Raw genomic sequence first — 123,066 nt, forward strand, 5'->3', positions numbered from 1 at the left:
CTCCCATCCTTCCATGGCATGCAGCTCTCTGACCCTTCTCACTCCCCCACTGTGTCTCCATCTCACACTGGAATGTGTCCTTCAGCATGCAAATGTGCTCCAGCACCCCCTAGACTGAGGAAGCACAGCCCAGACCCGATGTTACTCCACCTCATATCTTCTGTCTCCTTCTCTGTCCTCCTTTCCCTGTTTCCAAATGGCTGTGTCTCCTTTTCTGCACCCCCATAGTGCACACCCTTCAACTCTCTCTGATATAACATTGACCCTCACTTAATTGAAACTGCCTTTACTAAGGTGATCAAGGTCTCCTTGTCAACAGTCTCACAGACACTGCCTTCCCCCTATTAGCATGGGCCACCGTGTCCACTACCTCCTTATTTGACCCCCTCATCTCTTGCTTCCTAGACCTCTCGGCCTCTGGGTTTCCTCCTGCTGCAGACAATGTCTCCAGTTTGTGTGTGTTTGTGCGCGTGTGTTCACGGTACTGGAGATTGAACTCAGGGTTTCATGCTTGCTAAGGCAGGCACTCTATCACTTGAGCCACACACACATCCAGTCCTTTTTCTCCTGTTACTTTTGACAAAGGGTCTTGCTTTTTACCCTGGATCTGTCTGAACCTCCATCCTCCTAGTTTATGCTTTTCACCATAGCTGGGATGACACTACCATGCTCAGCTTTTTTCGGTTGAGATGGGGTCTTGCAAACGTTTTTCCTTGGGCTAGCCTGAAACCTCTGCCCTCCCAATCTCAGCCTACCAAGTAGCTAGGATTACAGGTGTGAGCCTCCAGTGCCCAGCATGAACCATATTCTAATATCCAGCTCCCTCCTTGGGATCCCCACATGAGTGTGTAAGATGCATCTTAAATGGACCATGACCACAATGGAGCTATTGGTCGCCTATCCCCCTGGGAAAAGCAAAACAAAATAAACACAACCATTTATTCTTGATCCTTCTACAATCCCTCTATGTGTTGACCAGAAGACATGCTGGAGACTCACTTCCAATAATTTGCATCAGACTGGTCTCAAGTCCTTTGACCTGTGATGACAGAGGTTCACAGGAGAGCATGTATGGTCCAATAGGGTTGCCTTGCCCAGCTCTACCTTCCACCAAGCCTTCAGCATCTCTCAGGTTACCTGGTTTCCTTCCATTGTGGTGCAGATCTGACATCCTTGCCTGTGCAGTATGCCTCCACCCTTCTCTGTCAATAGGACTCCATTTCTCTATGAACCCCTGCCTTCCAATCTCAGTCTTACTTGTCTTATCTCAGGGTGACCCATCCCCTGACTACTTGACAATGGGCAGGTGACCCAGGTATGGCCAGGCAAGCTATTCCACTTCCTTGGGGACAAGGCCCAAATCAGGTCTAAAACACCCAAATTCCAGGGCTTCATAGTTACTAGAAATGTGAAGCTCTCTGCCTGAGGAGAGAGTCCTGGTGACATTATTTTAGACCTCAGATCCAGCTGGGCCTCAATTTATTTCTTCACGTTTTAGTTGTAGGGGCCAACAAATCCTCTAATTTATTTGTACTAAAACTACTTTGTTTGGGATTATTTTACTCACAACTCAAAGAGCTCTGATAAATGCATCAATTCATTCATTCATTCACTTGTTCACTTATTGTATGTTGGGCATAACCCATCTGGCATTCCCGCTATGTTCATTGTCACTGACATGTCACCCCATGCCATTGTAGAATCCCATAATTGGGTTCCATCTGATATTTCTTTTCCTTTTCCTCTTTTTTGCTTTTGTTATTTTGGAGATAGGGACTTGCTTTTTGCCCAGGCCACCATGGACCCTGATCCTCCCATTTTTCACTTCCTGACGTAGCTGGAATGACAGGTGTCCACCACCATGCCCATTTTTTTTTTCTGTTGAGATGAGGGTCTCAAGAATCTTTTTTTGTCAGCCTCCCACATAGCTTGGGATGACAGCTGCACATCACTGCACCCAGCTATTGGTTGAGATAGGGTCTCACTAACTTTTTTCTGAGAGCTGACCTCGAGCAATGATCCTCCCAATCTCAGCCTTCCAAGTAGCTAGAGTTATAGGAGTGAGCCTATGGCAACTGGCTCAATCTGATATTTCTTAAGACTCCCCTTGGGCTGGGGGTGTAGCTTTGTGGTAGGGCATTGCCTAAAACGTGCAAGGCTCTGAGTTTGATCCCCAGCACCTCAAGATAAAAAAAAAAAAAAGTCCCATTATTTGAGCTCGCTACATCAAGGAAGCTAATTTCCTGTAGTTCATTTAAAAATCGTATTTATTCTACTTTCAACCTTTTCTTTACCTGATCCTCTTTGGGTCCATCTGTAAGGCCCATCTCCCACTCACAGCCTCTCTGAGGGGTCACTCAATATGAACTTGGCCCAGGCATCTTTCTGGAATACTTCCTGGGTGGCTCCTGGCTACTACCTCTCACTAGATCCTTCCTGGTCACAAAACAGTCACTCTATCCCTTGCCACACCTCCATTTTCTTCTGGTTATTTTGGAGACAGGGCCTCAAGAACTATTTGCTTGGGCTGGCCTTGAACCATGTTCCTCCTGAGCTCAGCTTCCCAAGTAGTTAGGATTATAGGCATGAGCCTTTGGTGCCCAGCTTTCCCTAGCCGTTGATGACCAAGGTCACACGGCTAGTACATGATGGCTGGAAGGGAACCTGGAACTGCTTCCATACACACTTGGATTTCAGGAACAGGAGAGTGACACCTCCACAGTGAGGAAAAAGGGAAGATACCTTCAAGGTCAATGTGTTTCTGAGGCCACCTCTTCTAAGCTCTTCTAGGTTCTCCTGCCATTTTAGCCGAAGGGTCTTCCTAAACTGATCTGTGACCTGAGGGGTGAAGAAGACCCGTCCACTCTCATTTGATCATTGTGGCAATATCAACCTACTCAGACATTTTTAACTCAACGTATGAACATCTGAACTTGTCACCTCCCAGGCCTGGCACAAGTAGCAGCCAGACAGAAGTCCATGTCCCATACTTTGAGTAACAAATCCAGCGTGGTGCCTTCTCTCAGTTACCCCTAAAGTGGGCAGCCACATCTGACCCTGGTGTCCAAATGGTTGGAGAAATGACCTGTTTTCCTGGGAACAGGGAGCCAGCTGAGGAGACACCAGATGGCCTAAATGTCTGGCAGGGTGCTGCTGAGATAGTGGATGGGAGCAAAGCCCAGTTGTTCAGCTTCTGGCCACCTACCAGGTTGGCCTTGTCAATGACCACGAAGAAGCCATGTGTTCAGTGTCAAGTGTTATTGGGTTTCTTCAGAAGAACTGAGTAGGTCACTATCTGATGACAGAGGTCAGACAGAGGGACTTCTAACCAGAGGTTAATGGCTTCTGTCCAGAAAACCCTCCAAGTTTCATTAATTCTTTCTGCAAACATTGATTGATAGCCAGGTCCTGTGCCAGCATGGGAGATAGAATCAGGCTTGGTGTCTCCTGGGCTCACTGAGAGACAGATACCTGGATGAGAGTGCAGGAAGGAGAACAAGGGAAGGAGAAGGCAAATAGAGCCACCTGCTTGGCTGTGGCTTTGTGGAGAACACCAGTGACCTCTCTCCTGTGCTTGGGATGTGAGAAGCATTGGGCAGCTGCCCCCAGCCTCACCCTGTCTGGCCCTTTTCTTGGCATCGGGGGCCTTGATCTTTCTGGGTACCTCTGGTTTAGCCAGCAAAGAAAAACTTGGGGTCCTGCACTGAGCCTAGGAATAGCTCAGACACTGGAGACCCTCTCCCAACAAATTCTGCTCCTCCTCTGGCCCCTTTCCACCTGCTGTGCTTTCCTGATGTTCTGAACTGGTAGCCAGCATGTCCCCAGCAGGTGCAGGAAGGACTTTAGGAGGATCCAGCTCCTTATAGTTCCTGAGTGATAGCATGAGAAGACAAAAAACATGGTCTTTAATCTCAGAAAGATCTGAGTTCAAATTCTGACTTGGCCATTTGGCTAGGATGCCATGAAAGGATTGAGAACTTAGACTGAGCCAGACTGCCTGTAGCCAAATGCCAGCACCGCCAAGTACAACGTTTTTGTGCCTCCATGTCCTCCTCTGTAAAGTACAGCTCACCAGAGTACCTGCTAAGGAGTTTTTAAGAGGCATGAGTAGGTGCGTTCTTGTTAAGTGCATAAAATAGAGCTTTTCTTGCTGGAAAGCACTTAGCTTCTGCTAGTTGTCGTTAGCTCTGGTCGTTACACCTACTGGCAGGGATACCGAAAGACCTAAACAGGCTAATCACTAAAAAATGCTGAGTGGGTGCCTGACAAATATTAGTGTGCTTTTGTCCACATTTTCCTGATAAGACAAAGGGCATGAGGACGATAATATCTTCTGTCTCCTGCCAACTGGGGGCAGGCAGGAGGAGGGAGGGACTGTCTGAAGGGATGCTACAGCCTAGGTTTCTGGGTGGAAGCTTCTAGATTTCATTTTTGCAACAACTGCAAGTCCTCTAAAGGTGTGGCTGAAATGCTTGAGATCGTATCAGTGGAAGTTCACCTTAATATTTAAACATAATTTTTTAAAAAGATGTCTTATTTTATAAAGAAGCAGGAAGGTAGAGAAGTGGAAGAAGATGACCTCCAGTGGCCATGGGAGCTTGACTGGTCAGCCATGGGCATCAGGGAGCACCAAGTGGCTCAGAGGACACCTGTGCCTTGGCCCACAGTCCTGGGGACAGATGCCACAGTGCCTGCTCCCTGGGACAGATCCTTCACTTCACCGGGAGGGAAACTGAGGACTATCCTGAGAAAGGAAAGGCTCAAAAATGCTTTTTCTGCCCACAATTCCTGCTTCCTTCTTCTTACCAGGCAGAGGCTTTGTTTGTTGCCTTCCCCAAGGTATTTGGGGGAGGAAGGAGGAGAGCTATTGAGGGCCCAGGAGCTGGAGTGTCACGGCTAGAGGTGACTATGAGAGGTAAGGAAGGGAGGGGAGGGCCCCAGACACAACCTGTCCCCTAAAATGGCTGCCCCATGGTCTGACAAAGGGCTGGTGCAGAGGACAGCTAGCCCAGCATGAGTCCTCAAAGACCCCTCTTCTCTGTGACCACCATGACACCAGTCCTTGTTAGGAGCAAGAAGGCATCACATTGGGGGTCTTCCTGCATGTAGCCTGCAATGGACCCATTGCTAGGCAGTGGGCAGTGGTCACCTACCACCCCAGAATCAGTTGCATGAATGACCAAGAGAGCTGAGATGGTCCAGACAAGCACCCCACAGTGCTGACTGGATGCCAGGTGGGTCTGTAAGCTGGGAAGGGGCTTCAGAAGTCATCAAATTTCAAGTTTATGGCAGCCCTAAGCCACCTGCTATAGCTTGAACTGATGTGTCATCTATATAGTGACTCAGGCTCTGGCCAAGCCTCATGTGACTCAGTTTCCCCTTGCCCCTCTGACCCCTGGCCTCTGCCTCACCTGGTGAGCTGGTGCCTGAGCTGAGGGCACTGTCAGGCACTCCCAGACTGGGCCAGCTGAGGTGAAAACCAGACCACCAAGGAACCTAGGCCACGACAGGTGAGGCATGTGGATGAGGTCTTTCCAGGAGAGCAGCGTGGCCTATGAGTCACTGCACAGGAATCCTCTGCTGTTATAAATAGGCCTCGCTGGCAGGGATAGGAGAGAGAATGATAAAAGACTATTGTAGGAGCTGATAGGCGGCTGTTATACCAGCAATAATCCCTTTGAGGGAATTCCTGTCTTCAGTCAGCTCCAAGCCCTTGCGTGACTGAGCCCGCATTGCTCAGCTGCACCTATGCCATGGCATTTGATTAATCAGCACACCAACCTACCAGATAAATATGCTTATCCCCCATCTAGAGAGCGATAAACAGGCCAGGAGGGGATCCTGCCCAGGGCTCTCCACAGCTGAGTCAGGGAAGAGACCTAGGTCAGTCTGACCATGAGGCCTCTGCTCCTTCAGCCAGCTATGGGAGCCATGACAGGCCCAGGAACCCCCAAATGAGCAAGTCAGTGACTGTGACATCCAGGACTTTCTAACGTGGTCCACCCAGCCAAAGATTCCACTGAGATTCAGGTACAGGCAGCTGTGGATCATGCTGCCCAGGAAGTAAAGTAGTGGAAATCCATTTAAGCAGGAACACATCTCTTAGGCCTCTTTCATCTTTATTTCTCTTAAAAAAAAAAAGTAAAGGCCAGAGCCAGAATAGACTTCCAAGAGAACTAAGAAGCTATAGGTTTGTTCTCAGCTACAAAGTCATTTGCTTCCACTTGCTAATGAGTCAGGTCTTTCTATCTGCAAGAGTCCTGGAGAACATTCCAGAAATGTCCTGGCCCACACAGCCACACCCACTCCAGCTCCTCCCACACGTCCCTCAGATGAAGCAAGGCTGGGTCTGCCCAGGGTGGGCACCAGTGGCCTTGGGAGGGAGACCAGGACATGGCCTGCATAGAACCTCACCCAATTCCCTGGGGCCCCAGGCCAACAGGCAGGATTGTGTACATTCCTTGGCTGCCTGGGAGCTAGACTTCAGGGGGCGAGTGACATGAGAGCCGGGACTCCAGGGTGTGGCAGGGATGGATTCTGGCAGTGTCTCTTGCTTCCTCTAGCACATCTGGCACAGAGCTGGATCAGGCCAAGCCCTGTCTACACCGGCAAGGCTAGAAGGCACCTGTGGAACCATGGATGCAGACTGGGGATTCTTGTTGACTTGTCTTTGTTTTTTGCACAAATGCCAAACAACTCTCTCTCCTTGTGAAAGTTGCTCCTAAGAAATCATTCCAGAGAGGAACAAGCCTGTGGTGGCCTCTGTCCGTCTGTGAAGCAGTTCTGAACAGGATATTTGGGGATGGTCCTTTCTACGTGGAGATTGTGGATGGAGCTGGTCACAGCTATTCTGGCTCTTTCCACAGACACTCCTGGAAGCTCTTCTCTTTTTCCTAACACTGCCAGATGACATGGGCCCCAAAGTCAGTCTACTAGGGAGTTCCAATACCCTGGCTCCTCTGAAGCCAGGACATTGCACACACAAGTCAGAACCAAGCACAGCAGGCTTGGGTTAAAACGAATTTGACCTCAGTAAGTAAAACCTCAGAGAAATGGTTATAATGTCTGTGAATTTGCTGGCTTATTTCCTAGGATGCCCCAAATACAGAAACTCAGACCATGTGCCACATGCACACCCAGAAGCCCAGAATCCCCAGCTACTTGCCCACTCAGCCTTCCCTCCCAACAGTGAGATGTGCACGCCCAATTCATCAAAGTTTAGAGAATGACGAGGTGCCAGGCACCCTACTGCAGCCTATGGTCTGTGGCTTCTTAGTTTGGAAGATATTTATCCAATAGTCCAACATGGGAGGGTCACAGCCATCATGCTGAGGGCAGTGCAGCCTAAAGGCTCTGAGGAAGGGAATCTGTGTGATCTGAACACAGGCCTCGTTGGCATGGAAGTAACACACCTGTCTGCAGAGCTGTGGTCCCCTTACCTGACAACTTGAGCCAAGGCAAGGGAACTGAGATGCAGGGCATGCTACTCCCAAGTGGCACACACATCCGTCCCTGCCAACCTCCTGCTTGTGAGAGACCGGTTCAAGACAAATGGGGCAGGCATAGCAAACCATCCTGCTTCTGGTAGAGCTGAGTTGGCATTCCTTTCTGCAAGAGTATGACCCAATGAGGCCATTAGCTCTTAAGTGTAGACATTTTCTGATAGATGTGACACTTAAAGAGTTGCACTGCTACTCTACAGTTTAACGTTCCTTCTGCTTGCTTTCACCAGGGTTCTGTCTGTCAATGTGGCAATTGACTCTCAAGTCTAAATCTTCAGCCCAAAGTCCTTTTCTGAGTGCCAGCTCCTATCTGGCAGTTCTTCAGGACGTCCTGTCTGCTGCAAGAAGCCACAAACTCAATATGCTTGAAATAAACTGACTTGATCATGAAGCAAGGTGGGCCCGCTGTGCCCTGCCCCATTTCCCAACATTCCACACTGGCCTCAGACCTACCATCCTTCCTCACTATCTGTTTTGACAAATCTGTTCAGAAACCTGGCCTGACTTGCCTACACTCTGCATCTCACCCTGTCCTTCCTCCTACCATTCAGTACACTGCCTCTTGGACTCTGCCTCCACCCCTCCATTAATAAGCTGGAATTAATGTCATCAGTGATCCAAATCAATAAGCCAACTTGCCCTGGTGCATTTCAGTTTTTAACTAACTCCATCTCTCAGCAGAATTCTATGCAGGCTAGTCTTTCTCAAACACCCTCTTGTACAGGTCCTGACTAGTCCTCCTCCCGCCCCTCAGCCTCTCTGTCCTAGTCTCTTTTTCTGGCCCAGCCCTCTCTGCCCTGGTCAGTTCTGGTGTTCCTTCAGGCCTGGCCTTGGTTGTCTGTCCTTCATCACTTTCCTGCCCTCCGAAGCTGCTCCCTGACTTGGCCACTCCTGGTCCTCTGCTGACTTCCTGGCTGGTGTGCCTGTCCCACACTCTCCCCTGACCAGAAGGCTTCATTCACTAATGGCCCCTTTAGTGAAAGCTCTTTGATTCTCTCACTGGCACCTCACATTCAGCTTGGACAAAATATTAGCTCTTGTTTGTTGGTTGGTTGGTTGGTTTAGGACAAGTCTCACTATGTAGCCCATGCTGGCCTTGAACTCTTAATCTTCCTGTCTCTATCTTCCAAGTGCTGGGATTACAGCTGTGCATCACACACCCAGCTTATAAAATTGTTCTTGATCTTCCCCATCAAACCTAAGTCACACCTTTGGCCTAGTTTGTTTGCTGCCACAACTTGACCAACTGCTCTATTTCATTTATTTATTTACTTATTTATTTTTATTGTTGTACTGGGGGTACATTGTGACAGTTGCAAAAGTTCTTACAATTTAACATAGTAGAATTCACCCCCTCCATCACTCTCCTTTATCCCCCTTCCCTCATTCCTGGAACAGTTTCAACAGGTCTCATTTTTCCATTTACATTCATGAGTACAAAATATTTTCACCATATTCACCATCCTACACCCTATCCTTATATCCTTCCCCCTCCAAGATAGCCCTGTTCTCTGTTTTTGAAAAGAGACATTTTTGTTTAAGATAGCTATACAGGGAGTTTCCTTATGACATTTTCATGTAAATATGTATTATAACCTGAATTGGTTCACCCCCTCTATTTTTCGCCTTTCTCCTTTAGTACTAGTGATTTCAACAGGTTTAAAAATTCTTATTCATTCTTGTATAGGAAGTACATCAACCATATTCACCATCTTAAAACAGGTCTTTAAAAATGTTTTATTATGATAAGAGTAGCTAACATGTGATCTCCACTCTTAAATTTTTAAGTGTACAGGATGGTTAGATGTGGGTAACTGCAGAGCAGCTCTCTAGAATTTATCCACCTTACTTATCTGAAATGTCATGCCTCTTGTTTAAAACTTCCTATTTCCTCACCCTGGTAGCCACCATTCTACTGTCTGGTGCTCTGGCTTTCACTATTTTAAATATCTAATGTTGGTGGAATCATGAAGTCGTTGTCTTTCTGTGACTGGCTTATGTCACTTAGCATTTTGTCCTCCAGGTTCATCCATCTGACAGGATTTCATTCTTTTTTCAAAGCTAAATAATACTCCATTGTGTATATGCCACATGTTCTTTGTCTGTTCACACACTGATGGGTCCCAAGGCTGATTCCATAACGTGGCTATTGTGAGCCGTGTAACAGTGACATGAGAGGCCCTGCTCTCCATTCTTTTGGATAAATCCCCAGTAGTGGCATTGCTGCATTATATGGTAATTTGAATTGTAATTTTTTGGGGGAAGTCTGGGATTTGAACTCAGGGCTTCATGCTTCTTTTTTTTTTTTAAATGCAAGTATTTTATTTTATTTTATTTTATTTTATTTTTCCTTTTTCTTTTATTATTCATATGTGCATACAAGGCTTGGTTCATTTCTCCCCCCTGCCCCCACCCCCTCCCTTACCACCCACTCCCCCCCCTCCCGCTCCCCCCCCTCAATACCCAGCAGAAACTATTTTGCCCTTATTTCTAATTTTGTTGTAGAGAGAGTATAAGCAATAATAGGAAGGAACAAGGGTTTTTGCCAGTTGAGATAAGGATAGCTATACAGGGAGTTGACTCACATTGATTTCCTGTGCATGTGTGTTACCTTCTAGGTTAATTCTTTTTGATCTAACCTTTTCTCTAGTTCCTGGTCCCCTTTTCCTATTGGCCTCAGTTGCTTTTAAGGTATCTGCTTTAGTTTCTCTGCGTTAAGGGCAACAAATGCTAGCTAGTTTTTTAGGTGTCTTACCTATCCTCACCCCTCCCTTGTGTGCTCTCGCTTTTATCATGTGATCAAAGTCCAATCCCCTTGTTGTGTTTGCCCTTGATCTAATGTCCACATATGAGGGAGAACATACGATTTTTGGTCTTTTGAGGGCCTCATGCTTCTTAGGCAAGTGCTCTACCCCTTGAGCCACTCCACCAGCCCTTTTTTGTGTTGGGTATTTTTGAGACAGGGTCTCTTGAACTATTTTCCTGGACTGTCTTTGACCTCAATCCTCCTAATGTCTGTCTCCTGAGTAGCGAGGATTATCGGCCTGAGCCATGGGCACTTGGATATTTTAACTTTTTGGGGAATGCTCATTCTGTTTTCCATGCTGATTGCCCCATTTTGTTCTTCCACCAATTTCTCCTCATCCTTGCCAACACTTGTCTCTTGGTTTTTGCTGATAGCCCCTTGGCAGGTGACATCTCATTGTGGCTTTGGTTGCATTTCCCTGGTGATTAGTTGACATACAGCATTCTTTTTAGACCACCTACTTCTCTTGATTCCCTACTCCTGTCAGCCAATACAAACACCATCCTCACTTGCTTAGGTTCTTGTGACATTCTCCAAACAGACTCCCTTCAGCCTCCCCACACCTCTATCTTCTCTCTACACAGCAGAGAAATCTTTTTAGATTTCTTTTCAGAGCAGGAAACTTTCCAGAGAAGATAGGGAGCCCTACTACATCTCTGGGGGGGATGGAGTGGGAGCCTTGCTGGGGCCCTCCTGAAACCTCCTGCCCACAGCTCTGCAAGCCCAGTTCCCCCCTGGGACTTTGCCTCCACAGCTCACTCTCTGCTGAGGGAGGAAGGCACCAACCTTCCCTCTCCTCTTTGCCCTGTTACCAAGAATTGAGGGTCAGCCAGAGCCTTCCAAGAATGAGGAAGATAAATGGGAGGGAGAAAGGCTCTCCATGACTTGGTTTACTTCTTCTGGGCCCCCTGGCCCACTTCAAGGCTGCAGGCCCCATATGCAGGGTGCCTGAAGGTGCCACCTAAGACAGCTGAGTGTTTTGTCCACAGTGAAGGTGACAGAGGGGTGATTTCTGCTGAGGCCAGCCCTTGAAGTTAGTTTTTCACAATCATGATTCTCCCTCTTTCCTCCCTGACACTCATCCAGGCTTCTCAGATTTAGAATCTAATTTTTTTTTTGTGTGTGTGGTTCTGGGGTTTTGAACTCAGGGCCTCATGCATGCTAATTAGGTGTTCTACCATTTGAGCCATTCCACCAGCCCTGTGGGCTTCTCAGATTTAAACTAATGCCTACAGATGGTGAACCACAGCCAGCACACATAGTAGGTGCTCATTACTAAACACTTCCTGAGTGCTTCCTGTGCTTCCAACTGGCACTTCCAGCTTCCTCCTGGGGGCTTCCCAAATCAGAGTAATCTGTAGCTAGCCTGTCCCACAAGCTTTCCCTTGGTGTCTCTTGCCAGATTAACAGTACTACAGCTACCCAGTTGCCTCAGTGGGAAGCCCATCTCCTCTCCTAGCCTGCCCACTTCTGCTTCTGTCGGCTTCTGGCTTCTAACTCCCAGTGTCTCTGCAGCGTGCCCCATCTCTCCATCCACAAAGCCCCCATTAGGTTGCGTTGGTCTTACCTGCACTCTGCTGGTCTCTTTCTATCCCCATCCTCTTCCCCTCCCCTTCCAGAGCCCCAGGATAGCTTGAGAGCCAATAATGGGCATTTGGATGGGTACAGTGCAGCCTCCACCTGTCTGGCTATCTTCCCCAGCCAGCCTGCACCTGCCCCAAACAACACACCCATGCCCTGGCCCTCTGCTCTGGTCACCCAAACCACTTCCTCTTCCAGATTGGGTTTAGGCCATTTCCCACCATAAAGCCTTTTCCCATGCTCCTCCCTCTTACAGAACCCTTTCCCCAATTCCTAGTCATCCAGTGAGGCACAACTCTAACATCAGTCCCTGTGACATCAGCCTTGGTCACCCCACTCCTTCGTCTCTCCTCCTAGAGCAGATTAGAGGCACCTCTATTGCTCTATTTGTCACTTTGTTTCGCAAACCTTTGCAGTTTAGCCATTCTCTGTCACATGAGTTCCAAACGTTCTCAAAGAGAGTGGGCAAAAGATCTCCTGGCAGTGCTATAACAGGGAGTCACCACCTGGTCCCACGTCCAAGCTCTTATTTAGAGGCACACAGATGCTCATTTTAGCGAATACACCAGATGAGGCAGGTGGTCCTGGGGTCCTACTCTGAGTTGCTCTCCTGGGGGTGGTCTTGTCTTCATCAGGGATGGGCTCCCCAGCTCCAACTCAGTGTCCATTTCATGGAAGGATAAGTGAATTGGAGCAGGGGGCTTTAACTTACCCTGTGGTTCCCCCTTCCACCAGCTAAGTGGCTATGACAAGCTCAGAAGCCCCTCTGAAGCTCAAGGAAGGCCACTAGGCCCAGCTCACCGGGCTGGTAGAATGGGAGGCCTGGAGAATAAAACCCTTGGCTACAGTATAAGGACCCCATACAAGATTGTTTAACACAAGCAAATTGATGGTAGCCGGTGGTTCGCAGGGTTTCCTGTTAGTGCTGAGGCCTAACTCTGGTCACAAGACAAGTAGATTTTTTTTTTTCTCCTGGAAAGTAATATCTCTCCCTCTTCCTTGGAATCAGGAGTTTAAATGCCATCCTGAGTTCCCCTACACATCCTGCCAAGTTTCAGGAGGGTGGATGTTGTTACACAGAGATGAAAGGCCTGACACTTCCCAAGAAGAAGACAAAAGGTGGGAAGTATCTCCAGTGGCTACATGTCCCCTGTGATGGGCACAGGACCTGGGGTAAGAACCAGGAGAAGCAATGGCCTTGGACACCCCCCGCTCAACATGCTAACCAGCAGAGATGTAAGTGCCTAGGCGACAGGGCCTGCAGGAGTTCTGTACCTGGTCCTGTTTAACTCAGCTCCAGTCAGATGTGTGTGTGCTTGAACCCACCCATGGGCTCTGTCTCACCCATGCACTGTCATTCATTTATTCATTGATAATACTTATGCCACAGTACTATCAGTTCCTGAGCTAGGTCCTGAGGATCCAGAGTGGCAAGACACATCTCTACCCAAGAGAATTTACCATACCTTGGGGGATAGACAAGCAACTAGCAGCAAACCAAGGTAGTAACTGCTGGGATAAAAGTAAATAGAAAGATCTGGAGAGACTTGAAAGAAGGACCATTAACTTGGAGCTCCACCTTTGTCTGAAACTGGGGTCTGAGAGTCCAGTGCAGGAGAAGTCCTTGTTCCCGAATCAATACTGGCCTGTGGCCACATGCTACTCTGCAATCCCCAGCCACAGCCCAAGTTCCCAGAGTCTGTGGGGCTGACCACAGAGGGCAGAAAGGACACAGGGAATAGAGAAACTGAAAGAATCTGAAATGGAGGCCTCTCCACACATGACAGAGACAGAGGGACAGTGGCCCCATAACTAACTGATTTCCTGGGACTACGTTTGCAGCCCCCAGCTACTTGGGGGTAACTCTTCTTGATTGTCCACAAGCTCCTTGTAGTCCTATTTTTCTTGGGAAAAACAACTTTTTACTCAAGCTGGTTTTCTTCATTCACATATTCACACCAACAAGGTGGCTGGCATCATTCTAGGTGTTTGGAATATACCTGAGGATGACACAAACTCTGCTTTCATGGAACATTCTAGCAAGGGAAAGTGGCCATGAAACAATAAGGATAAAAAGTAGGTAAGTTCTGTGGTGTGTAGGAAGTTACAAGTGCTAGGAAGAAGAAAACAGAATGGGTGGACAGAATTGGAGAGTAGGGAGTGGGGCACAGAAGTGGCAGGAGTGGGCAGGTGCTCAGGTGAGGTCCTGTGGAACAAGCGGATGATGAAGTAAGCCATGGAGGAGGTGACAGGGCAGCTGCCCTGAAATCTGAAGGAACATGCTTCCAGCAGAAGGCACAGCGAGTGCAAATCCCTCACATTGGAAGCAGACATTCCAATGCTTAAGGAACACAGTGAGTAAAGGGCAGTGGGAAAGGAGACCACCAAGATAAGGGAGCACAGGCAGCCACTGGAGGTTATGGGCAGAACAATGTCACTCCTGACATACCCTGAGCAATCACTCTGGCTGGTAATTTTTAAAATTTCAAAATTTTCAATTTTTAATTGAGAAATTCTAATTGCATGTATTTATAGGGTACAGTGCAATATTTCACACATATATACAATAGCTAACGATCAAATCAAGGTAATGACCATCTCTATCAACTTAATCTTTTCTTTGAGCTATAAACATTCAAAATGCTACTTCCTAGCTCTTTTGAAATACATAGTAAATTGTTGTGACCTATTGTCACCCTAGCATGCTGTAGAACACTAGAGTTTATTCTTCCTATCCAGCTGGATTTCAGTACCTATTATCCAGCCTCATTCTGTTCCCCTTTCTGACTTCCCTTCCCAGTCTCTGGTTACCACCATTCAACTCTTTACTTCTACAAGATCAATGTTTTTATCTTCCACATAGGAGTGAGAACGTGAGGCTTTTATCTTTCTGTGCCTAGGTTATCTCACTTAATACCCTGTCCTCCATTCTCACTATGCTGCACTCTGGCCATTTTGTTGAGACTGGATTGGGGAAGGGAAATAGATGATGGTGTACAAGACAGATGTGAACTGATGGTGCTCTGACTAGGTGAAGTGCAGCAAACCTAACAAGCAACCCAAGGGACACTTCTGGAAGGTTCGACAGGGTTACCTGACAGATTGGCCTGAGAGAAAAGAGAAGTCAAGTTTGAGTGGGTTTCTGTGGCTTGCAGATGAAAGAGCAGAATCCTGAAATGTCTTTGCTCTCACTAGAGACTCAAAGTGGCCTCTCCCAGCCTGACTTTCCACTGCACCCAGGATCTGTCAAGATTCTTCCTCAGAAACCATGGCCCCATGAGGAATTATAAGTAATGACTCAAGCCAAAGGACTGAGTGAGTTGGCTGTGTTTACACACGGAAGCTGGAGTCAGAAAGAACAAAGGGCGTCAAAGAGAAACTCAGGAAATCCAGGAAGTAGACTGTGGACCCAGGAGCTTGTTTGGGCTCTGTACTCTTTCCCACACATCCTCAGCAGCTGCAAGGCCAGGCCTCTGTGGTTGAAACTTCTCAGTGAAGGCTCCAGACCACACACATCAGTCAGCGTGACTGCACTGGAATGGTTGAAGCAGTTAGCTCTCACCTACCTATTTGTGTGAACTCATCCTGCTTCCCCTGCTGTTAGGCCAGGTCATGTGATCAATAGACTATGAACACCAGTGATGTGTTTTGCTTCCAGGACAAGCAGTAAGAAGTAGCAGGCAGCTTCCATCCCTTTCTTTCCCTGCTACAGCAACCTAGAACAAAAAAAAGGGGAGCCTGAGTCCTTGAGTCACCAGGTAGAAAACACCTGCCAACTCTCACTGAACTTATGTAACCAAAAAAACAGCTTGTTCATTACAGGTCTCATTTATTGCTACAACCTGGCATAGCCTTTTCTGACAAAGACAACTGGCCAATGGTTTGGGACAAATCTAAGTAAGTAACATTCGCACACATTTTTTTTTTTTTTTTTGGCAGTACTGGGATTTGAAATCAGGGCCTATACTTTGAGCCACTCCACCAGCCCTGTTTTTGGTGATTGCTCTTTTCAAGATAGGGGCTCATGAACTATTTGCCCAGGCTGGCTTTGAACCATGATCCTCATGATCTCTGCCTCCTGAGTAGCTAGGATTACAGGCATGAGCCACCAGCGCCCAGCCACACATGACAGTTTAAAAGCTTATATATCGGTTTTTAAAAAATCATTAAAATTCTTTGAATTAAAAAAAATATATAAATCTAGACAGTACTGTAAAACAGGTACAGTGCATGCGCAGGGGATACTTGTTGGAAGAGGGAGGGTAAATGAAGAAGATGAAGGTGAGGGAATATGGCTGATGTATATCATTTATATGAAATAGAATGATGATACCTCTTGTAGTTGCTTTAAGTGGGGTGGGGAAGGGGTTGTGGGGGAGATGGTGAGGGTGACCTAACCAATGTACAATTGAATTGTCACAATGAATTCCCCTGTACAATGGATATATCCTAATAAATATGAGAAAATATATAGATAAATGAGTAATTTCTCTTTGTGGAAAACAAAATGGAAAGGAAGAAGCTTTACCACCCTACCAAAAATAAATCTGTACATAGGAGCAAACCTATCAGGAAAAAAAGCAGGAACTGTTGAGAATGCTAAGTGCCCCATAAAAGAAAATAATACTAAAATTTGACAAATAGAGCAAGATACAGAGGTCTTGGTTGGGAGGAGTCTTCCCAGATGACCCTCTGCGCGTAGCGTACGTTCACTCGAATGCCAGGAAGGTATTTGAGAGTCCTGAGAGCATAAACATAAAATGCTTAAAGAGTGAAAAGGCATAGCAATAAAAACAACTTGGGGAAAAAAGAAGTAGGATGTACTACAGATATTAAAACAAAATCTGCTTTTTGGGTTTTTTTTGGCAGCACTGGGGTTTGAACTCAGGGCCTCACGGTTTCTAGGCAGGTACTCTACCACTTGAGCCACTCCATCAGCCCCTTCTAGTGGTGGGTTTTTTTGAGATAGTGTCTCTCAAACTATTTGCCCGAGCTGGCTTTGAACCGTGATCCTCCTGATCTCTGCATCCTGATTAGTTAGGATTACAGGTGTGAGCCACCGGCACCCAGCTAAAAGCCTGTGTTAAAACCACAGTTACCAAGAAAGTGAGTTCCATTGGAGCACTAATTATATCAGTGAGACAGAATAACAAATCTACACACAGCTGCCAGTACTTTTGTAATATAAAATGAATTTCAAAGGGGTTAGAAATAAAGCCTTAATCATTTTCAAGCCCCTAAATTCTAGAGTGCTCCACACATTCCCAGGGTGACAATGGATTCTTACAGAAAAGATGCTTACTGGAAAGGCCTGAGAAGGAAAGGGAGTGTCAGGGTGTGTGTGTCTGTCTGTCTGTCAGTCTGTCTCTGAAAATTGCTCCCATATGTACAGAAGTACTCGACTCATACTAAAAAGCAAGGGAATGATAATCGATTCTCTTGCTTGTACAAGAGAAAGAAAAAACAGTATCAGAAAGACCTTCAAAGGGTCTTCCAAGATTAACTACTGTTCTGTTCATTAAGCTGAGCAGTAGATAGATAAGAACTCATTACATTATTCTTTTTATAGATGGTTACAAATTCTTTGCATGTGTGAAGTATTTCTTAATGCATTTTAAAACCCTTAAGGTATACTGTATATCCCTCCCAGAAAGGCACAGCCATCCCTTCCCCAGTTATGAATCACTGCATTAATAAGTGAACAATAAAAGAACTTCAGGATTTTTAAGTGGAGTCCATGATTCACTATTTTACAAAAGCATGATAATGAAGACAAGGTCCAACTGCTTCCATGAAAACTAATGAAGAAATAACTTTTAATACCATCCCTTCTCTATCTTCCCTACCTCACCATGCGAAAAAGACACACGCTTCCTATCCCAGCAATTACCAGGTAGAATGGTTAGTGGAAAAATACCATTCAGAATATAGAATTTTTAAGCCTGTAGAAATCACCATAAGAGGGGAACTAAGGTAGAAAGGAGAAAAATAGAGGGGATAAACCAATTTGAGTTATAATACATATATACATGGAAATGTCACAACAAAACACCCTGTAAAGTTATCTTAAACAAGCAAAAATGTCTTTTTATAAAAACAGAGGACACTAAGGTAAAACAGGTCCTGTCTGGGGGGTTGGTACCAGTGGGAGGGGGGAGGTTATAAGGAAAAGGTGAAGAAGGGTGAATATAGTAGAAATACTATGCACTCATGTATGAAAAAGGAAAAATGAGACTGTCCAAATTATTCCAGGAATGGGGGAAGGGGGTAAAGGAGAATGATGGAGGGGTGAATTCAAGTGATATATTGTAAGAATTTTGGTAAATGTCACAATGCACCCTCAATACAACAGTAATATGATAAAAATAAATATATTTACATAAAATATAAAAATTATAAAAGTACATATTCCAAAATGTTAATAGTTGTTATGGCAGGATTATTGGATTATAGTTATTTAAAAAGTTTTTGTTTCTCTGTATTTTGAATTCTTTTGCAATGATAGAATATGTAATATGATATATAAACAGGTATATAATAACACATGATAAATATAAAATAAACATTTAATATATTAGATATATCTGATTATATATTTTTCTACTGAATGTTATATACTTCATAATAGAATGCCTAATACTTTATACTAGAATATAATAATAATGACACTGGTACAAGAAAAAAGGTATTTTTCAAATGGACACCACATCTAACAACTCACAGAGGAATAAAAAAATTTAATTCTTTATGAAAAAATACACAAAAAAAGGTCTTGAAGACATTTTTTTAAAAGCCTGAATAGTTTTATGCTGCTGAACAGGAATGTTACTGTTATGAGGAGTCCATTATTATTACTTGGGCATTTAGTGCATGGTATAAGTGTCACTTCAAACCACAGACAGACGCAAAAGTTCAGTAAATGAAGGTGGTACTGCTAACTAGTATTTTAAAATAAATTGCTCAGATCTCTAATATGCCACTATATAAAAATAAAATCCAAATGAATTAAACAAAAAATAAAATTATAAAAGCATTACAAAAATACATAGGGACATATCTTCATACTTGATATACAGCATCTTTCTGAGCAAGACACCAAAACTACCAGCCATGAAAGAAAACAATGAGCGATCTGACGACGGGCCAATATTTAAAGTTCTCCATACATTAATGACACCATCTACAAAGTTTAATGATGAGAGAGACTTAAGAGAAAATATCTGTAATGTGTATAAAGGACAAGTTCAAATCACAAATTATAGTAAATAGCTAAAAATTAGTAAAATCAAAAAAACTCAACTGATAGACAAGGCAAAAGATATTCAAAAACAATTCACAGAAGAAATACTAAATGTCACATAGAGAAAAACAAATTCAAGCAATGAGGTGGCCTTTTAAAATCTAGCAGGCTGACGAAAATCTTTTAAAAGATTGGTAATATCCCATGCATGTGGGAGAAGAGAACCCACCTCAAGCTGTTGATGAGTGTGGAACAGGGACCCTGTTTTGTTTGGTGCTGTGCTGCCCCCTGACCCAGCAATCTCACAGGAAGGTAACTGACCTAAATCCTTACACCATGCTCAAGGTCACATATTCACGGACATTCCCTGCCTGCCTCATTGTAAAAATAGCTAAAACTAGAGAAATTTAAATGTCTGATAAGATGAGATGGGCATAATAAATGATGGATTGTCACTATGAAACATGTAGCCCATGTAGATACACAGAAGAGGAAATAGGCCAAAGACATTTCTTAAATGCAAAAAATAGCTTCAAAACAGAATATTTATTATGACTCGTTTGTGCAGGTACAGGAAAAAAATACAATAAAACAAAGAGCTAGAATGATCTTTATTAAAGTACTTTAGCGAGAGATATGACATTAGCGGTAAGGTGAGGAGATGGGATTTGTAAAGAAGAACTTTTAATAATCTATAGTTCTGTTGCCTTTGACATTTAAAGAAGCTTATATTTAAAAACTATATATAAAGGGCCCAAGCACAGCGGCTTATAACTGTAATCCTAGCTACTTGGGAAGCAGAGATCAAGAGGATTGTGTTTTGAGACCAGCCCAGGCAAAATGTTCACGAGACCCCCATCTAATCAATGGTTAGGCAGGTGGCCTGCACCTGTCATCCCAGCTACTCAGGGAAGCACAAATAGGAGGATCATGGTCCAGGCTGGCCTGGGGAATAAAGGAAGACCCTTTCTCAAAATAACCAACACAAAAAGGGATAGTGGAGTGGCTCAAGAGGTAGAGCACCTGCCTAGCAAGACCGAGACCCTGAATTCAACCTCCCAGTACCAAGAAGGAAAGGAAGGAAGGAAGGAAGGAAGGAAGGAAGGAAGGAAGGGAGGGAGGAAAGGAGGGAGGGAGGGAGAGACGGGGAAAGGAAAGAAGGATGGGGGGAAGGGAGGGAATGGTGAGGAAGAGAGGGAAGGAGAGAGAGAAGGAAGGAAGGAAGGAAGGAAGGAAGGAAGGATAAGTACAGAATGAGTCTATGAAAGTTTTTGAAAAGACAAATCTTAGTTGGGCATAGTGGTACACACCTGTAATCTCAGCACTTGGGAAGCAAAGGCAGGAGGCTCTCGAATTCAGGGACAGTCTTGACTATGTAGTAAGACCCTATCTCATAAAAGTAAAATAAATCCTTAAGTAGATTTTCAGCAATCTTTCCTTTGCATCATGGTGTGGGACCATAAAAATGACCATGTGGTCTAAAACCACACAAAGCAATCTTAATAACCAGTGGGGAGGATACACCCGAAGTTCCCCCTGGGGAGGGAACAAGAACTAGGTCTTGAAGAGAGACCTGGTCATTGCATACTTGACAGGGAGCCTTGGAATTTAAAAAGAAGGAAATCACACAGAGCAAGAGAAAGTCATCTGACAAAAATACCATTGTTTTTCTACAGAGACATTTAAAATGTATATAAGTAAAATATTTCACTGGATTGTCATTTAATTATCTTTATTAGATTTTAAAAATTATGAAGTAATACGTGCCTATAACAAGTGAAACAAGCCAAAGATGATGAAGAAAATGTTAATAGTCTCACTGATTTATGTGATTATTTTTGTGCCAATACCATATGATTTTGTTAAAGCAATTTTAAAGAAAGTTGTAATGCCGAGTGGGGTAAAGCCATTCCCCTGACATCATTGTTTCCAAAATGTTTTAGGACTTTATTCTTTTAATTACCTTTAAAGGATATTTAATCCAAGATATGCCATTGGGAATTGCATTTCATCTCTTTGTATAATTTTGTCTTATATCTCTGCAACATATTTTAATTCCTTTTAATAAAGTTGTATAATTTTCTTTAATAGGTACTATAATCTTTTTTCTGGATTTATTCATATGGAAATTGCAGAATTGTTTTCACTAACATTTTCATTTCATTTCTGACTAAATCGTGTTGATATGGAGAAAGGATATTTATTTTGTATATTTACCTTTTACCAAGTAATCTCAGTAAATTTTCTCATCAATACTAATTCGTAATTGGTCCTTTGGGTTTTTAACATATGCAATCAACCATGACACGTGCATGGAAAGATAATTTTGTCTTTAGTTCTAATATTTATATTTTTAAATTTAATTTTTATGGTTTATCTTAGTAATAACATTATATTACTTTAAAATCCACATGACACTACACTTACATTTTTTTCCACATTCACTTTTATTTTTGAACCCTCATACATTGACCATTCTTATTTCCTCTGACATTTTCACAATGCTATCTAGATTTCTTAGTGGCGTGGTTGTACTGAGTGTTTTCATTTTTTTAGGTTTAGATACCATCTCCTGACTCCCTACAAAGGGAGTAAGAATTTAGCTCTCTTTACCACCCCTCATCCACCTGCATATCCTCATAGTAAACCCGTGTTCATACTCACACAGTCATGGATACACAGTGTCTGTGGCTCAGCCATACACACAGTGAGTGAATATCTTTCATTGGCCATTCAATTTTTCTTTTCCCTGGATTCAATAATAACTTTAATTTTTTTTATTTGTTCATTTCTTTGCATGTATGTGCACATGTACTGTTGTTATTGTTTGGTTTTGCTCAGCTGTTCATTAACATCTCTGGATCCACTCTCCTCTTGATGCATTTTAAGCCCATCCAACAATCTAACAATTTTGTTTCTTTTTTGAGGATTTGCTTCTTGTGGCCTTCTATCTTCCTGCTCCAAATGAGAACTGTTCTGCTAGGCAACTTCCTGCCTATAATCCTACACATATTAACCTTTCAAAACATTCCACTGCCCCTCAGCTGTGTTTCCTGTTCACTTAATTCCTTTTACTCATGGCCTTTCTCTTTTCTGATGTATTCCCAATAGCAGATAGAAGAGAGATGGTGAAGAAAGACAAGTCAGTTCCCACTTTTTGGGGAGGTTTTCCAGTGAAGAGAGAAATGAGAATGATTACACACACACACACACACACACACACACACACACACACACATTTTCCAGTGAAGAGAGAAATGAGAATGATTACACACACACACACACACACACACACACACACACACACACACACACACCACACACACATTTTCCAGTGAAGAGAGAAATGAGAATGATTACACACACACACACACACACACACACACACACACACACACATTTTCCAGTGAAGAGAGAAATGAGAATGATTACACACACACACACACACACACACACACACACACACACACACACACACACACACACCACACACCACACACCACACACCAGTTAGCTGAAAGAGAAAAATAAATTGCGGTCACCAGAGATAGGGAGGTAATACGTGGGAGAAAGTTCCCAGAGATCAAGCAAGGAGGCACTGGCTTGAGAGAAGGAAATAACTTCCCACAACTATTAGCAGGGAAAACTAAAAGACAGACTCCATTTCTGGGAATTTGGCTGATTAGATAATTTGGATCAACTCTCCTTTTGCAAACCATTCAATATACCAGATAAAATAAAAGAAGCATTGTTTTTTTCAAAAAGCATCCAAAGACTGGCTAAATATTAAATGGTATTTTCCTTTTTGACAATCAAAATGATCCATTGTGTATGTGTCAACCCAATAACAGAGATTTAGTAAGCCAAAAATCTAAGAGAAAGAGGATCACTGGAGAGAGCAGAACAATACTGGCAGGTGCTTTCACTCAGAGAGAATTTGCTGTTCCAGCAAGCTTAGTTGGTCTTTGATGGTGAAGGGGCTAAAGTCAGAAGTAAGAAGTATAACAGGCGATGGAGAAAAGACAGCCTCTTCAACAAAAACTGCTGGGAAAAGTGGTTAGCCATCTGCAGAAAACTGAAACTAGATCCATGTTTATCACCCTATACTAGTATCATCTCAGAATGGATCAAGGACCTTAATATCAGACCCCAAACTCTAACGCTGGTACAGGAAAGAGTAGGAAGCACTTTGGAAATAATAGGTATAGGCAAGAACTTTCTCAATAGAACCCCAGCAGCTCAGTAACTAAGAGAAAGTATAGACAAATGGGACTTCATAAAACTAAAAAGCTTCTGCACAACAAAAGAAATGGTATCTAAACTGAAGAGACCACCCACAGAGTGGGAGAAAATATTTGCCAGCTACACATCAGACAAAGGACTGATAACCAGAAGATATAGGGAATTTAAAAAAGTAAACTCTCCCAAAATCAATGAACGAATAAAGAAATGGGCAAGTGAACTAAACAGAACTTTCTCAAAAGAAGAAATTCAAATGGCAAAAAAACACATGAAAAAATGCTCACCATCTCTAGCAATAAAGGAAATGCAAATTAAAACCACACTAAGATTCCACCTCACCCCTGTTAGAATAGCCATCATTAGCAACACCACCAACAACAGGTGTTGGCGAGGATGTGGGGAAAAAGGAACCCTCGTACACTGCTGGTGGGAATGCAAGCTAGTGCAACCACTCTGGAAAAAAATTTGGAGGCTTCTTAAAAATCTAAACATTGATCTACCACATGATCCAGCAATACCACTCTTGGGGATATACCCAAAAGACTGTGACACAGGTTACTCCAGAGGCACCTGCACACCCGTGTTTATTGCAGCACTATTCACAATAGCCAAGTTATGGAAACAGCCAAGATGCCCCACCACTGACGAATGGATTAAGAAAATGTGGTATCTATACACAATGGAGCTCTACTCAGCCATGAAGAAGAATGAAATCTTATCATTCGCAAGTAAATGCATGGAATTGGAGAACATCATCCTGAGCGAGGTTAGCCAGGCTCAGAAGACCAAAAATCATATGTTCTCCCTCATATGTGGACTTTAGATCAAGGGCAAATACAGCAAGGTGATTAGAGTTTGATCACATGATAAAGTGAGAGCACACAAGGGAGGTATGGGGATAGGTAAGAAACCCAAAAAACATGATAGTATTTTTTGCCCTCAATGCAAAAGAACTAATGCAGAAACTTTAAAGTGACAGAGGCCAATAGGAGAAGGGGACCAGGAACTTACAGAAAAGGTCTGTTTGGAAGAATCAACTTATAAAATAACACATTATGTACATGGAAGCAATGTTAGGAATCTCCCTGTATAGCTATCCTTATCTCGACTAGCACAAACACTTTGTCCTTCTTATTATTGTTTATACTCTCTCTTCAACAAACTTAGAGATAAGGGCAGAAAAGTTTCTGCCTGGAAGTGAGGGGGTGGGGGGAAGAGGGAAGGGTGGGGACAAAAGGGAGGGGGCGGGGGGGATGGGGGGGAGAAATGACCCAAACATTGTATCACATTTGAATAAACGAAAAAAAAAAAAGAAGTATACTAGGCAGGAATCCACATTAATTTTGAGTCTTGTTCTGGTTTAGATATGAAGTGTCCCCTCAAAAGGTTCACGTGTTAAAGACTGGCAGGTCCAGTCACTGAGAAGTGATTAGCTCATGAGGGTTCTGACCTAAATATATGGATTAATCCATTGATGAATGTATTGGTGGAGACTTTCGGAAGAGGGGCCCAACTGGAGGAAGCAGGTCATTGGGGGATGTGACCTTGGAGGCTTTATCTTGCCCCTGGTCCCTTCCTCTGTCTCTGGTTCCTAGTGTCATGGCATGAGCAGTTTTGCTGCACTGCATCCTTCCACCACGATGCTCTGCCTCACCACAGGCCCAGAAACAACAGAGCCAGTTAACCATGGACTGCAACCTCCGAAACTGTGATCCAAGAACATTCTTCCTTACGTCAACTTCACTTGTTTATCTCGGGTACTTTGTAACAGCAAGGAAAGACTGACTAACACAAGCCTAAAAAGCTATACCTTCAGAGTAAGGGTGAATCAGCACTTAATCTCCTCCACCCAAGTCAGAGAACAATGGATGCTACTGAGGCACTCTGCAGAGCAGGCACTCTACCAGGGAACCACACCCCCAGCCTAAATGTAAACAGATTTCTTTTTAAAGCTTAAAAAATACCTTCAGAAAATAAGCAACTGTAAAAAGTGACATGGAAAATTTGAAGGGAACTTCTAGGAGTTAAAAAAAAAAAAGAGGATAACTAAAATTTACAATTCAAACAACAGGTTTTACAAAAGATTAGTAGAAAAAGCTGAGGAAAGAATTTAGGGGTGGGAAGGTAGGACAATAAAAATCATATAGAATGAAGCATAGAGACCAAAAATGCCAAATATGAAAGAGAATTTAAAAGCTATGGAGGATGGAGTGAGAAGACCGATGTACATTTCATCAGAGTCAGAGGAAGGGAGAAGAAGGAATAAAGTCAACATTTGAAGGAATAGTTGCTAAACATTTTCAGAATTGGTGAAAGTTTGGAATATGTTCCAGGATAGTGTTCCTCACAAAATACAGGACAACATTTGTTTTGCGGTCATACAGTAGTGAACATTAGAAATTCTTAAGGAGTTTAAAATTGTATTATGCAAGGACCACCCCGCCCCACCCCCGAGTTAAAATCTAACGTCAGAGTGATAACACATGGCCAAATTAGCCCCTAGTCTGGATGCAAAACAATGAACAGCCCAGCTGTCATGGAGTGGAGGAGGTTCTTCAGAAACATGAATCTAAAGTTAGGATTCCTTTGAATCCTTCCCCAACAGGCCATAAGGTTTCATTTTTACAAATCAGTATTTTTGTGGAAAAGCATAAGTTCCTCAGAGGATGATGAAGAAAATCCTACAAGGTACTACATCAACAACTTCCACCAAGGCGCCAGAAAACACTTCATATACCGTGTCCTGTCATGAGTTAAAATCACTGTTCTGGGAATTTTCTCAGGGGCTAGATTTTTTCCTTATAAACAAAACTACATATCATTCTTGAAGCTGTCCAATAACTGGAATGCAGCCTGCTACAGCATCTTTTCCAGGTCAAAGAGTGATGCCCAGAAATCTCAAAGGGTTTTGAGTTTCATTTCCCAGTGGAGCTGTCCCTATTCAGGACACATAGGGAAACAGTCATGTCCTCAGACCTCTCCAGTCTGACACCAGACATCTTACACATGGACCTTAGAGGGTTTCTTCTTTTGCCCCACAAGCCTGTGCTTTTCTCTGCCTAAAGATGTCACAGCTGCAGGGAAAAGGTTTCTGAGGGCCTATGAGTAGGGGCAAGGTTTCTTGAGCTGTCTGGCTCAAGCACCCACAGGGGTACAGCATGTTCCTTGTTTGCAAATGAAGTTTACAAGATAAAGTTTGATGACCTTTTGGATAAAGAGATTTAGGCTAAGAGACAGTTTAAATAAAATGGGCTAAAAAATAAATAACTCTTGGCTGGTCTCCCAGACATCTTTCTCCTAGCTTTCTCACTTTCCTCCCTTCCTTCTTATCAGTAATGTCCGGGTAGTAGGCATTTTCAGTCATCACCTCAATTCTTAGACTATGGCTATGGTCTGAAAATGGTTTAGGTGTGGCCCTCAGTGTTCATGTGCTAAGAGCTTGGTCTTCAGTGTGGTGATATTAGAGGTCATGGGACCTTTAAGAGGTCACTGGGAGCACACTGTAGGTAAGAATAAATGTAGTTTTCATGGTTCCCCAACTAGTCCCAGTCTCCAGCTCTGGTTTCCTTTCTTACCATGTGATCTACCCATCTCATGTATTCCTACCATAATGCCAACTGCCATGACCTGTTATAGCACCAAGGAGGTGCTAGCCAGCTCTAGTGCCATGCTGTTTGGACATTCGGCCTCCAAAATTGTGGCCTAAATAAACTTCTTTTATTTGTACATAACCCAATATTTTATTATAGTAACAGGAAAGGATAGAAAGTGGACTAATATACCTACCATAGCCTGAGTAGAGCCCTTGATTCCTTTAAAGATTGATGAGTGAATCTGTGTCCACTCTGTCTCATTATCTGCTCTGCTAATTGTGGTGCTGGGTTTTTTCTCCCACAAATGCAAGACTGACCACAGTAGCTGACTCACAGGTATTATCAGTCACGTTGGGATTCTGCTCTTCTGTGAGTCTGGACTCTCCCCTTCTCCTGTCCGTCTCCCTTGCTGTACCACATGCTCTTCCTTGCACATCAACCTTCACTTGATCCTGTCTCCAGGATCAAGGCCAAACCTATCTGTCTGACTTTCAGGTCCTTCCTTCATCTGACCCCAATAAACACAACTTCCAACACTCATTTGCTCCCAGGGTACCCTAGAGGGTGCTTGAAAATCTGCAGCAGCAGTTTTTGGTTGCCACAAGGATGGGGGTGGTAGCTGGCATTTAGTGGGCAAGGTCCAGACGTGACAATTGTTCTGCAATACCCAGGACAGTTCCCCACACTGAGCAGTCACCCCCTGTTGAGAAACACTGCTTGGCTGTGGCCAGACCAGGTCACTGTTCATTCATCAAACTCATTTTGTGTTGGTTACCTCTACCCACCCCACCAGGGAGTTCTCCCACTTCTGTTTCTCTGAATTCTGCTGTTCTGAATACCTGGCTTGCAAGGATGTCCATCTGAAGCCATAGCTTCCTCTAAACCCTCCAGCCACTGTTAGCATAGAAGGCTGATGGGCTTGTGTGAAGGATGTGAATGCTGGAGTCATATAAACTCAAGTTTGGCATGAGTCCCTGAGTTCAAATCCCAGTACTGCTAAAAAAATGGTTTTCAAACTTAAGTTTGGGTCTCATGCTGCAACTTCCCCACATCTTCCAGCCAAGTCTCTTTCCCTGTCTCTAAAGTAGAGGTGATAGCAGCACCTACCCTAGAAGGGTCTTTTGTGGTTAAACGCTACAGTGCAAGGCGAAGTGCCTTGGCATCATTTGGCATATGGTAGGAATTCCATTAAATATATGTATTTTTAAAAATTCCTTTCCACATGGTGTTTTTGTTCAAGAAAGAGTTGATGTTCACCTCTAAGGCTGTGAAGTAAAAACATCAGTTTCCATCATCCTGGGCAGAGACTATGTAGGCAAAGATACTATTCAGTAATGGACTGTCTTAACATACAAGCCACTGAGAAGTTGCAAAATGAAGAGGGGCCCCACAAGGCAACCCCTTCTGAATTCTGTCTTCTCCCTGGGGCCAAAGCACAGATTTAACAATGCCCATTGCCTAAGTGGGGTGTGCACAGCTTGAAGAAGAGCTAGGAGGAGAAATGGGGGCTCTCTGTACTTCCTGAGGGCAGTGACTGCCCAGGAGAAATGGAGATCGAAGAATGTGAGTGAGACTGCCACTGTGACATGGAATAGCACTGGCAAGCCACTTCCGGCTTCTCTCAGCTTCTCTTGCCTCTTTCTGGTTCTGTACTAATAAAACTCTCAATTACTCTGGAGGCTTTCTAACTTGGCTTTGCTCTGTGTCCTGAGAAAGGAATTGTCTCATAGTCAAGGAATGGCTTCACTGCATTTATCCAAGATTGTGGGGTGTCACAAATATCCATGGAAGTGTGCAAGGGTGGAGGACAGACCAGCTCAGACTCACTGGCCTGAGCCCAAAGCTCAAGTCCCCACTCTCTCTGAGCTAGCTCTTAGCAAACAGTAAGGGGCTAGCTGAGGAAAATTCAGGATTGTGACTTGCTCAGGAATCCTTAAGAAATGAACGTTGAGGAAATTCCCAGTAAGAGATGACCGAGAGTGATATGTAATTTGGGGAGTCCACTAAATCCTTTATGACTTCTCACCTTTAAAGTTAGCAACACCCCCAAAAGTCTAAGAAGATTCATAAAGAGGTCCTATGGTTACAATGTCCTCTCTAAAACTCATGTTGAAATTGAATTGACACTGTGGCAATACTGGGAGGTGGGACCTCTTAAGAGGCATTTAGCCATAAGGGCTCTTCTTATGGTGGACCAAAACTGTTATCACAAGACTGAGTTAGTTATTGTGGGAGTGGATTAGTTATCACAGGAACAGGTTGTTATACAGATGAATTCAACTTCTTCAACTCTGTCTTGCACCCAAATTTTTGCTCTCTCACCACGAGGGACCCTCTTGCCTTCTGACATTGGATAAGGCAGCAAGAAAAATCTCATCAGATGATGACACCTTGATATTGGACTTCCCAGTCTCTAGAACTATAAAAATAAACATCATTTCTGTACCAATCACCCAATCTGTGGTATTATGTCATAGCAGCTGAAAACAAAGACAAGAGAGTAGTGGACAGGAGCAAGGAAAGACTGGACCTAAGTACTGGTTCTGTCACTGTGTGGCCAAAGGTTTCTGGGCATCTCACACAGCTGCCCTGGGCATCTGTCTCCTTATCTACCCGTTGAATGTTGGACTATAAAAACTATTCTATGTGAGACTCAGCTTAGGTTGGGTCTTTTCTGTCAAAGGAGTTAATCAGTAATAACCACCTCACTAACTTGCTTCCCATACACTCACTTCATGGGACTCTGCTTAACCTGATAAAAATTTCTATTAAGAACAAAGGGTTGCTATTCTCAGCCAGGCAAATTCCACTAGATGCCCTTGTTCTGGAGCTAATAACCTAAAACAGTCATTGCTTCCCTGAACTTTTAAATTTCTTTGTCTAAAGCTCCCTCCTGACCTGTTTCTTTTCAATTAGCCATCCACATAGACTCTGAACCCCAAACCTGCCCAGTCCAGGAGAGGGGCAGCATTGTGCTAGAGGTAAAACCCAGGCCGACTCCCCCCCTGGTGTGCTTGCTTCCCAGCCTCTTTGCTTGGTGCACACCATTCTGCAGAAGTAAATTTTGCCTTGCCTATTGACTTCTGAGTTGGGTCATCTTTCTTCTGACACCCCAATATCTTAAAGATATTTCTAACATTTTGTAAGTGTGATAATCCAGTTAGACACTCAACAGACTTTTATCCAAGGGACTGCTGTTTATTTGTCTGCTGGCCCTTTCCATGTAAGACTTTTAGCCCACCATCCACCATGTCACCTTGAAGACATACAGCTCACTAAGGCTTCCCTCTGCTCAGATGCTATGTTCCTGGCCCTGGGCCCCAGTGCCATGCCCTGTTCCTGACTCTTGTCATCTGTGAATGAAGTCCTGGACCTTCTTCTTTGGCTGGACTGGGGTTTGGCAAGGACTTTGTACTTGCACAACAGGTGCTCTACCACTTGAGCCACATCTCAAGCCCATGGACCTCCTTCTTTGTGGCTCCATTGGCTCTGTTCCCAGGCCCCAGTGCAGGGCTGGCCCTGTCAGGATTGTGATCTGGGAAGTCAGAAGCACCCATGCCCAAAAGCCAGAGTCGAGAAGCCCCAACATTCTTCACCCATACTCCTCTGGGCAATAGTTGGTGTTCAGACAGAGCATGAAGGTGAGATTGACAACGACCAACAGGGGTTCCTGTTCTCTGAGGGGAAGGTGGCTGCTATGGCCTGAGTAGGCAAGTCAGAGAAGAGTTGGGAATATAGGCCTGGCATGGCTCTGAATGTAGACCTCAACAAGCTCTCTAGACTGAAATCCACAGTTGTTTGTACACCTGGGGGAAATGTTCAAAAGAGAAGGGCTGGAGGGACCTTCCTGGCCAAGGTCAAACCCAACATGCCTCCCTAGTTGCTGGAGAAGCCCAGATGTCAATGAGGTAATTACATGTCTTTCTCTACTACATGTCCAGCCAACAGAGGCAAGCATACCCCTGCCAGGAGCCAGCCCAAAGCTTCCTGCAGGAACCACACTCAGGCCTCTTCAGCTCAGGGATTTTACTACAGTGCAAAAACCTTTTTAAAAAAATCAGAAAATAATCAGAACTCTTTATGCATTAAGTCATTTCTATGCGACTCTCCAGGGATGAGGAGAAATGACAGTAAAACTCACATCAAGGACAGACTAAAAGAACAACATCAACCATCACCACAAACCACAGTGGTGCTAGCCCTTGTCATCAGCAAAGAGGCAGCTCTTAGGATGGTGGCTCTAAGGCCATCAGGTCCCAACCATACAACCCCAAAACCCATTCTGGAGAGGATCGCTATTTTCCAAGGCAGAGAGAGCAGACACGCTCAGCACACATTGTCATCCACAAAGCAACTGGAAATATTTCTCTGGTCAAGCTCTAGACTCACTCAAGTGAATCAGATGATTTTATTCAATTAACTGATTTTTTGGTGGGGGAGGGGGCAATACTGGGGTTTGAATTCCAGGCTTCATGCTTTCTAGGCAGGCACTCTACCACTTGAGCCATGCCTCCAAGTCATTTTTGGTTTTAGTTTTTTTCAGGTAGTCTCAGGGCTTTTGTCCAGGGCTGGTCTGGACCAGGATCCTATAGGCTGCCTTGTAGCTGGAACCACAGATGTGTGCCACTACACTCAGCTTCTTGGTTGAGATGAGATCTCCCTAACTTTTTGCCTCAGTTGGCCTGGAAATGTGATCCTCCCAATCTCTGCCTCCTGTGCAGCTGGGATTACAAGTAAGAGCCACCACCACACCCAGCCTAATTAACTGATTCTTGAACATCTTGGCCCTGCTTGAGAATTCTGGTAAAATGATATTTGTAATATACACCCGCTGCATCTTGACAAAAGTGGATGCTGCAAATCCTTTTGGAAAAACAAAGTATTAAAAAATCTATAAAAATCCACAAAACAATGTGGAAAATAAGAGGCACAGTGTGAAAAGCCACTATTCGTGATCCTTTGGAGGCCTGGGGAGGTTACGTGTATGTCCATGTTGTGCCACTGGCTGCCCTCCCAAATTTGAGAGGCACCTCAAGGCATTTGGAAGGAAATAACACTTGGCTAGGGGAAGTGGTACCAAGGGAGGCTTTTGGTCCAGGAATTACAAGGAAAGTAACAATAATGTTAATCAAGTGACTAGAATTGGCTTTCCACAGACTGTCTCTGCAATCATTGGCAAGGAATATCTAATTTTTTTTTTTTTGCGTAGTTGACCAAAATCTGTCTTCCCTAGAATGCATTAACCTCTTGATCTATTTGCTCTTAAAATTTGGCACGCTTGAGAGTGCAATAAAGCAATGTATCCTCTCTACTGAAAATTCCTGCTGGCGCACAATTTACAATGAATTTAAAAGGACTTTAAGCCAAGCCATGGACTCTGGCTTGGAATCTCTGTGTTGGAGTGGGCTCCATTTGGCACATGTGAACTAACAATGGGTATGGGATCATTTCCCAAGAGCTTCAGTGTTGGGGGCCCCTCATCTCTGGGAGCTGAGGAAAATATTCCAGTCACAAGAAAAAGAATGCCTTAGCAACTCCTAAATTTGCCCTGGGAATTCGTGATACTCATTGCTCATTATGGAAACATCCACTCAACTCACCCAGGGCCATTTCTCCCAAAGGGCGCCATGAATCACATCTGTAATCCCAGCTACATGGGAGGAGGATCTTTGTTTGAGGCCAGCCCAGAGGAAAAAGTTAGCAAAACTCCCATCTCAACAAGAGAAACAAAAATAATCTGGACATGGTGGTGTGTGCCTATCATCCCAGCTAAGTAGGAAGATCACTTTCTAGGTAGACTGGGGGAGAAAACATGAGACCCTATCACAAAAGTAACAAAAGCAAAAAGGGCTGGGAGGGTGTGGCTCAAGAGGTAGAGTGTTGTCCTAGCAACCATGAGACACTGATTTCAACCCCCAATACCACTAAAAAAAAAAATAAATAAATAAAATAATAAAAAAAAAAAAAAAAAAAAAAATATATATATATATATGCCTCTGACATGACTAGACAGGTAGGTATAAACCAGGGCAACTCAGCAGTATTCAAATTAGGGAGTACCACTTTTAGGTTCTGGTGTGTGTGTGTGTGTGTGTGTGTGTGTGTGTGTGTGTGTGTGTGTGTGTGTGTGTTTGGTTGGGTTGGGTTAATCCAGGCTCACCTGAACCAGACCTTTACTTTGCATCATTTCCCCAAGAAAATCTGGTAAATAACCAACAAAACAATCGAATGATTTGGTTCAGAACCAAGCCATATCCCTGCTCCCACAGCCCTTTGACTCTGCACTTCTATGGCCCTGTCTAAGAAGTCAGGGAAGTCGTGTCTTCCATGTGATCCAGTAGAGTGGACCATTGGATGGTTACAAGCCGACATGCTCCCCTCCACACACAGGTTACACAAGTCTGAGACCTTACAGGTAAGTGACATGCTGAAGATCACTGATCTAGGGGCGTGGCAAGATTCTAGCCTGGGTCTGTGGTCCTCAGTGCCTGTCCCCAAACCACAGTCAGCACAGCAATGCACTTTTGGATCACCAGAACTCTCCCCATACTAAGGGACCACCTTCCCTGGGGGTTCTGGGCTCTGTGGCCCATTCTGCATTAACAGTCCCTTGCCTGCTGTCACCAATGCCTTAGACAACTGAGCAAGAGACAAGCAGATTTTCATCTGCCTCTGGCTTAGTGATGCCCCATCAGCCTCCCCAGCCACACTGCATCGGTTCTATGGTACCAGTGTCACTTTCTGCTGACATTGCTCCAAACTACTCCAGCTTTCAGCTCCCTCTGCAGGTACCAGGAAGGCCAATGGGACACCATGGTCAGTCTCCTTTCCCTGTGGCCCATGGGGAGGAGCCAGAAGGGCAGGGAGGCAGTGTGGAGGGCATGTGCCCTTGATTTGAAGTTGGTGGATTTAGACTTGACTCCTGAACCTTCCTATCCTGACACAGTGCCCTCAGCTGGGTGATGCCAGGGTGCTAAGTAAGGTGGCTTGCTGGAGCTCAGGACTGAGCAGCCATCCTCACACAAAAGGCAGAGCAGGGACTGCTCCCGGGGGTGGTGTCCTCACAGGAACAAAGCAGCACTGAGATCCTGAGCTGTGCTGAGCTAGGTCCTGGGGCCCTGAGGGCTTGAAGTCAGGCCTTTGCCCCTCTGATGCTTGTGTTGGCTGTCTCTCCCCTACCTGGCCTAGGGTCCTCCCCCACCTGTCTATTCTCTCTCTCTCTCTCTCTCTCTCTCTCTCTCTCTCTCTCTCTCTCTCTCTCTCTCTCTCTCTCTCCTATGCTCCCTTGCTGTTAGTGTGACAGCAAAATACTCCCAGCACACGTTCTGGCTTGGGGGAAAAGCTGGAAGTTTCTGTTGATATCAGTGCTGCCTTCTTCACTGGTCATCTGCACCCGGAGGCTGTATTACCTACTTTTCCTGGAATTTGCTCTTCCTGCGCTTGGAATCTGAGACTGAGTGATGCAATGCCTCCCTGTCCACTGCTTCTTTGGCTGGCCACATGGAACCATTAGGTCCACCAGACGGTTTCCATTTTGTTCCTTCCTTTTCTCTATCACCCTTTCAGTGTATCCTGAGGTTTCTGAATAAAGCCAGAGCAGCAAATTCTCATCTTTGGCTTGATAGTGCCAGTGGAAATTTCACTGTAATTCTTAGGAACCAAGTGGCTTTGCATTGAGTGTCTACAACTTTTGGCAGGACAGGTTTGTCCACTTAATTATCATTATAAAGTTTTTCCCCACTCAGATTTTTGTCCTTACATATTATATCACTTTTGGACAAGTGTGCATGAGTGTGGGGGTGTATATAGAAGGGCAAAAACAATTATTCATGTGGACTACCACACTGTGTACTTAAACTTTAATTTTTTCTTTAAGGATGAATATTTAAAAGCAATTCATAGCACTTGGCAATCACTCCTTTTATAACCAATTTTCTTTTGCTTTCAGAAAAAGTCCTTTCTATAGGTCCTGTCCCCTTGTCTTACTCATGCCTCCATCACATCCTACTTGGGTTATAGACGGATTCCGCTTTATGACTGGTCTAAAATAATGTCTTTTGAATATCTAAGGAACCAAACAGACATAAAGAAGACTGATTCTAAGCTCTGCAAAGTAAAATGCTAATTACCTGCTTCACTCGCCTGTAAAATATGCAGATGGATTAAAATCCAAATCACTCATCTGGGTTTCCAAAGTTTCTGTCATTCCACTGAATCCCATAATTTAAATCCAGAATTGACTTTACCTGTCACATATGACTCTCTTTCCTTGGTGGATCTGTAAGTGACTATTTCCAAGCCACTGACTGGGGAAGACAATATGGCAGTCCCTCTATGAAGACTCCATGCCTGTCCATGTCCCACCAGATCTAGGGCTCACTTGCCTGTGGACCCAGATGTCTCCAGGAGAGGATCTGTGCTGAGGACTCTCTGGTCTTTGGGGTGCCAATGGCCTGAGCGAACCCTACATTTGACTTTGCTTTAACTGCCACTCCCTATCATACCCTGTCTCTCTTTGGCTCACCATTATTTCCTGTCAGGGATCCCTGGTTAAGCCTGCTCCCAGGTGGATGCCAGTCTAGAAGGCTTTGGTAGGGAGTTGGTCCACCATATGTCTCATGCACAAGGGGCCACACTGTCACCCTGCCAGGGCTAGTGCTGCTAAAATATCTCTTCATAGTGGAGGACTGATTGACTCATTATTCTCTGTGTCCTCCAGCAAGTGCCCCTGAGGGAGCAGCCTTCTCTCAGCTACCTGCTTTCTTCTGGGCCCTGACTCTGTTGAGGCAGAGAAGGCTACATACACATCAAAAATGTGCACTTCGTGCCCAATGGGGGTGTGTTTCCCTGCTAGGAGACAGCCCCACCACCAACCACACCTCCCACCTGCTGGGCATCTGGACAGACAAGGCCATGGGACAAGTGGGATATAAGCAGAGCTGCCAAGTGTTGGAGTCCTCATGAAGCAGATATGAATGGCCCATGGTCTTCCTTCCACTCACCAATTGGGGAAAGAACAAGACAAAGGGCTTTTGGAATGGAAAAGATACAAAATGGAAAGACCCAGGCCCCTCACACAAGGCAATGAAGAAAATCATCTATTGACCAGTAACAGCTGCTGTAGACTGCATAACAGGAGTGAGATTTAAAGTTGATAGTGTTAGGCCAGTGCTATGGTTTGGATGTTGAGTCTCCCCCAAACCCAAGGCTCAAGTGTTAGAGGCCTGCTCCCCAAGTTGCCACTTTTGGGAAATAGTAGAGCATGTGAGGGGCAGTCTAGTGGGTGGTCTTCAGATCACAGGGGTCATGCCCTCAAAGGGGATTGTGGGATTCCAGACCCTTCCTGTTTCTCTCTTTTGCATCCTGCCTATGAGATGAGCAGTGTTGCTCCACCATGATGTGCTGTCACAGGCCCCAAAGCAATAAGGTCAATGGATTGAAACTTCCAAAGCTGGGGGCCAAAATAACCCTCTTCTCTTTAGAAACTGGTTATTTCAGATATTTGTTATAGGGAGAGAATACTGACTACACAACTACTGAAATATGGGGAACATTTGTTACAGCAGCTATGTTACCCTCATCCTCCAACAGCCATCTTGTCCCCCTCTTTACCTCCATAGAGCTCCCCTGGGTGTGCCATCTATCCTGATACTACACCACACACCCAGGGGCTAACTCCTCCATACTAGTCGAGATCAGCAGGAGCAGTAGCTTGATACCCTCAAAATCTTTTTATAAGATGAATTCTGTCTCTTCAAGGATGTTCAGCAGGTGGTGCCCAGACTACTGTGAAGAGGGCTGGGTTTCACTCCTCAGTAGAGTCAAGGTGAGGTTATACCAAGGTCCATTCTCCCAAGTGCATCCTGACTGCATGAATAACATAGTCTTTCTCTCCCTCAGCTGTTTGTACCTGTTAAACAGGAGAATGATGCCATCCACACAGGGTAACTGGGAGGTTTTCAAAGGATGAGACACCTAAAGTACCTGCCCCATGGTAAGGATTTGGCTCTGTTCCTTCCTCTTTCCCAAGGAGGAACCTCAAACACAAATCCATCTGGCTGGAAGTAAAGAGGGAAAACTCCCTATTAAGTCAGACAAGGCAGGTCACTTCCAGCTGTGGCCCACCTGATGTGGGGTGAGCTCAGCAGACCTTCCAGCATTCTAGGGAGATGAGTTGTCCCAGCAAGTGGTCCATGTCAGCCAGTGACAGATCAGGATGGCTATCCTGGGCCCATCTCATGACCAGAGTCCCTGAAAAGTCACAGGTGGCGATGCGGAGTGCTCATGGGACTTGCTCCTACCACAGCTGGGCCACCTCAAGGCAGAAGGAAGCTGTCCTGAGGACTCCTTAAAACAGCCCCTTCCCTTGATCTCCAGGATCAGCACTCTCCTGGCTGGTCTTTTACAGATGGGGACACAGTCCAGGACTTCACTTTAGAAGGTCCACAGCTTCTTTGCAGCCAGCTGCTTGGTAAGGAGGGGACACGATGGTTCTTCTCCTGAACTGGCTTCAGCTGTCCCATCTTCGGAGGCTCACTCTCACTCTCCACATCTTTTTTAGACCTGGGCAGTCTGACAAAGGTGTCCTGGGAAGTGCACCTCATATCCTGAGCTCCACGAGAGCATCGGCCAGAACCCAGGCATGGGCACCTGCTTGGCTTTGGTCTTCTGATCAAGGCTCTGGCCATAGTCAGCATTCTTTCTTGAGCACATGGTGCTTGAATGTTACCTTCCTTGACTTCACTTCTGCAGCAGATCAGCTTTCAATGAAACACGGCCTAGGAACCAATGTCCACTGGGTGCTTCTGGAAACACTGAAGAGTAATTTAGAGCCTTTGATTTCAAATGGAATCAGGTATTCCAGGATTATGTTGGTCCTCAGCCCTTTCCTAAGGCCTGATAGTTTCTTAATATCAGCCAAGAGATGCTCATTTGTGGAAACCAGATTAACTTGTTCAAAGCTCTGGAGCTCCTAAGCAGAATCAAAATTACTTTATACACATGGGGCACTCAGGATGTCACTACTAAACCTTTGCAGGGGATTTCCCAAGGTTCCAGGCCTGCTCCCCACTCCCAGAAAGCATCAAATGAGCACTTGAAGGTAGAGTAGATGCCTGGAATGTCAGGGGTAGGATTTGCACCTAGAAAAACTGTCTCCTCCATATGCAAGGTTTGGGTGTTAACTTCTAAAGTTCTGAACTAGCAAATAACAGGGGATATTCTGAAAAGATATACCACATGGTTTGTGAAAGAGGCTGGGACACAGAGGCCGAGTATGAGACATGTCAGTTAGAAAGAAAGTGGGACACAACCCTTTGTGCAATGAAATCCTTATCTCCACTTCCTGGCCACTCTTTTCTGCTCTCTCCTCTAATCTGGTGTGTGAGGACTTCTGGACAGTCAGTTGTGTGGTTAGGAGGTGTCTTGCTAGTGTCTTCCTCATCATCTCTTCACCAAGTAGCCTAACACCACAGGAATAATGAGCATCCAAGATGGGCACACAGCACTTTGCTGGGACAGTCATGTGCCCCTTTGTCCTCTTCTCTCAACAATTTTTGCCAAGCCAAAACAGATCAAAGTAAACCCCAAAGGCCTCACTTTAAGGGGCAAAAACACCCCTCTGTGGATAAAATTGAATCCTTGTAAATTGGTACAGCTACTGTGGAAAATAGTATGGACATTTCTCAAAAAATTTGCTCTAGAAATACTACACAGGCCAGGTATAGTGACTCAAACCTATAATCCTAGCTACTCAGGAGGCAGACTGTGAGAGGTTTGTGGTTCCAGGCCAGTCCAGCAAAAAGTCTGCAAGATCTCAGAGAGAAACTGGTACTACACTGATGGTGCCTCCCACAATCATTGTGCCATCTAGAGCCTTAGCCTCTAGAATACTGAGATGAATGCATTGTGATGTTGTGACTAAGAGTCATAAACAAACAAACAAACAAAAAAAGCAAACCCAAAGCGATGTGTTTCTTTTTAAAAATACTGCTGTCTCCAACTGGTCTCCCCTTTTTGCAAATGTGCACAAATAACTCCACAAATTACCAATCTCTAATGGGTAATTTCTCTTAAAAGGAAAAAAATCAAGGATAATGTGGGTGACTGCAGGAATTACAGTCACAAGGATTTTGTGGGGTGCTGTTTATGGATGTTGGCATGACAGGAGGGAACAGCCTCAGCAGAGCAGAGACCAACACTTCATTGGCTAAAATTTGCTTCGCTAGCTGGATGTCATCGGGGTGCCTATTTACACACCTCATCTTTGTCATCTTCATGGGAGTCCTGGAACAACTGTCTGGATGAGGAAACCGAGTCTCAGAGAGGTGAAAGGGCTATGTGTCACTATGCAGCATGGAGGTCTAGACTGAATATATGTTCACCTAGTTACATAGTTCACCAGAGATTCCCAGAGAGGAGTACAGCACCCAGGAGCTTAAAATGATGTACTTCTGTACTCAATTGCTGGATTGGGGGTGGCTCAGGAAACTAGATTTTTCCATCTCTGCCCCCAACTATGTATTGGGAATGACCCCTTTAACCACACTAGTTGGCAGGACTCAGCACTTTCTGGTTATGTCCAGAAAAATTGTTACTAAAATACTATTAAAATTATATAGAACATTATTCTATTTAAATTATATTAAAACAGTACAGTCCAGGCTGGTATGTCAATCTCTTTCCCTGCTCACCTGGCAGCTCTCCAGTGCAGAGCTCGCAGGGAAATGGAGCCCTTTTCAATATAGAAAAACCAGGCCTTTCACTTATAGGTGTGAGTTTCAGTGCCCGAGCTTAACCCTGGGCTATGTGGAAAGCCCCTTTCCTACTCCATTTTCTGCTGCTATAAGAGAACAGCATAGACCGGATAATTTATAAAGAAAAGCAATTTATTGCTCATAGTCCTGGAGGCTGGGAAGTCCAGTGTCAAGGTGCCTTCCACTGGTGAGAGCCTTCTTATTGCATCACAACATGGTGGAGGGCAGAGCACTCACGGGAGAGCTCACTTTCATAACCAGCCCTTTCTTACAGTAAGTCATCAATCCATTCATGGGGGTGGGGCCCTCATGACCCAATTACCTCTTGTGGTCCCATCTCCCAATAGTGCCAGTCATAACGGCAACTAAGTTTCAGTGTGAGTTTTGGAGGGAACATTCAAACTGTAACACACCCTGCATATTCTACTAACAAGGCTGAGGCTGGCAGCCTCGCTTATACATCCCCACCCCATCCTCTTCTCTCCCTGAAGAACTCACACACATGCTCATCAACACCAGCATGGATTCCCACGCCTTCTGTCACTTGGATGAGCACTTTTTGATAAGTCACCCCCTGCTCCACCCATCCCATCTAGGTCAAGTGCCCAAAGATGAGGTAGAGGTTGACTAGTTAGCCAAGGAGGCCACAGACGAGTGAGGTCTGATTTGGTGACCATTATAAGGCTGAATTATGTCCCCATGGATTGAAGTTCTTATCCCCAATACCTCAAAATGTAGCCTTATTAGGAAATAAGGCCTTTGCAGTCTGTACCAGATTAAGATGAAATCATAAAGGTGGGCCCTAACCCAGTGTATCTGGTGTCCCTAAACAAGGAGACACGTGGGCACAGAGAGACATATGCAGGGAGAAAGCCACCCAAGTGCAAGCTGGGTTACTTCAACAAGCCAACAAACACTGAAGAGTGCCAGCAAACCACAGACGTAGGAGAAAGGCCTGGGATAGATCCTCCTCACAGGCTTAGAAGGAAGGCTGCCCACAATGAGATCTAAGGTCTCTATCTAGTCTCCAGAACTGTGGGAGAATGAATTTCTGTTTAGTCATCTAGTCTGTGGTACTCTGTAGCAGTCCTAGTAAGCAATATGTGGTCAAACATCCCAATGCTCCAGAAAAGTTACAACTCCAAATGTCCTAAACTTTGATCCTCATAAGCTCTCAAAATGTTCCAGAACTTCTGACTAGAGAAATTCACTTTTATAAGCTGCCTAAGACCCCCAAACAGCATAAAAACCATCAAGAGTCTGTAAGTCTTGATAAAGGGCATAGAAAATATGGTCCCCAAATGTGTAAGTTCGTTTACAAAAGCTTGTCTCATTCAGGACTCAGTTTACCCAGCAGGGCAACAACCTGCTTTCCCTGCATTAGATGGGAGTTAGGACAGGGCCCATCCTGTAGAAGGCCACACAAGTCCCTGTCCAGTCTTGACCAGTTTCCTCATATGGAAGGCTGGAAACCTTTCAAGAGTTGTGCCAAGCTCCTGCCCTGGCACTAATTCCTGCATTCGGAGTGCTGTCCTTCCATTGGGGCTCTTAGGGACCTTAGGAAGATGGTTCTGTATGCAGCTCACATGCAGCTAGTTCCTTCAGACCTGGGGACAGCCTGGGGATTGCCCACCTCCTGCCTCTCTGTGCTTGGACACATTTGAATCCTGCTGGCTGGCAGTAGAGCACAGTGACTAGTTTTTCTTGGGAAGCACCAGTTGGGGAAAGGATCCATCCAGGAAATTACAATGTGGTCAACTGTCCACCATGATGTTTTCCAAGGCAAAAGACTGTGGTGTCTTTCATTGCTTGGTGTTGCTGGAGTTGAGTTTGGAAGCTGAGCTTTCCCATGGTTCCTTGGCTCTTCTAGTCAGGCTGACAGCAACTCAAATACCCCTAGAAATGGGTGTAACATCAGAGTTTCTCAGACGCCTCAGAGCCCTGGTCTGAGGGGAGAAAATGATTTACAGTGAAGGTGGGCTTTCCTCAACCCCATCCCACAGTGGCTAATGCTTTGAAACCCATCCCCCGGGCTGTAGATGAACAGCTTAAAGGTGCCAAGTGATTGGTTAGACTAAATGCAGTGCCATGTGGCAAAAAAGGAACTCTGGAGGATGTGTAGGACAGGCAGACATCGGCCACCATCCCATCTCCATCACTTCCTGTCAAGTCAACCTTGCTATGTCTCAGTTTCCTTGTCTTGACACTAAGGTAATACACGTGTTCACCTTCTAGCATCACTGTGAAGAATTAAATGAAATTGAGAGTCGATAGTAAGCACACATGTACTAAGCACCCTTTCACTAGCACTGTAAATACTTTTCAATAATTGCAGCTTTTAGACTGGTAGGACAAGAGGAAGAAATGACAGCTCAAGGGGAGGGCCCTAGGCAGAGAGGAGACCATGTTCAGGTTCCCCTACTGAGGGAGGTTGGGGCCTCATACAGAGCTGGGGACCCAGGCCCCCATACTCATTTTTCTTTTTTAGACACCAATAATTTACAATGTTGGGAAAGACGATTTTCTATAGTTCAAGAACCTCCTATTACCAGAAGGAAACAATTTTAAGATGACTTCTAGAAATGTATGGCATTTATAAATGGCTGCTTTGGTGGAAACACAGAGACACACTGGTCCTCAGACTTCCACTTCCCACCCACTTTCTGTGGTGTGTTGTGTTTAACATAAGCAAGGCCAAGTCGCAGGACTTAAAGTCTGTGGAAAGGAATTTTCAAGAGCATCTTGTCAGCTCCAACTCTGTGGATCAGCCAACTTAGGCCATCTGTTTACTTTGTTATTCAGTTGTTGGCCTAGGAGATGAAGGAGTATGGAGGTGGGGGAGAAGGGGAGAGAGGGAAGGGGAAAGGAAATGGGACAGGGGAGTAGCGAGAGAGAACCCATCATGGTAAAAAGAAATCAGAATAAAAATTCTCTGTCCAAACAGGAACAGATAGGCTTCACCAGGCTTTCGTCTCTGTTGGATACCCAATTCCTTACCTCACTTCAACTGAAGCAAGTCAGATAAAGCACTGTGCATCACCCCCACATGCTAACTAGTTACTGGAAGGAATGCAAGCATTTCCCAGCCTCTGCAAAGGGGCCAGATGTTTTCCTCATTAGGGCTTTCTTAGGGTAGAAATGATTCTTGCTTGTTTAATGCTTGAGTAGATTAGTAATCATTTTGCAAAGCCTGGAGCTGTCTAATTTCCATTGCCTTTAAAGACAAAACTCTTCAAATGTATTTTTGTAGCATTAGCTACATTGGCTATGAAGCATAGTTGCCAAGAATGCTTAGCCTGGACCAGTTTTACTGCCCCACTAACCTAGTTTTCAGCAAATACCTAAGTTAGAGGAAGAAGCTAAATGACATCAGGAAGATACACAAGTCCAGCATGTGGGACATTCTCCAAGACATTACTTTTGGATCCTTCAGTCAAATGTCCTAAGATTTTTTTTTTGTAAGTATTGGATGTACTGTTCTGGAACACTAGAGAACGTAACGATGCAACCAAATGTGGTATATAAACCTAGGTTAGATCCTGGTTTAAATAAGTAACATCATAACAGGTGTAACAGACATTCTTATACCAACTGGAGAAATTTGAATATATATTAGAATATCGAATATATGTTAGATATTCTAATAAACTGAATATATATTAGACCAGGATATAGGATTGCCACTATCTTAGGAATGATATGGGTATTTTGGTTATATTGAAGATTACCTTTATTCTTGGATATGGAGGTGAATTACATGCATGTGTGAGATAAAGCAATGGTGTGACAAGTTTTCACAGTTATTACAACTATAAGGACGTATGCATTGTATAATGCTTTCATATTAAAAAGCAGCAGAAAGGACAAACATAAAAGAAAAGTAAAGAGAAAACCAAGAGAATAAGAATAAATAGAAAAAAATTTAACAAGAAAAATATAATTTAAAAATTGGGAGAAATCTATTCTAATTAGAAGGCATGCCTTCCACCTATTTTGTCTTCTGAAAAACATAATGAAGAAAATACTGCCAGCATGCACCCATGCATGACAAAATACTAGGAATGAAAAAGGGAAACAAGGGCATTAGAGCATCTAGATGCACAGCAGAGGTAATGTCCTGGGTGCAGAAGAACACAGATTCCACTGGGAGTACTGTCAGTATATTAGTTCTTGGGTTGAATGGAGAACTCATGTGTGCAACATACTATTAATAAATGAATAAAATGACACTTAAGAGGGCCATGCATGGACCAATGAGGATGGATGGTAGATGACAGAGGCATATCTATCTTTATGTAAAGATAGAGAGATAATGGATACAGACAGAAAGAGGGATGATAGAAATGCCATTTAGATATATCCAAGATATGTGTCATATATATGGAAAGTCTGCTATATTCAGGAATTTAGACATACCTACATATGTCAAAGCATGTTACAGGCCTTGGGAACAGGGAGCAGCTTTTGCCTATAGGCCAGAGGTGAGCTCTCTGAGAAGGTCCCCTTAAAGCTTATCCTGGAATGCATGAGTAAGCTACCCCTTGATCCCTGGAAAGGAGTGCTTCAGGAAGAGGGACAGAAACATTGTGCACGTTAAGGACCATGAGCTCAGAGCAGTCCAGTGACAGGACACGGGTCAGGGAGGATTTTGAAGCCACGACAAACACTTCGAGATTTGGTGCATAAGAAGCAGTTAGTGGGTTTTTGTGGAAAAGTGACCTATCTGATCTGTGTTTTTAAAGATTAAAGCTGAGTGGTTCTCTTGAAAAAGTGGATCAGAACATTATCGCACCCATAAGGGAGGGGTGATATCCAAAACACCAAGCAACTTATAAGGCATGGACTTGGACCAGTCCAAAATGATGCTGGTCCTTGAAGAGAGTCCAGGGCCAGAGAGAGGGCCCAATTCTGGAGCTGCTGGTTCTGGGTCAGGTCTCCCAGGATGGAGAGGAAAGCTGGGGGGCAGGGGGCACTGGGAGACTCAGGATGTATCCTGAGTCAACTGCTTGTCTGCTATACAGAAGGAGTCAGTAACATAACAAAAGGTTCAACACATTCCTGTACAAAGACAAGATGAACACAAGACCAAACCATATCTTCATTTAACAGTCTAAAGTAGCTAGTGTGGAGCTGGAAGTTTAAGGAAACCCAATCAAGGTTATTCATGTGAAATGCAGGAATCATCCATGTGACCATCCATCTACCCATGTGACCACCCACCCAACCATTCATCCATCCATGTGACCACCCAACTATCCATCCACCCATCCACCCACCCGTCCATCTATCTGTCCACTCATTCACTTAACTATGAACAGACAGGATCAAAGGATCAATAGTTTTGGAGTTCCTGGTGTAGGCCAAATACTGTTTTAGTGCTAAAGATGTATCAGTGAGCAAAAGAGGCAACGCCACGGATCTCTTGGACTTTATATTTTAACACAGAAGGATAATAAAAAATACATATCAAGCCAATTTCAGCCTGAGAAAATAAACACTATTAATGATCTTGTGATTAAGAAGTGGGTTGGAAAAAAAAAAAACAATATAAAGAACTCATTCCTGCTTTATTCCTACTCTCTAGCCTGGGATAGGACTGGGAAATGGAAGGTGATTAATACATACTGATTGGAAGAACAAAATAAATGTGCAGTAATATTTAGCCATCAATAAGAATTATGCATATCTATGTGTACTTCATAATATAAAAGGGTATCTGTGGGTAGAGCCAAGCAGAGAAATCATTGTTACAAAACTAAACACACATACAGCTGCACAGAGAGCTGGAAGAATCCACACTACATGGAGAACGCTGGGAGGGAAGGTGAAGCTTTTTTCACCTTTTCGTTAATGTGTTTGTTCATTGATTATATTTTAAGGGCAAATGCTCTTTTTAAAATGAAATGAGCTTTTCCAAAAATGCATATGATGATGACACACATCAGGAGAGGTGATCTGGAAATGGCGCAGGAAAGCTGGTGAATAACTGGAGTCAATCACGAAACCTGCACAAGACCATGTCACTTTGCAGGTCTCAGATGACTATGCAAGGCCAGCTCACTCACACACGATGCCATCTACCAGGTTCCAGACGCTCTACATAGCTTCTCCTGGGTCCAAGGAAACCCTCTGTGGTACACATCAGTTTCTTTCTTTTTTTATTCATTTTGCTTTATTTTTAACTTTTGATTTGCCATACATTAATAATACGAGGGGATTTCCTTGTGATAACTACACAGATGTATACAGTGTACCTTGAATGAGTTCATCTTCTCCATTGTATTCCCCTCCCCTTTCCCTTCCCTTCCTTTCAAACAGTTTGGTGAGTTTTATTACGTTGTCTTCATGTGTACGTATGCAGCACACTTCCATCCTTTTCACACCTCTGTACCCTTTCCTTTCCCTTTACCCCTTACCACTGATGTCCCTCTAGAAGTCCCCCATATACATTCATCTCCCATTATCATCACCATCACCACCGTCATCATAAGTGAGAACATGAGGTACTTGGCCTTTTGAGCTTGGCATCTCTCACTTGGCATGATGATCTCCAGTTCCATACATTTCCCTCCAAATGACACAATTTCATTTTTTTAATGGCTGCATCAATTTCTCATGCACACCTTTATTTAAAAAATCACAGAAGGCATAAAAACAAAATAAAAAGTACTCAAAGTTTTCAATTTCAGCATCCTGGTTGTACCACTGAAATAACTTGCCAGGATCTAGTAGCCATTCAATAATTCAGACCAACACTGCAGAGGGAGACTAGAGAATTAGTCAATTTTGTGACATCTTCACAAGAAGAAGAACAGGATAGGATGTGGTTGGCCTTTGGTTTTCTCACCCTCAAAACACCTGCTTCATGTGGGGAATATTAAAAACCAGGAAACAGGGTGCTGTGTTATAGAGAAGCAATAATTTTTGGCATGCTATTACACAGTAGGGCGACCATAGGTAATGGCAATGTCCTGTATGTTTTTAAAAAGCTAGAAGAAAAAATATTGAACATTTTTTCTACAAAGAAATGATAAATGTTTGAGGAGATAGCCATGCCTACCCCGATTTGAACACTACACAATAATACACATGTATGGAAACATCACATAGAGCCCCATAAATGTATTTTTTACATGTTAGCTTAAAAACTGTTTTTAAATCAATGGACATCAAAAAATAAGTTTTTAAAACTGGAGACAAAGGCAGTCTAAATAGATTTGAGTGTATTATTACACTAACAAGGCATGCCCTCCCTAAATCCTCCTGGACATTTTTGGTCCAAGAGCCCTGCCAAGGACAGCTGCAAACAAAGAGGCAGTGGGTGGGATGTCACAGGAGTGTGTCCCAGGCGAGGGCTCTCTGACCCCAGAGGCTGAGCAGCGAGAATCAGATGCTCGAACTCCTAAAAGACCCTGTAATTTTCATTTGATTAAATGGAGGGAAAATCAGTATGTGAATCACCTTTCAAGTATTTAATTTAATTAGACAAGGAAAATGAGGCTTCTTTAAAATTCTTACTCGGTCTTAACTTCTGTCACATAGCAGCCTAGAGTAATTGGTAAAAGTGAAAAACTGATTGCTGAGGCTTAAGCTTATTTATCACAGTGACTGCACTTTTACAAAGTGAGTTTTCTGGTGCTAAGCCCTCTGCAGAAAGGTACGGGTCCTGGACCATGGATTCCAGTCTTTTCACAAACCACCTCTGATAAGCCACTAGTAATAAGATGGGTGGGAAGGAGGGGTCCAGAAACAGACAACCAGATGGGAACTTACTGCTTGTGCTGTCTTCCTCGGTGTCCCTCTGTTCCTCTTCTGGCTTCTCTGAAACATAAGGATCATTCAGTATGATTGGTCCTGGAGCCCTGGGTCCTTCTAATTCTAGGCAAATGACTTATGCAGAACCATCAATCCCACCAGGTGCCAGCAGAGCTGGGCTTTTGCCCCAAATAACAGGGATGCCCGAATCAGAGATCTTTTCTGTCATTAGCAAACAAATCAGAAAGAAAGCTGGCTAGCTCTGTAGCTGCCCTTTACCTGGAGTCCCCCTGTGGCCTCTACTGTCTTTGGGATGCATTGGTCTTTTATCTTCCCTTTGCTCCAAGGGTCTGACATGTGGAAGGCCATTTCCTGATTCCATTCCTCCTCCAGGTCTGGCTGCAGCAAACTGGATACAACTGTGTGGAAGGATAGCAATCTCTCTGAAGAAATAACCAACGCAAGGAATGAACCTGAGTCTGTTCCTCAACCTAAACAGAGTAAAACTTCCCAATAAGGTGTGGTATTTGCATGGGGCTGAAATTCAAAATTAAGGGAAAAACAGACCCAACCCATCAAAAAACTCACAATTGACCATTTCTCATTTTTGAGAAAAATTTTAAATGAAGGCTCAATGAGTAATAGTATTGACAGTTACGGAATTCCAAAATATATAAATTTCATCATAATCAAATAAAATCAGTATTAGAGCAAGCCAGAGATTTGACTGTATTTTCCTCTAGAAAAATAGTCATTAGGCATGTTAGAAGATAAAGAGGTTAGAGAATATGACCACTGAAATCCTTCAAGAACCCTAAATATTTAACTAAGCACCTATGCACTATGAGGGACTTCTGGCTGCTTTCTCCCATACATTTTGGCAGGATGCAACACTGTTGTCAGGAGAGGGCTACAAGATTGACAGGGCTGGGGCAGATGGACCAGAAGCCACCCATTCTGAGACCCACCTGGCCAGGTATCAGAGATGGGGTAGGGTGGGTCCAGGCCTTAGATTGTATGTAGCAGTCTTCCTACTTTGAGAAGAGACTTGGACATCCCATTTTCTTCAAAGTTGTCTATTGTTTTCCACTTCCAAATGAGAATTGATCAACTCAACAACATGCATCCATTAAATATGTGTAAGTTTTGAGTAGCAATGATACCTCAGTAAAGCTGTTTAAGACAAAGGAAGGAATTCTTCATTTTTTCAGGCAGACCTGGGATGTTGGTTCTCAGAGAGGCTTCTTGGATCAGAAGCAAGCAGCACTGGATGCTAGGCTATATCCTCTCCTAGCTGATTTGCTTCTTAAAGCAGGAAACTAACACCAGCTTAGCCCTGAGAAACCCAGGTTGCATCCAGGAGCTGGGAGAGGATTTGTAGGTGTTGTGGCTCCCTCTGACAGCTCTGGGGAACTGACTCTGCCAGAGGTGTGTGGCAGGTGGTTTCTGCTATCAGCACTTGGAGCAACACTGCTGATGCTTCAATCTTGGGAATGCATCTTGGCAGCCTGTTTCCTAGTGTATGCTGAGGTAGCTAGAGTCATTGCCTTCCCCCACCCGGAGCAGCAAGGGCTGTCATTATTCATGTTTGGTATACATATTATTTATGAGCTACTAAACCAGGCTACAGAACAATAACAGCAGGATAACAGAACTATAGCCTACCGGTTTTGTCTGTGCCCAACTTAAATTAAGTAGTTGCAAAAGATAAATGAAGACACAAAGGTTTAGTTGTGGAGTCAGCTTGTAACATGGCAGGAGAGATTTGTAGTCTTTGTTAACATAACAGATATAGAAGTACTCAAGGCTGGCCCATAAAATATGGAGATACATTTTTACATGTGGCCTTGATAATCAGTACGAGTACTTCATCCATACCTCATGGACATGCAGGTAGTAGTTTCTGTAACATCTCATAGGGAATGTTGAATTCCTCCCCCCGCCCATGGAAGAGTCCCTGTCCCCTAAGGGGGTAATCTGTGTGTTGTCCCTGGATCAGCAATCGTATCACTTGGACACATACTAGAAATGCACACATTTAGGCCTCACTCCAGACGTGTTGCACTCTGGGGTGAGAACCAGCAATATTTTAATAGCCTTTCCGGGGATGCTGCTGCTCGCTCGCTTGCACTAATATGTACAGTAGAATACCATAACTCCACACTCCTTTTGTGACTTGGATGGTGAAAGTTCTGGCCATGTATTGCCCTTTCCCACTCTAAAAGCCTACCCTGTTTCTTTCCTCTTGCCTATCAGCTGGCCCCTCTGCTGGCCCCTTGTGAATGCTGGAGCTATTTTAAATAAGTGCTTTGGCACAGGCTCTCAAAAACTACAAACTGAATGATCAAGCAAGCCTCAATGGGATTGTTTCCAAGCTCTCTAGGGGCCCCATGAACAGGCTCAGGGAAGAACACAAGGGTGGAGTCTGTACACGTCATACAAGGAACTTCCCATGCAACCTACATTTGGGTTCAGCACCCTGACCACAGGACTCCCCTTAAGATCCTTATTCTGTTGCTTCCAGGGGATATAGGAAACAACGACCTACCTATCCTTCAAAGATAGGCTTCAGTTGAACAGGCGTCTTATTACTTCCCATTAAAACAGAAGGTGATTAAAGCACTTTTAAATTTAAAACAATTATTAAATGGAGCAGGAAGCAATGGTATTAGTTAATCTCAGGGTATTTTTTTTTTTTGAATACCCTAATGGCATCCTAAACATCAATCATTTCCATGAAGCAAGTCAAAGGTAATTATAGGCTCGGTGTTTCTACAGAATTCTCAAAGGAAACATCAGGACCCTTGGATAATATAGGGTTTGGATGTTCCAGGCTGGAGCCTATATAGTAGCCCTTTTATCTTAATGCACAAAGGTGTCCAGAAGACGATGCACAGAGAAGTCAAACACCCTGGGGTGCCAAATGAGGCAACTATCTGAAGGTGTGAACTTGGCTGCTGGTAACCCCACCCTGCCTGGCCAGGGGCCAATGCAGCCCATGCTGTCACAAAGTGACCTCCCAAGGGTCCTCTCAAGCAGGTGAGCTCCCAAGGGTCCTCTCAAGCAGGTGAGCCCCTCACAGCAGTCACATCATGACCCATCACTCAAGACGTTAGCATTGCTTCCCCATAAGCTTGGAGGGTCTGTATTCAAAGCCCTTTCCACAGACGGAGACAGGATGTGTGTTGTGACACAGGAGCCTGCAGGAAGTCAGGGCAAAGGAGAGTGCAGTGGGAGGATGGCACCGACAAGACCTAAGCCTGGCCTAGTTGCCACTACCACCGGGGGACATGTGCAAGCCCTCCAACCTCTTCTGGTCTTGGTGTTAAACCTCTCCTCTCCATTAATCGGCAGCACCAAGTTCTTTTTTTATATTCTTTGAAAATATTTATTTATTGGTGGTACTGGGGTGTGAACTTAGGGCCTTGTGCTTGCTAGGTAGGCGCTCTACCATTTGAGCCATGCCCCAGCTCCCCACCACCAGGTTCTTTAACGTCTCTTTGAGCTTAGGAACGTTCTCTGCTCCTTTAATTTTTGCATTTAAGACAGAATTCATGTGGAAAGATAAGTGAGAAAATAAAAAGCTGAAGGACTGCCGTTTGAATCTGAAAATGACCCCCCAAAATTCTACATGCTGCAGTGAAGGCTCGGTTCACGATGTGACACTACTGGGAGGTGGTGGAGTCTTTAGAAGGTGGGGCTTAGTGCAAGATCTTCCAGTTATTGGGGATGTGTCCTTAAAAGAGATTGAGGGACTTCAGTGTCTGTTTTCTGTCTGTCTCTCTTCCCAGCTAGGAAGTGAATTTTGCTTCTGTCATGATGTGCTACCATGGTCCAAAACAAAAGGATCAACCAATCCTGGATTGAAACTGCTAAAGCTATGAGCCAAAGTAAACTTTTTATGAATGGAAATATCTCAGGTAAAACTAAGTAACAGATAGAGAAACCAGTAGGTTCTGAATCCCACCCAGTACAAGTTAGGGCCAGGCGGGAACACCAATATCCAGGTGGCAGGAGACAGTGTGTGGCATGCTCATGTCTCCTGACTCAGCACAGTGTAGGCAGGACTTTGGCAAAGGACCCAGAGGAGAGCTAACAGGTGCTCAGGAACTATGAGAGTTGTTCAGCACACTGCACCTAACACTATTGGGGTTACTGACCTCTTTGATGGCTGTCCCAACTCCACTTTCCCATTCCTAGGAAAGGTCATCTGTGCACCTCCTTAGAGGGGTTTCACAGCCTTGATTTCAGAACACTGAGCACAGAACACACAAGGAAAAGGGAGTGGGGACGGATGTTACAGAGCAAGCCTGTGGGACCCTGGCAAGGGTAAGTGATGCCAGTACAGTCAAATGGTGAGAAGGCAGTGAAGGGGTGGTGTGGGGGAGAAGTGGGGACGATCAGATCCACTTCCAGGGCTGAGTGAGAACCCAAGAGAATGAATGCAAAGCAGCTTTACAGGGTTGGTACTAGAACCAATCCAACTTTGGCTCCCTCTTGTTCTCTTACCTGGTACCAGGTTACAGCAGAGCCACACCCACTCCTCATTCACCAAACATCTGCCAGACTCTATGTGCAGCATGTTCTAGTTGTTGGGTTGCAAGGCCCAACAGAAGGCCAGATTCTGCCTTCCAGGTGTGCCTGGCATGGCAGGCGTGACAGAAAACATTTTCCCCTTTAGAAACAACTACAAGGCAATCCCTCCAACAGGGCTTTTCATAAGCCATGGTCAGTGCCAAGGGATGGGAAAGCAGATGGCCACCTGGAACAGGAAAGCCTTGGGGAAGTTGGCCCAAGAGGCAACCCTGACTGATAGCCTGGGCCCAGTGCCCAGCAGGACTGGGACTCCCTCTGCTGTCTTCCCCAGTTAACTGGCAGATAACTCTAGCCTGGGCACTAGCTCTCTCCTCCACCTCCTCTATTTCCCTTCCTTTTCTAGAGGCACTGAGTCCAAGTTACCCCAAGCCCACAGGTCCTCAGCATGGAACCCTCCTTACCATGCACAATCAGTCTTTAATACTAACACACACATGTGCATGCACACACACACATTCACACACCTCTCCTAAGATGGATGATAACTCATTTGTCATGTAAATATTACAGATGCACCTTGAAGACAGATTTAACAGGTGAGTGTTCTGAACAGGCTGCAGAGAAGTGGCTGCTTTCTGGATCACAGTGGGGGTAAGTTAGGCGTCAGAATGGGTAGAGCTATCAGCTGTACCTGTCCCTGGTATAGGCTCCCAGGATCACCTTGGTCTGTCATGGGACCTTGGCCCTGGGCCCCACTCCATTTCTTCCACGGCTGACTCTTCTCAAGACAGGCATGGGGCAAGGATGTTCACCTTACTCTCACGGGTATCACTCTAAGCAGGTGGAGGCCCTAAACCATTATGCCTCATGCCCTAGCAGCCCCTGACAAGGATGGTGGCAGGCAGCTGGGGAGGTAGAGGTTATGACTCAAATCTACCTTACTGGGTTTGACAGGGGGCTGAAAGAGAAATGACTACCTTGTTATACATGTCCATTGTGACTTTAAACACGGGACCTCAGAAGTTTCTATGGATAGCATGTTTGAGCCAAAGTACTTTCTGGGATGGAGCATCATTACCTAACTCTTGAGGGCTGGCATGTTAAACCCTGCTGCTTTGGCACTCTAAGTTACTCAACCCACATCTAACTTGGCAGTTTTGCTTTTTCCTTGCCACCAAAATCACCTAAAATTACAAACTGCTAAGACTAGTTCTGTCAACTTCTAAAGTTGAAACTTCAGAAACTTCCAGCTTCAGAAGCTTCCAGATAAATGGTGACTTTAAAATGCATGCAACTTGAACTCAGGGCTTCGTGCTGGCTAGGCAGAGACATGCCTCCAGCCCTTGTGCTCTGGGCACACTTCCTGTGATAGCTGGGATGAGAGTCTCGCAAAACTTTTTCCTCAGGCTGGCCTGGAATGGCAATCCTCCAGATCTTAGCCTCCTGTGTAGCTTGGGATGACACACTGCATCCAGTCACTGGTTGAAATGGAGGTCTTGTAAGCCTGGGCTGGCCTCGAACTCTCATTCTCCTGATCCCAATCTCCCAAATTGATAGGATTACTGGCTTGAACCACTGGGTGGATATTTATTTTTGTTCAGTTTTATCTCTAAGACAAAAATAGCCAAATTCTTCCTCTCTGGGATTTGTTGTTGTTGTTGTTGCAGTACTGTGGTTTGAATTCATGATCTACACCTTGAGCCATTCCACCAGCCTTCTTTTTTTGTGTGTGATGAGCTTTTTCAAGATAGGGTCTAATGAACTATTTGCCCTGGCTGGCTTTGAACCATGATCCTCCTCATCTCTACCCGACTAGCTAGGATTGCAGGCGTGAGGCACCAGAGCCTGGTTTCAACTTTTAATGAAGATACTATAAATGTGAGGAATCATAAAAATGTTATGTTGGTGGTTTACCAATCTCTTAGCTGAACGTCATTGAAGTTAAAAAAAAAAAAAAGCTAGATATGCATGCCACAGCATCTTTGTGCAGGTTCATACATTCAGTTACTCAACCACCTTGAAAAGACAGTGCAAAATAAAACCACAAAGTGACAAGAAGTACTTCTAGGCACATGTAGTCCCCCAGAACCTAAGCTGTCTCCTTTTAGTCAAGATTATTCCAAAAGGAACGGTGACGGCCCAGGCCGGACCCTCAGAATAGGCCTTCTATTGATGTATGGGCTTTAATCAAGGAAGTCTACCTATGAAATCCTAAGCCTTGCCAACATGTATGTCATCACATTATTGCTCTCTTAATAATGGCTTGATTTCTGTCCTAAGGTTCAACAATTGACACTAACCATAACAACCCACAGAGAGCTGAAGATCCACTAGATTAGGGAGGCTTGGCTTTGACATCCTATACCACCAGTATGAAAGGCACAGCTGCTCAATCACTTCACACTCAACTGTTTTTGCCAACCTGTGCAGTACATGGACACTGCAGAAGGTTAGTGACGGGGCAGGACTCCACTTCTGATCCCACCCAGCTGCCCTGAGAACTGAGAGCTCTGTCCAAGCACAGCTAGAACTCATGGGGGTACTCCAGCCAGCCAGCGTACCCCATCTCCTTTGGAAGGCTCAAAGCACTATGGAGCTCAGGAACAGACATACCTGATAGAACTCCCTGCAGTCAGAGGTTAGAGGGCTGTTGCAAGCTGATTGTCAAGGCGCCATCCAAGAGCGGATCATGGGGGCCCACCATCTGGTGATTATGACGGAAGAGGCCGAGGGGAAGTGGAAGAATAAAAGGCAGTATTGACAGGATTCAGCAGGACTATACTTACCTGAGTTTTGGAGCTCAAAAACATGTATGATGTTTATCCACTCGACCCTGGTTCCTTGTAGGCTTGAAGAACCACCTTGAGTGAAGGACCATTGGCCACATGTAGCTGAAGGTCTGGAAAATGGGTTCTTTCAGCAAACACTGTTTTGAGAGCCAGACAAACAAGACCCAGGGTCTGGGCTCAAGGAACTCCCCGCCCATGGACTCAAAGCGGACGGTTTCCTAAAAATATAGTAGTTACCACGAAGAAACGCAGTTTGTTTCTCTCCAGTGCTACCCAAGATGGAAAATGGCTGTAACCTAGACTGACTTATTAGGCATTCTTCCAAAATGACATTGAATTGTATTTCTATCCAGGAAAGGCAGAGAAAACAAGCAATTGGAGAACTTGAAAAACACTACTCTAAAGTAATTTGACAAGGCCAAGTTTGTACCTCAGGTACAAAAGCATACGCTTCACTAAAGGGTTAAGTGTCCAATTAAAAAGGGAAAATCTAGAAGTCCTCTAGAGAAATCTAAAACAATCATATACAGTAAGCCCATGCCCTCCATGTGTTCTTTTCTTCTGGTAAAGAAAAAGAAAACGAAGGAATGACCTGACCTGTAACTATAAAGAGGAAGAAAAGCAGTATTAACTCAAAACTGAGTAGCAAGACAAATATGATTCTGTTTGCCAGATAAAATAGGAAATTTCTGTGTCACTTACAAAGGGTCAGTCTACTTGTCACGTAATCCAATTTCTCAAAGTGAATCCTGCTGTCCACATAGAAACATCTCTTTTCTGATTCCCAAGATTGTTTCATAGTAAACTGAATCCCTTTACTGCTTCTTATCCTGACATAAATTACATCTGTATTAATTTAATGCATTTTCTAATGAGAGGGAGATAACCAAAAAAAGTTTCCAAGTGAGATTTTTTTAAGATGCTTGAATAAATCAGAGTTTAATTTTAAATATACCTATACTAATTACAAATGGCTGATTTTTTTTTAAAGGTCATATTGCTTTAACCAGATTCTTTATTTCTGACAGTTTATGGGTCTTCAGGATTGAAAAACCATGTTGCTTCAAGAATGACTGAAATGTAGCACAAGACACTCTGGGCATGGCTGAATGGGTGACACTGAAGGAGTGCTTCGTACAAGATCCCCTCTTAGGATGGTAAGAAACCAAACATGCCAGCAACTGGGCTGGAGTTCAGGGTTTTCTTCCCATTCCCAAGAGCTCTTGTAGAGCAGTCACAAGTCACCTCAGTCTTTTTGAATGTGATTCAGAAAGTGAACTGTCACTTAGGAATCAGTGTTCTTCTGGAACGTAAGGATTTATCTACAGAATGCACCAAAGGCTTCAAAAAATAAATTACAAAACATGGAATGCACTTTTACCCTATGGGAAAAGTTGTGAGATCCAGTGGTGAGATATGGCTGACCCTTTGATTACTAATATTTAAGCGACCTGAGATAGGTAGTGGCAGAATAGCTAATGTAAAAATAAGGAAAAAGCATCTTTGAATCTTAGGAGTCCCTATCAATTCCAGCTTAAATCTGTGTCTGGCAGTGGATGTTTAAAATTGCTACTGGCATTTTAACTTGTAAAAAATCCTAACATCAAAATCTGTAAAACATCACTGCTTCCTCTTAAAGAAATACAACTACATTCACACCAGATGATACAAACCTGTTTTCTTTCATCTTGGACACCCAACTGTATGGGATGTGGAAATATTTCTTTTGTCAAGCAGATAATATTTTATCAATAGCTAGTAAGTTGTTTTTATAAACTGTCTTTCAGCTGAGAAAACAATACACTCCTTTTACATCATATCAGAAAAGGAAATGACCTCAAGATTTCCAAGCAACATGGCTATTTTTCAAATCCGAACTCCCCTGATGACCATTACAGACAGTTCCAAATGTCCCATTCTTGGCTTTCATTTGTGCCACACCCTGACAAGTATGCCACAAGAACAGTTGTAATTCCAGCATGCCCCTTTCTGCATGGGGTGCTGAACAGTCTGTCCTCCCTTTCTCTTAGCATGTCATCACTCACAGGAGGTTGGCGTCTTTCCTGAAGCAAGCTGTGCTTTTGTTATATTGAAGAAATGAGAGATCCAATTTATTTTGCTTCCACCTCCTATAAGCTACAAGGTATGTAAACGACGCTGCTGTGACTGTACCAGCTGGTCTGTATTTAGAATGCTGTGGTGCATACCCTGTCCTCTTTGCTCACGGTGTGGTATGCATTGAGGCAGGTGACAAATGAGATCCCAAAAGCTCAGTGCTAGATCGATATACTCAAGACCAATACTTTTTGTTGACTGGTAGTTGCAGAATGCATTAAAAAAAAAAAAAGGCTGTGTGTGGTGGCTCATGCCTGTAATCCTAGCTATTCAGGAGGCAGAGATTGGGAGGATAGTGGTTTGAGACCAGCCCGTGCAAAAAGTCTGTGAGACTCCATCTCAATCAATAAAAAGCTGGCCACAGTGGTGCATGCTTGTCAACCCAGCTATGCAGGAAGCATCAACAGGATTATAGTGCAGGCTGGCCTGGCATAAACTCAAGAGCCTATTTAAAAAACACCCACAGCAAAAATGGCTGGGGCATGATTCAAGTGGTAGTGTGCCTGTCTAGCAGGCGAAGGGCCCAGAGTTCAAATCTCAGCATGGCCAAAATAAACAAGTAGATAGTAATAAATAAAAAGGGGGGTAAAAACTGTCTTATCCAATGTCAATGTAAAGTGATACTATTTTTTGTACCTTGTTCTTACCCAGTTTCCAGTGACATACACGCTGGTGAAGGACAGATTTTTCTCTTTTCATCAAACAGCAGGAAATATTAAAAAGGTAGACTAGAAATAAAACAGAATCCAATACATTTTTAAAATCAGATTTAAGGTTTGTTTTTTTTAATTCAAATTGACCCAAAGCAAAAACTTACATTACAAAGGAAGAACAAAATGTATTATGATATAACACACTGGGAGTTACATGAAAGTTAAATTTGTGGGCAAACAGCCTTATCCCATTCCCATCCTGGGCTAATGAGCAACTCTGCAGGGAAGTTAGAATCTCAATTTCATGTGGTCCACTGTGATCATTAAGCTACATGTTCTGTCTCTTAGGGTGTGCACCTGCCAAGGCAAGGCATGCCGGACTCCCTCCTGCTGCAGATGTGCATGCACTCCCGCCACTGCCACAACACTCAACTCTCTGGCGGAAATGCTGTCCCAGCACGACCGATGACGAATTACAAAGCAAAACAGTCCAGTCCTCCAAACTAACGAGCATGGGTTATTCTGTAGTAAATAGTTTAGAAATATGGAATTAAATAATCTAAAAAAAACAACACTCTTACTCTGCTGTACATTTATAAACACAAATATTTACAAAAAATAACCTTGTTTTCAAAAGATGAGGTTTGCAGTTCATTAATGATCATAATCTTTTATGAGCTGGTTTCTTTGGTGTACTTGCCAAATATATTTTTTAAAAAGATTTAGTAATAGGCTTAAATAATAAATTTCAAAAGAAACATAAGAAGAATCAGTGGTGAAATTCAGTAATATGCTGAACATTTCGGTCGAGATTCTGGAAAAAACCAACAGTTGATTTTCTGAAAATAATATCTGTTCATTATGTTTCATTATGTGAAAACAGAAGGCTTCTCTGCCAATCAAATTCAAGTGCCGACCTGCGTGTTCACCACTGTATCCCACCATTCCCAACTGTGAGACATTTTAGTTACTGTTAAAGACAGTATGTGATTGGAATTTTATTAACAGCAAACATAAAACATTCCTTCTAAGCTTCCAGATAATCAAACCTCAAACAATAAATAATGGAATTATACACATCTTCATTAAATAGAAATCTCAATTCCAGGAAGAGCTCTCATAATTTTTTTTTTTTCTGAAGTCACAGCAGCAATATAGAACACAGAATTTACCTTAATTGGATCTTTTTACTTGGAATTCCTTGACTCAAACTCAGTGGCTAACTTAGTTTGGATACCTTTGAATGGCTGGGAGGAGAACATTGTTTTACACTGACCGAATAAATTAATACACGCAGACATGGAAATAAATCATGTTCAAATGGTACATTGTATCGCTGCTCAGAGTACAGGACGCAGGCACCCTCCTGCCCCTCACCTCCCTGGGGTGGGGTTTTGGAGAAGTGACACACAAGTCAACTGGTCACACCACGTCCTGGATGCTGCTGATTGTCTCAGCCCTGACCTGGGTACTGGTTTCAAAACTGAGAACACAGCTCGGCAACTGTCTCCACAAAGGACTCTCTCTGGAGATGACCTTTGGGAAAGGTCAGACCACCCACCTGTTCTTATCCATCAAGCTTCTGCTATAGTTGGGGATGGTCACAAAACTGGCCCCACATTGACTAGTTGGCTACCAGAGTCCATGGGCCACAGGAGCAACTCCCCAAACAACCCTTTTCCTTCTGAAGCTGCAGATACCTGCGTGCTGCCGAGGTACAAGCAGACTGGACACTGATGCCAGGGCCACACCGCAGCCAAGAAAACAAACTTTGTGCTTGAGAAAATAGCACTGCTGGCTTGGAAAAGATAAAGCCAGAGCAGACTCCTAATTCTGCTTTGTTACACTTTTAGATGGGAGAGTTTTACATTCTATGACTTAAAATTAGCAGTTCAGACAAGAGAAGCCCTTTCATCTTGTAAACTTCTGATAACAAATTTATGAACAGCATGTAAATATTTTAGTTTCCTCCAGCACTAAGAATTAAACTAGGGCATTTGAAAAGGTACTTCTGAAACTAACACAGTGACAAATGAAGCACTCAGCACATTTCCAAGGGCATCATCCCGGATGCCTAGGGCTTAGGGGACCTTTACCTTTGCTACTGACACTTTATCGTGTGTTTATATGGCACGTATTTGCCCAACCAGCCCAGAAAATAAAATAATTGTCCCGAAGAGCTTCACTGTACCTAACCTTAAAGTAGAGAGGAAATATTTAATTAGCATATTAGGAATTAGCCAGACTTACAAATGTGCACCCATTAGAGATTTTACCCTTTATATATATATATATATGTGTATATATACATATATATATATATATATATATACACACACATATATGTATGTATATATTACCAGGAAGAAAAAAAAAAGAAAACACCATGAAACCACCTCAAATTATTTAACCATGAAAGCCAAATGATTTAACAATACTTTGGGCTATTTTTAGAGAACAATCTACCACCAGAATATAACATTTGCTGCTTAAAGTGAAACAAGACAAAGCTAAAAATGAGATTGTGAGCGACACGCTACGGATCTGCAGTGGAAATTAAAGTGGCGTTTCTGGTTCTCACGGGCATGTCAGAGCTGGCTGGGACACTGAACAGCCAAAGAAATCATGGAGAGAATACACCAGAAAAAGTATTGCACAGGAGGCACTGTTTTAAAAACAAAACACACTGGCTTTATAAAGTTACTTTCTTTCCCATTAATTTTTTTTTTTTAAAAGCACAATTCAACTAGAGACAGAAGTCGAGACACAGTATCTCAGGGTAGTGTCTTACAGTTGTTAAAAAAATAAGTTAAAAACAAGAGCACACCAGAAGGAAAGCAGAGGTTCTGGGTTTCCTGTTATCTGAAAGCTACGTGAATTAGGGCAAAAAAAGGAAAAAAACCAAAAACCAAAAAAGTTTGAAACAGCCAATTTGTCCTCATTGAAAATGAATGAAATGACCGCGTTACTAGAGATTCCTTCCTAGGGCATTTTGCAGTGTAACCGAGGACCCCTGGGTGGAACTGCTGTCTCCGAGCTTTAGTAAGTGTTCTGCTGGTTTCCAGTACCAGGCTCCTCGGTGAAACCGTAAACTTGAAAGGGTAAATTCTCCACTCCAAACCTGCTTGTGTCATTTAAGAAAAACTTTTTTTCTAAATGCGATATTGTATAGAAAGCTTGGACCTCTTAAACTTGGACCAAGAAACCAAATTAAGACCTTCAAGCATGTGGTGTGTGTGTGTGTTTATATATATATGTGTGTGTGTGTATATATATATAAATATATACACACACACACATATATATATATATGTATATATATATATATATATATATGTATATAAAAGTCCCTCCCCTACAATGAAAACCAACCAAACAAAAAACCCAAAAGTGTATACCTGCTTTCTGACTTCACATCGAATCAGAAATTGCATAGGCTATACTTTGTGCAAGGCAAAAAGCCTTTTAAGAATCTGGAATATAACTCCTAATCTTGCTCCCAGTTCTGGCATTTCAGATATCATCAAATTTGTGTTTTAAGTAGTCTTTCATGACCTTGGCAATTGGTAATTCATCAAGCAGCTTCAGGTTTTGAAGGCCTATACACTGTCGAATTTTAATTCGGCACAGGTCCTGCAAGTTTCTGGGCTGTCCTAAAAAGACAGAGAAAAGAAAATGTTACAAAGCTGCAGAGTGCAATGTTTACGACAGGCTTTGAAGTTAGTTATTTCTCTGGGAGGTGCACTGCACTAGTCTATGGTCTTGACTGACCGAAGTGCCTTTGGTACTGTCATACACAGACTCATCTGGTCCTTTTCTCAATCCTTTGGAACAGGGTAGATACTTCCATCTCATTTTACTTCTGAGGACACTCAGGATTGAACACTTAAGTGCCTGATGTCAGACCACATAAGGCTTCGGCTTAGACTGAGACTAAAACCAGTACTTCTGACTCCAAGTTTGGGATTCCTTTTGCTACAAATCAAGAGACTGTCCTGACAAGGATTCTAATATGAAAGTGAGCCTCTGAGCAAATTGTTTCTTTGGGCCTCAGTTTCTCCACCCAAAAAAACATGGACTGATGGGATGCTCTTCTCCTATGGGCCCTGTCAGCCCTGGATCTAAGACATGACAGCCTGGATGCCTATCAAAATCTCCAGGCAGCTTTGCAAACAACATCTTGTCAGTCTGGACAGAGCAGAATGTGGGGTGTGAGGATGAGGGTGACAGGTACAGCAGGGAGGGGGTTTGCAAAGGCACCTCAGGCTAGTCAGAAGCGTCACATCCCACATGCTAACCACTGGCCAGTAACCCTGCTATGGCTCAACTCAAATAAGAAGTGATAAAATCCAACTTCCTTCACTTCTGAGATGCCATGTTTATACCAAAACAACACAGATGACTGCACAGAAAAACTCTTTGACAATGCTTCAATAGTGTTTGCAGTCACATATATCTTGCTTTTCTATTAAATGGTAAAAATAATAAAAAAAAACCCTACCACATATTGAATGCTTACTCTGTGCTAAGCTCCTAACATATATTAACTCCTTTAATCCTTTTATGAGGGAAGTACTTTGATCATCATCCCTGTTTTACTGACAGTCTCAGAGAGATTAAGTAACATACTTCAAAAGTCAAGTACATGCCATATTTTCAGTGTCTCTCAAACTTTTTGCTTCCCAAATCCCTTTATGCTTTTAAGAATGATTGAGGACCCAAAAGAATTTGATGTGGGCTATGTCTATGGGAAATTACCATATCAGAAGTTAAAACAAATTTTTATTTGTTTAAAGTAACAACAAAACCAAACCCATTGCATGTTAAAGTATTACATGTTAACATAAATTTGAAAATTTACTTTCCAAAACAAACCCCAAAATGGAGAGAGGAACGGCATTCTCTAACATTTTTGCAATGTTTTCTAAAATCTAGTTTGAGAGATGATAGCTGAATTTTCATATACGCTTCTGCAGTCAAGTCTGTTGAAATAAAAATCACATCATCTATTCTCTGGAAAAATTCTACCTGCCCTCAGGAGAGAAGAATGTGAAAAAGGGAAATAATGTCTTAGTATTACTATAAACATCATTTTGAACTCACAGATACCCTAGAAATAGTAGGGGACCTCTCAGGCTACTCAGGCCATACTTGGAGAACCATTGTTCTTGGAACTTTGTCCCTTGCTTGAATTGTTCTTATTTAGTTACTATTTTTCAAAATTAAGTAATTTTTCATAAGTCAAAAAGGATCTGTAAGACTTAGATCTAGTGGGCTATGGTTCAACCCCCAGTACCACAAAAAACAAAAACAAAACTAACACTGCTTTTCAAGACAGTGCTTAACATGAGCTCTCTTAAAGTCACAGTAAAGTGACTACTTTCTTGGAAATGCCTGTTAACTAGGGGTGTGCATTTGTACCCATGGATGCCTGCAGAAGGACCCATGTGTGGATATGACACACACTCAAGTGTCTCTGGTCAAGGCTGTATCTCCTCCATTTTCAGGTATCTGCTAAAACAGCACTTTCTCAGAGAAGACCACATCAGGCTCTCTGTCACATATTCTCAGAGTGCCCTTCCTTTATTTGCTTAGCAAGGTGGTGATGTCCTATTTACATATGTGGTGTTTCTGTATGAATACCCATCTTCCTCACTGTGTGACATGATCCACAAGGGCAGGGCTGCATCTGAATCCCTGGCCAACACAAACCTAACACCTGACACAGTGCTCAACAAATATCAGTTGAACAAATGAGTACTTAATAAGCTTGCCCTGAAAGTATAAAAGCACACCCATGTCAACACAAGTCACTTCTTAATCTGTTTTGAATTATTGTTCGTCACCATTCATGGGTTACCTTTAGGAAGAGAATAATTATCATTTTCCAATAAATGCCTGATGTGCAAATGCAAACCAGAATATGAATGAGATGTGAACCTTCTCATTTTAAGAATCTGATTTGCCTAATCCATGGCAGGTTCTTTTCAAGCATAATTTTATGAAAAGAACCACCACAAAAGACAGATGAGGATAAAACTGCCATACATACAGTACAGAGGCATACTTAAATGAAAACATATTATCAACGAAGCGGTAAGAAGTAAATTACTGAATTTGCTTACCTAAGGTAGAAAAGGGATTGAGAGAAAAGGTCATATACCGGGGTATCTTCTGAGCACCCTGTTTGTGGCAGACAGTCCTCTCTCTCCAAAGAAAACCCCACTTATCTCCTAGCCCTCACGCTTCTTGCAAAGCATTAAAAGACTGGCAAGGGCACATGTAAAGATAAGATACTCCTATCATTAGTATTTAATGACTTCTTTCATTTAATAGTTTAAGACAATAGTCAAGTTATTTTCATTCTCTGCTCCATGCAGTGTTTTCTGGAGCAATCTGATGGGGCCCTCTGCACTTGCAAAATGGCTCACTCAGATCACGGCAGCTGGCTGGGCGCTCAGCCAGGACTGTCCAGGTCTAAATATATTGGAACACTTTACTCAATGGACATCCTGGGCCTAAATAAACTGGAATGCTTTGTTCAATTTGTGACCGATTTTTCTTCTCCTTAAATAGTGTGCTATGGCATCTTCTAATATTTTGGAAGACTCTGATCTCTTAAAAGATTTCTTGGCCATATGTGACTCCCGTCTGCAGAATCACCTTTAATGATGGAGATATATATCAGAATGGTTAAAAATCACCGACCCTGGAGCCATACTGCCTGGGTTTGGCGGCTGGCCCCACCACTGACAGTTTGTATGACCTTGGCCAAAGTGTTTAGCCTCCTGCCTTAGTTTCCTCCTATTAACAGTAACCACCTCAAAGATTTTATAAGCAATAAAAATGTTAATTTTGGCAAAGTACTGAGAAGAGTGCCAAGCAAGCACGCAAGCAAGCAAGAAGTATTTGGTAAATAAATTAAAAAATATTGCTAAATATTTGTGAGGATGATGTTTGTTTCATGTTCCCAGAAAAGAAGAAGGCCCCTTCCTTGGAAGGCTGTCTTCATCTTCTTGATGGAAAGGAAGAATACTAGTTGACAGATAAGGAGCAAGTGGTAATCCATTACTAGGAAACAGTCCTGGGCAAACTGATGGAAATCATATTTTGCAAATCACTGAATGATTGGATCGGGCAGAGCTGAAGACTTTTAACTATATAAAAACATGTGAAATGAGGAAGTGAGGAATGTAATTATAGGTTCTCCATTTACATAGAGATATGAACTCATCCTGCCATATATCAGCATTATTGAATTAACAGTAGGCTAAACAGTAAAGAGTAATAAGGACTACCCGTAATTACTGTTATTCCTCAGATGATGTCAGGAGTCTTTTTCATGGATGGCATTTTAGGACTAGATGATTATAATTAAGAGAAGTACTTTTCTTTCTTTCTTTTTTTTTTTTAAGACAGGGTCTTACTATGTGGCCTAGGCTGGCCTTGAACTTGTGATTCTTCTGACTCTGTTTCCTCAGTGCTAGGATTACTGGCTTGTGCCATCACAACTGACTTAAAAGAGAACTATTATTTTATCAACAAACTACTAAAGTATTCAGTGATCACCTACTACATACTCAACAATGAAGGGGCAAGGGAACAGAAGGCAGAGAGAGAATGAAGGGCAAGAAAGCAAAAAAACCAAAAAACAAAAACCCAACACTAACATGCTGTCTACAGGCGTCTCACAAAACTAACTCTTACCCTGTTAAGTAACGAATGCCTGGTCCATGGGGTTCCACCAGAGGAAATGTGGAGACACCTCACCTCCCAAAAGAGTGTAATTTAAGGAATTATAAGCACTTTGGGGGATGCAGAAAACTACAAGGCACTGAGACTAATGAACACAGTGGCATTGCACAACAGTTCAAAGGGCTGTTCATCTCTCCATGTGTGAAGCAGCCCATCATTACTGATAATTGGGCTGGTATAAAATAGGAAATCAGCTTTTGAAGGGTCCAGTTTAGTGTAAATTACAAAACTCAGGCTAGTAGCATGATTTCGAAAATTAAATCTCCTAAACCATCTCCTTTTGACATCACTGCTGCCTCTTTTATGGCAGGACAAATTTACTTATTTGGATTAAAATTATCAGATCCATAAAAATAAAGGAACATTTTTAAACAGCCAAAGTGAGCAGCATGAAAGATTTGTTTGGGGCACAGGGAGGGCTGGAGGTAGAGGGGAGTGGGTGAAGAGAAAAAGAGAAAGATTGAGCCCTCTTTATAGATTGCTTTACCAGATTTGACTGCTGTTCCTCTAAGACCTCTCCACTGTAGGTCAACAGCTGGAGTGGTCTCCCAATACCTCGTTTTATCTCAGCTTCCCATTTTAAGATCTCCTGTGTTTTGAGCTCCCTTTGCTGGGATTTACTATGAAATGTGTTAAGCAAATCTGGCTTTACAGGACAAAAGGCAGTTTCTAGCTCCCCTTAAAATAAAAGTAATGGTATTCTCTTGGAACCTAACTGTACACAATATTAAGTCTTCTGACATTTTTCCCATAAGCAAATGAACTTTGACTTACATCTTAAATTTACACTGAGTCAAACAAAAATCATATGTGGCTTACTAACAAATGACAAGAAATCTATAGATGCCATTAAAAATACTAAGTACTAAAAAGCTCTACAAAAAGTGTATTTCTGCATCAAAGAACCTTAATTTGTGCGGTAATTTGACTTTAACTGTGTACTATGTACTAGTTTCTAAAAATGATTTTTTAAAATAATTCAGAGTGGAGCAGCTAGTAAAACTAATAGGGAAGCCTGGCAAAAATCTCCAGTTCACTAGGAAAAATAATCAGCAATGAAAAATAACCTTAGTTAAAATGTGTTACACAAACCTCTCCAGAGTTACATTATATTCTGTAATACTCTTTTGATAAGAGAACAATCAAAGAAGTAGTATAAAGGAACACAGTGGGCCAGGGCATTTCTGGCTGCGGCCACCTGTGTGGTCATCGGCTCTCATACCTATTGCTGTGGATTTAGCTCAGAAAGCCACAGCAGGCTGCACTTTCTTAAAATAAAAAGAGCCATGATTTTCCTCAGCCCTTATTTTATTTATTCATTCATTCATTTATTTTTGCACTGCTGGGGAAGGCCTTGCACATACTAGGCAATCACTCTACCACTTTTTTTTTTTTAAGTTCGAAATCTTGTTTTCAAGGTTTTGCTTCTACAAACATAGTACTTTTGCTTTTGCAAAATCATGGTACTTGACTACTGCTGAAATCTAAACAAAAAACATTTTTCTGGTCACTGAGATGTTTTATAAAACAGTATTTTTAAACATCTGTGATTGATGTCCCTGAAAGCAACCAGCAGAAGTACTTGACAGATTGTCTTCTGCAAGAACAGTTGACACAACTCAATTTCCATCTACTTAATTTTTTTTTCAGAAATATGAGCCATTTAATTCCTTAAAACACACAAATAAAAACCCAACCCAGTCCTACCTCGTCCCCACCACTGAAGCCTACGGTATCTGCTGCCAATCTTGAATGCTGTCTTCTAGAACATAGACCACTGCCTTGGCTTAGATTCCTCTGGGTATTAAACACAAACCCAACCAACTAGCTGCTTCTCTGCCTAAGAATAAACTAGACTTAGCCAGGTGTGATGGCACATGCCTATAATCCCAGCACTTAGGAGGCTAAGGCAGGAGGATCAAGAGTTTAAGGCTAGCCTGGGCTAGTGCATTCCTGGCCAGTTGAAGATGCTTATCTCAAAACACCAAAACAAGAATAATTTAGCCCAGAGCTTGCCAGAGGAATTAAGAATGGAAGTAAACTATGGAAGTAAACTGCTTACAGCAGCAAGCAAGTAAACAGTTTATTTACTTAGGGAAGTGGCACTTTTGAACGCTATTGTAAGGGACTCATCGCTGAATACTGGTTAAGTCCAAAGACCTAACCTTCCCAACTGGTGGCAATCAGGAATCCATGTTGCCCCACATCATCTAGGAGGGCAACAATTTTATAGACAAACTTTCAGAATCACAGATCTCTACATAGTAAATGTGTGAGCATGGAGCAAACAATAATTCAAAATGTTTCATATTATCCACAAATTCTAAAACTTTAAACAAAAATACATCAGAGATTCATCAAGTTCTAAAACAAGGACACTAACTAACAGGATGTCCTTAAAAAAATCTGAACAGAGAAAATACACACGGCTAGCTTTTTAGTTAAAAGACCTCTTTGTATCTTTAAAATGGAGGACCTCAAAAGAATTCTTGTTTATGTGAGTTATATTTACCTGTATTTACATTTAAAAATTGAGAAATTTTAGTGCCATTTATTGATTTATTTAAAAATAATAGCAATAAACTCATTAGTTGAAATAGTTTTTTTAATGAAAAAATGGCACTTATTGTACATTTTTACGAATCTCTTTTACCATTTGACTGCACAGAGCTGCTTCTGTGTTTCACCTGTTGCAATATGGTGTCTTCCTTGGAGTACCTGAAGAAATCCAGCCTCTCTCAGGTATATTGTTGGAAAAAGGAAGGAATATTTTAGCATCTTTTTAATTTTTCAGGTAATTGTAGCTCTTCTATGATACTCTATCAAAACTAGCCAAGTGGTGGCTTCTTAAAAGTTAGTTGCATCATAGAACCTGAAACCACTTGGATGAACTTTTTGTATTCTTTTAGATTATACTGATAATATCTTGCCCTCTGAATGAATATTTTACCCATGTACAATTCTATAACATTGTAAATTAGTCACCTGGAATACACAGTTCACTGGGTTATGCTATTTTCCAAATGTTAACCAGTTTCCTATTTTCTTAGTCTCTCCACTGATTTCAGAAAAGTCTTTACACATACGAGGAGTCTCACTGTGGCAAGTATAAAGTTTCCAGAAATCCTCATTTTCACGGCTCAATTTCTGATTGGCCATCAAGTCTGTTGTTTTCTTTAAAGTGACAAATGAAGTTTATTCATTTTCAAGACAATGTCTGCCAAATGCCCAGGGTTAAATGGCTCTAGCTTGGCTGTCATTCAATTTTTCAGATAAAAATTGTGACCCATTAAAAAAAGGAGCTGGTTGAGCTCAAACAAATCACTGTTGCTGCTTGGTTCAGTCACTACAGTTGGGTACATGGAAAGAATACCTTCAATTTTCACCCCACAGAATAGTTAAAAGGTATGCATTCAAAAGGAACAAGATTTACATTTGCTGCTTTGTCAAAGGCATTCTTACATGGTGCTGAAAGCAACAGTGACTACTGGTTGTGGCTGTGGTGCTGCTTGGACTCACCGTTTCTCTCCTTAGCGTGTACACCCTCAGTGCAAATGTCACCACAGGGAAAAGGCAAAGGCAGTATTGTTAGGAAATCAGTCTAGACCTTACAGGCATTTAAAATGGTCTTGAGAAGCCCTATAAGTCAACACTGTTGGGGGGGGGGGCAACGTAAAAGATGAAGGAGGGGGAATGTGGTCCATGTGCTTTGTGTGCACATATGAAACAGAACACTGAAACCTTTTGTAATTGTCTTGGGGGAAAGAGAGTTGGGAGAACCCAACCAATGTGACATGTAAGGCTATTCAGAAATGTCACAATGAATCCCAGTCCCCACTCCCAATCCCACCCCGTACAGTTAATATATGCTAATAAAAATAAAATTAAAAGAAAAAAAAAAAGGAAGGTTTGCTGGGACCATGGTCCAATTTCTCCATTTTTCAGAAGGGAAAAGTGACATCCGTGGGGGAAGGGCTTAGGGATAAGCTTGTGCAAGTTTATTTGGCAAGTCAGACAGGAGGTTGTTAGTGGCTCTCTGCATCACCCCAAGGTCGATTTAATAGCCCCTCTGACATCAGCACAGACAAGAGACAGATGAGATGTCATACAAAGATTTGTGTCTCTGACCCCAACGGGCAAAACATTTCTCAGCTAAGGACCATGGATAGGATGTGTTTTCACACTTAAAAAGATGAAAACACTAAATAGATTTCTGGTTTCAACTCCAACATGTGAACAGCTTGGAAGATGTCACTCCTATCCTCAAAGAAAAACTTACACAAACTCAGAATCAATGACTTACTCTTGAACCTATCAAAAAACTGAGGTTGTAGAGTGAAATTTTACCAGAAACTCTGGAAAGCAAAACCCAGAGAACCACAACCAAGACCTGCTTAGCTGGAGTAGCAGCCACTGGAGCTACACACTGACAGAAACACCTCCTGGGTAGAGGTTTGCCCCATCTAGAGGCTCCACATGGACTAGCTGCAAAGTGAGAGCCCTGGTCTTAGGAAGTCTTCAGCAATCTATGCATTCTCTTCTAGCAATTCCATCAGGTAAAGCCAATAAAACCCCCTCAAGGCCATGGCAGGAGAAGCATGAGTGACCCCGCTCACCTCAGAAGCTTCTCCGTAACAAAAGGCCTGCTCTCACAAATTAAAGACTTTACCAGTTATCGCCCATTCAGAGAATGGACATTTCTCTGACTCCAGTCCACTCTAGCCCATTCTAGCCTTTCTGTCTCACCTTACAGGATTAGGGGTGGGAAGAATTAAGAAGAAACATGTGTGAAGGTCACAGTTCAGGCACATAGGCCCCTGAAAGGACTGAGATTTAATCAGAAGATTGTAAGAGTGCTGCCCATAACCCACTCCTTACAACCATACCAACAGGGCTCCAGTGTAGTGGATTACAGCTGGAGGAGCTTCCAGATGCAGACCAGCCCTGAGGTGGAGTACTTAAAGAAGCCCAGAGTCAAGGGCATTGGGGTGGGGGGGCAAAAACAAGAGCACTGGAGGAATTTGGATCTTTTGGCACCTGCAGTTATAGTAAACATTACACATAGCCCAACTCCTAGGCAGATCAATAGAAAACCTTTCATTAAAGTCATATTTACTGCAATCCTTAGCATTTTTTTTTGGTGTTGTCTTTTTGTCGAAGAGACAAAAAGCAAGTGTAAGAAACAGGCTTAGATATGAGGCAGATGTTGCAATTATCAGCCATGGAATTTAAAGTAACTATAGTTATTAATTTAAAACTAATGAAAACATTAGACAGTAGAAGGAACATGGTAACTAATGCCTCGATGAAGCTGTGGCTCAGCAGAAGAGAGACTCCCAAACACAATTCAGATGTGGATGTCACCGAAGCAGCAAGGACAGGGTGACCAGCTGAACCCTCCAGAGCCCTGGACATACCTGCTTGTATGTGTCTTTGACTCCATTTTGCCATCTGAGCACGTCCCTCTCTTACATGAAGTGTTACACCTTACAACTAAAGGGCTACATAGGTGGGGAGGACACCATGGTGCCTTTTCTGCATATTATCTGGCTAATCCAACACAGGGAAGCTGCCTCCTTTCCAGGGGCACTCTCTTGCAGGAAGCCACCTGCAATCTCAGCTCTGACCAGACTGTGTTTTGGAACACTTTTCTTCAATTTCCAAAAGGAACTGTAAGCTACTGGCAATTTTCACCTGCAGAGGTGGCCAGGTGAAGAACAGCCCCTTCCTTACCTAGTCTGTGCCTGAGCACTGTGGAGATGGCCTCTCTCCCCCAAACTGTAAATACTCTACTGCTCTCTGAACAAAATTCCAGGCATAAAACCATATTATATAAATGTTCTGCTTTCTCCTGGATTTTCTTTCCTTCTTTCTTAAAAAAGTTACCAATTCTGTGGGAGACAGAGTGGGAGGATGGAGGTTCAAAGCCAGATTGAGCAAAATAAAGTTTGTAAGACCCCATCTCAATAAGAGCTGGGTATGGTGGTAAAAGCCTGCCAACCCAGCATGGCAAGCATAAACAGGATCACAGCCTAGGTCAGCCTGGGCATAAATGGTGAGACCCTATTCAAAAAATAACCAAAGTAAAAATGGCTGCCTAGCAAATTCAAGGCCCTGAATCCAAACCCCAGTGCTACACACACACACATAAAAGATTTTAAATTCTGAATAACTCCTGGGTCCATACAGTGACTAGTGTAGTTTACAATGTGGTCAGGGAGATGGTGAGGGAGAATCTGCTCCTTCCCACAAACAGCCTTCTTGGGTGCTAGCCATGAAGGAAGATGAAGGTCTCTGAAGTATGACTATTGGACAGCTCAGGCTGGGTGTGGGGAACAGTGACTGCAGCCCCTCATGGCTTCTCCCTCCACTCATTACCTACCTACCAAGTCACCTGGATCCACTGCTTATATGCAGTATATATGACTTTTATGAGTAGTCTATTTCAATATAATAATCTGCTTCTGGTCAAAATGGAGTAATGAACATTAAGATGGCCCTGAACAAAGGTCACCAAGTGGCACCCTACTGTACTACACCCAAGGAGTCCGAGTTCCAGCACCAGAAGCACAGTTCCTTGAGCGCCAGCGTGCTGTGGCATGGGGCCAGAGGAGCTCACAAACCTGACAGGTGCCCTCTCAACTGCCCAGCCTTCTTCCACGGTGGTTTCTCAGAGGGCTCAGGGGAGGGCTCCACAGAGCAGCAGTTATAGCTGCTTCTTCTAGCACATACTCACTAGGAAAAGAAAATCTATCACAGCCAAAGAATGCACAGGTGAGGAAGAAACATTTTGCCTTGGGCAGAAAACACCGCTAAAGAGTCAAGAAGTAATGACTTATGTGGAGGCACCTGAAGACAAAGGAAAACTGCAGCCTCAAAATTACAGATGAGGGCCAGGCATAATGGTGCACACCTGTAATCCTGGCTACTCGGTAGACTGAGATAGGAGGAATGTAGTTCCAATGTAGTTGTAGGTCAGCCCTGAAAAACAAACTTTACAAAAAGCAAATTTAAAAATGAAAGTGGTAGAGCGCTTGCACATAGCAAGCATGAGACCCAGAATTCAACCCCTAGTACTGAGAAAAAAAAAAAAAAGCCCCAAACTTCCAGAAGCACTTCAAGTTCATTCAATCCTGCCCCTTTGTGTATGTAGCCAGTCAGTCACCAGGTATTTACTGAGGACTTACTAGGTGCATGACTTTGCTCTATGTGCACAGGGAATTCCCGCACAGAGGTAGTCCCTGTTGATGTTTCTACCTGTCCCTAATTTTGGGTACCTGCCCAGCAGCCTCTCCCAGCTACCTGGCTGCATGCCTTCACGTGCAACCACTACAGGGCTGAAGACAAGAGGCATGGGCAGAATAAAAATCTGAAGGAGAGCCAGGCAGGGTGGTTCGTGTTTATAATCCCAACACTCAAAGGACAGAGGCAGGACGATCGTGAATTCCAGGTCAGCTTGGGCTACAATGAGACCCTGTCTCAAAAAAAAAAGTAAAGGACTCACCAGCTTGGCAGCTGCTCACCCACCCTTCTAAGAAACATTTACATTCTGTTCTAAGTACACTATACTTGCTTAATCTGCCTAACAAGCCTACTGGAAAGGTATTATCACTTTCCTAATTTTAAGGTGAGGACACTGAGGCAGAGAACTTAGGTAACCTGACAAAGTCACAGGGAACATGGTAGAGTAAGGCTGGACCCTGGGACGCCTGGGTCTAGTGTGTACCATTACCCACTGAGCACAATATTTAACAAATATGAGTGCATGTAGCTGTCTTCCTGACTGCAGCCACACTCCTGTAACCAAGAATCTCTGGTGCAGAAATTAAAAGAGCAACAATGACAAGATACAGGCGACTAGTAGCTGCAGCCCACATCAATGTCTCCAAATCCAGTGGCTGCTTGTGTGTGCTCAAAAGCTTTCTGTGAGGGAACAGGGACCAGGCAGCCCCAAAAACCAGTCCTGGTGGAGGTAGAGCTACACAGACCAACTTGGCACCCTAGCACTTTCAATTTAAATTAGCTACAATTATAGAAAATTTAAAATTCAGACCCCTTCAGGGCATTAACTGCCAAGTCACATGCAGCCAATGGTCACCATACTGGCCAACACAGGAGAAATCTCCCTTTATCACAGGGCACTCTCCTAGCCAGCAGTGAGTTAGACCTGAGTGATCTCTTTTTATTCTATAGTCCAAATACATTTAGTGGGGATAACTTTGTCTTTCCCCTCATTAAAAATACACAAAATTTAAATTACATTTTATTTCTTCATAAAGCAAATTTACTCTAGAGATCAGATTCGTGGGGTAGAATGGACTATCTTCAGGCAGGTCAAGTGACTCCCTTACCCACTGTGCCTGGTATCCAGGCCACTGACCCTTCTGTAGTAAGGGCCGAAAATTCAAAATCAGGGCGGAAAAAGGCATTCCATAAAAAGAATTGCAGACAGCAAAATCAATTGTTTCTAGACTTTGGCTTCATGTGTTGGATGTTAACCTCTGGGTCATGTATGTGACTGGTCACAAGGAAACTGGACAATAGAGGGTAGCTAAGTCCACACAGTCAAAGTAATACTCAATTCAAAAACTGACTCAAGACATATGGGGGGGCCAGACATGGCTAGACCCTACAAAAAGCACCACACAAAAAGGTCATAGGTAAGATACAAGTGGTGCCAAATTTCCCAGTGAAAGCAAGTGTGTTCTTCTGGTTTCTATACCCTTAACTTCCATTATGAAGACATCTTAATAAATTATACTGTTATTCCACTGCATGTGATTTATCCAAAACAGAAGCAAAATTAAAACACGAGCACCTTAGCAATACAGCCCAAATTCCAGAACATTCTCACAGCTTAGGAATCTAAAATCCAACATTCCCCTTCTAATTCTAAATTGTGAACTCTATGGAATCCTAAAAAAGCTATTCTTTTGGCTGCCTTGTTCTAACACACATCTTTGTTCACTCTGGAAATCTTTTCCTGTTCCTCACTTCATCTCTACCCTATTACTTCAGTAGGACAACTTAATTCAGAGCTTTTTTAAAGTTTGTGGATGAAAGAGGCACCACTTACCAAGCAGGGCTTATAGAAATGATCAATATCTACTTATTATGTTACAAAAACAGTTTAAGCTCCTCAGAAGATGCAAATTTTTAAAAAAGGGTGCAATAATAGTAATAATTATATTACATACTTGTGACTTCTTGTAAGAAATCCAAACACGGTCGACTACTTCCCGAAATACTTATTGAAACAGCCAGTGGGGTCTGACCTTCATAGTTCCTTGTGTTCGTGTCTGCTCCATAGTTATACAACATCCGTGCACAGAGCACATCATCCCGAAGGGCAGACAAGTGTAAAGGAGTCTGTCCGTCCTCCAAGCGCCCCAAGTTTGTGTCTGCGCCTCTCTGAAGGAACATGCGACAGTAAGAGTGATTGCTCTTGATCACAGCGTACCGCAGCAGGAAACCGTTCTGAATGTCAATGTTGGCATTGTGGTCCAGGAGGATTTTCACACAGCTCGACCTCTCCCGGATGATGGCGAGCTGAAGCGGTGTCGTACCTTTATCACTGAGCGGGTCGACCTCGGCCTTGAACTCCAGAAGGAGTCGGACAAATGAGTCCCTGCCGTAGTGGGCAGCCACATGGAGGGGAGTCCAGCCGTCGTTGCTTTTCGCATTAATGATGTCACTCCTGTACTCCGATTCCAACATCAAGCGTGCGATCCGGGCCCGGCCGTGCATGGCAGCGTAATGAAGAGCAGTGAAGCCGCCAATCAAGTCCTTCACCGTGGGGTCAGCTAGAGTTAAAACCAAAATGAGAGCGAGCCTTAGCGGATGCTGACAAAACGTGCTCTCCCACGGCACAGCCCACGGTAGCTAATTCTCACACACAACGTGAAGGGATCTGACGTTACAAGGCACACGGGAGCGTTTTTCCTCAGCTTAATGGAAGTTGAGTTTCAATGGAAAATAAGTTTTAGCATAAAGCTACCAAGACTGAGTAAATGGAAGGAGAAAGACTTACACAGTGTTTCAAAAGAAATATGCCCAATACAGTTCAGAGGACCACGTCCCCTTCGCTATTTTAACCAAGTACCTTTGGCTATTCGACTGCCTCATTTCTGTATTACTTCATGTTTCTCTTTGGTTTTTATTTTTTGTTTTAGTTTCTCTTGTGCTTCTTCTTGTTCTTAAAGAGAAGCATGTGTAACATCTGCTGCTCTGAGTTACTGATGTACCATGGTTTGGCAGACTGTGTTGTTTTAGGATGTACTACATTAAAAAAAAAAAAAGAAAGAAAAAAAGGCTTTCTGTGGTCTGTAAAAAAATTCCAAAGCATGTGAGATATATGTTAAGTGATCTTGATAAACCATGTTTTCATAAAATAAAACACGACTCCCAAGTCTTAGTTTTTACATAGCCTTGAGAATTTATAAGAAGCAGCAAATCATGCAAAAAATTGGGAAAAACCTCAGCAGTGTATAAGCATTATTTTTTTTAAGTTTAAAAAAAAAATCTCTCCTGAATCAACTGATTTCTGGGGGGATAAAACTATGAGAATTTATCAGTTATGTGACTCCTCAAATCATAGACTTCTGGCATCTGCCTTTGTCTCATGATGCAGGTCAGTTCTCTGTGGCTAGCACCCCCTGGCATTCCTGAGTGGTGGGTGGAACAGGGGCAAGAACTGGTCCCCTCACAGTATGGGCAACACTTCCTGAGAGCCAGCCAGTCAATGCAGAAGATTAACTGGTCAGACCCAACTACTAGGATTCAAATGCTTTCTTCTTGTGAAAGTCATCCATACTTTTTGGTTTGTTTATGGAAGAGAAAAAAATCATTGATGTTTTTCTCACACACAAAATGCTTCCAAATTTATGTGATTAAGCACTCATATACTATTTAGTAAAATGCTATTTAGTTCTAGAACATATTATGTAACAGCTGGATTCTCTCAGTGAAATCTGTGAGGCAGAAAATCATATGTTAAAATATTAGTAATACTGTACATTGAAAATTTCAGTTCAGGAGTTGCTAACACAGTCCATAACAGTCCATAAAAAGTAACATATTTAAGGTAATCTATCATTTGAATTTCTCAAAACATTTATATGAAGTGGCAGTACACAAAGGCAATGCTGCTTTTATCTATTTAGAGAAGTAAAGGAGTCCTGTCTGCATTAGTCTTAACTAAAAGAACACATCCAGTACCTATTTACTATGTAAACTTTTAAAAGGCAGGCAAGACTACAGCAAAGCATCTTGCTGCCATCTGCAGGAAAGGCAGGAGCATGAACTGGTCACACTGACAGCTGGGGCTGCGCTCCCAAGTGTTTCACAGACCTCGCTTATCTGAAGTAGACTAAGTGAAGACAGGCAGGGAAGCTAAGACCCCCTCCAATTCAAATAGAATGATAAATGTTACAACTGTTCTATTTGACAGTAAATTAAAATTGTGTTACATGAAATTGTACTTGCATATTTGGTTTCCACTGAAGGTCTTTTTTAGGTTCTACTTACACTTTGGTGCTATACTAAGCTAAGGAAAAATACAGATTAATGCACAGCAATGATCTCATTGGTCTTAGCAAAAATTATTCCAATGAATTAACTGAGTCAACCTGTGAACAAGGCAGGGAATGAAGAGCTGTAAGGTAACAATGTACAGAATTTGTCGTTACTTTTCCTCAAGAAACTGATGGCAAATGCGATCATACAAGGCATATGAAGATGTAAGCAAAACTTAAATTCAGGATTTCTATTAGCCAATGCAATAGGATAAGAAAAAGATCTAATTCCTAACAGCGATAGAAAGTACAAAACACTTAGAAGTAGTTCAGCAAGAAGTGAATAAAGCACATGCAAAGTCAACTTTGTTGACTGGAGTTACTTACTTCATCTATGTTGCTCATGTGTCCCTTCACCTTCCCTAAACACTTGGTCTAAGATAACCCCACCAAACTTGTTATTCTGTCTACTGAAAAAACTTCATGGTGAAATAAAAATAAACATTCCTGTGATGAGCGTTTCTTTTTTCAAAAGCTTTACTGTGTTGAAATAAAACCTCACTTCTGTTAAGTACATAAATTGCTGGGTGCTGAGACTGCAGAGACACACAGTCACATAACCACAATTATAGTAGAAATACACATTTCGAATGCCTCAAAAAGTTTCTCTGTGCCGTTTCACAGTCAGCTCCCTGCCCAGACTCTTGAGCCCAAGAGCACCACTATCTGTAAAGATAAAGGGCTGTATGCAAACCTCTGTCTGACTTACTTCACTTAGCATCACATTCTTGAAATCATCCGTGCTGCTGTCCCAACAATTCATTCCTTTGCATTGCTGAATAGCATTCCAAAGTATGAGCAACATGAAAACTTTTATTTGTATTTATATGCAGGTGGACATGAGTTATTCTCAATTTGTGGCTGTCTGAATGATACTACCATGTACATTCATGTGCAAGTGTGTACGTGGGTTTATGTTTTCAGTTCACCTAAGTAAATACCTCATAGAAAACTGTTGGTCATATGTGAAATGTGCATCTAACTTTATAAGATACTGCCAAGTTGACAGAATGACTAAATATTCTACATTCTCAGCAATGGGAATCCATGGGAGTTCCACTTGTTCCACAACTTGGCATCATTGTTACTTTTAATTTTACCCATTAAGAGAGTGAATGGTAGCTTATTATGCTTTTAATTTACATTTTCCACATAACTAGTAATACTGGGCTTATTCCTAGACTTTCTTTTGTGAATTAACTGCTCACATCATTCATCAATTTTTTTTACGGTATCTCAATGAATTATAAAAATTCCTTATATATTCTCCCTCTAAGCCCTTTCTCAAATATGCTCTGTAAATATTTTCTCCTCGCCTGTTGCTTGCCTTTTCACTTTATATAGTATTTTAGAGGTATTTTGATTTAATCTATTATCATTTTCTTCTTTTACTGATTTATTTTTTTTAAGGCTTTAAAAAACTTTTGCCCAATACACTATCACAAAGATACCTGCTTTTTTGTAGGAGTTTTACACTTTAAACTCTTACGCTTAGGTCAAAGATCTACTGCTAATTTCCGTGTATGATGTAAAGACCATACAGATGTCTACTTGCTCTAGCACAATTTGTTTAAAAGTCTATCTTTCCCCAATGATTTACCCTGGTGTCTTTGCTGAAAACCAGTTTATGATGTAAGTGTACCTCTATTTCTGAACTGTTTTGTTCCACCAATCTAAGTCTTTCCAAGTGTGCATGGTAGCACACACTTGCAAACCCAGCACCCACGAGATGAAGGCAAGAGGATCATGAGTTTGAGGCTAACCTGGGGTAGATAGCAAGACCCTGTCCTAAAATACCAAAGGGCTTGGTAAATACCAAGGACTCAGCAGCAAAATGCTTGCCTGGCATGAACAGTACCAGGCACAATACTCAGTACCACAAAAAAAAAAAAAAAAAAAAAGAAAAGAAAAAAAAGATATACCCATACCAGAATGCCTTAATTATTGAAGCTTTAGAGTATGTTTTGATAGCAGGTAGTGTAAGTCCCCAACCTTTTAAAAAATTATTTTGGCTAAGCTGGGCCTGGTGGCTCACACTTGTAATCTCAGCTATGGGAGGCATAAGTAGAAGGATGGTGATACTATGAGGCCAGTCCCAGACAAAAATGGGAGACCTACCCAAAAAATAACTGAAGCAAAAAAGGGCTGGGGGTGTGGCTCAAGTATATTATTAGCATCAGCTTGACAATTTCTTCAGACAAGCCTCTGGAATTCTGACTAAAACTTCACTGACTCTAAAGATGGCAATTTCCCCAAGATGATCCATGCGCTGATTCTTCCAAAGAATGGACATGGAATATTTCTCCATTTATTGACAGTTCCTCTTGGCAATGATTTAGTATATATGCTGTGTACTTCTTTCATTAAATTTATTATTAAAAAAGATTTAATTTTGTTGCTATTATAATGAGCTAAAATTTCTCTTTCCAAATGTTAACAGATAAGAAAAATTTAGTTTGTAATACTGACCTGTAATCTAGCTAAATTCACATTTTAATTCTAGTACAATCTGTAGAGTGCTATGATTTTTTACATGTGCGATTAAGGCAGTTTTAGGTCTTCTTTTCCACTTTATTGTTCTGCTCTTACTACAATGTTGAATAAAAGAGAATGATGAATAAAAATGGCAAAAGCACATACCCTTGCCTTGTTCTTGATCTTAGAGGGCAACATTCATGAGTTCATCACTGAGTACAAAGAAAGCTGCAGGTTTCATAAATGCTTTCCTTAGGTTCAGAAGTTACCTTCTGGTTTGCTCAGTCTTCACCCTGAATGAGTACTTAGTGTTGTCACAGGCATTTTATGCATCTACTGAAATCATCATTTGGTACTTACCTTTTATTCTATTAACACAGTAAATTATACTATCATTTCTGGAGGTTAAACAGTGAATTCCTGGGATAAATACTACTGGGCCATAATGGAATATCCCTTTTTATATCCTGATGGATTTGATTTACATGTATTTAGTTAAGAACTTTTCTAACTGTTGTCACAAAGGGTACTGGTCCATAGTTTTCTTTTCTTCATATGTATTTTGTTTCATAGAAGGGTAATGCAAGCCTATACAGCAAGTTAGGAAGTGTTCCTTTCTTCACTTTGAGTCTATATAGGATTATTACTTGGTCCTTTAATACTTAAAATAATTCAATGGAGAAGCCAGCTGGGCCTAAAGCGTTCTTCATGGAAAGTCTTATGAACTAAATTATTTCTTAAATTGATATTTGGCTGTAATATTTTGTTCTGCTCTTTCCTTGGATCAGTTTTGGCAATTTGTCTTTTAAGGAATATGAATCTTCTAAAAGGTGTAAAAGTACCAATCGTATTCTTTATCTTTTCAATGTCAATAGGATCTGTAGTAATGTCTCTTCTTCTATTCTTAAAATTTGTCCTATCTTCTCTCATTTTCTCCATCATCTAGCTAGAGATGTATTGATATTATTTAGCTTTTCAAAGAAACAGTTTTTGTTTAGTTCTATTAATTTTTCTGATCATTTTCCCACCTTCAATTTTACTGATGTTTCCTCTTTATTATTTCATTCCTGTTTTTATTTTCAATTTAATTCTAGTAGTATATGGAAACTACTTCAATATAGTACTATTTCCTTTCTTTCCTGTTCTATTATTGTCATACATATTACATCTTTATGTAAGTTCATAATAGTTATGCCTTTTAAAATATAAATGAGTCAACAAAATACATCTGAATTATTTGTGGCAAAACCATTCAAAGGACAAAACAGTATTCTCTACTAACTACTATCAACTGTGATGACATTCAGCTTTTCTTCTATACATTTATTTTGAAAAAAAGATACATAATTATAATATCTAATTACTTAACCCTTTCCGTGTATGGGGGCACTGAGAATGCCTCTTATTTTTCAAATTATGTATTTTTATACAAAAAACATTTCTGCTTTTAAGACTGTCTCCTTGGGATAAATTCATAAAATTCACTTAATTTAAATTAATAAAATTAGATTTATTGCACAAAAATATCTACCATTTTGTTGTTGGAGGTGGTGAGACTGGGGTTTGAACTCAGGGCTTTGTGCTTGTAAAGCAGGCACGCTATTGCTAGAGTCACAGCCGGAGGGAATTTTGCTCTGGTAATGTTGGAGACGGAGTCTCAAGAACTATTTGCCTGCGGCTGGCCTTTAACCAAGATCCTGCTGATCTCAGCCTCCCAAGTAGCTAGACTTCCAGGCATGAGCCACCGGTGCCTGGCTATCCACCATTTTTAAGGCCTTAATGCATACTACCAAACTGTTTTCCAAAGGTGTTCTCACCAATTTCCATCAATGTGCTTGTTTCACGACGCATGGGACTATCATTTGCAAAGCCTTTCATTTTTGAAAGCTAAAAATAGTTCTCACCATTCTCCCAAAGGTTTCTTTGATTACTCCCTTATCTTTCTTATTATTTTCACGTTTCACCCAGAGGATTGTTTTTTACCCCTTCACTGAGAGGGGATCTGAGATGCTTTTCCCACGTTCCTCTGGGAATCTGCTCTATGTACCTCACTTCCAGAGCTTCAGTCAAATGCCCTCCAGGCCAATTTGCAAAAGCACTGAATCTAAGAATGAACAAATGTACTAAGATACAGTCTCATGTTATTTTCTTAAAACGCCCAAGATTCCAAATGTTGGAATTTTTAGAAAGATTCAAAACTGGAAAATGAAAAATGATATAATGGGTTTCTTATAATTCCTACCCTTGTAATAGAATCCTCCCTTACAATACCAACCGCACACTAACCTGGTCAGAAAGATTACCAGAATAATACAAAGGTACTATTAAGTACACTCCATTTGTGTTGAAAATTTCAAATGTTTTTGGAAATACAAACTTTTAAGTTTTCATTATTTTGAAGCAGGATTTTTAAAAGGCAGCAAAGTATTGTTTATTTGTGCAGGCCAGTTTTATGCCTCTGCTGTCTGGTCACATGTAGCTATTGCATACTTAAAATATGGCCAGTGTGACTAAGGAATTGAATTTATCTAAGTTTGCTGAAACTGAAGAGGCCTCCTGTGCTATGGATAACACAATGTTTAGACTCAACTGGAGAGTCTATTCTTCTCCTTTTGGAATGCTGGCAGTACCAGTGATCCAACTCAAATTCGTTCAACAGAACTGCATTTACCCCACAGCAGTATCAAAGCTGTTCTCCACCAGGCTTACTTCTGCGTTGAGAGGAAAAGTCCACTCCCATAGACTCTTGATTCTGGGCAGCATCTTGGCTCCGACCCTTGCTTGTTCTGTGTGGCCACTGTCAGGGGTTTTATTGTGAGGTACACAGACTAAACTTGGTAAAAGGTGCTCCTTCAGCTGAACAACTTCTGGCTGTATGAAGAGTTTCTAAACATCCTGCCCTGTCAAAGTCCATCTGGCTAACTGTCCCCTGCTTCTCTGCTCATCTTCACCATTTCATAACCATTTCTTCCTGGTTCCCAGGCCAAAACACCTCAGTTACTCCTGATTCTTTCATTCCAACCCCAGCTCTCACCTGTGCTGCTTGCCTTAGGTCTTGCCTTCTGATATGTTCACATACTATGACCAGAGAACTTTCTGAAACACAAATCTGTTTTTCCCATTCCTACCTACTGAGTGTTTTGACAGCTCACTAACTTCCCTGGACTAAATTATTGGATGTAGCTCAATCACAATTAACTTTTTTGGGGGGAGGAGTAGAGGTAGGAGTTTATACTGGGGTTTGAACCCAGGGTCTTACACTTGTGAGGCAGGTGTTCTACTGCTTGAATTATGCCTCATTTTCCCCTATTTCATGATTTTGAAAAGAGCAGGTGTGATGGATTCATGCAGCTTTCTAATCCTAACAAAAGGCTAACCCATTTTCAATCAATATTTCTGGATTAAAAAAAAATCAGCCTTATCTAACTATCACCTTATCTTAAATAACTGGCACTGTTTTCTCTTTCTCATTGGGAGCAAAACAGGTATGAGTTCTACCCTCATGAAGCTTCAGACTAATTAGAGATACAGACATAGAACAGAAAGCTTAACGATTATTGTTTGTGATAGGTGCTGCAATTAAAAGGGCCAGGGAGGACCAAAAGACCAAAAATCGTATGTTCTCCCTCATATGCGGACATTAGATCAAGGGCAAACACAAGGGGATTGGACTTTGATCACATGATAAAAGCGAGAGCACACAAGGGAGGGGTGAGGACAGGTAAGACACCTAAAAAATTAGCTAGCATTTGTTGCCCTCAATGCAGAGAAACTAAAGCAGATACTTTAAAGCAACTGAGGCCAATAGGAGAAGGGGACCAGGAACTAGAGAAAAGGTTAGTTCAAGAAGAATTAACTTAGAAGGCAACACACATGCACAGGAAATCAATGTGAGTCAACTTCCTGTATAGCTATCCTTATCTAAACTAGCAAAAACCCTTGGTCCTTTCTATTATTGCTTATACTCTCTCTTCAACAAAATTAAGAGATAAGGGCAAAATAGTTTCTGCCAGGTAGTGAGGGGGTAGGGGGGAGAGGAGGGGGCAAGGAGGTAAGGGAGGGGGTGGGGGAAGAGGGGAAAAATGACCCAAACATTGTATGCACATATGAAGAAAATAAAAATTAAAAATAAATAAATAAATAAATAAAAGGGCCAGGGAAATATCTCACCTAACAGAGGGGTAACATCATGTAGGGACCAGCAGTGTCATGTAACAGGGACATAAATGAGGCTCTCATCTGACCTAATCTACATGGCAAGAGAAGATTTCACTGAGAAAGTGGCAGGTGATATTTGAAGAAGAAACAGGGAGGGGAGAGTGTAAGAGTGACTTATGTGGACAAAGCCCCCGAGTTCAGCAACAGCAGAGGAACTTCTGCTGAAAGCTGAGCCAGAAAAGTAAGGAGAGCCAGACACTGCACACAGATCACATGAAGGACTTGGAATGTTATCCTCAATAGAAACCACTGATGAATTTTGAAAAGAAAATATTTTAATTTTCATTTGTAATAGGTCCCACTATTTGGAGACTGGCTGGAGCAGGCAGGGGCGGGGGCAAGACAATGTGAAGATGAAGAAGAACAACCTGATAGTTCTGGTAAGGAACCAGGTTTCATGCCTAAGAGTGGGGCAGTCATTTATGAGGCAGAAACAGCAGGACTTGTCAATTGGTCGTATCAGGGACGAGGTGTCCAAAACGGCTTCCAGACTTCTGGCACAACAGTCTTAGGGGCCACTGGTGCCATTTACTGAGAAAAACGGGGAGGAGGGCAGCTCATGCTGTGCTGTTGGGCACACTGGTCCAGCAATCAGAAGCCAGGACTATACCAAGTACAGAATATGTCAAGATACCACATGTGGCCATGGAGAGGGTGGGCAGCCTCTCCTGCTAACTCTTCCAAACTGACTCACAATGTGCTAGGAAAAATACCATCTGCATGTCTTACTCTATCAGGTAAAGGGAAACAATAAAACATGTAATATAATAAGAAATGAAAAGTTTCTCCGAGTATTCTGTTGCTTTAGAAAGACACCAGAAGTTGTTTTAGAGTAACAATAATTAAAACAATACCTTAGAGCCCCTGGGACCCTAAGTAAGAACTCAGAAGTAGAACCACACATAAGTAAGACCTTTCTCTCTGACCAAGCAGCAGTCATCACAGTGAAGGAAAAAGGGATAGTGTAGGTTGTCTTAAAGGGAGAAAAGGTGCACACCTCCTATTTTACAGAAAATGATTCTGCACAGTGCAAAGATTGAAATGCCACAAAACTTTTAAGAAGAAAACACAGGCAAATAATGACTCTGTAGTATGATGTACTTCCTAAACTAGAAAAGGCACAAACCAGAAGGCCAAAGAAAAACTTAATTCACCTCATTAAAATGTAGACTTCCACTCTTGAAAGCAGTATCATCAAGAACAACATCGTTCCAACATATAACGAAGAAAGGAGGACAGATGAGCGAGTCCTACAAGTCAGTAAGAAAAAAGACAAGCCCACCCTTGTGATGTACTTATCAGGTCATTTTCTTTTCCCTATGTCATTTTTGGGGAAAAAAAAAAGAGGCACACACGTCATATAGGAAAGAGCAAAACATGTACCCATCTGCGGCACTACTCCACCTGGTCGTGTAAGCATTACAACCTCTTTGGGGAACAATTCTGTCAATATCCCTAAAACTTTTTTTGACTTGGCAAATGCACTTCCAGGGAGAGACTCGCACACAGGACTTTCCCTGTAAACTGTTCCTGGCAAGAAAACGAACAATTTAAAATGCCCCAAAATAGGAGTTAATTATAAATAAACAACCTCTGTACAATGTAATCTGATATAGAGTTATACAACAACAGGGAATTATCATGAAGCTGTTACATGACAAAAATCAAGGTACAGAATATTAAAAAGGGGTGCAGGCTAGAAGGAAGAGCGTGGAGAAATGTTGACACCTATGGGCACAAGCTATTTCTGTAGGAACCAGACACCAGAGCGAGAAGCAACCACTGGGAAGATCACAGGACTGGAATTGAAGACTAGCCACTTCCTCCACTGGACAGTACACAGTCCAGTGTACTGTTTAATCTAGTTTTAACCATGTATGCATTTATCACTGTTTCAAAAAATAAAATCTCCTGCTAAGGAAATTTCATGCTTTCTCAAAAGCCAAAAAGAAAAAGATACAGAATGGAAAAACAAATGATAGTATGTTCACATTAATAAACACTGCATTGAAAAGAACAGAGTAAACCTGTGTGTATTAATATAGAACTCATGTTAGGTTTCCTTCTGGAGTAGTGACAATATTCTAAAATTGACTATGGTGATGAATGCCCAACTCTATGAATATACTAAAAGACATCACAGGGTACACTTTAAATGAGTGAAGTGTAGAGTGCTATGGAGTTTACTTTTTTTTTTTTTTTTTGTGGTTCTGGGGCTCAAACCCAGGGCCTCACACATTAAGCATGTTATCAGTGAACTATGCCCCCAGCCTGTGAATTATGTCAATGAAGATGCACACACACACACACACACACACACACACACACACACACACACACAGAGAGAGAGAAAGAAAGAGAGAGACAGAGACAGAGAAGGAAAAAGGGAGGAGGGAGGGAACATTTTTCCCTTTTACACTCCTCATTGGTTTCTGGACAAGGGCATGCAAACAAGGACTGGGTGCTGATCAAATGGGACCTGGGCTTTATCAGCAATTTATTTGAAGACATGCTTTATTTGTTTTCAGAAGATAATAATCATGCATTAAATGTATTAATATTTGAACTTTTTCTTTTTAATTGATATTTTTAAGTGAGGCTGACAGAATAGAAAGTAACAGGACTAGATACAATAAAAAAATGAGTCTTCATCTTGGTCTGAATTTTCTAAGTACTGCCGCAGTTTGAAGTGTTCTGATCCTACACTCACCTTTTGTTTTTTCCTTAGATCTTTCACCTAGTATTTCATTTACATTTCTCCTTAATTAAGTTCAGAACTGAGGTTTTCAACTTGTAAGGGGAAATGACTTGGAAAGACAGCTACAAAGTCAGCACAGGCCAGTGCTTCTCTGGTCCTGCCGACAGCCAGGCATATAACTCCCATTTCCAGGCCTCTGGGACGTGACTATTCCTAGTCTCAGGTTTGGTCTCATCTTGCAATTAGCTCATGCCCATAACCTCTGTGTTTATGTAATACACATGATCCTCATAAGAACTGTGGGAATTCTAACATTTTTCTACCTTCAGAACATAAGCAAGATTGGTTGGTCTTGTAACAAAACACACCCTACGAATGAAATGCAATAGTTGCTAATGACCAATTCAGCCCTAAAATGGTACATGTGTAACTTAAGTACCAACCAAGCTGCTTTACACCACAATTTATAGAGATAATGGAGGTATAAATGATAAACTAGATGTAATTCATCTTTAAGAAAATAAGTTGAAGTTCAACTTGAGGAAAAGTAAACTGGTCTGGGGTAACTATTAGTTAAAAAACCTTAAGGAAGTAATTGACAGTTTTTGAAAAAAAAGATTAGAATGTCAAACGTAGTTCCAACTACATTTATTTATTCATCCAAAACTAGACCTCAAATAACCAATCTTTTTGTACAATACCTAGAAGCCATGTGCAGTTCTGGAAAAGGCAAGTACTCTGAAACAACAATAATAAAAGAAAGCATCCAGAATAAAAAGAGAGGTTAAGTCAAATTGTAAGGGATCATTATGGCCAAGATGTTTAAAGGGGACCTGTCCTAGGTCCCTCTGCTTGAGCAATTACAAGTAGGGGAAACTTGTGCAAGTCTCAAGTTGCAGGAGCCACAACTACTTCTGCTTCTAGAAGAATCAGAAGTAACTACCTGGCCCCAAGAAGTGTGTTCAGTTGAACTAACTTGGGGAAACCTGGCTAGACATATATAGGCAGGGGAAAAAGCCCATTTACCAAACTCATCTTTTATATAAACTCAGCATTTTGTTTACAAAAATTGTCATAAAAGGGTGAGATAAAACACTGAATATTAAAAGAAAAGCATTTTTAAAAAATCACATACATACACATACACATTTTAAACTAAACATGATTTCATTTAAAGTTTCTTCTTGGGGAAAAAAAAAAGGTTTGCTGCTAGTAACTCACCTCCATGTTCCAGAAATACTCGAACACATCTTTCCTTCCCTCTTGCTGCAGAGAAATGAAGCAGGGTCCAGCCATTAGCATCTCGGCCATTTGGAGAATAGCCTTGCTCTAACATCTTTCGTACTGTGTGAACATCCCCGGCAGCCACTGCTGCCTGAATCTGCAATTCTTCCTGGAGTTCAGGGTTCCTTCGACAGTGGTGGTGTAACATCCTAGCTGAGTCCACTTTTTACAAAGGATTCATTAAGTCACAGGAATCAGCCTTTCAAGGAAGGCAGAACATAGAAAATTTAGAATATTTGGCTGCTGATACTGTGGCCATTAAATATCACAGAACTGGCTACTTGCTAAATCTCTTACCCAAGCAACAACTGTTCAGTATTACTGGTTAATAAGTATCTCTTAAGATCAAAACTTTCAACAATTTTGCTATGATGAGAAATGATTAAGAAAATCAGCCATAACCCCTGAACTCCTGGAACAGAAATTTCTTCTGTAACCTTTTGAAAACTCAAACAATCTATGAACATAACATCTTTATGTTTGGTAAAATGGAAGGTGACATCAGGCAGCTACAAAATGACAGGTACCTAAAGGGTCTTAAAAGGTCTGATTTATAGCCAGGCACCATGGCTCACACCTGTAATCCTAGCTACTCAGGAAGCAGAGATCAGGAGGATTGCAGTTTGAAGCTAGCCTTTCATGAAACCCTATCTCAAAAAAACCCATCACAAAAAAAGGGCTGGTGGAGTGGCTCAAGGTGTAGGCCCAAGTTCAAGCCCGAGTACTGATAAAAAAAAAAAAAAAGGTCTATTTACATGGTACACCATGGAGGAGATTTAAGTCAACAACTTTATGCAGGTCAGAGTTAGTAAACAAGGAGCACCAAATGAGCAACCCATTATACTATCAAGACTAAAGACACTTAATTAGGAGAAATTTAAAAAGGAAAGGAAAAAACCTTCAAGCTGCTTCTGTAGTTCAACAATATCTTATTTTTAACTCAAGGTGTGGAAGGCTGAGGGGAAAAGGAGACTGGCTAGGTAAATCAGAGTAAAATGAATTCTATTTCTCTTCCTTTTGGCTATTTGTTTTTTTCTACCAGTTATTTCCACATTAGGTTATTTGATACATGATTTTTAAACTTCCATGTCCTCTAACATTCTTCTAATTTCTGTTTCTAGTAGTTTTTCTCTATAAATATTAAAAGTAGCCAAGATCAACATACAACATATTTTAAAACTAAGAATCTAGACAACCTGTTGATTTTCTAAATGATAAAATTATTTTAAAGGGAAAGTAGTACAAGCCAGGTGCTGATGGCTCACGCCTGTAATCCTAGCAACTTGGGAGGCTGATATTGGAAGGATATTAGTTTGAGGCCAGCCCAGGCAAACAGTTCATGAGACCCCTATCTGCAAAATAATCACAGCAAAATGGATTGGAGGTGTAGTGCAAGTGGTACAGTGCCCACTTTGCAAGCATGAAGCTGAGTTCAAAATCCCAGCCCCACCAAAAAAAAAAAAAAAGAAAAGGAAATTCACAGAATCTGTAATCTCTAAGTCATAAAAATATGTACTCAAAACCAATATAAAAATGGATCTCCCTTTTGCAAACAGGAAAAGTTCAAAGTGTTGCACTGTCAAAATGTGCACACAAAAAACTACGTGCGTGTGTTTTAAGCTTTTAAGTACATACAGAAACTTCAATGAGCTTCCAAGAAGACATTCAAATTGGGCTAACTTGAAAGAAGAGATTAGATTCCATCTCTCAATCAGTAGCTTCCATTTCTAAAAATAAAAGGAATTACGTTGACAAAGCCCTTTTTAAACATTTGTTATCATATGTAGGTTAGACATCTCAGGATAATTTTGCTACCTATAATAATTTACTTTGCGTTATAGGCTGTACACAAATAAACTAAGCCTACTGTAAACTGAATCATCACAGCTTAAGAATACAAATATCTGATGTGGTTTCATACCCAGAAAAATGATGTCAATAAATACTCAAAATACTACTACTACTAAGTGATAGTTTAAAAACATCAAACTACTGTTACAAATAGTTATTTCCTCAAAAAAAACTGAAAAATGAGAAATTTCGTGACAATTTGTTCTCTTGATAAATGAGGTTTTCCCCTTCTCTCACTTAGTTACTTCACTGAAATTAAGTCTCTTGTGTTAGAAATTTCACACACACACACACACACACACACACACACACACACACACACACCCCTCTCAGGATAGGTATTCGAATATTCTCAGTATTGTTGAAGATCAGAAGGAATTCATGGAAACTATGACTATACATTCATGACAATCATCTTTAACAGTGTTTTTAAATGGGAGAATTATCTTGGCATTAAGGAGGTCTGCTATGCAAGAAAAAGATCATAAGAATATCAGAACAAACCTAGGTTTCCTTTTAGTGAGTGCTGTACTTAGTATACGTTACCTGATTTATGTTTTGAAAAATTCATAATCTCTTCCAAATTTCTTTTTTTGCTTTTTTTTTGGAGTTGTGGATTGAATACAAGGCCTTATTCATGCTAAGCATGCACTCTACCAGTGAGCTACACCTCCAGACCCCTGTATTAGCTGATTTCAAGGAGAAAAGTCAAAGCTAAACGGGTTTTCCCTCAAAATAGCATGGATGACTGGTAAGCCTGAGTCATCTTACCTGATGGAAGAGTGTCCCTTCTCCTGGTGTATGGGCTGCCTAACAACCATTGTGCACATACAGCATCATGAGGACAGCGTTGAGTGCGTCCAGCCTGCAGGGCAAAGAGCCTTCTTAACCATCACGAGAAAATCCCCTCACAACAATAAGGAATCAAAGCTGCCTGCACAGTCTAATTTTTGATGAGTTTAAATTTTAGCACTTTACAACAAATCTACAGAGAGAAGCTCAGATAAACTCTTAAGAGAAACTGACCTTATTATTTATAATACTCCCTAAGGTGGCATATAAAATATGACTTACCTTTAGGATTTTTCTCCCCAAAATGTACTTGTTTAAAAAGAGTAAATGAAGAAAACAGTAAATCACCATTATGGATTTGGATGCAAACAGAGATCTTTCTTTTTCCTCTGCTAGCAATGTATTTTCAGGCTTGTTTTGTTTGAATTACTTTTGAAGTGACACCATTTGTCACTTGCTCTTTTTAATAGGACTGAAAAGGAGAATATGTGTGTCTTCAACACAATAGGTACCCAGGGCCAAATGTAATCTGTGACAAAAGGAGATGAAGCTTTCAGTGCTGGTTCATCATATGCCCATAAGGCATGAAGTCAAGGTTTACACTGCTATTCCTTTTGCATATAACAAACTAGGTAAAACATTAACAAGACTTGGCCAGCTTCCCCAAGTGAAATTCAGAAACAAAACATCTACAACTAAAAGAAAAGAGCTCTTTCTCAGGTGAGGACACATGAAAAGTGACTTCCATACATCACAACAGATTCGGGGCTGGAATTATGTATTGGAAGAATGGTGTGGTGGGAATGCCAAACCCTTTGTTGCTTAAACCCCCAGGCCAGGAAATGACAGGTCACCTGCCAACGTGACAGGCTACAGCAGAAAAGTGGCAGTTGTAGGTGCTGTTGTCTGCACACTGAATTCTCAACCAATGCAAATTAGTATAGTCTATGTCTTCCTTTTTACATCTTATTTTTCCTTATAAAATTCTCCAAGGAAGGCAATGACTGTCTACTTGCATTTGAAAAAGTATTATTTCTAAATAAATAAAGCCGACATGATCAGAGTAACTCCTGCAAGGCAGAGTGAATAATGTAGAACAATCCTTACAGAATGTTTGATTCTGAGACTGAGGCAGGAAACACAAGATGAGCCTGGAGCCTCTTTGAAGGGAAGGAAGCACTCAAAGGCTCTAAGAAAAACACAAGGATGGGTATATCACAGGGACAAAAGAGTCAACTGAAAGAGCCCTCAATGGTAAAACATGGTACAAGGAAATACTTCAAACAATACTGGACTATAACCCAAAGTACAAAATAAACACCGAGTACATATTGATGTAAGTAACTGGCTGCACAGAGGGAGAGAAACAAAATTAAAAATTAGAATTAGAAAAAACTGTATAGACAGTATCCCTTAAAAGAAGGGACATATTAACATAAAATATTCAGTCTATGGAATTCTGTACAATTACTCTTTGTAATTTTTCTAAACTATGCTAAGAGAAACTCTTTTTAAAATGCAGATCAGTATTTTCCACGATGAGCTGCACATTCAGGCACAGTATTGTATGATGGTTTAGTATTCTCCACTTCACAGCCATCCACATGTCAACAAGGGGCATCACCAGACGCCTTACTTCTAAGTGTGTCCTCAGCAACCCCGCCTCCCAAGAGAAACGGAAATGTGGGTCTAAGCCTGCAACAACTCTTATGGTGGTTGTTGGCTTCCAAACACCCATCATCACTTCCATAGAGGCAGCTGGGCATGATGGGGAAGAGGACATGAGAGCTGGGAGTTGTACAGAACATGTAACAGCACTTATTAGTAATATCTGGAGAAGGGTGGATGTTAAAAGATGAAGTGACTAGGTTACTTCTCCCCACAAGAAACACCTAGGAACAATAGTACCCTGGGATACTTCCATTCAATAATTCAATCAGATAAATAAATGTCGACTGAATGTTTGACATGTGCCCAGCACAGTCATTTAAAATTTAAAATTTTTAATTAAAAATTTTTTTAAATCAATTTTTAAAAATCCTACATGTTTTCTCATATTACTAGGTACCATAAATCAACTTTAAACGAAAAATGCACTCCCTGCATGTACCCAGCCTGTCAATCTTACAGAGAAAAGCATACACACATGGACTGAATTATGAAAGATAATGACTTACTACCAAAGTACCCCAATAGTGTAAAGCACCTGATGAGTCATTAATGCTCACTTGGTGTCACTTTGTAAGAGCTGCACCTTCAACAGCACAGCTACTCAAGTGTGTATAAATAAAGAGGGGGGAAAAAAGACTTAATGGAACCCAAGGACAAGTGCAATATCCAGTGGTAAAGGTGCCTATTAAAACCATCAAACAGGTCCACAGGTGAGAATGGGTAACAGCCTACTTCCCCTTTGGGAGTGCAAGTTTAAGAATCTGATGGTTCATGGAAGTCACCTGTAAAACACAGAGAACGCGGCAAGGAGGCAATTTTCTAAATAATGCACATTCGATGTGAGGCTGTCTTTAGTTAATGACTTGTGGACTCAGATACTACTGACACTCTGAGGATACAAGCTTTAGAATCTACTCGAGGTTTCACAGTCAGGAAATATAAGGAAGCTTTGCAATCTGTACCAAAATCGACCACTTCCCTAATGTGGATCAGTTTTATATGAGACTTATTCTCCAATGTAAAGTGTGTTTATATTTTGCTAATTCATCTTTTCCACTCTGCATAGGATCAAAAGAAAATGACGTCGGCTTCCATAACTTTATACTGTTGACCACATTAGAAAATACAAATTTAGGAACTAAGATAAATTACTGTATCACTCTATTTCCATACAGATGCCAAGAGAATTTCATTTAGTTAAACCCAAAACTTCATAGTTAAAAGAAAGTCTGTAGTGACAGATTTACTTATACCTGTCCAGAATTTAAAACCTGTCCAAAATTACATAGCCTTCACCAAATCTGACCATATTTCCTCGATTTGCTTTGGCATAAGACTAGACATTAATGGCATTTTACATATTATTGTCACTACAGAGTTCACACTTTTTTTTTAAGTAATACAAAATAGAACTGTGTTTTCTGACTTCCCACAAACTAGAAACAAGGTAATGAATTGCGACTCAAAAACAGTTTTTTTTTTTTTTTTTTTTGCAGTATAAAGAAAGATACAGATGGTGAGGAAATAAACCCAGCAACTCCAAGGATACTGGCTCTAAGGGTGGGGGGGCGGGAATCCACCAATGGCTTCCAAGGCCCAAGAAGGAAGATGGACGCAGAAACACTACATGGCCCAATCAAAGCACACAACTTGGTAGACATGCATGATGATGGGTTCTGCTTGTATTAAGAGCCTGCCACCCAAAATAAAGTGGAAGTATTATTTTAATGCCTATGGCCCAACATACCATAGTGTTTACATTCTTAAACAAGGGTATTGTATTTCCTTCAAATTACTGAGCCCTGTTTAACTTAAGGATTTATTACCTAAGACTCAGATGTTTTCATGAAAGGCAGATGAGGTAATGGAGGAAATTTTAGAATTCACTTATCCAGACATAGTTCAAAGTTTAAGTCACAAATATTATAAATGAGGCGGCCAATACAATCTTAGCAGCTTTATATGTCACTACTAGAAAGTCTGCAAGAACAGTACACCTAGGGAGTACATTCTATTGAGAGTGAAACACAAGGCTGAAAGTCAGGTAGTAGATATAATATAAACTACATCTGACTTTATTTAGACATTTTAGGGATGGTATCACCAAAGCTAAGTATAAACAAAATAAAGAGATATGGTATGTATCATAATGTTAAGTAATTGTGAATGACATCACTTCAGGTATAAAAATTACAAGTACTGGCCACAGTATACTAAAGATGACTGAATAGCATCAACTATTCTCCCTATGTGACTATAAATCTCTTTATTTGGTTACCAAATAAATCAGATGAGTCTTTTCCAAACCAAATGCCTGGAAATAGAATTAACACCATGTTGACTGCCAGACTGAAAATTTTAAACTGGCCAGGTTGTGGAGTAAATACCTAAATTAAATGTCTTAAATGTTTGGCATAATCTAGACCAAATATTCTCAATCATGTTAATTATCAGAAATAATTTATATATATTCCCTAGTCTTAGAAAAACTATTAAAAGCTGAGTAGACCCATGAAATATTATTTAAGCAATGAGAATGAACTGGCTGAAATCCAGGGGAAAGCAAGGTCCTCCCTTTACAAGTTTAACTAATAACAGGGTCCTACCTTCCCCTTGCCAATGACATGAAAATGTCCCTCACCTAGGAACTCTACAACATTCAAGGGTTAACTCTAAAGCAGCAAAAATGTTTCACAGAGAAGACTTGAGTGGAAAATACTTCATTTTGATCTTTAAAACACACCTCAAATATTTTAGCATTTTAAAAAAAGTTCTAAAGTAATTATGAGGTACCACACTGCTTACTTCCATATTTAAATAATAAAAAGTAGCCTTTGATTTTACAGATTCCAGCCTTGGTTTTTACAGAAATGGTCAATTACCCCCCTTGATTCCTTCACACACACACACAGACAGCCCTAAATTTTCACCAACGAACAGTTATCGTTAGATGCTCTTTTTATTTTATTTTATTTTTTTATAGCCAGTGCTGTCCTCAAACTCTTGATCCTCTTGCCTTAGGAACCTCCTGTCTCGATCTCCTGAGTGCTGAGATTGTAGGCATGCACCACCATGTCGCCATGGTGCATACTAATTCTAAATCCCGTTCAGAACACATTCTCTGCATGGCATACAGTTCCAGGTCTCAAGACTATGCTATGTCTTGAGAATTAGTAAAATCAGTAGAGATGTTGGTTTCTTCTTGTGGAAGACAAAGTCCAATGGAACAAAGTAGTCAAAACTTCTCTAATTTAAGCACTTCTATATACCAAAAATTCCCCAAACATTCTGAGATACTAAAATAACTAAGGCTAACAAGTCACTTTATACTCTTGCTAGTGGATGTTAGAAAAAAAAAATCATTCACTTGACTGCTTTCTGAGTTAACTCTTCTGTCTGTGCGTACACATCTTTAGGTATTACATTCATGTCCTAAACTTACCTTTAATGCATGTTCAGAGGCACCAACAGAATATGCAGCAGAAATGTAACCACATGAGCTAGGTGCTTGAATTTCAATCTAGCAAATTCTCTGTAAGAGTTTTAAAAAAAGTTATTTATGACAATTGCCAAAACTAAGACCAGGATATCTAAATACACCAAAATATTCCTTTGTTTTTTTTAAATTCCTGACTTTCAAATGACTGTTAACAGGATACTATTTAAATTTTTGTAAATTCACCTGGAATACCTGAGGTGCAGCAAATATTATTACTTTAGAACAATTGCAGTGCCCCATCTACATTTATTACACACACAATACTCCAAAGACTTAACTGTAGGTAAATACTTCACTGGCTAACACTGCTTTCAAACAGTTCACTCTTCACCAGGAAAAAACATCAAATTATTTTCTGAAACTCATGAAATTAAGCCATTAACTTACCTTCCCCTACCAAACTACTGTTAGTTAGGTAACTCAAATGATTTCTTGATGCAGGTAGAGAAAAGGTGGTAAGATGGAAAAAAACAGTAAATTGTGGTTTAATTAAAAAGCAGAGTCATTCAAAATTAACAAGCAATTAATATGGAATTGAGGAATTCCTATGAGAGTAAGAAAGGGGGGGGAGGTACAAAAAGGTCTCAAAGCCTCAGAGCAGAGTAAATGACACGATGTATCAAAAGATAATGCAAAACATGGAAACACACTGAACAGGAAGGGAAAAAATACTCTTCTGGGGTAGGGAAGTTGTTAAGATGTTAAAGATCAGGCCTGGGCAGTGTTTTTGTCTTTGCTAGGAAACTGGGATCTAGCAAAAAGTGCATTCCCAGGCAACCATCCCGAAAATAAAGCATTGCTTAATGAGGTAGGGGCCAGGAATACACAATGGGGGAGGGGAGGGCTGGCTCATTACCTTTATAGAGGATGCTGGTCAGAGGCACTCTGGCTGCAGCTTCTCTGGGGTCGGGGGGAGGGCAGCCCCTTCAGCAGGTTCAAACCTGGCCACCAGAAACCAGTAAGTGGTGCAGTGCTCCAGGGGCGAGCAGAAGAGGGCTTTCGGGGGGTGGGCAAAGGAAAAGGCTGAAGAGTGGCACGGGCAGGCAGGCAAGAGCAGAGAGTCCTCCTTCCCACCCCCACAGCCCCCTCTCCCCGGGGGAAGTAACTGACTTTACCTGTCTCTTCAGCTGCTGCTTCTCTTCCTTCTTTCAGCCTCCGCCACATTCACCAACTTCTCCATTGAAGAAACACCCCAGGCAGGGCCGGACATGGGGTTCCTGATCCTCCTCGGTGCTTCACGGCCCCAGTCGGTGGAGCATCCAAACAGCCGAGCAGACTGGGGTTGGCGGTCCCCGTCGCCGGGCAGCCTTGGGGAAGGCTCGGTGGGGGGGGTATAGTCCGGGTCCAGGGGATCGGAGCAGGGGGCTGTCGCGTTCCGGGCCAGAAGCTTCCAGCTACTAAGGGACTCAGGAGGTCTTGGGACAGTGAGCTCCTAAGTCGTACAGGGTCTGAAGTGCTAGCAACGGGGTGTCTGGACAGGGGGCTTTCGGGATGCACTTTGCACTGGGCCACCCCCGCCCCCTCCCTCCAGCACTTTGGGGTCACTGGGATGGGACCAAACCTTCAGCAACCAATCAGCGGCCGCACTGGAGGCTGAGCCCGGAGCCGTAAACCAAGTCCGGGGTGGATGGGGGTGGGGGGCGGGGGCAACTTGGTTGGTTGGTTGCTTGCTTCCTTCTCTTCTCTTTACACCAGCAGCCCCCACCCCCTGGTGCCGTAAAGCTGCCTGCGGATTCGCGACAGTTAGAGGAGGCGTGTTGATCGGGGCTGGGACTCGTCTCTGATTGGTCTCACTCACTTCCTCCCCCTCGGATTCCCCCCACCACGGCGGTGACTTTCGAGGCTCCGCCCCCCGCGGAGGGACTCGAAGCGGTTGCTAAGAGACACTGCGTGCCGAGTGGAGCGTCTGCGCATGCGGAAGGAGGGGATCAGCTCGTACTTTCCGCAAAGTACGGTGGCCGGGACCGGGCAGATGTGGACGCTGGCGGTGCTGCGAAGGCAAAGCAGCCTGAGACAGCTACCAGACAGGTAACCATGAGCGGTGGTTCAGTCAGCAGGCGGGAGAGACGGGTGTGCGGCCGACTGAGGGAGGCAACGGTCTCCAGGAAAGGAGGTGCAGGGGCCCTGGCCCGCCATTTCTCCTTGGCGCCTAAGGCTGGTCCTCTATGCATGGTCGTTCTCTGAGACTCCATTAGCTACCAGGATGAGGACGCCGCGCCTACCACCGTGTTTGGGATCGCGATGCCGGTTCAAGGGCTTTCCTCCAAGGATAGCGATCCTTGGTATCGCTCCAAGGATAGGATTCCTGTGAAGGAAACGGACGGGAGAGTGGGGAAAAGAGGACTTGGGCCTATTAAGACGTGCGTATTAATTGCATGCATTTAGCAAGTGTTTACAGGCCCGGCTCTGTTGTTGTCGTTGGGGCAACAACAGATGAAGGAGATAAACGCAGTCACGTGTGCTTTCATTTTATCAAGGAGACAGAAAAAAAGACATAAAGACCAGCGATAGTTATATGGAGAAAACCGAGCAAAATAATGGGATCGATTTTGACTAGGTCGTGATGGGCTGCTTTAGGTAGTCAGAGCAGGCCTCCAAAAAGCGACATTTGAGCAACAGTTTGAATGACAAAGAGGGGAAGAAATTTGCAGGTAGAGCGAATCAAAATTGCAAAACCTCTGATGCTGGAATAAGTTTGGCTGCTTTACAACGAAAGAAACTGAAGAAAGGCGACCACCATAGCCGAAGCAGAGTGAGGGGGAGATTGATTGGAATGAGATTAAGGGGTGTGGGCAGCCCGTATGTCTTGCAGGTCCTTATCAGCAATGGCAGAGGAATTGTAGTCTCTGATTTATGTTTTGAAAAAATCATTGGCTGATCAATAGAGATGACTGTCTTGGGTAGCTGATTACTGCAAATGTGGAAAGCTGTTGTAGTTGTCCAGGCAAGAGATGGTGTTGTCTCAGACTAAGGTCACCTAATACAACAGACATTTGACTACCACCAATGTCCTCAAAAAAGAAAAAGCCTACTAGATTGCAGGTGCAGGAAGTATTTTAATCTATAAGCTAGTTTTATGTAATAAAATATATTAAGGTGTTTTGTTGACAGTGGGGATCAAAAGCGATCAATTTCCACTCCCCCTCCCATTGTCTTCTACACTGATAATTTATTCAAAAATACTTGTTTGGGGTCTTCCACATGGGCTACATAAAGTCTTATGTGGGCATACTGGGCTCAGTCCTGTCCAAGGAGGCTCATAGACATGTGGGGTTGGAGGGACCAAACTCGAAACATTTGAGGGCAGTACAGAATGTAAATGCTGTGGTATTGATTGGAGGAACATTTGGCAGGACTGCTTGATCCTGACTTGACTATGTAGAAGGCTTCCTGGGGCTGATTTCCAAGTTGAAGGTGGGTGGGAGAAGGTTGAGTGTGATTTAGTCAGAAAGAGTGGGCTAGAGAAAGCTTGGGAGTCCTTAGAGGATGCAGACTTTCCCAGGACCTCAGAGAAAGCTTGGAGATTAGTGAATGGGCATAGAAGTGAAGAGACCTGAACAGTCAGATCTTGAAGGGCCTGCTAGGCCATGTTTAGGGGGCTTGGATTTTATCCTAAGGAAAGGAAAAAGTTTTTTCAGAAGGGAGTGGAGGTAGGATGGGTCAAGATACAACCACTTAGAAAGGAATCTTTTGGGAGTTGTCCAGGGTAAAAGTTGGACACTGCAACAGTAGCAGTGAGGATAGAAGTGGGGTGAGAAATGGTCCCAAGTTGCCAAGGTTTCTGGCTTTGTTAACTAGGAGACACGGATGTCATATAGTGACCTGAGGAGTGCAGGAGAAAGTGAGTTTGAGGTGAGATGGAGTGAGTTGAGTTTGAGCTGCATGTACATATGGGACCTCCAAGTGGAACTCTGCAGGAGGCACGTAGGTACTTAGGTACTGACAGTCCTTGATTTATGATGGTTCCATTTAACGGTGGTTCTGCTTACCATAAGTGTTCAGTAGAAACTGCATCATCAGATTCTAAAGTTTGAATCTTTCCCAGGCTAACAATATACAGTCTGATTGTGTGTGCATTTGCTGGGCAGTGGCAGTGAGTCATGACTCCCAGTCACCCACAGCATTACCAGGGGAGACATTCCTTTTTAGTGTACTTTATTGCTAACATTTGTCGGATATTGTGTTTTGTGTTCTTACATCCCATCACATCTGGAAAAGGCCCATCTGTGTCTCCTGTACCCATACAGACATTCTGGTTTTCCTTTTCAGTACAGTATTCAGTAAACGACCTGAGGTGTTCATCACTTCGGTATAAAATAGGTTTTGCGTTAGAAGAGCTTGCTCAACTATGGGCTGATGTAAATGTCCTGAGCACGTTTAAGGTAGGCAAGATCAAGCTGTGATGTTCAGTAGGTTATGTGCAGTAAATGCATTTTCAGTTTAGGATGGATTTGTTGGGATTAACACCAGCATAAGTCAGAACATCTGTATAGAGCCCAGAAATGCTACACTTTCACTGTAGAGGTAATACAGTTCATGAAATTGTTCTAAGAGGGAGGGGACTGAACACTTACAAGTCTCAACCCTTAAGAGACAAAGAGAGGAAGAGGATCCAGCAAGGGTGACTGAGAAGGACCTTCCAGAGAGGAAGAAGGAGCTCCAACAAAGACTAACTTGTCAAGGACTAATACTGGATTATTGATCCTGAGTTCATGTCCTGGAGAAGTCAATAATTGAAGGCACAGGAGTAGAGTTAAGATTAAAGCAAGCACAAAGTTTATTGAAAGGATAGCAAAAGACCCTGGCAGTGGGACTTAGTGAAAGAGCTAAGCTGTAGTATGGCTGGAGTCTATGGGGCTCTACTGGGCACAGGTCCAACTCCTCCACCTTGCAACTGTGTTTGTGATTGGTTGGCACCGAGTCAGGTTCTCTCTGAACTCAGCCACCTGTCCGTCCCTCTCCTTATCGAACTGAGCATTCTAAGAAGGTCTGGTCAGCTCGTCCTGGCCTTGGAGGTCTGGTCAGCTCATCCTGGCCTTGGGCCCATTACCCACTTTGTGCAGCTGCATGTTATTTTGGTGAGGGATTTGTCATTTCTCTCAGAAGCCTGTTCATTCCCAGACCTCATTAGATGTCTGCTTTTAAAGTGCCTCTCTCATCCAAAATGGAGTCACCTCTGTCATTGCTCCCCTTCGGGACTACTACTGTGCTTTTAGAAAAGGGCAGAAATGTTTTCAGTGGAGAACGGTTATTATCTGCATGAGCATAGGCCTGTGTTTCCTTTACAGAATCTGCCCCCTTGGCCCAGGATGCTATGGAGGCAATTAAAGTGGAAAAAACATGGACTTGTAAAGAGAAGGGAATGGAAAAGTGCATTTTAAAGTCCAAATACCCACATGATAGAGAAGGCACTTGAACCTTCTGGATTAATGATTGAATTAACATTTACATATAGTGAACCCTCTTCTATGTAAGACTTTTTAGAAAATACAAATTCTTAGGACATCTTTATTAACCATTTGTTTGGATTAGAAAAAAAAAAAAAACCTTTTGCTCCAGTAAAATCCAGGTTGCAAATCATCCCCTAGAGTTATATGACTATATATTCAAAAGAATATAAACCGTTTGGTAAGCAGTTTAGAAGAAAGATTTCAAGAAGAGTGTGGGACAGCTAGGTGGGTGCAATGGTTCATGCCTGCTATCCAAACTGATTGGGAGGATCATGGTTGGAAGGTTAGTGAGACTCCATCACAACAAACAAGCTGGGCATGGGATTTCACTTCTGTAGTATGCTGGAGGTATAGGTAGGAGGATCAAGGTCCAAAGCCAGTCCCAGGCAAGAGAGCACAAACCCTGAAAATTAACCTTGAAGCCAAAAAAAAAAAGCAAAATAGAGGATTCACAGTAAGCAATTAGAATGGGCCCAGTGGGTTAGAGTCAGCATAAGAATGTCCTGTTTTAACACTATAAAGAAAGTAACTTTAAAATGACTAATCTATGTTTTTTACTCTGTGTTTATGTTTCTGCCTGTAAAGCCCAGGTCTGCTGCTTAGCTCATTGGAACACCTTTCCTAAATCTTTAGCTGGAGTTTGGGGATGTGGCTCAGTGACGGAGCACTTGTCTAGCTCCATCACGAGGACATCCATAGGACCTGGGCTCTATCCCCAACAGCACACACACACATACACACAAAGTCTATAAATGAGATGTTGCCTGATTTATGAATTTCTGAACAAAATCTATTAGACCTTTAAATTTGTTGACATTTTCCTTTTTAATAGCGCTAATGTAATTTACAAGTTACAGAAATTTACTAATTACGGAATCAGGCAGTTTTGAACCCCATGAAGAAGGACAGAGAGGGAGAGAGAAGTGAGCAAATGTATGAAAAGTTGTAGTGAACATACTGTCTTAAACAGCTCCATGCGCACGTGGTTCATGGAGCATTTGTTAAATGCTGTGTCCTCTGAAAGATGAAGGCCCAAGGGGCCTAGTCACCCAGTTGTCTAAATTGTCTTCTGTATTTCTGGTCTTTTTTCACTTAAAATCCTGAGTTCAGGTTACAATTTTCAAATGGTTATGAGATATACTTTATGTCATAGCCAAGGAACATCATGTGGCCAGAATTTCACAAAATGTGCTGCTAGATAGCCCTGTTAGATAAGTTGCTTTATTGAACTTGTGCTACCAAGTTCACAAATTGTTAAATTACAGCTTTTCATTGATTTTAAAAGCAGTTTAGGCCAGGCTAATGCCTTTAGTCCTAGCTACTTAGGAGGCAGAGATGAAGAGGATCACAGTTCAAAGCCAGCCTGGGCAAATAGTTTGAGAGACCCCCCCCCCATCTGCAAAATAACCAGAGCAAAATGAACTAGAGGTGTGGCTCAAGTGGTAGAGCACCTGCTTTGCAAGTGCAAAGCCCTGAGTTCAAATCCCAGTCCTACCAAACCAAGAAGAAAAAGTAGTTTAGATTGCAGAGCTTTGTGTGTGGAGTTTTTTGTTGTCGCAGTTCTGCACTCACACTCAGTTTTATATGCTAGGGTATAAGACCCTGACTCAGTTTATTCTTAAGTAAAAAGTTACCATTGAGTAAAAAGTGTGACGGGGACACATCTGTAATCCCAGCTATGGGGAGATGTGTAAGTAGGATGATTGGGGTCCTAGGCAGACTTGGGAAAAACTGCTGGAGAGCCTATGTGAAAGATAGCTAACGCAAAAAGGGCTTGACTCAAGTTGTAGAGGCAGGGAACCCCCAGCCAGAAAAAAAAAATGTGCTGAAGCACCTTTGTGGTTGAAGGGAAGGAACAACATGGTATGAAGATCTAGAGGCAGTAAGCAACTTCTCAAGGTGACTAAATGAAGGAGTATTATTAGCATATCCTCTCACTGAGCTATGGAAATGTTTTCACCATATAAGTCCTCTACTTTTTAGATTTTTTTTTTAAACTTTGCTGAGGTAGGTAGGTAACCTTTTTTCTACCAACTAAACACCAACTCCCATTTGTATGTAGAGAGCCCAGGAGTTAAGTAAAATCTAGGTAGTTGGAGGTGTTGGGGAAAGGAGGTAGGAGGGTGAAAACATGGTCCAAAAAATGTGTACACATGTATGTAAATGCAAAAATGAAATCTCTTCAGGAATGGAAGGAGGAAGGAGAATGGTGGAGGAGGTGAATGCATGTATGATGTGTTTTATACATTGTAAGAACCTGTGTAAAGGCCACAATGTAGCCCCACCATCACAACAATAAAAGAAAATACATTTAAAAAAAAATCTTGGTAGTGTCCCACCTGTAGACATTCGCTAAACTCTGTCCTGCCATGAGTGGCAGACTGGGGAGAAAGATTTCATTGAGAAAGACCACCTAAAACAAAGATTCCTGTTGTAGCAACTAAGAGTAGAAAAACTTCATTTTTGATGTGGATACACTGGAGATTTCCATTTTTAGTACAGCACACGATGATAAACCTAGAACTCAGATTCCTCACTAGTAAGATCAAGTAGATTGGTCAGTAGTTCTCAAAGTGTAATCCCTGGTCCAGTTCTTGGGCCCTCCCCAACCCACAAAATCAGAATCTTGGTGTAAATGTCAGGGAGTGCTCAACCATCTGTGTTCTAGCAAACCTTCCAGGGAGTAAGCCTTCCAGGGAACTCTGATCTAGAGTTTGAGAATATTGGTCTACAATATGTCTAAGATTTCATCTGGCACTGAAACTGATTTTTTAAAAGTTATACTGTTAACAACAAAAGGTGTTTTCAGAAGACCTTGGTCCTTGCATTCCTGCGTGGAAGGATCCAAGCAGAATGCGTGGGTGTAAATGGGATTTGTTAAGTCAGGAAAGGAAATACAAAGGAAGCGTGGGGTGCAGGTAGAGGGTGCTGGCTTGAGAGAGCATGCTTTTTCTTTTTCAGTTGCTTTTAAAACCTACCCATGGGGAGGGCAGACCTAAGAGATTCTCACCCAATAATGAACTAGTGGGGAGGGGCATGGGTGGTTCCCAGCCAGGTGAGGGTGGTCTGGGCCATCCCTGCCTCAGTACTTGGGATGGAACCCAGGAGCCTTTGCTCTACCACTGAGCTATACCCCAGCCCAAAAGTATGATTCTAAATGCCCAGCCTTAACCTGTACTACCTTAGAAAGAGTTAGCCTTTGGAGTGGTCAAATAATAGAGCTATCTAGGAAAGATACATGTGGGTGTTCTCAGGTCAAGGTATTCCAGGCTTCTTAAGAAGGAAACTTTGATTACTTATCTAAAACCTTTGTAGGCTGTGGTAACTGTCCAGCAGTTGAAGGTAAACTGGGAGGAGCCCAGTTAACAGATTGTCAGGGTTCAGGTGACCCTCGCCTCTTGCTTTTGCTGTTACCCATCTTTCCTTCCTTCCTCCCTCCTTCCCTCTCTCTCTCCCTCCCTCATTCCTTTCCTCCCTCCTTTTTTGCAACGCTGGGGTTTAGAACTCAGGTCTCGTAACTTTGATCCTCCTACTCTCTGCCTCCTGAGTAGCTAGGATTACAGGCATGAGCCCCCAACACCCTGCTGTTTTCCATCTTTGAGGTCACTTCTGTGCCCCTTCAGAGGCTCCATATATGTTAGTTGGTGCTTATTTCATTGATTATTAAGAATCGTGTAACCAGTGCTTTACTTCTACCCTCCTTAAAAAGAGGGGGTTGTGGAAGAGTTTCTCAAAATAAACCATGTTCTTTCACTTTTTGACAAACTTTATACCATATATTAGAAATGGAAAGGAAGTACAAATAGGGAGTATGAAGGGCAGACTCTGGGTGATTACAGGAGCACTTGCATTTAACTTCATCTTCCCAGCATCCTGTGCCTGTCATTACAATGTCGAACACTGAAGGAGACTGAGACTTAGAGAGTAATCTGCCTCTGTGGTGACTGATTGACTCCAGATCTCTGACTCTTGTGGATGTACCACTTTAGCAGGAAAAGTTTAAGATATTAAGGCTTTTATCTGTAACTGGATTGCCAGACATATCCTTAATGTTAAAATGAGCAAGTTTCTGGTCATTGTCAGCATCCCAGGACTGAAGTTTAACAGGACAATGTACAAACACGTCACAGAGTTTAAGAGTTCTCAGTGGCTCAGCAATAATCTAGGAACTTGTAACTATCAGGCCACCTCGGAAACCCCCTTGGGTAAGGCCCCCTGTCTGTTCTTATGCATTTCAAAAACAGATGCTGGGTGAAGTTTGAACACCATTGTCTAAGGAAATTAGCAAATCCAGCAGCCCTTGAACTAGTAACTGCCAGTTGCCCCCTGTAGGCCTGGGGGAAAGAAGGGCCTTAGGTCCTGGTACTCAAGAGAGTGGCTGCCTTCTCCTCTGGGGCTTCCCAAATCTTCTGGCGGAGCTTATTGGGGCATGATAAAGATAAACTTGCCAGGCAAGAGAAGATATCCAGAAAGAATGGAAAGATAACCTGCCTCCCTTCTCTTGGTGGAGGGGGTGGTGGTGGAGAAGGCTGGTGAAGAGTCAAACCAGACCCATTTTCTTTTCTCTGGCAAAGTTAATGTTATCTGTATTGGGGGAGAGGAGGGAACCCTGGAAGACAGCCTTTGTTTGGAGTGCCTCAGCTTCTGCTTTAAGTACCCTAGTTACCATGTAGCCTGTTGGGCTGTGTTAGATTTGAACCTATTGTTAAATTAGGCTGAGGTTTAATTAGCAAACTGTGGTAGCCAATTCAGATAAAGAAAAGTAATTTTTTTTTTTTTTACTTTTAATAATACTGATTGTGGAAATAGATGTTTTTCTGTTTTCTGAATTTAAGCCAAAGAAAAATTCCTGGGCTACAAGTGTGGCTCAAGTGGTAGAGTGACTGCTTAGTAAGTGCAAAGCCCAGAGTTCAAGCCCCAGTGCCAAAAATGAATGAAAAATAAAGAAAAGCTCCTAAAAGATGTAATGGTGCTCTTTTTTCCCACATAAAAAGAAAGATTAAATTACTAGCAGCCTGTTACTTGACAATTTTGAAATTAAGTGATAAGAGAGGTATTTTCTAATGAATAGACTTAGAAGTTCTAGTTCTTACTTAGAAATATTTTTAAGTTCTTGCTCTAGAGATTTTTTTTAAATCAAAATTATAATGAGAAAAAAAGAGAACAAGAAAAATTCTAATGAGTTTTCAACATTTTCATTGATATTAATGAAATCTTATGCACATTGATGCTGGAAATCCAAAGACTGGTAAATATTCCTGAAGTTATTGTTTTTATAATTTGGGTTGTTGACTTGGTTTTGGTGGTAGTTGTTTGGGCTTTTTTGCTATACTGGGAAGGGAACCCAGGGCCTCAGGCATACTAAGCAAGTACTCTACCACTGAGGTACACTCCTAGTCCATTTTTTTTGTTGTTTTTTTGGTTTTGGTTGTTTTGTTTTGAGACAGAGTCCTGCCAAGTTGCCCAGGTTGACCTTGAATTCGCTATGCTCCTGCTTCAGCCTTCAGAGCAGCTGGGATTATAGACATTACTACCATGCTTGGATGAAATTGTTTTTTTTAATTGAACTTTTACTTTGAGATCATTGTAGATTCACAGGCAGTTGTGAGAAATACAGCAGAACAGAGGGACTCTATAGCCTTTACCTAGTTTCGCCCAGTGATAGCAAATTATGGTCCAGATCACAGCCAGTATCTTGACATCAGCATAATCCACCAATCTTATTCAGATTTCCCCTTTTATTTTTATTCATTCATTTGCATGTATACTTAGCTGTGTACAGTTTTATCATATAAGTAGGATAGTGTGCTGTTTTGTAATCACAAGAATCCCTCATGTGGGGCAGGGGGTAGAAATGAACCAAGCCTTGTATGCACATATGAATAATAAAAGAAAAATGAAAAAAAATAAATAAATAAAAAAGAATCCCTCATGTTACCTTTCATAACTACCCACTAAGTGAGCGGCAGCCTCCCTGCCAGCCAGCAACCACTAATAGGTTCTCCTTCTCTATTTTGTCATTTCAAGAACAAAATCATACATTAGGCAGCCTTTTATCCCTCAGCGTAATTCTTTTGAGAGCCATCTAAGGTGTTGCCCGTAGCACTTCTTTTCTTTTTATTGCTAAGATATATTCCATGGTATGGCCTGCCACAGTTCAACTATTCACCCAGTGAAGGATGTCGTATACAAATTTTTGTATAGAATTACTCATTATTTTGGAATAAATGCCAAATGTACAATATCTGGGTCATATGGTAGTTGCATGGTCCGCTTTTTAAAGAAACTATCAGGCTGTTTTCCTGGGTAGCTGTATTATTTTATATTTCCACCAGCCATATAAAAAGCATCCAGTTTCTCCCCATCCCTGGCAGCTTTTGGTGTTACTAAGTTTTTATTCTAGCTATTCTGGCAGTGGTGTTTTTTTACAGGGTTCCCCACCTCCACCCCACCCCTGTGGTGGAAGAATGGGCATTGCCAAGCAATAGCTGATCCAAAGGATGTTTAAAAGTGGCAGCACAGGTTATAAAGTGCATGCTAGGAGTCCTATTCCCTAGAAACCATATCTCATCCTTGGATTGAGGATTTTGTAATTGTTGACTTCAGTACAATTGAGAGGTTCATTCCAAAGCTGAAGCTCATGTATTTCTTTAGTAAACATTCTCGGCTACTCATAGGAGTGTTCAGCTAAAATAGCTGTGCATGACAGTCACATCAGCCAGCAGGACGGTGCCATTGTGTTCACTGTGGTCCTCCATGAGGCCTTTCTCTCTCTCTCTCTCTCTCTCTCTCTCTCTCTCTCTCTCTCTCTCCCTCTCTCTCTTTGGAAATACTAGGGTTTGAACTCAGAGTCTTACACTTGCTAGACAGGCATTCTACCACTTGAGCCACTTCACCAACCCATTTCTTTCCTCCATGACACCTCAAATGTCTCCCGCAGCTTCTTGCTCAGGGTTGCGTCCTCTTCTCTTGTCGGCATGGGACCTGGGTTCTGCATTGCACAGAATAAGTCACAGGCCTTCTTGAGACATTCCTGGGATTCCAGGATTATCTTCCCCTACACCAAAATCGGCTTCTTTCCTATCTCTTCTCTTTTCATTGTTCTGTGCTGTTCTGCAGAGCCCGGTACAGGTGAGTCAGGATGGGAATCCAAAGGATGACCAGTATGGACAGCAAGAAGAGAATGGTGGCAAAGTTCAGACAGTGTGTTCCAAGATGATCTTCGCTCAGTTCAGGGCAGCCCAGCAAATCCCTGCTCCATAGAGACCCTACAATCGAATGACCAGTGTGTACCAGGTCTGTGTACAGCATGCAGCTGCTAATCCCTGGAACGCTTTGAAGGCCCCAGAGTCCACTCACAATGTCAGCAGTCTTCATGTGAGACCTCTCTGTCCTCCATGCAGCTCTATAAAAGATCCTTCAACAGTAAAGTTAGTTTCTTCCAGACTTTTCTCTTGGGGCATGTGAATTGATTTGTTCTTTGACTGTTCTGCAGATCCCAGGACAGATGATTTACCTTCCGGGAAGGGGAATTTCTGGCCCCTATTGTCTGGATAGCTGAGGTTGCTGGAGTCTTGATTCTGATTCTAGATAATTAATAGCACTTAGAGCCAGTCTCTCAGGGTATTGGCTTCATAAAGTCAGCCCTCCGCTTCTCAGTCTGGCCATATCTGAAGACAAGACATTTCAGCAAAGCCATTGCTACTTTGTTCTTGGCATCCTGTACTGGCTTAGGGTCCACGGTCCTCAGCCCTGGCCTCAGAAATGAGCAGAGTGCCACCACTATAGTTTTATTTTATATTTCAGTACTGGGGATTACTGGACTCAGGGCCTTGAGCTTGCTAGGCAAGTTCTCTGCCACTTGAGCCATGCCCCCTGTAGCTTTAATTTGTATTTCCCTAGTGGCTAAGTATTTGAATGGCTTGTCATGTGTTTATTTACTATCTTTGTATCCTCTTCAATGAAATGTCTGTTCATATCTCATGGTCATGTTGTAATTGAATTTTTTTTTTCTTATGGTACTGGGATTTGAACTTGTAGCCTTGGGATTGCTAGGCTAGCACTCTACCACGAGTCAGCATGATAACGCAGCTTGCAGTGTACCAACATCAGAGCAGCCACTTCAGAAAAAGAGTATGCTCCATTCATTCCCCCTGTTTGCTTTTTCAGTTCTGGCCCTTTCCTTAAATACTGTAGTTACTTTAAAAAAAAAAAATACCGGTTTTCGATTTTCAGCAGGCTTCCCACAGATACTTCTTTTAATGCAGACTTCTTTGGCCAGCATCAGTATTGCAAAGACTGTGCAATTATGAAAGGTTTTTGCTAGGTCCCACTAGAAGCAGCTTAGCACCTGTTGTCTTCATTCAGTCATTATCTGCCTGACCCCTAGGCGTTGGTGACCCCATTGTTTTTTCTCAGTCTATAATATCTATCTGAATATGCATTTTTTAATTTAAAGTTTGCAACCTTTGGTTTTTCCAAAACCATTTCTACTAAAGAACCTGGTTCCCACCATGCAGAAAACAGCCCATTTTGCCCCTAAAATATTTATTTACTAATGTTCTCCTTAGTCTATGTGCTGAAATGATTGTAGGTCAAAATGATCAAACAGCAATTTCATTTTTATTTGTGGTAAAATTTAAAGTCTTAAGACCCACAGAAATATTACTGGAAGTATTCCATTGCTGTGGCATTCAAATAGAAATAATTACATTTGTGGCTGAAATGTTTAATAGTAGAGCTGAGTACAAATTAGCTAATTTGAGATAATATTCTGTCTTAAAGTGTCAGTTTTATTGAGGAAAGATAACCATTTAGTATAACACAAAACATAAAGATGTAAGTGTGATGGAATTAAGACTTGAAATAGAATATGCAAACCATTTTCTGGTGTGTAACTGACAAAATCTGCCAGGAGCTAAGGTGATGATTTTATTCAGACATCGCAGTGTTGAGTAATGGGCAACCTCTCCATGAGGAGGGAGAAGAGGTAAAGATTTATAGAACAAAGGAGGCCAAGCTGAACTTGGTCACCCACATCTGTAATCCCAGCACCCTGGAGGCTGAGGTAAGAGCGTTCCAGTCCAGCCTGGGCTACAATAGAGAGCCAAGGTAATACACCTCTGTAATCCCAGCTGCTTAGGAAGAACATGAGTTCAAGGGCATCCTGAGCAACTCTGCAAGATGCCATCTCAAAAAAATTTTTTTAGTGAAGTTTTTGAGGGAGGGTGGAGGCAGGTCCTATCTGAGCATATGGTGCAAGATTTCCCTTTCTGGTCAGCTCTTAGAAGCAAAGAGTGAAATGCTTCTCCACCATTGCAGCTTTTTGGAAGCACATGAATGTTTAACGTTGTCAAATGGAACAAGGTTACCCACATCTATGTGAGTAAATCATGTGGAATTCACACTGTAGCTTGAAAATAGGATGCAGGGAAAATGTTAAAAGTTTTTGTTCATAACTTAAAATCTATAGGTTTCTTAATACTTATTTCTACTCTAAAGAACTAAAGTAGAGCAGCTTTGTCTGGTGGGATTGACAGCAGTTGAAATTCCTTAGAAGCAAAATAGGAGGAAGAGGCTAATAGAGAAAGGTGAGAGACCAAGAGAAGGTCAACGGGCCATACAGTAGAAGTCAGGCCCAATGTAAGCGGTCACCCTTCAGTCTCTTGTTAAAAGTGAGCAGGGCATTTATATTTGGATCTGGGTAGAGAAGAGAAGTCTGTGGATTTTGTTAAAGAGTAAGTTTTAAGAGGACAAAATCAGGACCCATGTAAAATGTATACATGTCAAAAACTAACTCATTAATTAATGTGGTAATTGGGCAGATGTCAGAACCTATTTAAAAGGAGAACTAAGAGAACTGGGAATTTCTGTGGGGAAAAAGAATGTTAAATTGAGTTTACAAAAGGAAGAGAAAAAACCTTAGCTTTTCCCACTGGAGGGAGGATTTCCCCACCATCAGACAATTCACTTGTATGTCGGTAAGCAAGAATGACTTGTATTGCTATCAGTTATCCACATGGAAGAGGTATCAGGTGGCTCAGAGGCAGAGAAGGGATTTTCAGTCTACTCTTTTGCTTATGCCATTGTCTTTATAACAACTACCTGCTTCCTCTGATGCTGATCCTTGCCTGGACTCTGTGCTTTAAAGTCCCCATATGGTCCTAAATACCTGTTTCACACACACACTACCCTCTTCCTGGTCTCCATCGTGTCAGGGGAGCCAAGACAGCCAGAATGTCTAAATGTCACCCAGCTACAAGTATAGTTTGCTTCTGTTGGCGTGGCTTTTGCTTCACTTGTCTTTTTCTTAGGGTGGCATTTAATGTTTTTTTATTTAGTGACAGGTGATGACCAAGGACTCTTGTTATTATCATTAAAATTATAAGTTGGAACTTAGTCAGCAATAGCCATAATATAGCTTAACTATATAGTGTTAATCTATCTTCAGATTTCCACGTTTGACTTGGAGGTGAGGGGAAAGAATTTGAGTTAGCCCAGTGGTTTTGAACTGGGCAGTTTTGCCTCCCAGGGGACTAGAAATGCAGACATTTTCAGTTGTCTGAATCTAGTGGGTGAGGCTGGAATGCTTTAGCATGTAGTGGGTGGAGGTCAGGAATGTTGGTTAGCATCCTGCAGTGTCCAAGGCAGCTCCCCCACTGCACGGGAATCTGGTTCCAAATGTCAGCAGTGCCAAGGTCAAGAAACCTGGCAGCCGCTGAAAAATATCAGGGAAAAGCTGATGTTTCTCCTGTGTTAGAATGACAACAAACTTTACGCTCTTAAATCTGTATGGAAAGTACGTTTCATCATTATGATATGAAAAATAATTTTCTTAATGATTTTTCCTTTTAGAAATTCAGCACTCATGAGGCCAGTCATAGTGGCTCACACCTGCAATTTCAGCTACTTGGAAGGCAGAGATAGGAGGATCACAGTTCCAGGCCACCCCAGGCAAAAAAAAGTTGGCAGGACCCTATCTCAGAAAGCAAGCTGGCCAGGTGCTTGCGGCTCATGTCTGTAATCGTAGGTACTCAGGAGGAAGAGATCAGGAGGATCGTGGTTCGAAGCCAGCCCCGGCAAATAGTTCTCGAGACCCTATCTTGAAATCACCATTACTAAAAAGCGCCGATGGAGTGGCTGAAGGTGAAGGCCCTGAGTTCAAGCCCCAGTATCACACACACACACACACAAAAAATCAAGCTGGGCATGATGGTAAAATCCCAGCTATGTGAGACGCATGGTTAGGAAGGAACACCATCCAAGGCTGCCCTGGGGCAAAAAGCTGGAGACCCTATTTGAAAAATAACTAAAGCAAAAAAGATTGGGGATATGGTCAGTGGTAGAGCTCCTGCTAAAAAAAAAAAGAGAGAGAGGGGATGAGGGAAGAAAAGTTCAGTACTCAACATCGCCTCTAGATTGAGACAGTGGTTAAGTGGAAACAGTTATTTTTCCTTGTAATATATATATAACACTCATTTTAAAATTACTTTTTCCTATTTTAGGCCTCATGAAGAAATATCTTAGAGATTTGTCAAACTTCTAAGCTAGCAATTTTTACAACTTGGAGTTGTACCTCTTACCTACACATTTTGGAAATCAAAATGGAAGCCTTCCATAAAGTTTTAGAACAATTATATAAGAAAGTACTTCTTGGAGCCACACTTGAAAACGACAGCCATAATTTCGTCTTTTACCTCACCCCAGCTCTTCCAGATCCACACTTTTCTACAGCCTCCTCCTTAGGAGGATTGAACACCACAGGTGTGCAGGGTAGCCATAAGCCATCCTCTGTTGAGGTGACTACTGTTCCTGACTCACTGCTGTGTGTGGAGAGAAGCTCTGAGCTGAGCTGTGTCCGGGAGGTGAAGCTCCTTCAGCTAACCGTGATTAGGGTGATGATAACCAGGATATTGTCTGTGGAAACTGAGAGCCATGCCAAGGAGAAATACAGAGATATAATTAAAATCCTTCTACAGACAACTGAAGTCGATTCTAAATTGGTAAACAATTTTTTTCAAAGATTTAGATACTTAAAAGTTCTAAAAACTTAGCAGTAGTGAGTAAGTGTATTCGTCTTTCTACAGATCTGCATGTTCCAAAATTCGGATAAATTGTTATCTCACATGGCTGCAAAGTGCCTCGCCCTGCTTCTCTATTTCCAACTGAGAGAAAAGGTAAGATAAGTAATCAAATTATGTTGTTATTTTCCTTATAGTGTTGCTCTTTGTTTGGTTGCTTAGGCAGTACTGGGGGTTGAACTCAGGGCCTTGGGCTTACTAGGCAGGTGCTCTACCTCTTTTACCACAGCACTGGCCCTTTTTGTACTATTTTTTTTTTTGTAGCACTGGGATTTGAACTCATGGCCTTCTCCTTGAGCCACGCTGCCAGTCCTTTTTTTTTGATGGGTTTTTGTTGAGATAGGTTCTTGCAAACTACTTGCCCGGCTGGCTTTGAACCTCGATCCTCCTGATCTATACCTCCTGAGTAGCTAGGATTACAGGCGTGAGCAGGATTACAGCTCCCAAAAGCGTGTTGGTTATTTTTAAGATAGGGTCTCACTTTATGACCAGGCGGCCTGAACTGCAATCCTTCTATTTGTTTTGTCATTGCACATACCTGGGATGACAGGAATGTACAATAGCACACAGTCATTGATTGAGATGAGGGTCTGGCAAACTTTTTGCCCCTGCTGGCCTCAAACCTTGATCCTCCCAAGTAGCTAGGATTATAGGCTTGAACCACCAGGGCCTGGCATTTGACTTTACTCCTATTCACTATGTAATTTGTAAATCCACACAACCTTAAGAGTGGAACTTTGTATTAAGGATTAGAGTTTTAAATATATTGTCAACTGTAATAAATCAGACTCTCACCCCAAGAAGTGGGTTTCACATCCCAGAGGCCATAGCTTTATGGCCTCTTAAAAATGGTTTGGAAACCTCTTCTTGAGAGCAGGCGCATTTTCACGGATTTGATATAAATTCTAAGAATGATTCTCAGCGTAATGAAAAATAACACAAACAAATTCAAAGTTGGATTGCTGTCTTATCTACATATTAATTGAACCCAAGCATGTACTGAGTTCTTTCTCCTGTAATGTCCTCTACCTGAACAGAACATTTCTTCAGAATAGAAACAATGTTATTTTTAGTAGAATATTGGAAAATTTACCAAACTATAAAGAACAAAATAAAATAATACATCATTCTAAATTATATAACACTGCTAATATTTTCATGATTCTGTTTACTATCTTATTTTTATGGCATTGAATTTCTTGACTTAAAGAATATAAGGATATTTCTGTTTCTTGTCTCATCAAATACTGTACTATTTTAGGTAAGCAAGTAAACAGTTTCGTGTATAATTATATGTAATAGGTAACTTGCAGTTACAAAGAAAATATTGTATTGTAACTATGTTTTTTGTTTTCTTACTTGTAGATAACATTAAGTAATTCCTGGATTGCTTTTTGCCAAAAACATCTTTCTCAGTTCTCTGAGACTGGTGAAGTAGTGCATTGCCTCTGGACTCTTACAGTTGTAATAAAAGAAATCCTTAAAGATACATGCTCACAAAAAATTGGTATGGATTACATTGCCCCTAAAACAGTTGTCATCTCCCTACCTGAGGGTTCTAGTTATGATGAGCAGGAGAGCTTTCTTTATGTCTGATCTCTCTTTTTTTGTTATATTTTTGATTTTTTGGTGGCACTAGGGTTTGAACTCAGGGTCTCACACTCAGGCGCTCTACCACTTGAGCCACTCCTCCAGCTCTTGTTTTGTCTTGATGGGTGTTTCAGAGTCTTGTAAACTATTTGCCCTTGGCTAGCTTCGAACCTCAATCCTCCCAAACTCGACCTTCTGAGTAGCTAGAATTACAGACATGAGCCACCAGTGCCTGGCTCTGATCTGTCTTGAAGTATGAAAAACTAAAGAATCTGTCCCAATACTTTTTGATTGAAGGTAAACTTTTTTTTTTTTTTTAAAGATGGTAATATGTAATATTTAACTCAGAGCTTAAAGATCTCAGGAAAGGACACCATTTTTGAGCTAGTCTCCCACTCCTAGAAGTCTCCCACTTGCTAGAAGCCTTGCACTTGCTAGAAGTCTTGCACTTCTAGCAAGAGGTGTCTCTTTAAATTTCCCCCAACTTTACCTGTTACACCAAAGTAAATTCTTGCTAAAACTTCAAAAAAAAAAGGTTGGCAATGTTTAATGTGCCATCTTGAAATTTTCTTAAGAACATGAGATTTTTTTTCAAAAATGTTTTTTAGAGGATAGTGCATACTGGTAAATATTTTTTAATAGAGAAAATTAAATGAAAAATAAATACCCCTTTTAACTCATTCCAGTTCTCAAAGGAAAGAGCTCCTTGCACAGACTTGCAGTTATTTTCTCTATGTAGAAAGTATGTTACATAGAGTAGTACAAAATTTGTTACAAATGAATTATTTTATACACACTTTCTGACAGTTACTTTTCAAAATAATATCTCTTGTGTCATGAATTTCTATTCACATTACTGCATACTTATGTCATTATTTTTTGGTAAGTGACATGATACATATTATTGTATTGTATGAATGTACCATGACTTTTTAAATAAGTCTCTATAAAAATACTGATAGGTTTTATTAGGAGTGAAACCTCTGGATTAAAGACACAACCAAATAGCCCCTAAAGATAATTTCAATTTACTTTTTTACATGTAATATCAATGGAATGGACCAAAGGGCCCATTTTACTACAGCCTGTTTAAAGTTGACATAGAGCAGAATTCTGACTCTTTGTCAAATGATTCACTTAAACTGACCAGTGTCTAAATGATTATCTCAATTTAGGAATAGCAATGACTGGCTTTTCATATATTGCTTTGTATGTCTTGCCTCGGTTTATCCTTTTCCTCAGTTTATAATTGACTGTTCTTACTGGTTTTAGTTCAATTTTTTTGTTTTCTTTTGTTTTTTGTCTTTTTTATTGTATTATTTTTGTACTGGGGGTACATTGTGACATTTACAAAAGTGCTTACAATATATCTTAGTTAAATTCATTCATTCCATCATTCTCTTTTATTCCCCTCCTCCCCTTCTTAGAATAGTTTCATCAGGTCTCATTTTTTTCATTTTCATACCTGAGAACATAGTATTTCCATGATATTCACTACCCTATACCCTTTCCTTGTATCTTCCTCTTCCCACTGATACCAACTCCCAAACAGGACCTGTTTTACCTTCCTGTCCTGTTTTCCAAAAAGAGACATTTTTGTTTAAGATAGCTATATAGGGAGTTTCATGGTGACATTTCCATATATTTATGTATTATATCTCAAAAAGGTATAAGGGAAGATTTTAAAGCTTTTTGTTATTTTATTTCCCTTGCATGGTCTCTTGCTATTGGTATTTGTAAACTGAATGTTAAACATACTCATTAGCTGTTAATCTCTGCTTCCTCGCTTGATCTGTTAGAGGTAAGCACTTTTATCTCATGAAAGTGATATGTACAAAAATTGACCTTGAAGTTGAATTTTAAGAAAGGTTTGTTTCCATTGCTTATGATTACTATTGTTATAATTTCAGAAATTCTAAAACAGTTCCTGATTCCTTTTGACACTACTTTTGAAGTATTCTACAATTCCTTATTTTCTCAGCATTTTGAAAACTGTCAGAATCCTTCTACTATAATAAACAGTTTGATGTGTTTCCTGGATTTACTTGAACTTCTCATAGCCTCTAGAATCTACCTGAAGTTTCATTGTAAGAGCCAAAGGATTTTATTTTTGAAACCTTGTGTTCTAGACATTCTTACCTGGCCTATTGAGGCTTTTGTCAAAAGGAAGTTGGTTGTATTCATCAAAAAGTGCCTTCTTTGTAAAGTGGGTGAAGACCTTTGTCGTGGATCTGTGCCTGCCTTATTGTCGCCAGACCGTCACCTTGACATGGACATGTTGGCTTTAGCTGATGCTGTTTTGCATGCCGTGCATCTGGGGTTGTTGAAGACATTTTCTGTCCATGGGAAGCCTTCCTGCTTTGGAGGAGATGAAGTTCAGCCTGGATGTGGACGAAGTTCTGATCCAGCTCATGTGGTCCTTAGAGCAGCAAGCTTAGTTACAATAAAATCCTTAGAAATCAAGTTCCGAAATTGTACCTCAGCAAATGAGATGAAAGGTAATTCTCCAAACTGCTTTTTTATGCAAAGTAATGTGCAATCGTTTGTTAAGTAAAATAGTTCATAATTATTAAATCTCAGTACTAATATAAATTCTACTAACTTAAACTATGTGTTATCCTGGTTATAATTTATTAATTACCTTTTCAACAGAGAGATAGAAACAGAGACAGTGAGAGAGAAAGAGACAGAAAGAAAGAGAACTGGAAGTCCTTAAATTGAATATATGTAGCATCCTTAAATTGAATATATGTAGCATAACGAGTAGCTTAGGTTTATAGGAAAAAAAGTTGCTGTTGAGTCATCAAAAAGCAAGTAATAGAAAAGTCAATTCAACTCATTTTAAATATTTGTGGCATTTTATTTATGTTGCCACCTATTGAAAGCAGTATACCCATTTATTCACATTACTGAAGCTAACATGGAGAAATTCTATTGACAAAGGAATTGTTGCATATAATTTCCAAGATGTTAACTCCAGAATTCAAAGAAAGTCTTGGAAAGTGTGGTTTTTAGTGTAGGTGTTGGGGAAGACTAGGCCTCTACTTCACTTGAGAGACATGAACAACAAATGTCTCTAAGCAAACTGTATCCAGTTTCAAAGAAAAACCTGAATTGTAAGCAGGGACTTATGTAAGCAGGGACTTCCCTGAACTGTGTTGGGTACCATCTAGCTTTTTGTAACTATTTTAATTCTGTGCAGTTTCAATTTACAACACTAGATGGCATCTGTTACTCAGTTTTATATTGCAATTAAAAGGACCTGTTTGATTTTTAGCTAAATGTTAAGAAGTTCTTTCTTTTAATGCTTTAAGCAAGCAAACAAAAAAAAATACACTTTTCTGTTAATTTGAAGACATTTTTTGTTTGGTTGCATTGTTCTCTCTAGTAACTGATAGCTGTAGTAACCAACAAAGAGGAAATCATGTAACATTTGTTAGTCAAACTATCATTAGTACTGTAACAGTTGTGGCACATACACATTCTCACATTCATATTTATAAGTGAATACTCTTCAGTAAGTCACTTTCTTTCTTTGAGCCTCAGTTTCCTCATTTGTGAAAACAGAGATAATCCCCAACTCATAGGACTTTCTGAAGGAGTACTTGAAAGTATTGGCAAGGCTAGAAATTTATATATGGTCAAGATATTATTCATGTATTCATAAACTGTTGCCTCCACTTGAAATTTACATTTTTTGAAGTTGATTTGCACAGGTTCATGTCTGAGTTACTGACCTTCTTAAAGCCTCACCTTCAGCCCTCTCTGCATTTCCACAATCCGTGTGAATGGCTGTCCAAGGTCTTCATAGAACAAGACGATGACATGCTGGAGGCTGCCAAAGCATTGCTAAGCATCTACCTGAAGCTGACCAGGTACTGTGTTTAAAGTAACTGTGTAAGGCCACCTGCTAGCCAAAAAAGCAGGAATCATTTTAGGAATTGTGTCAGGCATATCATTTACTTCTCATCATTGGAGAAATTTCTTGTGGTTTCCTCATAAGTTCCAGTTCCATAACCCTGCCTTACATGAAAACATGAGGACATTTGTGTTGTCAAGAGAACTTGGCTGGCTGGGCAGATGTGAGGTAGAAGAACTAGACTGGGATCTGCAAGCCTGGGTTCCTGTTTAGTCTCCACTTGAGTTGTACCTGTGTGATCAGGAGTAAGCTAGTATATGTCTCTCAGTCTCAGTTGATGGTTGAGGCCATTGTTCACCTCTAAGACTTACTTTTCTATATCAGGCTTCCTCTATAAGACGATTTTTGCTTTTGTAAAAGTGAATACAAGCTTGTACGTAATCACAAGAATTGTCCCAAATTTTCACTTTAATATGTAGCTACATGTGGGCTGCTGCCTTCTAAAGGCAAATATCTAAAATTAGTTCTAGAGTTATGTTATGGATGACATTTTATGCTGATGCTGTTTCTGCGTTTTTAAAACAGCTGTACTTGTGGCAATATCTTCTCATGGCAAGTATCTGTAATTGCTTATGAAGTTAGTAACTGATGACCTTTCCCACTATTTCTGCTCTGCTTTATTAAAACCCTAAAGTATTTGCTTTATTTCCATTTCTTTTTTGGCCCAAGAGAAAGGGATTTCTTCCTAATGACCCATGGTGCAGTATTGTGCTTGCCAGTATTTTACTGTGTTAGGACACTGCTGGCAGTGGCTGCTTGCAGACTGAGCATTCGGGGCCAATTTTCAAAAGGCTGTAATCAAGAACACAGAATTCCTGCATGTGATTTGAATTTGGCTCAAAGACAGTGAAATACAAATCAGACTGAAAATGCACGTGCTTATAAGCATCTATTCTTAGTTTTACTCAAAGTTGACTTCCCAATCCTCAGAAAAGAGGAAGCCTGCTGCTGAGCATAGTGGTGCATGCTTGTAATCGCAGCACTTGGGAAGCTGAAGCAGGAAGATCTAGAGTTCAAGGCCAGCCTAGGCTACATAGTGAGACTGTGTCTCCATAATAAAAGAGAAAGAAGTTTGTCTTATATGTGAGTTTCTCACTGTATTAACTTCAGCAGTGTCCAGAGTAGCATATGTTTATGACATACGTATTTCTTTTTTAAAAATGCAGTTATTGGTTAAGTTTTTTGGCTTTCAGTGATAGAAACCAACTCAAACTGACTTAAACAACAACAAAAAAATGAGAAATGATTGGCTCATGATTGGGAGTTCTAAAGGATCAACCTGGTATCAGATGTAATGATATATACAGAGATCCAAATCATGTCATCAGTTATTTCTCTTCTTCACTCCTTCACAGCTGAGTTTGTTCTCAGGCTGGCCACCGGCAGCTCGTCTAATAGTTATAATCTTGCATAGCCCCAATAAAAGTTCCAGGGGAGATCTGATTAGCCTGTCCGGGGCCCATATTCTTGTCAGAACCAGTCATCGTGGCCATAAGCTCAGGGTGCTCCAGTTGATCAGTCTGGGTCACATGTCCACCCCTGTTGAGGGTGAAATGGTTGCCATTGAGAATGAAGGGTTCTGATGTCACAAGAACTGCCATAAAGTCAGTGGATTTTCTTTTATTGAGTCAAATTTATTTAGTGTGTGGAGAAAGGAATTTATTTTGAATTTTTTTCTTTTAAAGTGATGCGTAGATTGGAAAGCAATGGGATGGTATGGTATGAGGATAGTGTCTGCTAAGACTGCTGTTCATAAAGAGTCATTGATCTGGGTTCTCCATTATCTTCATTTTCAGACAGTGTGAAGCTACTGAAAGCTTGACCCAAGAAAAAGAAACGTGGATCCATCACACACATGAAAATGGTTATAATCCTCACTGTATTTTCTTGTTCTTCTTAGAGAATATAGGATTTGATTCTACAGTTCTTCTTGACTTTTTGATTTCATCAGAAACCTGTTTTCTAGAATATTTTGTTAGATATTTAAAATTATTGCAAGAAGATTGGGATCATTTTTTCAGCATTTGCAAGTTCTTTGATGCAACTGAATCTCAGTGTGGCACAGATATTTGTGGTTGTGTCCCCTTACTTGTTCAAGACAAAAACACTAACCAGACAACCCCTCACTGTCTGACTGCTTCTGAAAGTCACAAGAATGCTTACCCTTGGGTTTCCTGGGCTCCTGGTGATTCTCCTGAACCACTGACCCAGGTTGCTATGGCCACAGAGACCCACCTGGTGAGGGATCATAGTCTGCCTTCTGCTGTGGCTTCTCAAAGCCTAGTGGCTTATGACAGCTCTGATGATTCTGAAGCGGACTCCATAGACCAGTGTTTAGCAAACCGAGACCAGACACCTTTGCACCAAGAAGCAACTAAGAAAATTCAAGACTCCGCTGGGACAAGTAGGGATAAAAATGAACTTAGCCTAGAGCCTCAGTCAAGGCCTCTGGTTCTAAAAGAATCTAATACCCCCTTTTCTATTGATTGTGAAATAGTCCCAGATAGTAGTCTCTCAGAACTAGGAATATTCTACAGAACAGTACAATGTTTTGAAGAACTACAAGGTGCCATTTACCGTTTGCAAAAGAAAAATCTCTTCCCATATAATGCAACTGCACTTCTAAAATTGTTAAAACGTATAGAGGCAATATGTAATAAAGTATGAAACCTTTGTAAAACAGTGGCATTTTATTTCTAGAAATTGTTTTTCTTTAATGTAAATTGTGCCTCAATGAGATGATAGAACTGCAAAAGGCTTTTCTTTTTGCTTTGTTGGAAACTGCCCAGTGCCTAAAAAGATAGATTGTATGATAAGTCACTTGGTGTAGTTGGGTATCACTTGAAATTTCTGGTAGTTGAGACTGACACAAAATTTGGGACAATTACTTAGTTTCTAGAACTGCTATGACAAATTACCACATACTTAACAGCTTAAAAACTACTAAAATTTATTCTCTTGCAGTTGTAGAGGCTAGAAGTCTAAAATCAAGGTGTCAACAGGGCCATGCTTTCTCTTCCCTGCTTCTGGTGGCCACTGGCCATCCTTGGTGGTCCTTGCCTTGTTGCTGCATCACTTTAGTGTCTGCCTTATGTGGCATTTTCCCTATGTGCATATCATTGGACTAGTACCCACCCTAATCCAGTATGACCCCTCTTAGCTTCCTTGTATCTGCAAAGACCTTATTCCCAAATAAGGTCACACTTACAGGTTCCAGATGAGCATGAATTTTGGGAAGACACCAGCCCACTATAGTTATTATTCCTCATCTATATACAGTGATGGGTAGAAAAATAATTTAAGATAGGTGATTGAATTCATGTACATTGTCTGCTTTATGAACATGGTTCTTTCTGAAAAATTTTAATTGACATACATATTTATGAATGGTGATAATTTGATTGTGATTGTATACAATGTGTAATGGCCAAATCAGGATAATTAGCATTTCCATCTCCTCAAATATTATCAATTCTAAGTTTTGGGAACCATTAAACTCTAGTTATTTTGAAATGTTGTAGACCATAGCTACCCTTCTGTGCTGTAGGACTTTAGAACTAGTTTCTGCATCAATACCCATTACCTAACCTGTCCCTCCTTTTCTCCTACCCTCGCTATCCTTAATGACCTGTGTGCTACTCCACTTATAAGTGATCAACTTTTTACTTTCTCAAATGAGTGAGAATATGCAGTAATTGTCTTCCTTTACCTGGCTCACCTCACTTAACATGATGTCCTCTAGTTGCATCCATGTTGCTGCAACAGGTTCTCATTCTTTTTAATGAAATAGTAATCCATCATGTATTACACTTTTTATGCATTCTTTCATTGGTGGTTGTCTCGATCGATTCTTTATCTTGGCTATTGTGAATAGTTCTGCAGTAAACATGGGCATGCAGGTAGCTCTTTGACATACTGTGAGTGATGCCTTTGGATATATACCCACCCAGTAATGAGATTACTGGATTTTACAACAGTTTTATTTTCATCTTTTTGAGGAACTTCCATACTGTTTATGTTTTACAGTGGCTATTACTAATATACATTCCTGACAAATAGTGTGTCAGAGTTCTTTATCTGCACCCTCCACCAGTTCTTACTTTTTGTGTTTTTGCAATAGTAGCTATTCTAACTGGGGTGACATGTTATCTCATTGTGGTTTTGACTAGCATTTTCCTGATGATTAGTGATAGACATTTTTTCATATACTTGTTAGTCATTTGCATGTCTTTTGAGAAATTCAGGTCTTTTGCCTGTTTTTTAATTGGATTACTTGTGGTTGGCTTTTACTTTTTGCTTTAACTGTTGAGTTATTTGAGTTTTTTATATATTCTGGATATTAATCCCTTGCCAGGTGAATAGTTTGTAAATATTTCCTCCCATTCTGCAAGCTGTCTTTTCACAATATTGCTATGCAGAAGCTTCTTAGTTTGATAGAATCCCATTTGCCTAGTTTTGCTTTTATCACCTGTGCAATAAATAAATAAGGATCTTTGCCTTGATCTCCATTTTCAGACATGATGTGTCTCCTGTTTTCTTTCATAGTTTCATAGTTTAAGGTCATACATTTAGGTACTCAATCCATTTTGAGTTGACTTGTGTATGTGGTGAGAGATAGTGGTCTAGTTTCATCCTTCTAAATAG

General features: G+C 41.8%; 2 protein-coding genes across 12 annotated transcripts; one reads left to right on the top strand and one right to left on the bottom strand.

The window, feature by feature from the left end:
• Nucleotides 1-50,519: 50,519 nt before the first annotated feature.
• On the bottom strand, nucleotides 50,520-96,998 carry Asb7 (ankyrin repeat and SOCS box containing 7). Of its 7 annotated transcripts, XM_074061738.1 has the most exons (9): nucleotides 96,499-96,998; nucleotides 96,240-96,324; nucleotides 95,327-95,416; nucleotides 90,193-90,286; nucleotides 89,206-89,297; nucleotides 87,508-87,769; nucleotides 74,520-75,125; nucleotides 61,123-61,220; nucleotides 50,521-58,089 (listed from the first exon to the last, which is right to left on the bottom strand). In XM_074061738.1, the coding sequence occupies exons 6-9, from the start codon at nucleotides 87,716-87,718 to the stop codon at nucleotides 57,856-57,858; spliced, it is 1,149 nt and encodes a 382-aa protein (XP_073917839.1). In that variant the 5' UTR covers nucleotides 87,719-87,769; nucleotides 89,206-89,297; nucleotides 90,193-90,286; nucleotides 95,327-95,416; nucleotides 96,240-96,324; nucleotides 96,499-96,998; the 3' UTR covers nucleotides 50,521-57,855. The 7 variants fall into 7 exon arrangements, 6 of the variants coding, with proteins under 6 accessions (XP_073917840.1, XP_073917839.1, XP_020041218.1 ...); XM_020185629.2 differs by lacking the exon at nucleotides 89,206-89,297 and having other exon boundaries at nucleotides 50,522-58,089; nucleotides 96,499-96,997; XM_074061737.1 differs by lacking the exon at nucleotides 89,206-89,297 and having other exon boundaries at nucleotides 50,522-58,089; nucleotides 96,240-96,379; nucleotides 96,499-96,997.
• Nucleotides 96,999-97,263: 265 nt separating this feature from the next.
• On the top strand, nucleotides 97,264-121,102 carry Lins1 (lines homolog 1). Of its 5 annotated transcripts, none has more exons than XM_074061732.1 (7): nucleotides 97,264-97,411; nucleotides 112,338-112,835; nucleotides 112,920-113,009; nucleotides 114,279-114,420; nucleotides 116,414-117,001; nucleotides 118,207-118,378; nucleotides 120,219-121,102. In XM_074061732.1, the coding sequence occupies exons 2-7, from the start codon at nucleotides 112,437-112,439 to the stop codon at nucleotides 121,087-121,089; spliced, it is 2,262 nt and encodes a 753-aa protein (XP_073917833.1). In that variant the 5' UTR covers nucleotides 97,264-97,411; nucleotides 112,338-112,436; the 3' UTR covers nucleotides 121,090-121,102. The 5 variants fall into 5 exon arrangements, with proteins under 5 accessions (XP_073917833.1, XP_073917835.1, XP_073917834.1 ...); XM_074061733.1 differs by lacking the exon at nucleotides 97,264-97,411 and adding an exon at nucleotides 97,418-97,743; XM_074061734.1 differs by lacking the exon at nucleotides 114,279-114,420 and having other exon boundaries at nucleotides 116,485-117,001.
• The last annotated feature ends 1,964 nt before the right edge of the window (nucleotides 121,103-123,066 follow it).

The sequence above is a fragment of the Castor canadensis genome, chromosome 19 (genome assembly GCF_047511655.1).
Source record: "Castor canadensis chromosome 19, mCasCan1.hap1v2, whole genome shotgun sequence".
NCBI classification, from domain to species: Eukaryota; Metazoa; Chordata; class Mammalia; order Rodentia; family Castoridae; genus Castor; species Castor canadensis.

What these genes read in the sequence shown, in the direction of transcription:
- Asb7 (XM_074061738.1), bottom strand. Translation starts at nt 87,718, where the DNA reads ATGTTACACCACCACTGTCGAAGGAACCCTGAACTCCAGGAAGAATTG. An exon ending in AGTATTTCTGGAACATGGAG is followed by an intron (nt 75,126 to 87,507) that starts GTGAGTTACTAG and finishes TTTTAACTCTAG; the next exon opens with CTGACCCCACGGTGAAGGAC. An exon ending in ATGAATTACCAATTGCCAAG is followed by an intron (nt 58,090 to 61,122) that starts GTCATGAAAGAC and finishes TATTTACTACAG; the next exon opens with AATAACCCATGCTCGTTAGT.
- Lins1 (XM_074061732.1), top strand. Translation starts at nt 112,437, where the DNA reads ATGGAAGCCTTCCATAAAGTTTTAGAACAATTATATAAGAAAGTACTT. An exon ending in ATTTCCAACTGAGAGAAAAG is followed by an intron (nt 113,010 to 114,278) that starts GTAAGATAAGTA and finishes TCTTACTTGTAG; the next exon opens with ATAACATTAAGTAATTCCTG. An exon ending in TACATGCTCACAAAAAATTG is followed by an intron (nt 114,421 to 116,413) that starts GTATGGATTACA and finishes TTATAATTTCAG; the next exon opens with AAATTCTAAAACAGTTCCTG.